Source organism: Strongylocentrotus purpuratus, unplaced genomic scaffold (assembly GCF_000002235.5).
Source record: "Strongylocentrotus purpuratus isolate Spur 01 unplaced genomic scaffold, Spur_5.0 spur5_scaffold_1, whole genome shotgun sequence".
In the NCBI taxonomy this organism is placed as follows: Eukaryota; Metazoa; Echinodermata; class Echinoidea; order Camarodonta; family Strongylocentrotidae; genus Strongylocentrotus; species Strongylocentrotus purpuratus.
This window is the reverse complement of record NW_022145594.1, coordinates 17,580,005-17,724,183: the sequence shown is the minus strand read 5'-3', so window position 1 is coordinate 17,724,183 and position 144,179 is coordinate 17,580,005. Positions and strand designations below refer to the sequence as shown.

At 37.6% G+C, this 144,179-nt stretch overlaps 7 protein-coding genes and 1 long non-coding RNA gene across 8 annotated transcripts; 2 read left to right on the top strand and 6 right to left on the bottom strand.

The window, feature by feature from the left end:
* Window positions 1–3,022: 3,022 nt before the first annotated feature.
* Window positions 3,023–4,814, top strand: LOC105446483 (lactosylceramide 1,3-N-acetyl-beta-D-glucosaminyltransferase-like). The gene has a single exon (XM_011683382.2). The coding sequence runs from the start codon at window positions 3,459–3,461 to the stop codon at window positions 4,575–4,577; it is 1,119 nt and encodes a 372-aa protein (XP_011681684.2). The 5' UTR covers window positions 3,023–3,458; the 3' UTR covers window positions 4,578–4,814.
* Window positions 4,815–24,554: 19,740 nt separating this feature from the next.
* On the bottom strand, window positions 24,555–25,703 carry LOC105446485 (lactosylceramide 1,3-N-acetyl-beta-D-glucosaminyltransferase-like). The gene is made up of 2 exons (XM_030978567.1): window positions 24,911–25,703; window positions 24,555–24,559 (listed from the first exon to the last, which is right to left on the bottom strand). Exons 1-2 carry the CDS (start codon window positions 25,701–25,703, stop codon window positions 24,555–24,557), a joined length of 798 nt encoding a protein of 265 aa, XP_030834427.1.
* Window positions 25,704–37,650: 11,947 nt separating this feature from the next.
* LOC580425 (trehalase) lies at window positions 37,651–64,716 on the bottom strand. The gene is made up of 14 exons (XM_030977761.1): window positions 64,418–64,716; window positions 60,331–60,465; window positions 58,715–58,815; window positions 56,291–56,423; window positions 55,003–55,090; window positions 52,984–53,084; window positions 50,209–50,301; window positions 49,249–49,488; window positions 46,410–46,459; window positions 45,051–45,236; window positions 43,242–43,462; window positions 42,434–42,658; window positions 39,549–39,602; window positions 37,651–38,347 (listed from the first exon to the last, which is right to left on the bottom strand). Exons 2-14 carry the CDS (start codon window positions 60,432–60,434, stop codon window positions 38,186–38,188), a joined length of 1,758 nt encoding a protein of 585 aa, XP_030833621.1. The 5' UTR covers window positions 60,435–60,465; window positions 64,418–64,716; the 3' UTR covers window positions 37,651–38,185.
* Window positions 64,717–68,869: 4,153 nt separating this feature from the next.
* LOC100892303 lies at window positions 68,870–92,659 on the bottom strand. Its single transcript, XM_030978565.1, has 18 exons — window positions 92,652–92,659; window positions 91,382–91,469; window positions 90,147–90,387; window positions 88,778–88,880; window positions 86,852–87,017; window positions 85,240–85,351; window positions 84,573–84,684; window positions 82,335–82,479; window positions 80,990–81,205; window positions 80,323–80,490; window positions 79,319–79,400; window positions 78,374–78,475; window positions 76,998–77,131; window positions 75,770–75,847; window positions 72,993–73,093; window positions 71,302–71,452; window positions 69,717–69,778; window positions 68,870–69,232 (listed from the first exon to the last, which is right to left on the bottom strand). Exons 1-18 carry the CDS (start codon window positions 92,657–92,659, stop codon window positions 69,070–69,072), a joined length of 2,232 nt encoding a protein of 743 aa, XP_030834425.1. The 3' UTR covers window positions 68,870–69,069.
* A 10,021-nt stretch (window positions 92,660–102,680) lies between these two features.
* On the bottom strand, window positions 102,681–109,233 carry LOC589139 (mevalonate kinase-like). Its single transcript, XM_030977760.1, has 2 exons — window positions 109,121–109,233; window positions 102,681–104,031 (listed from the first exon to the last, which is right to left on the bottom strand). The coding sequence occupies exon 2, from the start codon at window positions 103,992–103,994 to the stop codon at window positions 102,753–102,755; it is 1,242 nt and encodes a 413-aa protein (XP_030833620.1). The 5' UTR covers window positions 103,995–104,031; window positions 109,121–109,233; the 3' UTR covers window positions 102,681–102,752.
* A 2,282-nt stretch (window positions 109,234–111,515) lies between these two features.
* Window positions 111,516–120,771, bottom strand: LOC585806 (vacuolar protein sorting-associated protein 26C). The gene is made up of 7 exons (XM_785617.5): window positions 120,633–120,771; window positions 118,541–118,684; window positions 116,704–116,853; window positions 115,294–115,449; window positions 114,180–114,357; window positions 113,087–113,212; window positions 111,516–111,876 (listed from the first exon to the last, which is right to left on the bottom strand). The coding sequence occupies exons 1-7, from the start codon at window positions 120,687–120,689 to the stop codon at window positions 111,794–111,796; spliced, it is 894 nt and encodes a 297-aa protein (XP_790710.4). The 5' UTR covers window positions 120,690–120,771; the 3' UTR covers window positions 111,516–111,793.
* Window positions 120,772–123,045: 2,274 nt separating this feature from the next.
* On the top strand, window positions 123,046–142,795 carry LOC585818. Its single transcript, XM_030977758.1, has 13 exons — window positions 123,046–123,215; window positions 124,082–124,351; window positions 126,330–126,978; window positions 127,637–127,657; window positions 133,410–133,466; window positions 134,127–134,239; window positions 134,754–134,821; window positions 135,224–135,441; window positions 138,563–138,754; window positions 139,288–139,524; window positions 140,467–140,739; window positions 141,529–141,652; window positions 142,598–142,795. The coding sequence occupies exons 2-13, from the start codon at window positions 124,253–124,255 to the stop codon at window positions 142,605–142,607; spliced, it is 2,061 nt and encodes a 686-aa protein (XP_030833618.1). The 5' UTR covers window positions 123,046–123,215; window positions 124,082–124,252; the 3' UTR covers window positions 142,608–142,795.
* LOC115920952 lies at window positions 128,841–132,907 on the bottom strand. Its single transcript, XR_004062629.1, has 2 exons — window positions 132,466–132,907; window positions 128,841–131,163 (listed from the first exon to the last, which is right to left on the bottom strand). It is a non-coding gene; the product is annotated as an uncharacterized LOC115920952 (long non-coding RNA).
* Window positions 142,796–144,179: the final 1,384 nt, after the last annotated feature.

Sequence of the window (144,179 nt, the reverse complement as noted above, 5' to 3'; positions counted from 1 at the left end):
TATTGGAAAATCCTGGATCCGCGCCTGCAAGAGGACACACGTTTAAAGGCATTATTACCTTTTCCATCTAGACTCAAGGAAAAAAGATAGATTCGTGCGAAATGATCTTGAAAATAAAATAGCCCTTCATTTCATTTTAGAAATAAACTCTAATCCATCCCTTGATATTTAAATTGCACTGCTCCTATACGGGTCCTATACTGTGTGCTTTTTTCACACTCTCCCTGATCGATAAAGGGTGCTTTCTGTATTTGATCATCAACAGAAGAACAATTCTAGGCCACGAACTTTTCGAAGCGTGACCAGATTCAAAGTATGCTTAAATGGGGGCATTGATGTATGTAGAAAAAAAACAGGATAAAGATCCCATGCAACGCTTCGAAATGTAAAGAAGAATGAGAAAAATAAAGTTGAGATTCGACCTTTATGTCTAGACGTTGCTTAATGCATTTCGTATTGGTATTATCTTCCATCTGAGAGTGATTATAGACGTTTTTATAAACGATAATAAAGACAAAGCTGTCCGGGTCATTGAATATAATCCTTCAAAACAAATCGAACAAGCTGTTAATTTCTTTATTTATAGTCTGTTTCTACTGTTTATCTATTTTCCTTCCCAACCCTCGAAAACAAATTTATTATGCATTTCACAGAGGAAAGTATGCATGTTGATGAAACATATGGGCGCAGGCCAAGATTTATACCCACTCAAGTGTGAATTTGGCGCATCTTCCCTCATCTTCTTCAACCAGGAAATGGACTTCATTGTAGCCTAAGGACAGGATGGTGACATAAAATTGATAAAAGAACATCATAATCAGATTAACCGACCCCGGAAACCCCATGAATTTATCAACTTTTGGAACTACGCTTGACCTTTAACTCGGATGGCGGCCATTTTGTATTTGGCCAATATGGCCAGCACGACAGCCCCAAGGAGACCTGTAATCGATACAAGCAACGTCATAATCAGATTCTCTGACCCCGAAAACCCTCTTACTATATAAACTTTTTATCATACTAGCCCTTTTCCTTTTGGAACTACACTTGACCTTTTACTCAAAGGTGGCAGCCATTTTAGATTTGACCAATATGACCAGCATGACAGCCCCAAGTCGATCTCAAATTGGTAAAAGGAAATGATATCCAGATTCTTTGACCCCGAAAACTCCATAAATACATAAACTCTTATCATTTTAGCTCTTTTCCTTTTGGAACTACTATTGACCCGTAGGCTGTAGTAACTCAGATGACGTCTATTTTGGATTTGACCAATATTCTCAGTACGACCCGAAGAGATCTCAAATCGATGAAAGAACATCATAATCAGATTCTCTGACCCAGAAAACCCCATAAATATATATCATACTAGCCATACTAGCCCATTTCCTTTCGTAACTACACTTGACCTGTAACTATCAGATGGCGGCCATTTTGGATTTGACCAATATGACCAGTATGATGGCAGCCCCAAGGACCCCTCAAATCGTTGAAAGAACATCATATTCAGATTCTCTGACCCCCAAACCCCATAAATATATAGACTATTATCACACAAGCGCTTTTCCTTTGGAACTATGCTTGACCTTTAACACAGATGGCGGCCATTTTGGATTTGCCCAATATGGCATACCCAGACGGCGCCTTTTTTGGCGTCCGGCAGGAATCGTAAAAGTATGGTATAATCTACCTCTGGGCCAAATTTGGTGCTTTTAGAAGAATCTGCACCAAACAACCCCTTTTTAGCCCTAACAGCCCCCACTATAAAGAGAAGCTTGAGTTCTGGGAAGAGGTGAAAAATAATTTGTGAGCGTTATCATTCTTATTATGCAAGTGTGGAAGAACATCAGATAAGACATGTTCCCTGAAAAGCATGGCTCTTCAATTGCCTTCATATTCTAAATATGTCATGTAACATCGTTTAACTCCAGGGTAGGATTTTTACGCCACGTGTTCGTATCGTCCCATATACATCTTTCTGTGTACAGTGTTTGTAACTTTACCAAGACTTGGCCAAATTTCTTATCATTTTGATGATCCCAGAACCTTGCAATACATACAAATTCTTATATGCTAGATAATCAGACTTTTCTGGTCAATTCCACACCGTTTCTTTCACAATGCAATCGCATGACCAGAACTCAACTACATCTTTAATACATAAAATCTTCATTCAAATGGTTGTTTTTTCCGACATGTAAGCCTACCCATTTACATCACCTGGGTGGAGAGTGGCAAATGTTTATTAAGTAAAGGAAAAAATGTGCCACTGCGGGACTCGAACCACAAACCATGTGGTCCACAGACCGGTGACGTATTCACTAGTAAGACCACTACATTCTACAAAGTTTATTCACTGAGGGTCAACTTCGGGCAGCATTCTCATCATGCTCAAGGGACAGATCTCAACCACTTGACCCCTCTTTATAAACATTTGCAAATGTGGCACGGTCAATTATCTAGTATTCATTTTACATTACATTTTCCCCTCCTCATTTAAAGAACAACTGTTGCAGAACGCCTGAAATTTAGAAGTATTTCAAGAAGGGGACTTGGGACCCATAAATTAACCAATTTACGCAGAGCACGTGTAGAATATCAATGTAAGAACCCGTAACACCTGTAATGAGTGGTTTATACCTTCAGTGAACTTAATTTATCAATCAAATGGGCTTTAGGTTAATCAATATAATTCTGGGAAGATATGACATAAGTCACGTGATGCATAAAAACTAGGACACTGATCTCCATCTATTGCGCTTTGAGGAAAAACAGACTCTATCGATTAGGGACATTGCTACAATTTTGTTTCGGGTCAATAATTTTCACATCTCTACTATTTCTACGTTCTCTAACTGAGCGGAGAGCAGTTCAATTCATAACGTGGCTGCAGTGACCGAATATAAAAGGCGTGGCTCGTATCTTCATCTGTTTGACGCGTTTTTTTATGAGGACACTTTGTATCATTGGTGTGACTCATTGGAAATATCGACAGTATTTCAAATTTTCACCACGTTTTTATCATTGTGATTAACTATCAAATGTAACCAATCTAACAACAGTGATAGACCGATGCAGTTGGATATGAAGACTGGATCTCTGTGAAAATACAATAATTTGCATATCTGTACTATTTCTACGTTCGCTACAAACTGAGCGGAGAGCAGTGCAACTCATCGCGTGGCTGCAGTGACCGAATAAAATAGGGGTGGCTCGTATTTTCATCTGTCTAACGGTTTTCTGAGGACAGTTTGTATAATTGGAGTGACTGATTGGCAGTATCGTTTTATCATTCTTATCAACTACCAAATGTAACTAATTTAACAACAGTGATAGACCAATATGTTAACGCAGTTGGACATGAAGACTGGATCACTCTGAGAATACAATTATCACTAATTACCCAGCATATTAATGGACCGTACTCTTCTTATCAGTGGAATTAACCAGTTAACACGATGAGATATAGAAAGTTGCAGCTTATGATATTTGCGTTCTGCATTGCTATTTCATGTATTGTCATCTACCATAACAGCTCCACGTATTATCGATTACAAAAAGTCTTAAAAGGAAGATTACTACAAAGAGCTGTTTTTTCAAATGTGACATATAGAAATGTCAACACTGTGAGATATAATGTCACGACACAAACACCACCCGAACAGAAACCCACTCCGATTCCGTTGCGCGGATGGCAGCAAAATGTACAATGGGAGCCAGGAGCTGAGCTGGATATATATGATTTTTTAATCAATCCTGTCGATAAGTGCAACGCTGGAAAAGATAATATCACATTACTTGTCTTAATTAAATCAGCACCAGGTAATACTCGACGCAGGGATGCTGCCAGGCGGACGTACATCAGTGGGGCCGCGAAATTGAATGTGTCCACAAGGTTGCTTTTCATCGTAGGAGATACCAAAGCACGAAACGAGAGGAAAAACATTCAAATAGAGGCCCTAAGACATAGAGATATCCTGAACGTGGGCTTCCACGACGGTTATTACAATCTCACCATCAAACTGGTCATGGGGTTTAAATGGGCCTTGCAATTTTGCAACAACAGTGAATTCTTAATGTCGATTGATGACGATGTCATGGTTGATATCGTGACCCTCGTCAACGACCTCGACGCCTTACCCTCGAAGGATCACTTTCAATTCGTGCTGGGATCTAAGGTAGAGGGGTCTAAACCGTTTCGTGACGTGGAGAGTAAACGGTACATACCAAAGAACTTCTACCCAGCTAAGACGTACCCTCCATATTCATTCGGGCATGGGTATGTTATGTCACGCCACGTAGTCGAAGAACTCTATCTGATATCCAGAGAAATCCCAGCAACGATGCCGTTTGACGATGTTTATTGCGGTATACTCTTGGACAAGTTAAGCATCAGAATCGTTGACCGATCTACATGGTTTAAAGACCACCACCCGCAAAAGAAAGAACAGGATTATTTAAAGATTGAGGTATCAGCGCAGGAAATGGAGAAAGCTTGGAAATGTCTTGGAGAAGATAAGCTAACCTCTACCTGGTCTATGTGTTTCTTTTGTTGGGGTATGCGTTGCATATATTAGCTACTGCTACGTCGGACAAGCTTCAAGCTTGTCAGACCAAGCAACCAGTAATGTAAGCTAATGTATGTGGGTGTGTTTTGAAGAAGACTTTGAAGAAAATAGAATTTTCGGCCCCGTCTTTTAAAGAGTTAACTAATTTATTTATTTATTTATTTCTGATATTGAGACAGGGTGACTCATTATCACTAACAATGGTGGTCTTTTGTGAGGCCCTGTTAAACATATTAAAAAATAATAGTTACTAAAAAAAAACATATATGTACGACAATAATAATAATAATAATAACAAAATCATGAACATAAACTCAAAACAGCAACAACATGGCTTGGCACACACCACAATGCAATGCGTAATCTTCGTTGTATGAAGTAGCATTTACCGAGGAAGGAGAAGAAGAAGAAATAAGTAGGAACATGTATCAACATATATACAATATTTTGTACCCTCGTAATGAAAGAATGGTTTGCTTGCTTTGATTTGCTTTGCTTTCCTGTTCAAGAAAACGTTGCTGCATATTTATAACATCTTCATATAACATTATAGTATAGACGGCAATTAATGTTTAAATGCGATGAAAAGTAAATATTAGCATATTTCTGTATGTATTAGACTTTAAACAAGTCAACATGTACTTTTGAGAGTTCATAAACAAAGCATAGAAACTACTTCGGCTCATTTAAGAAAGTCATTAGGGATACCAAAATTGTTATATACATATCTAAAACAACAACAAAATTACAGGATAGTAAATTACTGAATAATATGTAAAATTAATGCATGTAATCTAGTATAGCAATCGAATGCACATTCTTAAATAAAAAGTAAAAGTACTAATATATTTATAACTGATAATAAATTGTATGAAATCATTCATTATGTTATATACTTTGGCACATAAAGTGAACCATCTGCTTGTCTCGTATTATACTGATGAATGTCACTTAATTCAATTAAACTTTTTTTGTAAATAAGATGGCGCCAAATTATGTGTGCATTTGTACATCATATTCACACGCTGAATTTCAAAACGTTTCTCATTTTGCATCCATTTTAGATTGCTAATTAATTAATGTTATGTAGTGTAGTAACTTTTGTTTGAAATTGTTCTAGCAGCTCGTTTTGTTAACTGTCTTGAGTTTATCCGTTTGTTCCTGATACTGATTTGACCTTACAGAGGAACAATAATCAATGTGAGTCCATACGAGTGCATTATACAGCAACTTTAAAGATGTTATTGGTAAATTGTCTTTAGCCCGTTTTATTACACTGATATTTCATTGCGTTACTTTTGTTACTTTTTCAACAAGCTTGGACCAATTAGATTCTTCATCAATTATTATACCAGGACATTTGACGACGTTAACTCTTTTTAGTACCTTTCCATTTATAGAAAGGTTGAAGGTTGTTATTTTTGTTTAAATTTGCACGCGAAGCTATGACCACGACGTATGTTTTTTTTTCTGTGTTTGGTACAAGGCGGTTTTGACTAACCCATACCATTAAAAAGTATCTAAACCATTTTTTTCTTCCTAGAATAGTACATGTCAAATATTTTAGTGTTTTGTTCCTTATGTGTAATGATGTTTGTATTTCAAAGTTTATTTCAAAGGTTAAGAGGTTTTGACAGTTTTTAAAAGATTATGAGTGGTCGGTGATTGGTCTCTAGAGCGTTTTGATTGGCTAGAAGATTTAATGCGGCATCGATTGGCGACTGATCACCGACGGGTCTTCCGAACAATATTTGGTTGGGAAAAGGTCGACAGCTGGTCGACGAATAATATACGATCACTTGTCAAATGTTCTCCGAAATTTCACAGAATGCTGCACATTCTGTAAATATTGTGAGCAATTCAGCCATCGGCTGTCATTCACAAAATGCAATTCAACCTTCCATTTGCCGAATTCTCTAAATTGATTATGTATCCCTATATCATTAAACTGGAATTCGACGTATGTATCATAAAATTTCCATCTGCCTTATCATCTATGACCTTTTAAAATTACTTTTGAGTAATCTTGTTGACTGTAGTAATTTATCAAGAGAATAACAGATATTGATTTAACAATAAGGTAAAAATTAGAATATAGATTTTTTTTTTAAAAGTAAAATACACTCTCTCTCTATCTCTGTCTCCAACTCCAACTGTCTGTCAGCCCATACCCGCCCCCTCTCTCTCTCATTCTCTCTCATTCCTTTTCTCTCTTTGTCGTTCCAACCTTCTGTCTCTCTTTATCTGTGTCTCCAACTCCAACTTTCTGTCACCCTCTCTCTTACACTCACTCTCTCTCTCTCTCTCTCTCTGTGACTCTCTGGCTCCAACTGTCTGTCAGCCCATACCTCCCCTCTCTCCCTGTAACTCTCTTTCTCTCTCTCTCTCTTTGTCTCTCATTTTCTTCCTCTCGTTACGAAAATCGTGTAAAGTGAAACGGACATAAATACATACTCATTCTGTCTCTTTCCCTGTATGTCTCTTATGTTTTACTCTCCACATTTGATCCTTCGCTGCTTGAAAATACGTCAAACTCGCAGGTCTAATCACCCAAATCCTTTTTCGATAATTTGACAAATAGATATTACCAGGGAGCTGTGAGTTTTTACAGCTAAATGTTACAATCTAAATGTTATTAATGTACTGATGATTAGCATGTCAACTATTTATGTTGGTAGTGAACGGGTAGGCCATATTGTGCCTTGACCTATGTAACATGTCCTCATTGAATAAACTGGATTTAAACGTTTTGCGAACCACATTTATACTCAGTGTCTTGTTTGAAAATGTTAACAGAAATACTTATCAAGGAGTTTGCAGCATCTTTCAATGTAGATATATATAATAGTATAGTATTAATGACTGCTTTGAGAGAAATAGTTGTTTTTATACGCTCAAGGGAAGGTTAGAACTGTGCTATTGCCCGAGGCGTGCCTAATTGTAACCTTCCCGAGAGCGTATAAAAACAACTATTCTATTCTTTTATATGCCGAAAACAAAAGAGTCAACTTATGACACCACCTTGGCCTTTCTCTTGTTTATCTGCACGGTTGATTTTTATGAGTGTATCTTTGAGAGTAGACTAGATCTAGATTGTAGTCTAAGCAAGATATTTTTACAATTTTGGGGGTGTGCCGGCCCTGTGAGGAATATGGAGAAGAACCTGCGCTTTCATATGACATCTCACTTATTGAGTATCACCTTCAGAATCACGAGCAATATAAGTTTGCAATGCCAATGCATATTGCAATGCAATGCCAGTGCGCAATGCCAATGTATAGGGATGTGTGTAATCTGAATTCCGTGCAATATCTACGGGAAGGATTTTAGCACTACTAGACCTACTTACTAGAATCTAGGCCTAGACTTTTGAAAAAAAATTATGGAGAATTTAACTTACCCTTTTTGGTGCTCTGTCTAGCATGTCCCTGCTGTCAGCAAGTCTTGCATTTGATCATCATCAAGAAGTTGAAATCTTGGGAGAGTTTCTTCAGCCATTTTTGCCTTCGGTTTGAAATTACCGACCAATTCTTCGCACACGTACGTCCTCGATCGCTCAAACCAGTTTTAACATGTGAACCTATGGGTATTTCACCAAGACTGAACTATTTTCTCGGTAACCATGGTAACTGGGATTTTAGAACTATTATTTCAGAACTATTACATGGGTTTGGAATTTTACCGGGAATTTTACAGGAATAGTTAAAGTTTATGAATGCAATTTCGACCAATCAGATGGTTGGATTTCTTAAGTGAGGTATATAATCGTATATATTTAAGGGCGTCCCTCTAACAAAACGAGAGAAGTATAAAGCTCGAAACATTGTCGTACATATAGATTCAGAGTATGCCATACACTGTGAGAACAAATATACATGTGTTCTCACAGTGCATGGCATACTCTAAATCTATATGTACGACTTGGGAGGGGGTAGCGGGAGGGGTTGGCTGTATCGAGAGGGTGGCGGGAGGGAGTGGTGAGTAAAGGAGATCGATGGAAGAACAGGGTCATATCGAAAATGGACCTGAAATGAGCTATCCAAATGTTTGTCCATACGTAACACATTTACTTATTTTCTTAACATTTGAAGAAGAAAAAATAATATGTATTTTTTTTAAAACTTGCATGTATGTTTGAATTTCGGAAATAAAAACAAACAAACAAATTAGACCGTGGGCCGAGCGCGATTTTCGTTTCAGTTCGTTGCATAGATTCCGGTACAAGATTTAGATAATGGTAATAGAAAGATAAAAATACACAAATCCAAAATCAGCTTCTTCCCGCGACTGAATCCTTGTCGTTCGTATAAAACACAAGTTTAATTGACAAGTTATTTAAGAGAAATGTGCGTGAACGAGACCGCCAACTCTCCGTTCGTACACGTGTATAAACTCACGGTGCGACGAGAGTGAAACAGCACATTATCCGTCTCCGTCGTACGAAGAAATTATGTAATCCATTCGAATATTTTCCAAAGCTAATCACATTTGCTGATGTAAATAATATGATTTAGCAAATATGAACTGCGAAAACTCATGAAAACCTCGTCAGGGTGAGAATATTCCGAAAATGGGCGGTCATAGCTACCATGAAACAGACGAGAAATAGCGCGATGCCAATTTGATATTATTGTAAGGATCGTATGCAATTCTCTTGAATGTACGTACTATGTACACTGATCTGTGTAGAGAAATAAAATAAATGTTTATATTTGAATGGTAAGTCTGTAGATTATAGGTATACATGAGTTTCATGCCTAGACTATAATGATTGGGGAGGAGGGGGTTAATGATATCCGAGGCCCGGCAATAAGTATCGGGGGCGGCTCAATGATATCTGAGACCCTCTTTAAAAAATGGGGGGCCAATGATATCTATAAGCCCCGCCATTTTTATTTTTATTTATTTTATTTATTTTTTTTTTAATTTTTTTTTTTTTTTTTTATTTTTTTTTTATTTATTTATTTATTTTTTTTTTTTTTGGGGGGGGGGGCTCAATGATATCTGAGCCCCTCTTAAAATATTGGGAGCTCAATGGTATCTTAGCCCCTAAGGACTCAATGATATCTATAAGCCCCACCACAAATATTGGGGGAGGGCTCAATGATATCTGAGCCCCCCCCCCCCCCAAGCCCCCCCCCCCCCCCCGGTTCCTAAGCCTATGTACAGGTCAATGAAGTCTACTTTTTGAAACTTAAAGGGATTGGGTAACTTTGTCTCAAAATCCTGGAATGATAGTTAGGGCTAGTTCTGACCGGAAAACGACCCAAATATCGGAGTATGGCTAGCTGCCCCAGGGCCTTGTCCTTTAAACGGATCAGGGAAAAAATACTTTAACAAATTTCGGGGGCTACTTTTATGACTTTCGGGGGCTAATTCACCCCGAGCCCCCGTGTATTTTTCCCCTGATACGGATAAGTGAGTGCCCTAATGGGTCCACTTCTAACTCGTGTTTCGTGTTTTTAGCCCTTCTTTCTTTACTTTTTCCTTTCCTTTCTTTATCTTTCCTTTCTTTATCTTTCCTTTCCTTTCTATTTTTCAAAGAGGGGGGAGGGGGGTCCGTCGTCCCCCCCCCCCCCGTATATCCGCGCCTGAGTGACACCCACATAAACTAACCTTATTTATAACAAAAAAATGAAAAAACAGCCCCTCGACACCATAGGTGTAAGTAATCAGCCAGTTGCTACCCCCCCCCCACCAAAATAAACTTTAAAAGAGTTTTTTTTTGGTTCTAATTTAATACTAGTGATGGCATGATTTTCCGGGATTTTTCATCACTTTTTAGTAAATTATACTTTTTATGCGCTTGTTGGAGAATGACATATATCAAAATTTACAGTCAGGCAGGATATGTGCTTATTTACTATTTAGAGGCCTACATTTCAGCTCCCGCGGAACGGCGGGCTTGGGGGCTCCCCCCCCCCCCCCCCCACACACACACACACACTTTTGAAAAAGTACATTAAAGACAACTAAATAGAAAGAAATAGAAAAGAAAGTATGCTCATGTGACCGTAATTAAATGCCCATACCCCTGAGCTTCCGGGGGCTCTGCCCCCTGGAGCCCACCTTGGGCCCTAAGGCTGGCCCTGGATGCTCATCTGACCTTAATTTTAATGCCTAAAACGCTTCCGGGGGCTCCGCCCCTTGGACCATACGCCAATTAGTGACCTGCCAGTGTCATTAATAAGGTATTAAAATATTATGCTCATCTGACCGTTATTAAATGCCCCCAACCCCCTGAGCATCCGCCAATTTGTGCTACGCTCTACCTTATCTTAAATACTCTAGCCTCCCCCACTCACTTTTAAACCCATTTTTAATCACTTTTATTTCCCATTTAACTTCTTCATTAAACCTCGAAACGCCCCCAAATACTTTGGGCGGGGCCTGGATCACGAGTATATATTAGTAGTGAGTTGGTTGAAGTACGAAGCCACGTACAAAAGTATAATCGATTACAAAAGTTGTGGGGCCGATATCACGAGTATGCCTTCATAGAATAAAGGTTTTAAAGAAAATATTCACTTCTAATGTAATTTCTAGAAAAAATGTCAACCCCATGATTTACAATGAGTCTAAAAATATTGATTTGCCGAGTTGCTCCCTTTTATCAAATATACACGTAAAACAATGTGAGGACAGACTGTGCGGATAGCAAACCGCACGAATCGTCCCTCGGACGATCCATGCGAGCAGAAAACCTGCATATTATGTCTGACGGACAAACGAAACTGGTAGGACAAACGGCGCGGTCACACCGGCTTTAAAAGCCGACGCATGTGTAACAGGGGTTTTAGTCTACCTCACATACACTTTGTTTGCGATCGTTGGGCTATCAAGTTGCTTCGGGTCTCAAAGAGAAGGTTGAGTTTTGGGAAAGTTGAAAAATAGTGGATTAGTGAAAAATTAGTGAAGAAAGCGATTATAAGATTAAGCGGACTATACTATATCATTAGATTATCTGCCTTGTAGTGTAGCAGAGAACAAATGAGAATGGGAAAATACAAATTAAACTTTTACAAATTCAATATTAATAAACATGAAAATGGCCTTTGTGATTACTCTCAACAGATTGTAAGAAATATATACGAGAGAGGAAAAGTTGTTTTCAATGTTGAACCAAAAAATGAGCTAAGATAATTTATTGGTGAAAGAAAATCATCTGCTCGCTCTAATGGCTTTTTGTATAAGCCACAGATAAGTATCACTCATTGTAGCTGGTGAGTTTAAACTAATTAAATTTTGCCAAGGGGATATAAAGAGCAACTAAGTTATGAAAAAGAAATATATAGGACTAATAAAAGGCCAACTTTGCATTATTTCATTTTCGCCTTCTTTTTTTTGGGGGGGGGGGGGGAGGAAGGAAGGGAAATGTATAAATAAAACTGCTCAGTTAACCTTATTAAAAAAGGGATTTCAAGAAGTGAAATGTTTGTAAATATGATGCAAAATAATTGTGTTGGTCTTTACATATTATCATTAAGCAGTCTTGAAAGATTAAAAATCCAAAATTTGGGACTGAAATTCAAATCGCAAAGGCTTTAAATTTTATAATGAAGTTTAATTTTCTATTGTTTTTAATGACCTTTAAAGGTACTATGTCCTATTTGCAGGCCCCAAAATGAAAAGGGTAATTTCCAACGGCATGTGAAAGATAATACTAATTTAGAACTTCCCTAAAAAAGGGGGGCTTGAAAATGTCTTTAAGTGGGAAATTTAACAACTATTAGTTGTCGAATCGACTTATGAGCTATAGAGCCAGTAAGTAATAGTCTGATTTTCAGACCATTGTACCGAATGGTCGTACGGTTTATGCTGCGCAAAGATTCAATCAGTTTAATTTGGACCATTACGCCAAGTGGGTTATTGATGTAGACAAATACTCATGTACCTGTTACAGCTCATTTTATGTATGTTATTACTAAAGAATAAAAAGACATAATTTGAATATTAGGACACTGCTAACGTTTAAATTTTACAGATAGGACATATGTAAAATATTCATAATTCCTGCAAAGTTCCACAGAATATGATGTTGGCTGCAAAAGGGATATAGTATCTTTAATGACCTTGAATCAACTCGAATGAACTATCCGATTCTTTTTGTCAAACTTTCTTTAAAATATCACTTCCGGTTTATTTTTCAAAATATTTTCAAAGATTTGGTATCACAGGATAAAGCAATGGCTAAGCTTTCCATTTGTGGCATGATGCCCTCTCTAGGGTTGGTCTATATAGGCACAGGTAAAATGCATTGCCTCAATGTTCATACTGGATGTTAGTGTGTATATTTGAATGCGTGAAATGTGCCTTTTGTATTTCTTTGTTTTCATCAATTCATGATTTTCTTTATTTTCTAGAGGATAATTTGTGAACAATCAGTCTGATTGAGATGATTTTTGTTGTGCTAATCGATGAATGTTTTATCTCTTTTATCTCTTTTATCTATTTTCTCAGTATTTGATACATGAATACGTAATAAGGTCTTGCATGTCTTTGGCTATTAAAACAATTATTAAAAATAAAGAAAGATAACAACTTCTTGAAAAAAATACTCATGCATTTTAGTATTAACACTTACAGATCCACACCAAAATCATCCAAATCAGTGATTGGTAAGAGAGGTAGGCTTAATCAAATATTTTCTTATGTATTTCCTTATGATGTCAAATTACACTTTTCTATTTGTTTTGTACTGGTGCTTATATTATTCCTTATCTACTACCCTTCGTAATGTAGGCCGATATACTTTTAATGACCTACAACCAAGATTTAGAGAGTTACATTCAGAAAACTAGTGTTCCGTCATTTTATTGGAGGAAATCCCTACTTGCACCCTGTTCACGGTCAACACCTAAATTATTGCCTACACCATCCGTTATCGACCTTATTTGAGCAGCAATTCTGAATGAAAGTGAAACACCAAAATGACTGGGTCAATATTTGAGCTGGAGAAAAAGAAACAGCGCCATCATCGATGGATAATTCGAAGAACAGTTTAGCCAAGCGAAAATAAACTTTTCAGATTGGACAGCTTTAATCCCCGACAACAATACGACGTCGGGCCACCGTTAAAAATACGACCTCTAATTAACCACGTCAAAAGTCCCATAGAGATCAATACATCAACTTAAACAGACCCAGGATGAGACCCATAGAGACCAACAGAGTCCAACAGCAAGCATATAGGCCTAAACCAATAACTGGTACGGAGAATTCACTGTACCTACCTTATGCATATACATGTTTAATTTGCATGTTTTCAGATACAGATTTGTATCATGATCAACCGAGTAAATGTGACATTGCACATCATTTTCGTGACTTATTAAAAAAAAAAGTAAATCACTGTCATATAGATTAAATGTGTATGGATAAGTTTTGTTGTTGTTTGTTTTTGTTTATCTCATTAATGATCTAATCATAAATATTTTAAAAATGTATCCGTAAATGTGGCTTTGAAACTATTTCCTGTTTGTAGGTTTTTATCTTGTAATTTATCTTAATTTATCCAGTATATCCATGTAGTGTTGATTCTTTTTACTATAGGTTATATTATGGTGAACCCTATTTATGTTCCAGTCTTTCCAGATTCATTTTCAGTAATAATATATACTCATATTTTTTTCTTGCTGTTGTTGCAATATCATCTATACCATTCTGTTCATAATGTTTACTTTGGAATCCTACCAGAACTTTGGTTATTAAAATTCACACTGTATTATTACATATTTTTTCAAATCCTTTGCATGCCTGCTCTTTATCAGGATGATGCCTACAAGTACCTTCCCAGTTATACTCAAATTTCATTGAATAATATTCTTGAATGCTATATTCATTTCATGCAACTTATGTAATGATGGTTCTAGGATTATATTAGTGCTGAATGTTCAGAATTGAGGAGGTAAAAATTGTTTGTAAATTGTAGCATTTTTAATATTTTCTTTAATTCATTTTTTAAATTAAGTTTTCTAAATTCAATTTGTATTCCATCTTATTTTGTTATCTTCCCCCTTTTATCATATGCAATATTCTATGTATAGAATTTTTAATTATGTACTGGGAGTAGCATGTGTGGGGGCACATGCCTGCGGGCAACAGTGATGAACTTCACGTTTGTGCACCCTGACCTACTTGCTGCTCCCTTATCTCTTTGTTTGTTAATCCTTATTATGTACTTGTCTCTTGCTATACTGTATTGTATTTATGCTTTTTATATATGAATGGTCGAATAAATAATAATAGTAATAATAATATTGTAGCTGAGACCTTACTCTTCAAATGAAAAATCATATATGTTTTGATCCGAGAATGAATCGTGGTGAGAAATTCGTGACTGCAAAATCTATCTTTATGGTTATACATGTACGTGTTATATGAAAGGAGGGTCCGAATTTCTCGCTGACTCTGTGTTAAATATGTGATCGGTGTCGGCCGCGTAGTGTAGCAAATCATAAGCATGTTATAAAAAGGCCAGGCTATTTGAGGTCTTAGTACGGCCGGGGGGGGGGGGGAGTGGCATTATGGCCCCCTTTATGATAATTTCATTTTTTGAAAAATTCACTCATTTGCATATTTATAGTAATTTATGCAAATAAGGTTTTTACCCTTTAATCATATATTATTCATATTTAGGCATTTTTTCTCACTACATATATTCATTAGACCATTTGGAATAATACGACAAACAAATTGAAAGAGCCAGCTTATTCCTTATGTTATCTCTTGTTTTGATAATTTCTTATGTATTTCAATTTTTTTGTAAACTTATGTATTTTATTGTTGTTGTTGTTTTAATGCATTTTAAACTACAATTCAACTGTTTTGACTCCCAAAACAACCACCTAAATTTTAAACAAGACCCAATAACCAATATTTGAAGAAAAAAAAATCCCGAAATGAGCGATTTTCGGGCTGACATGCAAAGACAAAAGGTCATGTGACCTTGTAACTGTAGGTCCGATTTTCAAAAAAAGTTATTTTAAAATGTGCGCAAGACTCAAAAGAAAAAAGTCAACGCATGTGGATGGCGCCATCCATATGCTGCCCGAACAATCAGAAAAATCGTGGAGGGGGGGGGGGCATAACGCCCCCGGCCTTATTAGGGTCAAAGACCCAACATTTCTCATTGAATTTCTACATATAAGATATGCTTTTTATTTAGGCTCCCCACATTTACATTGTTTTTACCTTGCCTGTTATATCTACATATTTCGAAATTTCGTATTGATTTTTCATACATTATACTTCATTTGAAATCTTTAATTTTTGTTTTCTTGTGTGAAATCTACTATTATATAATAAACGCCTGTATGAAGAAGTAAAAAAAATTTTTTTTTTTTAATGTAAAATGTGGAATAAATAAAACTTCAAAACTTCAAAACTACAAGTGTTATGTCTCAATCAAAGCGACAAAGCACCTAATGCACCTCCGTGACGAATCAATGTCTAGTTTATGATGATATGTGTAGGTACTTATAAATAAAGAGTCGATTACTTTGTTAAAGTGACTCGATAACATTGTTGAAGGGCCGCCCCTGCTCTGGAAACGTAGGCCGGACCGCGTTCATGTTCCCAAAATCTTCGGTAAAAGGGTACTTTTCATCAAAGTCCGGCTCGTAATACACAAACATGTCGGCCTGTATTGACTTTACTCACCAGATTAAGGGGGGGGGGGGTTGAAGGTTCATGAAAAAACTGCGTGATTTTTGTATGAAAAGTTACTTACTAAATGCCTTTTACTGTACTAACCCTCTTACATGCAAAAAAATCCTGAACAAATTCTCAAAGCACAAAGATATTTGTGGTTTTCTTGGAAGGCGTCACTGTGCTTATTGTACGATTTTTCATGAAAATAAGTCGTAAGACAGGCTTTAACAAATCTTTTAACACTTAAATGTCAGGAATGGTATAAAGAGCAAAATCATGGCCTTGTGATCAGGGGCGGCCTAGCGACTTCCAAAGTGGGGGGCACCAAGAAAAAAAAGTGCACTTTCTGGAAAAAGGGCACCTACAAAGGGAAATCTCAAAGCGAAAATATACAATGTTTTAGACATTGGTATATACCTCTACATTGTGATTACAATTGTCAAGAATTGTTTCAATATTTGTTTCACTTTATACACCATACAAGATATTGCTTGAAGAGAAGGTTGGGTTCTGGGAAGAGGTAAAAAATAATTTGTGAGCGTTATCATTGTTATTAAGCAAGGGTGGAAGAACATCAGATTAAACATGTTCCCTGAAAAGCATGGCTCTTCAAATGCCTTCATATTCTAAATATGACATAAAACATCATAAAAATCGGGGTAAGTTTTTTTCGCCATGTGCTCATGTAGTCCCATACACATCATTCTGTGTACAGTGCTTGTAACATTGCCAAGACTTGGCCAAATTTCTTATTATTTTGATGATTCCAGTACCTTGCAATACGCACAAATTCTTATATGCTAGATGATCAAACTTTTCTGGTCGATTCCACACCGTTTCTTTCACCACGCAATCAAAAGACCAGAACTCAACTTTATCTTTAAGCATCATGCTATGCAGTTGGGTTTGATTGTCTAAAAAGTTGTTTACGAGCGAGCGAAGAAATTGTTTGAGATGTGTGAGGTCGCAATGCGAAAAATTACATCTTATAAAGAGGAAAAACCCAATCCTAATGGGATTATAAGCACATTCTCATAACGGAAGACTGGAAAGGCCTTTGATAAGTAACATAAGTATATTATCTATTGATGTGTGCGAGCGTAGCGAGCGAACTTTGGGGGACATTGCTCTTAGTCGCTTGAAATTAGCAAGGGCGCGCTTAATGATGATAGAAAAAGGGGACACTTATCAGGAAAGAAAAGGAGCATGTGCCAAAGTACAAAGAATAATTATCAGAGGTGAAGATGGGGCACTTCTTACACCCCCAAAAAGAGGCACTCACCAGGGATGAAAAAAGTCAGTCATGAGAATAGGAGATGGGCATTTGTCGACGGAAAAGGGGCCCCCATCAGATTTTGACAGGGGCATTTATAAGATATTATTATATATTGTTAAAAGGGAAATTATCAGAGGTAAAAAGAGGCACTTATCGCACCTGGGGGGCACTTGTAATAAAAGAAATGTGCATTAGTTAAATGAAAATAGAAAATGGGTACCGGTCAGATTTTATAGGGGCACTTATCGGAGGTGAAGAGGGCACTTATCTGAAGTAAAAAGGAGTAACTTCTCATACCTGAAAAGGGTCATTTACCAGAGAAGGGGCACTTATGAGAAGGGGAGGGGGCTCTTTTTTAATGGGGCACTTATCATTATGAAATGGGCACTTATTAGAAAGGAAAAAGGGCACATGTGAAAATGTGCGCTTATCCCAGTTAAATTGGGGGTAGTTATTAAAAGGGGAAGGGGCACTTCGTCCAAAGGAAAAGAGGCACTTGTCAAAGTGAAAGAGGCACGTACCTCTCAGATTCAAATAAAACATTTATCAGAGGTGAAGGGGGTACTTATCAAAGGTTAAAAAACACTTTTCGTACCTAACTAGGGGCACTTACTAGATATTAAAAAGGGCACTTCTGAGAATGGAAAATGGACACCTAGGCCTATTGCAAAGGAAACTTGGAACTTGTCGAAGGAAAAGGTGCACGTGTCCAAATAAAAGGGGCACTTATTAGAGTTGAAAAGGGGCACTTCTTAAAAAGTTAAAGGGGCACTGCGAAAAGGGGATTTTCCAGAGTATTTTTGTGACAAGGTTCAATATTTCATATTATTTTCTCCCTCTCCTTCCCCCTCTTTCTCTCTCTCCGCTCACTATCTTTCTCTCTGTAAGGCACGTAGCCAGAATTTGATGTTTGGGGGGGGGGGGGGCACAAACATGTAATCGATCGAGGTTAAAAAAGGGGTCTAAAAAAGTTCAACCGATCTTGGAAATTTAGGGGGGCTCGTGCCCCCCCCCCCCCTGTGCTTCACCGTGGCTACGAGCCTGCTCTCTGTATTTATATCTACCTAACTCTCTCTCTCTCTCTTTCTCTCTCTCTCCGTCTCTCTAACCCTTCTCCTCCATATTATGTTATCTTCCAGGCATCTCAGACTGCATAGAAAATGACGGGAAATGTGCATCACTTCTACCTTCTCCATATCTGACTACAACACAAGTTGATAGAGTAAAGAAGGGTATGAGAAATTTGGAGTCCTTGGTTGAAATAATTTAATTTTTAAACAAAAACGTTTGTTACATAATAATTCCAAGTTTGAGTTTATATACGCTCTGAAATTAGTAAAGCGATAATGATAGTGATTATGATAATTATAGTGATAGTGATAATAATAGTAATAAGAATAATAATGATAGCTTCTGGTTTGAGGAAGTAACAGTCATAAAACAGTGTTTGTTTTTTCATGTTATCAAATTAATGTGATAGTCAATTGTTGGGCTTGCAAATAGACCTGTGTGGGTTAGTAACCAAGCAATTCTGTCGATGTGGCATTTTTTTATGGCGTTCGCTATTGTGTTGATGGTAAAAGTTCCACAGTTGCAATCACAGACACTGGATGTATATTTTTTCTCATAGTGTATGGCATACTCTAAATCTATATGTAAGAAAATGTTTCGAGCTTTATACATTCTCTCGTTTTGTTAGAGGGACGCCATTAAATATATACGACTATTATACAGTGCGTCCCAGGAAAAACGAAACCGAGAATCATCGATATTTTATCATAACTTTATTAACAATTATAATTAAAAAATGACATATATTTGGAAAGCATAGATCCTCCTCTTTCATTTGATGTAACTCATATGATGCATATTTAATTAAAAGTAATTTGAAGAGAGGAAACCAAAAAGTCATTTGCTATTTTGGAGGGAAACACCCCCCTCTGGCATTTTTTTTTGTTTAAATAAAAATTATTTTAAAAAATATAAAAAAGGAAATTTGCCAATAGCTGACTTTAAAATGGTGACCTTACCCCCCCCCCCTCCCCCACCCCCCCCCCCCAAACGGAGATAAATGTCAAATCTTCAAATTTCGAGACCAAAAGAAATAAAAAGTATCCTCTTACCACCCCCCCCCCCCCCTCGTAGCGATTTTTGGGGGGACCAAAAAAAGTGTCCTCTTATCCCCCCCCCCCGCTTATTCAGCGACTGAAATTTTCGGCCCGATTTCAAAATGTTAACCCCCCCCCCCCTGCCCCACAAACTGCCACAGTATAATCTTCTAGCCAACCAGAACGCTCTACAGACCAATCACCGACCACACACCTTTTAAAACTGTCAAAACCCCTTAACCTTTGAAATAAACTTTGAAATACAAACATCATTACACATAAGGAACAAAACGCTACAATATTTGGCATGTACTATTCTAGGAAAAAATCAAATAAATAATGAAGAGGGATTACACACTTCAGATGGACCGACAATTTGTATCTATTCATTCTCAGGGTAAAAAAAAAATAGCTACAATAAATTGATTAATTACTAATAATAGCAATAATAATATGAACAAATGAAACAGAGTGCGTTAATATTAATGTTTATTGAGATTGAGTTTGAGTTAATTGGTTTCACATTTTACATGCAGATTCACTACAGATAACAAAATATACACAAAAGACATATTGTTTCATAATTTTAAAAAAAATGATTATAGTAATTAAAAAATTAATCAAACTACAAATTATATATTACCAAACATGTTTGACAACTATTAGTATGCTAAAGGAAACCCAGACAAGAAAAGTACCTAATTGTGAAATGTGCAGGAAGCTATAGAAAAGCATACTTGTAAAGAATAGGTTACTGAGAGACGTGGAAAAAATGACCGTAACAGAATATATTTACTTTAGAGAGACGTACATAATCAAATGTAAAAGGGCAGTAATTTGACAGAAACTTGTATACTAGTTTAATTTAATTTAGGACAAATACAGAAAGAAAAAGGAAAGAAACAGAAATACGCTAAAAGGAAGAGGAGTAACGAGCCAATACATAGCAGTGTATTCACCTTTTCCACCATTTGTTTCCACCACCTGAACGTTTAATAAACCGAACACGGGAAGTTATTACCATCTTAACAACTATATGTTCCAAAGAAATTACAACACCGATCTGAGAACACTTAAAATACATGTTAAAACAATCTTGCAATATCGATTCCCAATAAGATGAAATGACGAGAAGAATTTTGTTTCGTGTCTTAACTAAACTTTCACTTTCATTCCTTCTAGCTTTCCAGCACATTTTCTTGTTAAAATCAAACTATTGGTTAGTGATGCGCTTGCAGAACATCATGATAGAATATGGTATTCATGTCACACATCCTTATTGCTAGGAACATTTCACTTGATGCTTTTTACTTTCTTGACTTTGTCAAGAATATGACAATTGCAATTTGTCCTGCTTGCACAAAATGTTTGATTGTCTGTTTCTGAGCACTGAATGTAGGACGACATAATCCTTTTCAAGCTGAAAGAATGATTTCGTACAATTTATTATCAGTCATAGATATATTAGTATTTTTACTTTTTATTTAAGAGTGTACATTCAATTTCAATTTTCAATTTCAATTTATTTGCTCGTAAAAATCCAGAAAACACATGCAAACATTCATAAATCAACATGATACAAACGGTGAAATTTACAAGAAAAAATAATAACAAAGTATACATTGGATTAAGTATAAGAGGGACAGAAAATAAGGAACAAGCCTTGTGATTACCTGACCCTGTAACATAATACATTAAAAACGCTACAAAAAATAACAAATCACTTACTACAACATAAAGGGGGGGGGGTATGCCTATACATTTAAACAAACAAACTTGGTGAATACCTGTCTAAAATAATGTGTCTAGATTTTGACTTAAAAACATTTAACGAAACTGCTTGTTTAATATCTGAAGAAAGAGAGTTCCAGATTTGGGATCCTTGAAATAATATTGAGTTTTTAAAAGATGGGAGCCTTGGTTTGGGTAAATGAAAATCATTAGCATTTCTTGTATTGTATCCATGATATTCATTACTGAACTGAAAGAATGTTTTGATATAGTCTGGCAAGAGGTGATTGTTACATAAGAACATAAATATAAGTACCTGAAATACATACATATCATGAAATTTCAATACACCTGATTCAATAAATAGAGGGTTGGTATGGGCAAGGTAAGGTGCATGAGACATAATTCGTATTGCACTTTTTGTAAAATAAACAATCTATCAATGTGATTATTCTCCTTTGGAAATGATCTTAAACAATACATTATTCCTATATATTTTGCCAGCTTATTGCACAGACTATCAATGTGATTTTTCCATGTAAGTTTATGATCTATTGTAATGCCTAATTTTTTTTTACTGACGTTACACACTTAATGTATGTATTGCACACACTAATTGAAAGATAATCTGGTATCAATAAATTACTAAAAATAATATAACTGGTTTTTGCTACATTGATTATCATTTTATTTGCGTAAAACCACTCAGATATTAATTCAAGTTCAAAATTGAATAGATTATGTAAATCCTGATAGTTAGGATGGGATAAAAACAGACTGGTGTCGTCAGCAAACATAGTACAATGTAATAATTTAGATACTTTACTAAGGTCATTTATAAATAAAAGAAACAACAGTGGTCCTAAGATAGAACCCTGTGGTACCCCACATGAGATGGTCCCTTGCTGTGATTTGCGTTTAGAAATCTCAACATATTGTTTTCTATTTGATAAATAACTTTCAAATAATTTAAGTACAATACCTCTTATGCCATATAATTCAAGTTCGTGTAATAAAATAGCGTGATCGACTGTATCAAAAGCCTTCTTCAAATCTAAAAACATTGCAATCATATATATTTCTTGTGATCAAGAGCATTAACAACAGTGTGAACAAAATCAATAAGAGCTGATGACGTCGAATTTCCAGGACGGAAACCATATTGGTTCAAAGACAATGTATCGCACTCGCTTATAAAATCAAAAAATCTATTGTACATACATGTTTCTAAAATTTTAGCGAAAATTGGCAAGGTTGATATGGGTCTGTAATTTGCAACATTTTCACTTGAACCATTTTTATATACAGGAACCACACGAGCAATCTTTAATTCATCAGGAAATATACCTAGATCTAAGCATTGATTGAATATTGCACAGATGGGTTGACATAAAATATGTATAGATTTCTTTATAACCTAGATACTTATATCATCGTACCCAGGACTGCAATCACTCTTTATATTAGACACAATATCAATGATCTCGAAACATGTGATTGGTTTAAAATAACACGTACTGGGATTCCTATCCAAATAACGACAAAAATTCAAATTTAAATTATTGCCCTGATCAACAGGATATTTCAATTCAGATACAATATTAATAAAATAGTCATTAAATACATTACACATTTTAGAGGTATCATGTAATACCTGATCATTAGATATCAAAAAATCAATATTGCACTTTTTATTTACACGACCCATTGCACAATTAATTATGTTCCAAGTCTTTTTCATATTCCCTTTGGCTGTTGCAAAATTTTCTATAAAATAGTGTTTTTTAGCTTGTTTAATCATATTATTGACTTTATTCCAAATTTTTCTGTACACTTATTTTCGATACGGTGTTGGGTTTCTCAGATAAAGTCCATATGAACGACATTTTTTCTTTGACAACTTACGGATATCAGGATTGATCCATGGTTTATTTTTGTGGGGGTGTTTTTTTCAAACATTCTAAAGAAAAACACAAATTATATACATTTAAAAACCTCTCTAAAAATTGCACATAATTTACATTTGGATTGTTATTATGGCAAGACCATTGGACCATCTGAAGGGATCTAAAAAAACAATTTATACTTTTATCATTGATTATTCTTAATGGCTTATTCAAATTTTGCTGAGATTGAATATCACTCCAGCTAATACAATATACAGGTAAATGATCGCTGATGTCTGTTATAAATATTCCTGATTCAACATTGTCTACATTATTAGTAATTACATTATCAATCAAAGAAATCGTGTCGTCAGTGATTCTGGTAGGATGGTCTATCAACGAATACATATGATGCGACAATGGTAAATTGATGAAATTATCAACATATTGCACTTTACCTACATTCAATAAATTGATATTGTAATCACCTAATAAATAAATTATTTTATTTTCCCTATTTACAACGATAAAAACATTTGAGAATCTTTCTAAAAATTCATCAACAGACTGATCCGGAGGCCTATAAATTGACCCAACAATTATACCAGAATTCTTATTGACAATTTCCACAAATACCCTTTCTATACAATTATCGGATTATAAGTGATGCAGCCACTGTGATGATAACGAAGTCCAATGTGCATTCAAGTGAAACAGGTGTGTAGAATGAAAAGAATTCACCTATTCCTTTGAATAGAATTCAACATTCAATTGCTATACTAGATTACATGCATTCATTTTGCATATTATTCAGTAATTTACGATCCTGTAATTTCTATGTTCTTGTAGATATTTATATAACAATTTTGGTATCCCTAATGACTTTCTTAACTGAGCCGAAGTAGTTTCTATACTTTGCTTATGAATTCTCAAAAGTACATGACTTTTTGTTGCCTTTTTATTAAAGTCTAATACATACCGAAATGTAATCATATATACTTTTCATCGGATTTAAAAATTAATTGCCGTCGATACTATAATGTTATATGAAGATGTTATAAATATGCAGCAACGTTTTCTTCAACAAGAAAGCAAAGCAAAACAAAGCAAAACAAACTAAACGAACCATTCTTTCATTACGAGGATACCAAATATTGTATATATGTTGATACATGTTCCTACTTATTTGTTGTTGATTTCGTTATTATTATTATTATTATTATTATTATTATTATTATTATTATTATTATTGTACATATATGTTTTTTTTTTAGTAACTATTGTTTTTAATATGATTAATACGGCCTCATGGAAGACCCCCATTGTGAGTGAGTCACCCTGTCTCAATATCAGAAATAAATAAGTATATAAATAAATTAACTCTTTATAAGACGGGCCGAAAATTCTATTTTTCAAAGTCTTCTTCAAAACTTGTCCAAGCTTTCTCCATTTTCTGCGGTGATAACTCAATCTTTAAATAATCCTGTTCTTTCTTTTGCGGGTGGCGGTCTTTGAACCATGTAGATCGGTCAACGACTCTGATGCTTAACTTGTTCAAAAGTATACCACAATAAACATCGTCAAACGGTATTATCGCTGGGGTTTCTTTGGATATCAGATACAGTTTTTTGACTACGTAATGTGACATAACATACCCATGCCCGTATGGAAATCGAGGGTACGTCTTACCTGGGTAGAGGTCCTCTGGTATGTACCATTTACTCTGTACCTTGCGAATGGGTCTACCCCCCTCTTTCGTAAATCCCAGCACGAATTGAGAATGATCCTTCGAAGGTAAAGCATCGAGATCGTTGACCAGGGTCACGATATCAACCATGACATCGTCATCCATTGACATCAAGAATTTACTGTTGTTGCAAAATTGCAAGGCCCATTTAAACCCCATGACCAGTTTGATGGTGAGATTGTAATAACCGTCGTGGAAGCCCACCTTCAGGATATCTCTATGTCTTCGGGCCTCTTCCTGAATGTTTTTCCTCTCGTCTTGTGCTTCGGAATCTCCCACGATAAATAGCAACCTTGTGGACACATTAAATTTCGCGGCCCCACTGATATACGTCCGTCTGGCAGCATCCCTGTGTTCAGTATTACCTGGTGCTGATTTGATTAAGACAAGTAATGTGATTTGATCTTTTCCAGCGTTGCACTTATCAACAGGATTGATTAAAAAGTCATATATATCCAGCTCAGCTCCTGGCACCCAGGATACATTTTTCTGCCATCCGCGCAACGGAGCCGGAGTGGGTTTCTGTTCGGGTGGTGTTTGTGTCGTGACATTATATCTCACAGTGTTGACATTTCTTTTTGTCACATTTGAAAAATCAGCTCTTTGTGGTAGTAATCTTCCTTTGATGACTGTTTGTAATCGATAAGACGACGTGGAGCAGTTATGGTAGATGATAATACATGAAGTAGTAATGCAGAACGCAAACACCATAAGCTGCACCTCTCTATTTTTCATCGTGTTAACTGGTTAATTCCACTGATAAGAAGAGTACGGTCCATTAATATGCTGGGTAATTAGTGATAATTGTATTTTTAGATAAATCCAGTCTTCATGTCCAACTGCGTTAACATGTTGGTCTATCACTGTTGTTAAATTGATTACATTTGGTAGTTGATCACAATGATAAAACGTGGTGAAAATTTGAAATACTGTCGATATTGCCAATCAGTCACTCCAATTATACAAATTGTCCTCATGAAAACCGTTAAACAGAGAAAGATACGAGCCGCCCTTATTATATTCGTATACTGCAGCCACGCGATGAGTTGAACTGCTCTCCGCTGAGTTAGCGAACGTAGAAATAGTAGAGATATGAAAATTATTGACCCGAAACAAAATTGTAGCAATGTCCCGCGATCGATAGAGTCTGTTTTTCCTCAAAGCGCAATAGATGGAGATCAGTTTCCTAGTTTGTATGCATTCATGAAACTTACGTCATATCTTCTGACAATTATATTGATTAACCTAAAGCCCATTTGATTGATAAATAAAGTTCCCTGAAGGTATAAACCACCCATTACAGGTGTTACGGGTTCTAACAGTAATATTCTACACGTGCTCTGCTTAAATTGGTTAATTTATGGGCCCCAAGTCTCCTTCTTGAAATACATCGAAATTTCAGGTGTTCTGCAACATTTGCTCTTTAAATGAGGAGGGAAAAAATGTAATGTAAAATGAATACTAGATAATTGACCGTGCCACATCTGCAAATGTGTATAAAGAGGGGTCAAGTGGTTCAGATCTGTCCCTTGAGCATGATGAGAATGTTGCCCGAAGTTGACCCTCAGTGAATAAACTTTGTAGAATGTAGTGGTCTTACTAGTGGATACGTCACCGGACTGTGGATCACATGGTTCGTGGTTCGAGTCCCGCAGTGGCACATTATGTCCTTTACTTAATCTACATTTGTCACTCTCCACCCAGGTGATGTAAATGGGTAGGCATACAGGGCGGGGAAAACATTTGAATGCAGATTGTATGTATTAAAGGTACTATGTCCCATTTGCAGGCTAAAAAAATGAAAAGATTAAATTCCAACAGCATTTGAAAGATAATACTAATTTAGAACTTTCCCCTCAAAAGTGGGGCTTGAAAATGTCTCTAAGTGGGAAAATAACTAATATATTAGTTGTCGAATCGACTTATGAGCTATAGAGCCAGTAAGTAAGGCCAAATAAAAAAAATACATGTTTAGCTTCCTGTTTTTTGGAAAAATAGGAAGGAGGAGGCCCTTTTTTTTCTTTTTTTTTCTTTCAAAATGGCTGCTCAAAATGGCCGCTCGGTACATTTTTCCGGACAGTCGGGCTATTTTTCAAGATGGCCGCCGGTATTTTTTATTTTATTTTTTAAAAATCAGAAATAGATCATTTTAGCAGTATGTTTTCCATCTTTTAAGTCATTAAACAAAAACACAAATTAAAAAAAAAAAAAAAAATAGGTGGCGGCCCCCAAAAAAGAAGCGGGCGGGGACGCTAAACATGTATATTCTTTTACTTGGCCTAATAGTCTGATTTTCAGACCATTGTACCGAATGTTTGTACGTTTTATGCTGCGCAAAGATTCAATCAGTTTAATTTCGGCCATTACAAGAAGTAGGTTATTGATCTAGACAAATGCTCATATTGTACCCTTTACAGCTCATTTGCCAAAGAAGACAGTCTAGCAAGTAAACGGGTTTCCTCAGAAATTGAAAGAAAATTGAATTCTCAAACTCATATTGCGTGATTTGATGCATACTTTCTAGTAATATTTGACTGAAAATCATTGACTAGATTCCAATATTTTTTTTCCTGAAAGGGGAATATCTTATGTCACTATTACAAAGACTCGGACAAATATTTGCTATACAAGCTTTATTTTTGTAATTATTATGTGAAATGATTCCATGGAGTATCTTGATAACAACAGTTAGGTTTAAAATAAGTTACTACATGTATCTGTCTTGTTATTCATTATCACAAACATAACGTTTTAGTACACTGTTTTGGTATATGCCGTTAGGATATTTGTTTCATCACTTTCGTCAAATATTGAGTGTCCATCCATTGTGACACTGTGTAAAACAAAACCAAAAAGGTAACTTGTAAATCATGGCTGTAATTTGTAAAATGAACCTATATAAAATATCATATCAAGTATTACAAGTATTAATAGAATGGATATACGTGAGTAATAAGTGACCATCTAGATATTGAATATTATGATAACTCTAAAAATTGTCACAATAAAATACAAGATACGAATCTATTTTTTTTCCTTGAGTCTTGATGGAAGAGGTGATAATGCCTTTAAACGTGTTTCTGTATGTGTTTTTTATTATTAAAGTGCAATTTCGAGAAGAAATTTTGATTGAAATGTGGACACGAACCAATATGTGTACTCACTTTTGTAAGCGACAATACAAAAAAACGTGTGGTTTGCTTTGTTATTGCTAGCCTTTAAACAACAAAGGGTTCCCATCCAGATGTCTATATTATCGGGTTTTGTGTTATTTTCTACTATTCAACGTGTGGTGCTATAATATTGGTTGCATATGGCGATATGACGCAAAACCTCAGATAGCCTGGAGGACTTGGGAGGGAGTAGCGGGAGGGGTTGGCTGTATCGAGAGGGTGGCGGGAGGGAGTGGTGAGGAAAGGAGGTCAATGGAAGAACAGGACCATATTGAAAATACACCTGAAATGGGCTATCCAAATTTTTGTCCATACGTAACACATTTACTTACTTTCTTATCATTTGAAAAATAAATTATATGTATATTTTTAGAACTTGCATGTATGTATGGATTTCGGAAATATAAACAAACAAACAGCCTTCGACTCTATTTTGACTGAAGGGCATTTTGACCTGTCAATCTTGTCTTTTATTGCTTTTTCTTGATCTTCTATATGTTTTGCCGTTCGTTAGGCCTTTCTTTCGGCATACCTATCTCCACTATCCTAGAAGGCCTGAGAGAGGTTTTCTGACAGCGCGACGGTGTACTTCTAGCATTCTAATTCATTTGTAGCATTCAAATTAGCACTTTGTGCACTTAAATTGATGGTCAAAATACATTTCTCGTTTATTACACACTTTTTATAGCTCATTCTTTTTCTTTCAAGATTGTTTTTTCATGTGTATTTCATCATATTTCATTTTCTTGCATTTATACACTTATACTTATTAGATTTATCTGATATTCATCAACATTTAAGTTTGATTGTTAAGAAGAAAAAAACGACTTGCAACTACGAACCTGATGGTCTCAGTATATTTGTAAATGTTCATGTAAAGAAGTTGTTTGTCTTATGTTTCATCATAATTTATCATAATTTCATTATGGAAGAAGGGTACAATATTGTGACTGGGGTAGGGACTAGAGTCAACAATTTGAACATGATTCATTATTGAGCCATGTCTTTAGCCATCGATCTGCTGGCGGGCAAGTAGGCTATGAAACTCTTTAAGAAAAACAGAGGGGTTTTCCGGGTATAGGAGATGATGTGAATTACTTTTGTAAAATTCCAAGTCTGTATAGTAAAAAGGGGCGATTGAGGGTACACCCACCTTTCCCGGGTATACAGTATGAACATGTCCGTGCAGAAATGCCATATCCCTTGATTTCGCCCCTTCTTTACTTTATGTCTGACTACACCCATCTGCATTGTCCTGAAAATAAATAAAGGGAATAACAGCTTAGACCCCAATGGCAAATCATGCATTTTAATTGCATTATTTAAAAACTGTAGAAATTTGTTGCAATTCTCCCCCCTAACATTCTTAACTTGAATACAAATATTACGAATACGAATGACAGGTTTTAATTTGAATGATAAAAATTACGCTTCGACAAGTGAATATTAATTTGAATGCTAGTTGAGCAGTTTCTAAATTGAATGACAGATCTATGAAACCCTTCGACCGAAATCCTAAATTAAAGGTAAAGACCAGTATTGGAAACGCCCCAATTTCAAAAAATGAAATGGAAGCTCTCATTACCAATCATGTAAAAGAATATGTTTTGAATAATACATGATGATAACAAATTTGCCGGGAAACCGCCTACTAATTCATATATTTGGTAAATTTGTTTCTCTCATGGACTGTGAGAGATAGAGGGTAGTCCCATATACATCTTTCTGTGTATAGTGCTTGTAACTTTACGAAGAATGGGCCAAATTTCTTATCATTTTGATGATTCCAGAACCTTGCAGATGCTAGATGATCAACTTTTTCTGATCGATTCCACAACGTTTCTTTCACAATGCAATCGCATGACCATAACTGGTCTTTACCTTTAAATACAAAAACTGGAAAATTGAATGATAATTGGCATGGCAAAGCCGATCTGCGCTAACTTAAATGCAAAGTAAATGAATTCGAATGACAAACACGCGAATTTGGCCGGGAAATCCTATATTATTATTATTACTAGGAGCTACATGTGTTGTCATTTTGAAACCTGACCGAATTGCATTACAAAGACCATAGTACTGGAGCAAATTTATTATGGACGTTTGCATGTGTCTCTTTCGATTAGAAGCCTTTTCATTATGAAGGACAGTAATCGAACACAGACAGTAAGGTGGCGATTTAATTGTACTGAAAATTCAATAACCAACAGATGGAGCTTTCTCTTTTATTTGATTTGATTTTTTTTTCTTTTTTTCATCATACATTTTCATGAAAATAATATACAAGTATTGTTGTATTAACAAACAAAAAATCCACATTGTAGGCCTAGGCATACATACATGTACATCACACGCAATAGATCCAAGATTACCAGCGAGAGCTTCCCCCCCCCCACCCCACCCTTCGGAATCGTATATAGTCTGCAAGCACAAACCCTGGTCAGTCGTAAAAGTGAGTCTGCACTATAAGACTACCATAGGCCATGTACTGTAGCTGCTCCTGACAGTGACACAATCAGTAGGTAGCTGGGCTAGCCTTCTCTCAAGGCACACTGATTTTTTGATAAAGTGTCAAATTAGGGTCTGTGCCTGCATAAGGCCGCCGTATTATCTCTCAGGAAAGTACCCTATAATTATAGTTCATATACGTTCCTTTACCGTGTGCGTAGGCAGAGGGCAGAGTTTCAAAATACGAACTTGTTTATGATGCTTAAAGGTAATACAAAGTTTTGGGAATTTTTGAAAATTGGATGGTGGTGATTCTTTTCAATTTTGATATATTCGGATGCCCCTGTGGATGTTATATAAGCACTAGAAAATTTAGCCTCTAAAACACTTCTGCTTTCGAGAAAAATTGAATATAAAAATTTACCGGTGCTCCCGGTAAATTCTTAACAAAATTCAAATAGCGCCGTACGGCCGTACAATGGTAGCTGCGACCATGAACATTTCAGAATATGTAGTTGTGATATTTAATTTGCAAACGGGAATAGTTAACTGGTCGATTTTAGTCAAGAAACATTGCTTTATAGCTTAATAAATATATTGACCTTGAGAGGGAGCTATACAACATAAAGAGTTTATTATTTATAATTTCATAACTTTAGAATCGATTTCGACCGCGACAACGATCACTGAATATTGTAGGGTCGCATATGCTTCCAATATGTTCATTTGAACCAAATTAATAACCCCATACCAAAACTTTGTATTACCTTTAAAATGTTTAATGTTTTTAATGTAATGGTAGTTGACATATTATAGCACACAAAACCATTTATCCAGGCGCGTATCAAGGATGTTCCAATAGGGGGGATGGGGGGGGGGGGCGGAAATTTGAAAATCGCACAGACCGTTTTTTCATTAATTCAAGATCCCAATACTGACAAGGTCATATTAGAAGCAGCGTACCGGTAACTACCAGCGGGCACAGGTTTTGGAAAGGGGGCAGGCTCACGTCACGTCACCGTCACTTTAACTTTGAAATTTGTTATCCAATGAATACAAAAAATATATCATGAGTGCTTTTACATGATCCCTTTTTTAATAAATATATTATGCTGGATCCCGATCCAGATTTCACTACCTAAAATGATAAAATGGTCATCCCCAATACGCTTGCAGTTCTCAATTATGTGCAACCCTTCCTCCTTATTCCCTCATCCATCGTTACCTTCACTGCCATTTACGTATATGGCCGGCCCCCTCTATAATAAAGGCTCCCAAGACTTCTGGAATAACCCACAATGTTCTGATTACCATACTACCGTTCTTTGGAGGCGCACATATCCCCCCCCCCCAAGTTTTTTCCCGTTTTCGTCGTTACTGTCACTATATAAAGTGCCATTTCCTTGTCTTTCTTCCTTTCTCGTCCAGCTTCTCTCTTCTTTATCTTTTCTCTTTCTCTGTCTCTGTCTCTCTCTCTTTTCTCTTTCGTTTTTCTTCTCTTTACTCTTCTTCTTTCTTTTTTCTCTTCTTTTCTTCCTCTTTTTTCGATCTCTCTTTTTTTGTTGCCGCCGCCAATAGGGGGCGGCCGTTTCGCCCCCCCCCTCCGATCCGCCACTGTATTGGGAGACAATAAGCACAAAAATTCAAGAGGAGAAGTACAGTAGGCTAGAGAGAATATTGCACGATTGTGTTGAACTACATGTATGTACTGCATGCTTTTGAAAAGAGGCGCGATGCAGGGAAATGTGTCGGAGTGGAGTGGGCCCTCTCGAGGATATTTGCAACTAGACAACCACCAAGTCATATTTTAGCAGCGGGTAACGCGTAATGAATCCGAAATCAATCAAAATGACTGAAAAGCATCAGTCACAATTGATTTTCGGGGAAATGTTGATTTAGAACCACTTTAATATATTGAAAAAAGCTTACTGTGAAGAACAAAATATAACCCCACTAAAGCGATTTGTGAGTGTTTTATTTTGGGTCTACTTCCTTAAATTTCAAAAGCTAGTAATCAAGATCAAATTGAAAAATACTTTGCAGTGACATTGTAACACAAAGGTTACTGCATTACTAGTGGTACTTAAGGAGAAGGTTGAGTTCTGGAAGAGGTGAAAAATAATTTATGAGCGTTATCATTTTATTATGCCAGTGTGGAAGAACATCAGATAAACAATTTTCAACTTTATCTTTAAGTCTACACATGAATAACACTTTTCAGGGAAACTGTAGGCAAAAGTGAGCGTTAAAGATTTGTTTAAAGGATGCCTTCATCGTGATATATCATCACCCACCTATAAGTGGATGAGGGGTGTTTCAAATTGGAGAGAATATTACCACTCCTTTCTGTATCGTGTATCCGTTATCAATATAAAAATTGTAGTTACAAATTCTTGTATTCATAAAGTTCAAAGCCATTTTCATGTCTTAATTAGAAACGCGTCCCCTCAAAATATTCTTGGGGCAAGAACCAGGGAGGCCTATCGTGCAGGATATTTATGATTTTCTTTAAAGGAATCACTGTGCAACACCCGCTATAAGTAAAACTTACTAACCTCATACAGTATACAGTGATGTGCCGTTCTAATGGGTTACTTTTTTGCCAAAATCCCTAAACATGGGACATAACTTTGTGCTGCAAAATCCCTAAAAGTGCCCCAACTTTTTCAGATCTTGGCCTTAAACATGTTGTTGTTGTTGTTGGTAAATGTTTAATGGCGTTCATTCAGTAATGAATATATACGCCATAAATATCTTCAATTTTATAAGAAAATCAGTTATAGTCTTCATAAGAAAACTGAGAATAAAGATTTGTAATGAAATAATTAATTAATAAGTAACGCAATTTATTCAGAGTCTCTCGATGGTTTTCAACTTCGTGTTTCTGCTTTTTTTTTTAAAGTTTAATCTGGTCAGCCCGGTTTCGATGCATGAAAACTAGCTATGCCCCGATTTGAAACAGGCTTCTCGGCTACTCGGCGTGCGTGCGCATTGATCTTTTTATTTTGTAACGCACGGTGCCTTAAACATGGGGAACTATTTCCTTCAGAAGAATATCTCATCCATCATCTCGCTAAAGTGAAAATTCCAGATGCAGAATCCCACAAAAATAATTGAAATCATTTCGCTTTTTCATGCAAAGTCCTCGCCTATGGTCGTACAGATTTATCAATATCATTAATTTGAGCTTCATGCATTGACATGTACATCACGAAAAACAATGAAAATATTTTTGTCCAAAAAAAACAGCCTTGTGACTTGGCCTATTTTCCTTCCTAGAAATGTGAGATAATTAATCTAATTAAAGGTGACAAAACAAGCAAACCCAGCAAGTTGGAAGAGAACCGCCTTGGAAAATATCCACTGCTTTCAATAGAATCGTCACACCCGGTCGTCCCAGTTTTATTCTAGTAAATTCAAGAGTATAAAGTGAGCTCTTTCCAGATGTGCTGCTCCTGGGTGCTGCTCAGTCGGGGACCGCTCGCTATTCTTAAGGACCGCTATTCATAATTTGATAAAAAGGATCATTATTCATAATAAAAAATGGGGTCGTTATTCTTAGGGGTCCCTATTCATAATACTAGAAGAGGGTCGCTATTTAGTATATACGTCTTATGAATACAAAACCTAATTTCGTATTATGAATAGCGGTCCTTTTAATAAGTAGTCTCCCCCTCTAAAAATTATGAATAGTGCCAATTCTTCATGTTTATGAATAGCGACACCGGTTTCGTATCATGAAAAGCGTTACTTATGAGAAATGACCCTCAATGTGCATTATGAAAAGCGACCCTCATCTCACATTATGCATAGCGGTCCTCAGGCCTTCATGAATAGTGACCCCTTTTTCCTCGTTATGAATAGCGGTCCTTATAGGAATAGCCGTCCTTAATATGACTAGCAAAGTTACCCTGCCTGCCCAGTCTGCTTTTTAGTGGATTTTCCCCACAAATTCTTTTTCCAATTTGCTACATTATTGTTACAAACTGATGGATTTCAAATCAAAAGAGCTAAAGAGGCTGTACTACAATGGGAAGTGCAAGAAAGCGTCCAACGTTTAAAAGAAATTAGAGGGGGGATGGGTATGGGTTTAGAAGCTTCAGCCGCACATCCCCGTCCAGCAGACCGAATCTGAGGTAGTGAGCACATTTTTTTTTTTTGGTCCTCGAAAATTAAAAAAAAAATCTCAAGGGGGGGGGGGTGGCGGGCCCCCCGGGCCCCCACCCTGGATCCGCCACTGAATGCAACCCAGACGGTCTCGAAATTCGTACTTTTAAAAGGTCACAATCGCTTTTTATTGCTCTCACTTATATTGTACAGTCTATTTCTATCTGAAATATATAAGGCAGAACAAAAATTTTCATCACCATCCGACTCTTACATGTTACATCCCTACAGGTCCCGCGGAACGTTTTTAAAAGTGGGAGGGGGAGGGGCTTAAATATTTACGACCAGGTAGAGTGGAGCGTAAATTGACGTTGGGTCCAGGGCCCCTAATAGGGTCTAGGGGACAGAGCCCCCGAAAGCTACGGGATTTAGGCATTTAATAACGGTCGGATCCATAGGCCCGCCTTAGGGCCCTTGGTGGGGTCCAGGTGGTGCAGCACGGGGGTGACACAAGATATCGATTTTTTTTTTTTGCGCTGGGCTGGGCTTTAGAATTCAAAGCTCGTTTCACAATTACATTTTTAAATAAATGGTATTATATGGTGCATATCTTTTGTTTCTTTTATAATATTTTTAACAGTCTTTGTCATGTCTCTTTGTCTTTTGTATACGTCCTCTTACTTTTTTCTTTTCTCTCTCTCTCTCTCTTTCTCTCTTGCTTTTTTGGGGGGTGACCGCCCCCATCGCCCCCCCTGGCTATGCGCCTGGCCCTAACACCGTCCATCTGGATAGGGGCGAATAATTGAACGTGACAGACGGTACAAGCAAAGTATGCAGGCATTGAGATAATGACATAATAGAAATATTAGTCAACAATTACATTTAAAGCATCATCTTTCCCTGGTGTGCTTTAAGTGACTCTCACACTCTGCCGTGTAGGCCTACCGTGTGCCACCGTGCGCGAAAATGTCTGCGGACGGTGGAGAACGGCGAGGGCACACGGTGGTTCGTTATCAAAGCGGGCAACACGTTAATAGGGCGTTGGCGCTTATTTACACCCGGTGGGACCGGGCGAAAGTTTTGGGCATGTTCAAAACTTTGGCCGGCTGGCACCGGCCGCAAGTAAGCGGCAAGAGGACGGTGTTGAACGGTATGAGGACGGTATGAATACGTTATGAAAACGGTCACACTGTATGAACACGTTCACAACACGCTCATAACCCGTTACAGAACGGTGATGAAAAATGGAGAGCGGACTGACCGTTGCCGTTCAAATCGGGGTATTTATGGCAGTCGTGTCATGACGTCAGCAGTCCGGGGACTCGCTCACAGGACGCTCCGAGCGGTGAGGGGACGCTAAGTGACTGGTAGGTGGCTGCTACAAACCCAGTGCACACGTTCGAGACCCGGTATGGGCCGGTATGGAAACGGCCAAATTTTTTAACAAAAGTCAATCTGGGCGGTGAAGACGGTAGAAGCACGTTCAACACCCGGTATGCGCCCGGTGAGAACGGTCAGAAGATGGCAACGAAACGGTGAAAAGATTAATTTATGAATTTTTTTTTTTGCGGCCGGGGACAAGTTCGCTCAAAACCCAACGTTCTGGACTCTGATGTTTTTTTAATAGCCCGGCAGGTGAACGGTAGGCCTACACGGCAGAGTGTGAGAGCTCCATTAGCGGTAAATGATCACAAATAATGATAATTAAAGTTATGTGCAAGTCAAGTTTAATCTTCGATCTTCGATCGAAGCATTGAAAATATAAAACGATGTAAGGATTATTTGTCATGATGTCAAATTCCAAGAAGTACAAAAAGCATAAAGTCTACAAAATTATATTTTTACGTCAACAGCGTAACAGAAGGGACACAACTTTGTTTTACCTTTGACCTGATATAAACGTTACATAATTTGTTCATTTATATTTTGCGCGGAGTAAAAATTCGGGCGGCGCCTGCTCACTTTCACTCGCCGCCCAAAGTACGCTCGGTGCCCGGGCGGACGCCGCCCGGGTACCGACCTAATCGAGCGTTCGCCGTCAAGCGATTTAGGTCAACTGATATATTCAAGGTCGCCGCTGGGACATCAGTCGGTCACTGCGCGGCGAGTCCGAAATCGGTCGGCAGCCTTTGACCTAGCGGCTTCGAGTTTTGACCTAAATCGCTCGACGGCGAAAGCTCGATTAGGTCGGTGCGCGGGCGGCGAACGCCCTGGCACCGAGCGTATTTTGGTGCTCCACCGATCACCGGCCGGCCGCCGGGCAATTTCTTTAAAATCAGCCGGTGGCCGATGGGAGACCGCTCGAGAATCGGTGGGTCATCAGTCGACACTGCCGGGACGCCGCCCAGAGGAGCTCCCCGATTTCGCTGGACGATGTCTAAATTCCAGCGGCGACCGAGCAGGCTACTAATCGGTCGGTCGCCGCTCTGATTTTTGACAATAGCTTAAGAGAGAGAGACGACGATCTGTCTCCTCCCTGGTGTAGATTATTTTTTTAGTCGGATTGTCGGTGTGACCGAGGAAGCCAACTACCCCAGAAAATGATATAAACGGCATCGTTTAACAATGTTAAATCTGAGATGCACGGCCCTACGTGTTATCAGTGTCTGTGATATGGTGTAATATTCATGCCCTAAAAAATCGCGCTTCAAAATGATCAAGAAGTGCCTCAAAAAAGTAAAAAAATCTTGAGTGACCGGTATTACCATACTCGTTTTCCCCAGTAGACTGTAGTGTTGTGAAAACCGTTTGGCAAACGCAAAATTTAGATTTGATTTCCAATCATAAATATCTTCATAATCAGACAGGCGATTGGCTTGTAAAAGTCATGGGATTCCTGACTGACTTTAAGGTTTATAATTATCATTGCAGGATGAGCTAAATACAGAATTTTGTTTCAGAATCTGAGACAAAGTTACCGGATCCCTTTAAAAGAATTCATTTAAAACGAATTATACAGTTTACCGTTCAGAAAATGTGGGTATTTATTTGCACTAAACCTTTACAACGTTCACAATCTAAAGCGAAATGTTGTGTTAATTCCATTTTCTATACAAAATGCTGATTCAACTTTCTATGAATGGTTTAGATAATAACATGAGTGACAAAAACATCTTTTGAATAGAGAAAAGTGGTTACGTTCTTATATATATTCTTCTTTGGTTAATTTTGACGAAAATACGATGAGCCTTAGGCTTAGGTTCAATATCCTTCTACCCCTACATCATTTACATCCCACAGACGTCTCTGTCTTTTGCAGAAAGCTACACATGAGCTGACGCAACGCCTTTGCTGAACGGTGTCCCTCAGGGATATATTGGTGGGCCGCTCTTATTCTCCATATACACCCAGTCACTATTACTATCATTATTATAAGCTAATTTCTAATTTCATAAGATTGATACGAAATCAATGGGGTTTTATAGTAATTATCTAGAAATATGTCCAAATCATATCCTGTTTTAGCAACTTCTATTACGAATATACTTTCTACTCATCACGAGCGAGGATAAGTGCAGCGAAGAGACAGACAACGTTGAGAAGAATAAAAACAGTGGCGTGACCGGATGAACCAGTTTCTCCGACCTCCAGCTGGTCGCCATAGTGATCTAGAAGGGACATAATGACGCCATTGGTCCATCCAAAACCAGCCTGTTGTAGAGATCAGATATAATGATATTGATTTACAATATTTTATTTTCATTATGGTTTTGAAAAGCAACACAGAGCCATCCATGTACTGAGTTTGACCAACCCGGTACTCATTGGGCACAATGTAGCGAATATTGCCTTGTCAACAAGCGTAAAACATATAAAATAAACACTATATTGTTTCCAACTGAGACTAAGTTGGCCCAGCTCTGTGTATAGATGGCTCTGATGCAACACGGGAGTATATCTAAAGGGATGGCGCTGTCGGAAGACCCGTTTCACAGTTAAAGGTATAGACCAGTTCTTGTCGTGCGATTGCATTGTGAAAGAAACGTTGGGGAATCGATCAGGAAAGGTTGATTATCTAACATATAAGTATTGGCGTGTACTGCAAGGTTCTGGAATCATCAAAATAATAAGAAATTTGGTCCAGTCTTGGTAAAGTTATGTACACAAAAAGATGTATATGGGACTCCGCGATATCTATCCAGGCCGGATCGATATGATAATTTACCAAATATATCAATCAGTAGGCGGTTTCCCGGCAAAATTTGTATCATCACGTATTAGTCAAAACATATTCTTTCACATGATTGGTAATAAGAGCTTCCCATTCATTTTTTTTTATGAGGGGGGGGGGCGTTTTCAAAACTGGTGTATACCTTTAAGCCCTAAAACGATTTTGAACAATTCGAAATATATCATTTAATTTGAACATTAAAACTTGTAAAATCAAACATTCCAGAGATTGCAAGCTTCCTTGGAAGAGGAAAAGCTATTTCGGCTCAGAATGACAGTGACGTCAGACCAGGGGGCCTGTTTCATGAAACTTGTTATGTATAACAAATGCTAAATTTCTATGACAAAATCGCTCTCAGCCAATCAGATGCCATGATTACGGTAGCTTATAACAGTAGCTTGTAACTTGTTATTGATATCAAGTTTGATGAAACAGGGTCAAGTAGTGCGATTGTCTACGAGTTGAAGCCGATTGAAAACAAAATCTTCCAAAATACGTGTAGTTTTACATCAACGATTATCCTTCGGTGGCTTTCTCAGTCTGCAGTCAGTTTTCCAAGCTGTGTAATATCTACAGGATGATTGAGTGCAACTGATATCTTTTCGACAATCAATAAATATCATGAAGTGAGACGTGTTTTTTTTTCTCGGTGTATCATTTTGTATTTTGTCGTTGACTCACCTGAACGGCGTATTCCCCACCATGCCCAGGCACGCCTTGTTTTTCCACATCGTACTGAAATCGGATAATGTTATTAGTAGAAAGAAAACTGTTGATGTTTCTTAGAAGTAGGCCTATTGTCATCAAGCCTGAGCATGAAGTCAGAAACAAATACGTCAGGTTAACTTTATATACATAGACAAGTCAAGATACCCCTTCCCATTTTGAATATTCAGAATGACTAATGCCTCACATTCGGGGTACAAATATTACCTTTTTCGCCCCCGCTCCCTTTAACCCGTTAACTACTGAATTCTCACATTCCCATAGGCTTTAATACAGGAGCTACCAGGTTCCAGTAGGCAATGGGTCGATTTTTGTTCAGTTATTCCTTTCCAGTCATTTTCTTGAAGTATAGTTCTTCTACCTAGAGCCTGTTGGCTAACTTTCCGAATCACAATAGCAAAGACTTTTAAAACGTCAACCTAAAGCAATAATTTATGAACCATTTCCGTAATGAAATCAAATTTATGGCACAAATCTTGGTTAAGTGACTCATTACAAATGATTTCATTCGCCTGTTATGAATAATTGTATTTCAATTGTCAGAATGCGGATTGCATACATTAGTTTTTGCTAGTTAGAACAAACATAATGGCTTGTCCTACCTAACGGCACGTAATATAATAAACCACGCAATAGACATGTGTGATATCAATATATATGCATTTGTTTACATATGTTATCATTGTTTATAAGATGATGACGTGGATCCGAATCAAATATTGGCTGAACGCGTACACGTGACCACGCATTTATTTTGCCTAACGCGTAATTTGGATAATGACCGACCGGTCATTATCCAATTCTAATGACCGGTCGTTAGTAAAATCATGTTATAAAACATCATTTTATAAAACAAATAAAACTTAATCTTATATAACAAATAATACACATCATTTGTTCGGACATTAGTCAAAAATACCGACACTCGGTACCTTAAAAACAGTTCAAAAATCCTCGGGCGTGTTAGACTGTTCCAATGGTACCTTGTGTAGATAATTCTTACTAATGCCCTCACTGCTGTGTATTATTTGTATACTAGCTTTAAATACTTGGTCTTGCATTTAATTTGGCGTGTACATGATTCCAAAGTTGCTTATCACAATACAGGTGGAGTAGGGTCTTTTTGCTACCCTGTCTCTCTCCTCTTGTTTCTCCTGAAAATGTATCAGAGGATACTATCAAACGACAGTATAGTATTAATGACTGCTTTGAGAGAAATAGTTGTTTTATTACGCTCAAGGGAAGGTTAGAATTGTGCTATTCCCCGAGGCTTGCCGAGGGGAATAGCCCAATTGTTACCTTCCCGAGAGCGTATGAAAACAACTATTTCTCGAATATTAAAGCAGTCATTAATACTTTTATATGCCGAAAAAAAATAGACTAAAAAATGAAAAATGAAAAATATTTATCATTTTTGTCGAAGACGGGATTCGAACTCTTGCGTACAACAAGAGGTGTACCGAAAACCAACGCTTAGACCACTCGGCTATGGCCCGCCGTTAACATGCTTGGCAGTTTTCTCCAATATATACATTAAAACGGATTGAAACCGGCTTCGCGTGTGATGAATGCTTCGCAAAAGCTCCATATACGGACTCTTCTTTTACTATTGCAATGCATATTGGCACGAACTTAGATCAAGATCTATCGGCAGATGTTGTTTTTTGTTTTTGGAAGTTTATTTTCGTCTTCATGTCAACAATGCAAGATAAAATTGTCGGTAAGATCGATCGAGATTCAATTGTATTGAAATTACCGACCAATCCTTCGCACACATACGGCATCCTCCATCGCTCAAACCATTTTTTAACATGTAAACCTATGGGGTAACCATGGAGGCTGACCAACTATTTTTAATAACCATGGTTATTAAAAATATTGAAATGTTTTAAGCATGGTTACCGAGAATTTTACAGGAACAGTTGAAGTTTATGAATGCAATTCGACCAATCAGATGGCTGGATTTCTTAAGTGAGGTATATAATACATAATACCAGCGGGCCAAGAGGATAAAGCCCCCCCCCCCCCCCCCCCTTCCCCGTGACCGCTGCGTTGGTCTCCATCGCCTTCTGCACACCTTTCCTGGGATCTTCACCAAACGAACATTATCAATATTGTGAACTTTCGGTCTGCTGGGATGTTTCTGTTTAAAAGCTTTAAGTATTCAAACGTGTAATATATAGCCTTGTTCAATTAATGACACGCTGTAGTTTGGACAAAAAACATATACGTCTGCCCTATTTGTGAGTAAACTGACAGGGTATAAGTTTCACACATATGTTTTTGTGTCCATTTTCCCAATCATTTCTGCAATGTGAAAAATAAAAAAAAAATCATTATAATTCAACATTAATTCAACTTTTTATCCAAAAGAGATATTCATAACAGAAAAGGCCATTATGAATGTCTTACTCAGTGGCGTATCTACTGGGGTTGCAGAGGGGGTACGTTTCCTGGGCGGCACTTAAAAAAATATGGGGCAGAAGAAGGCAGAAAGAAGGGAGGAAATGAAAGCGGGAAAAAATCATGATCCTAAATTAATGAATGAATTATGGTTTTAGAAAGAAGTCAATAACAAACTATTGATTAATGTTCAAAATTCGAAACTCGGTTCCCTTACAGCCGAGGATTGTTAAAGTTCCAATATATGGGTAAAGGCATAATAAATTGCAATTTTGTTGGGTTGAAACTGCAAAAAAAATATAGCGCAATTTAATTGTGTAAGAGCAATATTCAGGCCTTACAATTAGTCACTTTACCTTTTACTTCTTTGGAAACGGCCCAGAAGATGTTCGACATTAATTTAATTAAACACCTATGGGGAAGAGATTGAGCAATACCTTTTCAAACATGAGGTCGGTCTCTTTGTAAGCTCTCCAGTTCGTCAGAGTCCAGTTCTGGGCTAGTTTTAGAGCATAGTCATTCGCCTCCTCGACGTCGCTTTTGCGTAGCGTCTCGATGACGATGTCCTGGAGAGGTGGCCAGGCATTCGGGTAGTCCCACTGCTGTCCCGATTTCGTCAATGATGTCGGGATTCCGCCAGGAAACTCCAAAACACCTTCTTTCTGAAAGGAAATGACATACAGGGGTCCGTTTCATAAAACTTGTTATCTATAACGAATGCTAAATTTCTATGACAAATTTTTTCTCAGCCAATCAGATGCCATGATTTCAGTAGCTTATAACGGTAGCTTGTAACGTGATATTGATAACAATTTTTATGAAACAGGGCCCAGAAGTTTTTCAAAAGTTGGTTTTTCAAAAGGTTCGTAATTCCAAAGATTTATGACTTAGAAAATAGACTAGGTTTTTTTCTCTTCAGGGTATGACATATGGTTCACAATTCAGAAAATAAATAAGGGTTTGTTTTTCAGGATATGAAGTAGGCTTCGAAACTCAGAAAATGAATTAGGATTCGTTATTAAGGGTATGAAATAGAGCTCACAATTCCGAAAAATGTAAAAATGTACAGATTTCCGAAGGTTTATAATTCCGAAAATGAACGAGCACTGTATCGTTTCGGAATTATGACCCATTGACCCTTAATTCATTTTCGGAATTATGAACCCCGATGTATAGGATATCTGTGCTTCTGAATTATCACACGGTTTCCATGGTAACAACAATCTTTGGACCTTATCTACTTACTTTAAGGTAGTCAAGGACCTGCTGTTGTATGTCATTCGTATCGTCGTAACACGACGCCCACATGGGCATGATATTCGATGGGTAGAACTGATCGACAATGTCTTCGTCGACGATATCGTAGTCGAACCAGGCGCCTTCGTCCTCGCTCCAAAGTACCTCACTGATGGCCCGTTTGCGGTCGTTGAAGGCCTGGAGGTATGTAGCAGCTTTGGATTCATTACCTGCATGATGGGGGGGGGGGGAATAATGAATTGATTTGTAAAACAAGTCACATTTGAAGGGAGAAATTCAGTCATTTTGCATGTAGCGAATATCACATTATTGCATAATAATACAAACAAAAACAGCAGTTGTCTTTCGTTCACTACTACGTTTTCTAAACGCTTAATATTGTCATGATTATTTCCGTACTCCTCCGGCCATTACATTCAATTGCTATTCCGCAAATGATATTGCACGCGTTCCGCTCCCTGGGTATTATTCCAGCCAGGCGCCAATTTGCACGCGTGCTCATGCCAATTATACCGGGTACTCGATCATTTAGCACCTGGGTGGAGAAAGAAGTAATGTATATAAGATGCCTTACTTATTGTTATTAAGGCATATCGTAACAATCCTTATGCCCTTTGAAGTAATGTAGATAATATGCCTTGCTTATTAAGGCATAGCGTAACAATCCTTATGCTCTTTTGAAGTAATGTAGATACTATGCCTTGCTTATTAAGGCATAGCGTAACAATGCTTATGCTCTTTTGAAGTAATGTAGATAAGACGCCTTGCTCATTATTATTAAGGCATATCGTAACAATCCTTATGCTCTTTTGAAGTAATGTAGATAATATGCCTCGCTTATTAAGGCATAGTGTAACAATCCTTATGCACTTTTGAAGTAATGTAGATATTATGCCTCGCTTATTAAGGCATAGCGTAACAATCATTATGCTCTTTTGAATAAGCTAGCTCCTGCAGCTGTTGTCGGAGTACGGCTGGCCTGCTTTTTTATATCAAGGAGTGCTTCTTTAAAGGGAGTGAGTCTTCAGTTCCATGTGCAGAAGGCCACGATTAACTGTCACCAGACCTGGTGGAAACAAATCATTAACGTGTGCATACGGGTCTGCACACAGCGTACCCGTAGGCCAATTAAGAAATACCCCTCGTCTCTCGGAGAGTCTTCGGGGGAGGGAAAAATGAGATATGGAATTTACCATGTGGGGGAAGGGTGACAGGCAGTACATTACATAAGGCCTGCTAGTCATAAAACTGAAGGCTAATTCTGGTGAATGACAGTGACTCTTATTGGGTAAACACCCGAACGGTCCCCATGAGAGCTAAGTGCTATATGTCTTTAAAGTAACCATTTTTAAGCGATACTGAACTGATTAACTTTCTGCCCTACCCTACTGTTTATTAGCTACATCATGATCAACTGTCTTGCACTGTCTAACTAATTTCAATTTCGTAAATAGAGTTCGAACAGTGGAGTGAAGCCACGGTCGCAGTAGGTAATACGGAGCGACACTGCTACAGCTGACCTGAGATGGCGCTCTTTTTCTTCTGTTCTAGCTGTGCAGCTGTGGTTTTAAAGACCGTCAATACTACTGGGCCAGAAGGGATTAGACCACACAGCGAGGTCACTGACAGGTGGCTATCTCATTAACTCAGCTCTCAACTAACATAAGAAAAAGAGTATCATGGGGGACCAACAGGCACCAATTGGGGAAGTTTTCTATATATAGGGAGCAAGTAGCTACAAGTAGGACAGTGGGGCTTTAAACCGGGGTCACAAGCAAGACGTAGTTCATATCTTACCTGTCGTATTATACATCTCGTAGAGGGCCCATTCACTTAGACACAACACGCTGTTCAGGTCTACTGGAACTATTTCTTTAGTGCGGATGGATCCAAGAGTTGCCCCATCACGGAACCAACGCGTCGAGAAGTCCCATCCACTCTCTGCTGCTGAGGCGAGGTTGGAATATACCTCCGCGGCTTCCTCTACACAGAACAAATGCAAAAAAAAAAGAATCAGTATCAAACTTGGAATGGAAAAAAGCCTGCTATTAGGAAAAAAACATTATAATAATAGATAATGATATAAAAGACTCATTACTAATTCTCGTTTTTTTAAATAAGAATTTTTGTACAAAAAGTGTAAGAAGACCCCTTTAAGTTATAAATTGTTTTCATGGGGGATTTTTTTTCTTCTGTATCAATAGAAGCAGTTTGCAATTTTAAAAAAAAACAGATCTTACGCAGAAAGCGTTACAATAATCGGGACACAGAAGACCTTCTTTTTTGCTAATGTTGTTTTTGTTAGAATTTCAATCGAAGAGAAGCGAAAGCAGGAATTTATAAGTGAATGGAATTTTAATTTTAAGGACTCACAAGGCAACCAACTTTGCTTAGCTTTGAGCCCTTGTCAATTTTTTTTAAAAACATATATCGTTTTATTCATGCTTATATCCAGAACTGAATAAATTAGGAAATGAAATAAAAATCAAATACAAATCAAATTATATATTTATTTAATTTCTGATTTGATTTGATTTTTTTCTGTATTCATGTATCACAGTACACAGTTTTTCGATAACAATAATAATATAAAGTAAAATAAGTATTTTTCTGACCATGAATAATAAATAATCGAATATATATACATACACAAATTGTTATTTTCACAAACGAAATGATAAACTGTCATAAATACTAAATTTGCTCTAACATTATAAAACATTACAAATTATTTGCGGAAGAAGGACTGTCATTGTAATTAAGCAGATTGATTGAGAATACAACAGCCCCAGACAAAACTCATTAAATAGATTAACACATTTATCAAGCAGAATGGAAAGGTAATTGAAAATACAAATTTTGATGATAATGATATTGACACTACAGATGGGGATGAGGATGATGATGATGATGATGATGATTCGAAGGAAAAAAGAGATGACATTATGATAAAGACTGAAGAGTTGACACAGCAACGTTAACTTGAATATTTTGATAATAACATCGTTTTAACTTTGGCCGTGAATGAGTTGAGGGAGCAACATGATTTAATAGATTTTGGGAGACAGTTCCATAGATCATGGATCTATGGGCAATAAGTAATTTCTGGTTTACTAGATGACAAATTGTATATGTTAATATGTTTGTAGTAATTACCTTCATTTTTACCATCTGCTGTTTCGATATCTTCACGGTATGATTCGGGCCTGCAACAAGGGAGATTATGAAAGACAAGGTATAAAGGTTGATGTTTGCTTGCAGCACTGTGGTTGATTTAATCGTTGAATTGCCGATTGGTCTACAACCAGTTCGTCTACTACCCAATTGGTCTATTCCCAAATGGTCTACATCCAGTTCGTCTACTACCCAATTGGTCTATTCCCATATGGTCTATATCCAGTTTGTCTACTACCCAATTAGTCTATTCCCATATGGTCTATATCCAGTTCGTCTTCTACCCAATTAGTCTATTCCCATATGGTCTATATCCAGCCCATATACTGTTCACATGGTCTCATTACCTTGTTAGGCGCCTTGAGCATCTCTTGGGGTGAATATGTGCGCATTACAAATGTTGTTATAGTTATTATTATTATTATTATCATTTTGCCTAATCATCATTTGGTCTAATGACTATTTGGGCTAATAGTCATTTGGGCTAATTTCCAAGAAGTGTACGACCTATTTTGTTTAGAATCACATGGTCTAATTCTCAGTTAGTCTATTTCCCAGGGTGTATAATGCCCATTATGTCTACTATCTATATGGTCTAATAATCAATTAATCATAAATAATCATCAAATAATCATTACGGATGGTAGACAAAATTGGCATTATACCAACTGGGAACTAGACCGACTGGCAATTGGACGAAATTTGTGTGACAGACCTAATGGGAGGTAAACGAAATAGTTGAAGACCAAACGGTTATAAACCGATTAATCCAACCAAAAGCAGATGCAGATATCAATAAGGACCAATAAGGACCATCTGTTGTGATAGCAATGCTTGAAAAAGAGAAAAGAACACTCACACAAACACACTCACACAAACACACTCACACAAACACACCCACGCAGTGGCATAGCCTGATAAGCAAAGACTTTTTTTGGGGGGGGCAGAAAAATCCGTATCACACCTATTACTTGTTACATGCAGTACTCGCGGAAGTTTTTCAAAGTGGGGGGGGGGGTACTAAAGTATTTACGATCAGGTAGACCAAAACGAGCGAAACAAGTGGAGCGTAAATTGGGGTGGGGTCCAGAGACAAAGCTCCGTCAGGAGTCAAGAACCGGAGTCCCATGAAGCTCAGGGGTTTTAGGCATTTAATTACGGTCAGATGAGCATACAGAGGCCCGCCTTAGGGTTCTGATTGGGTTCAGGGGGCAAAGTCCCGGAATTTCATGGGTTTTAGGCATTTAACTAAGGTCAGATGAGCAACCAGGTCCGTCTTAGAGCCCTTAGTGGGTCCAGGGGGCAGAGCCCACGGAAACTCTGGAGAAAAACATTAAATTTCAGCAACATTTTTAATGGAAATAAGAAAATCGCACAGAACCTGTAACTACAAGCGGGCACAATTTTGGAAAGGGGGCAGGCACACGTCAAGTCACGCCACTTTAACTTTGAAACAATATTTTTTTTTTTAATTGAGCATGTTCCTTTCTGTTTGGATTGAATTCAATAAAGTTTGAATTCGAATTTCAACAAAAACAGGTAATTTTTCTTTTTGGGTCAAAGGGGGGGGGGGGGGAGTTGAGTAAAAAAAAAAAGAGCTCCAACCCCCCTCCCCTATGAGCCCCCCCCCCTAAAAAAAAGTGCTCACTACCCAACCCCCCCCCCCACCCAACACACACACACTCTTAACGGCCGACTGGCTGTGTCGCTGCTAAATAGTTTTTCACGAAAAAAAGTGCTCACTTCCCGCACCTCCCCCCCTTTCCCGCCCTTTCGGCCGGTCGAATGAGTCGCCGCTAAATATTTATTCACAGATTGGGTTCCCTCCCTCGCCGCCGGCTAGATCCACCCCTGACAACAACTGGTAGTGGTATGTACTTGAAATACAAATTAACTCTTGTCCTCCATGTCAGTAAATTTGTTGAGAGAACTTAACTTCTTTCACCACTAGACAAAATAAAAATACATGCCTATTTCTCTCCTCCCTCTTTTCTTCTTCTTTCTCTCTTCCCTTTTCTTTTTCCCCTCCCTTTTCTCCCTTTTCTTTTCCCCCTTCCCCCTTTCCCCTTTTCTATTGGAGGGGGGGGGGCACGTGCCCCTGTGCCCCCTGAATCCACCACCGATATTATGATTAATTGTACAAAACTACTCAAATAAGATACATGTTTTTGTTTATTTGTCAACAAAGAGAAAAATCCCTATCATGTTCAAATTAACTCTATAACATGTATAAAGAAATAAAAATTGAGTTGCTTTTTCGACATGAAATGGCAAAAAACAAAAAACAAAACAAACAAAAAAAAAAAAGCCTTTTTTGCTTGCGCGCGTGCTAACGCTCCTCCGCAAGCCTCACAGCGTATTCAGTCTCATATATATATATATATATATATAGGAACCAGCGCCAGAAAATAAAGCAATGTTACAAACGGACCAGTTAAACCGAGTCGATACCTACCTCAAATCGACTTATTTTAGCCATTAGGGATAAAGTAATTTTATATTCGGTCTGTTATCTGTCTGTTGTCAGTCTCGTTGACATGGTTCCTCAGTCACAGCGCCAAACAGACCAGTTCTGAGCCATTTAAACTCGTTTATTTTTCCTAAAAACTTGTAATAACAAATACTAAATTTCAATGACAAATTAGCTCAAAGCCTATCAAATACAACGAGTTTATATATAAATAATTGTACCTTGCTATTGATAACAAGTTTTATGAAACAGAATCTTGTTTTTTCGGTGTGTTGTCAGTCTGGAGGCGGTCACATCGGCGTGACCGCGGGGGCCGCGGTGACCGCGGTAGGACTGCGGTCAAATTATTACCTGGGCATGCCCATGTTGACGTTGTATCTATTCAACGTGTAAACATTCGCATCTTTGGTGATGTCTATGGCCCTGTCGGTCATCCAGAACTGGTACTCGATCTCGAGGTCGGGCAGGAAAGTGCGAATGGTTTCGATGTCGTCGGTGGCTTGAAGATAGAGGTAGACGGAGGGGATGAGAAACGGTGGTTGACTTCGCTTCTCATAGTAGACCCGGTTACCGTTAGGCACGTGACCAATACTGCTTGTAGCACAGTCAAAAGAAAGGTAAGAAAAAGTACATTATTAAAGTGACTCGGTATAAAGCATTGCCTCAGATTCTGAAACGAAATCCTGGATTTAGCTCATGCTAGGTCAGTCAGGAATGCCATGACTTTGGCAAGCCGATCGCTTGTCTGATTATCAAGATATTTGTGAATGGAAATCGAAATTTTGTTTTTCGTTTTCCTAACGGTCTTTATAACACTACCGTCTATTGGGGAAAATGAGTATAGTAAAACCGGTCACACAAAGATTTTTACTTCTTTGAGGCACTTCATGATCATTTTGAACAATTACATAATTTAAGAGTTTGCCGCTATTTTCTCGAGGCCGCCATCGATTTCAAGTTTACCGCTCACGATGGCGGTCTCCTGCGTTTTCTGTATTTTTTTCTTTTTTCATTGAAATCATATTTTTATTTGTATGCATCTTATTTAATGTACTTAAAAAAATATAATTATGTAAAATATTTGTTACTTTATGTATATGATTATGTTCTATTTTGAAAATGCAGATATAAAAACAAAGAAACAAAACAAACAATTTAACATTTTTAAACGATGCCTTTAAGCAGTAAAAGCGTTTCATGAACATTCAAAGTCAATCAGAGACTAATTTTTAATTGTGGTCTCTAATTTGAATCTGTAATTTTGTTAGTAACCTGTTTATCATTTCGGTACAGTTACTGAATCATAATTACCTTTTAGATATGGAGACAAAGTTCGTCAGCATCCCCTTGACAGTCTCCGTCATCTCACTCAGTAGGAGACCCTTGAATATCCAATATGAATCCCTGAAAATGAGTGTGGGCGTGAATGTGCGTTATCATGTGTGTGTGTGTGTGTGTGTGTACGTGGGAGAGGGAAAGAGGGGTAAGAAAGAGAGAGAGAGAGAGAGATACGGCAGAAGGGGAACGGTGGATGTTTTCCTGGTTACCCTTACTTATTTTTCATGTGCGTTATCATGTGTGTGTGCGTGGAAGAGAGAGAGAGAGAGGGGGGGGTAAGAAAGAGAGGGAGAGAGAGAGAGAGAGAGAGAGATACGGCAGAAGAGGAAAGGTGGATGTTTTTCTGGTCATCGTTACTTATTTTTTTCATGTGCGTTACCATGTGTGTGTGCGTGGGTGAGGGAGAAAGGAGTTAAGAAAGAGAGAGAGAGAGAGATACGGCAGAAGAGGAAAGGTGGATGTTTTCCTGGTTAACCTTACTTATTTTTCATGTGCGTTATCATGTGTGTGTGCGTGGAAGAGAGAGAGGGGGTAAGAAAGAGAGGGAGAGAGAGAGAGAGAGATACGGCAGAAGAGGAAAGGTGGATGTCTTTCTGGTCATCGTTACTTATTTTTCATGTGCGTTATCATGTGTGTGTGTGTGCGTGGGAAAGGGAGAGAGTGGATGTGTTTGGGGTTATCGTTACTTATTTTTCATGTGCGTTATCATGTGTGTGTGCGTGGGGAGGGAGAGAGGGGGAGAAAGAGAGAGAGAGAAAGATACGACAGAAGAGGAAAGGTGGATATTTTTCTGGTTACCGTTACTTATTTTTCATGTGCGTTATCATGTGTGTGTGTGCGTGGGGGAGGGAGAGAGTGGATGTGTTTGGGGTTATCGTTACTTATTTTTCATGTGCGTTATCATGTGTGTGTGCGTGGGAGAGGGAGAGAGGGGGCGAAAGAGAGACAGAGAGAGAGATACGGGAGACGAGGAAAGGTGGATGTTTTTGGGGTTATCGTTACTTATTTTTTCATGTGCGTTATCATGTGTGTGTGCGTGAGAGAGGGAGAGAGGGTGTAACATACAAACATTTATTTTTATCTTGTGGGAGCGTTCAAAGGTTATGGCAGGCTTTAATACAACTTTTTGAGTTAGATGAAATTAAAGATTTAGAATGGCGAGATATATTTGTTGGGTTGGTAGGTAGTTCATATAGAATAAAAATGTGTAATACTATCATTTTCATGGTGAAGTATGTTACATTTATGTCAAGATCGGGGGGGCGAGTACTAACTTTAGAAAAGATGAAAAAAAAGCATTTTTAAGTATAGGGATGAGGAAAAGAAAATAGCAATTAAAATGGGAAAGCTAGGATCACATTTTTTAAAGTGGGAGCAGCTTAAGATTAATTAAGATTTGCTTTCTTCTCCACCGTGAGCTTGTTAAAAGCGTAACTCGATTTTGCGGCCTGGATAACTTATTTAGTATATTTTTCTTAAGTTGAGAATGTTGGCAGACATCCACTGAGTGAGTACTGTGTGTGTGTGTGTGGGGGGGGGGTGGGTGGGTGAGTATGTGTGTGAGTGGGTGAGTATGTTTGTGTGATAGAGGGTGAGTATGTCTGTGTGATGTAGGGGGCAGGGAGGGGGCAGGATTGTTTCAGTAAAATTATCTCCAGATTTTTTTTTTTTTGTAATATATAAGTAAATAACATTTACAATTGACATATTATGTTTAGGTACTTATACGTTTACTTTGTTGTTAAGTTATATTATACTGCAAATAAGTTTGTGTTTAATTATGTTTATGTAAAAGCATCAATATTGAACACGTTTATTTTATTCAATTGTATGTCATGGTTTGTATTACACATCTGGAGAAATAAAACAAAATTGTTAAAAAAAAAAAAAAAAGTAAGAAAGAGAGAGAGAGAGAGAGAGAGATACGGCAGAAGAGGAACGGTGGATATTTTCTGGTTATAGTTACCTATTTTTCATGTGCGTTATCATGTGTGTGTGCGTGGGAGAGGGAGAGAGGGGGCGAAAGAGAGACAGAGAGAGAGATACGGGAGACGAGGAAAGGTGGATGTTTTTGGGGTTATCGTTACTTATTTTTTCATGTGCGTTATCATGTGTGTGTGCGTGAGAGAGGGAGAGAGGGTGTAAGAAAGAGAGAGAGAGAGAGAGAGATACGGCAGAAGAGGAACGGTGGATATTTTTCTGGTTATCGTTACTTATTTTTCATGTGCGTTATCATGTGTGTGTGCGTGGAAGAGGGAGAGAGGGGGTTAGAAAGAGAGATAGAGAGAGAGAGAGAGAGAGAGAGATACGGCAGAAGAGGAAAGGTGGATGTTGCAAAAGGAAGGAGACAAACCAATCGCACATTCACATAATAAAATAGTCACTTACTACCTCCTTGTTACGTAGCTAGAATAAAACTAGAAATACACAACACAAAGAGGAATTTCATAGAGACCTCGAGAGTTGCTTATACCAATTTCGAACTGATAATAGATAATCGTTTTTTCTGGTTATCGTTACTTTTATTTGTCATTGACATTCGAAGTAAAATGCCTTATTATAAAAATATCTTTGGGAAGGATTTCCAAATATGATAATACATGTAATAAAAATGATATATATCGCATTTATAATATTCAATGACATTTGCAATTATTTTCACATACTCATAAGGTCAATACATCATATCAACAGGGTGAAGTGTTTACACAAATTACTTTAGATAAAGAAAACCAAAGCGTGTTATACCAATAGTAGAACTCTCTAAAACGGCCTCCCGGTACGATGAAGGGATTCTCGACGTGAATCAATGAATAACGATCTGCATTCGTGAGGACGTCTTGTTTGATCTAAAATAACAATGAACAATTCAGTCAATACAGATACGTGACATTTGGAAATTGCATGCAAAACAAATACAATCATATCAATACGAATTTGTTTTAGGAGATTTCTTCGAGATGTTTCAAGATGAATATTGACTTTATATACAAGACCCTTTTAAATATAGCCTGCTCCCGACCACTGGCATATTTTAAAGGAGGATCGGATGTCGATCAAAATATTCATGCCGACAAAGTTTTGCAGACATTTTGTCGACAGGTAATTTATATCATTTTTATTTATATATTCGGTTTAAAAACAGCAACATGTAAGGTTCAGGAACTCATAATAGTTGATTTACGATGAAATTGAATAGTGTTAACAAAATTGAACCAAAATATATACAATTTAGAAAAACATGTTGTTTTACCCATATGGAAATATGGTTACAGTACAATACAAGATAAAGAGAAAAACAAAATGAAATACGTGGATAAAAAGGAAAAGCCTAGCAACCCTTTTGATTGCTGAAAATGCTGTAAAAAATGTGACTTTAATCACATTAATCTAAGTGGGAGCTTAATGTCACCCCTCCCCCCCCCCCCTTGCGACACCCCTGATGATTAATCATTGATGATCCATAATTTATTTCGGGAAAGGTGTCGGTTTAGGGTAAGATTTGCGATGGGATTTAGGTTAGGCTTAAGATCAGGGTTAGGTGGCGTGTTGGGTCTGTGGTTGTAGTTGAGAATTCGGTTAAATATTAACGATAATATCAGTAACAACAATAATAATAGTTATTAAAATATTAATAGTAATACAAATATTTAAAGTAATAATAATCATATTGATGCTGATAATAACTTTCATTTATATAGCGCTTACTTTACTTTTTTCTATAAAGTAATTTATATGATTTTCGTACTAGTACACAAATTAGAATAAGTGAACTTACATGAATTACATGGTAATATGACTATACATTTCGAAATAAAAATGTAAGACAAAAATATATGGTAAAATTGTACGTAGAAAAAAACTACCTATTACAAACTCTATAATTACAGGAGAACGGTGTTGGGTTGAGACAGGGTGCAATAGACCGGGTTACTAACATATTCATGTTTATGGATCTTTCTTTCCTGGGTACCTAGAGACGAATTATCCCATTAAAGGTACTATGTCCCATTTGCAGGCCAAAAATATGAAAAGCTTAAATTCCAACGGCATTTGAAAGACAATACTAATTTAGAACTTCCCTCAAAACGAAAGGGCTTGAAAATGGCTTTCTTGGGGGAGGGGGGGGGGGGGGTAAAAACCATTAGTTGTCGAATCGACTTAAGTGATTGCAATCACTTAATTAATAGTCTTGATTTTCAGACCCTTTTACCGAATGGTCGTACGTTTTGTGCTGCACAAAGATTCAATCAGTTTAATCTTGGCCATCACAAGTAGTGGGTCATTGATGTGGACATATGCTCGTGTACCTGTTACAGCTCATATTATGTATCTTATTACCAAAGAAAAAAGACATGTCAGTCAGTCACTCAATGGTGTCTGACAGAAAAGTCTAGAAGGTAAATAGGTTTCCTTGCATAATGTGAAAACTAGGACACTGCTACTGTTTAAATTTCGCAGATAGGACATACATGACATATTCATAATTCCTGCAAAGTTCTACAGAATTTGATGTTGGCTGCAAAAAGGACATAATATGTTTAACCTGCAATTAATGACTGAACATTACTTGTCGCTGTGTCAGGCAAGCCTTGGACAAGCTTTTAGGTCGTCAAGACCAACCTTTGATTAAAAAGTATGCATAAAATATGAATATGTTTAAATTAAACCGGTCTAATGTCACATCAGAATGTATTGTACAAACTAAACATTACATTGCGCTCTGCAGATAAATGATTTTCTCAGTTTTGTTTTCTGGTTTCTTACCTGTCTTCCCAGTTCTTTCCACAGTTCATTCAAATCTCTCGCCCATTCCTTCAGTTCGTCATCCTTTATACCATCAATGAAACCTGGACTGTAAGCAATGAGGTATATTTACAGAATAATGCATACAATCAGGGGGGGGGGGGGGTTCACAAAGATCATAAGTTGAACTTATCTCTAAGTTTGACTTAACAATTATGGAAAGCCATTACCATCTATGAAAATATTTAGTAAAAAGTTATTCTAAAAGGCATGAAATGTTGATTCAAATCATTAATATTTTCTATTATCAAGGAGATTTCATATTCTCGATGTGGAATTTATAAAAAGTCTAAAATACTTGAATTATCGCTTTTGAATATATTTTATTTTAAGGCTACAAATGGCTTTTCATAATGTATAAGTCCAACTTAGAGTTAATTTCGACTTAGGATCTTTGTGAAACACCCCCAGTAGGGTAGAAATAAGTTACATATGAATTTGTATATCACCTGTGACTTTACATATGAATTGCACTATTTATACACATATACGTAAACACACACCCACACACCCTTTCACACTCCTCCTACTTCAACTACTACTTCTACTACTACTACTACTTCTACTACTTATACTACTACTACTACTGCTGCTACTACTACTTCTACTACTACTACTACTACTACTACTACTTATACTACTACTACTACTGCTGCTACTACTACTTCTACTACTACTACTACTACTACTACTACGACTACAACTAACTACTAATACTACCACTACCACTACTACTACTAATACTACAACCACCACCACCAACAACAACAACAACAGCAACAACTCTACCTCTAACTCGACTATCATAGTTATTTTAAATCGTGTTTCAGTTTGATTACGTATAATGTACTATTCTATTATTTTGTTTGACTTTCATTCATAGTAAAGATGTTATCAGTGTATTTTTTAACATTTAATTATCATGTATTATTACTATTATTATTGTTATCATTATTATTTTTATTTTTTGACAGGGAAATTGTGGGAAGAAGGAGTAGGGGAAGAAGAAGGATAATTTGGATGGACAGTCTGCAGAAATTGTTGGAAGAGAGAGGAGTAGAAGAACTGGGAGTGGTACTAATACAGAAGGCTAGGAGCCGAGGGTTATAGAACAGAATGATCGCCAAAGTCAAACGATATGGCACTTAGAGAGAGAGATCATCATTATTCTGACCATTATTTTCATCCTCATTATCATGATCAACAACAAAATGATTATCATCATCAGAAATATCATAATTGCATTTACTTTTCTTTCCAATCTGACGGCTCCCAATCCTCGAACTCAATGTTAGGTCCGTCAAAATACTCCGCCACAAATTCTCTCATAACATTCGCATCCGTCCGATCAACAAGTTCACCGAAAGCTTGCAAGATAACGTCTAAAAAGACAAAAAGGAAATAATGATCCAATTGGCAATGGAAGTTGCAAGGTTGTCGCGAAGCTTATTCTGTCTATAAAGTAAGGATTGTAGATGGTTACAGATAACGAAAAGAAAACCAAAACAAATCTTTTAGTAATGCCAAAATGTAAAACATTGCCTCCCTGAATAAATGAATAAATGATAGAATGAATGAAAAATTAAAGAATGAATGAATAAATAGATAGTATATAAATAAAGAATTAAATAATTAAATTTGTGTTTACAAAACGATTTATTAATACAAAACAAAGCAAAGCATAGGTCGTAGTAAATTTCAAGTGTAATGCAATACAGACTAAGCATTCTCTCTATAAAAAAGGTGATATTCTGTTTATGGATACTCGAGTACGTGGTCTTAATTTGGTACCCTTAACGTGGAACAGAAATTTGGCAGCGATTTGGCCCTGATATTAATCTAGTATTAATCTTGTATCTGATGTCTGATATAAATGAGGTTCATTTGAAATCATAAAATTATTGTGGAAATTATAAAGCATTATCATAGGGTAATACAAGAGAAGTTCATCATTCCCCGCTTACCAGGTCAGAGAAATAAATAAAGTTATACAAAAAAGAGTGACTAAAAGTTATCAGATTGAATCGGTGAAGATGGATAATACTTTGAACTGGCAACTGCATGGGGCTCGTTTCATAAAACTTGTTATCTATAACAAATGCTAAATTTCTATGACAAATTTGCTCTCAGCCAATCAGATACCATGACTTCAGTAGCTTATAACAGTAGCTTGATACTTGTTATTGATATCAGGTTTTATGAAACAGGGCTCTGGTATTGATCTAGTTATCCTTTTCTGGACGATTTGAAAGTAATAATTGTTAATGTACTGGAGGTTTGTATAAATGTTCCCATATACAATCAACAAAAGAGGATATCGGGTCTAAAGAGTCACGATTGTATACCGGTGCATACACTGTCGCTCATAAAGGTGGAATATTTTAGTTTTACGCCAATTTATGGAATTATTTTAAAAATAATTTAAAAATAATAGATCTAGATAATAGTATACATTCTCAGATTTTATTGAATAATAATTTGCCAATGTGTGTTTTGCGTGACTGCTAAAGCATGTGTATGCTACTATGCTTATCAACTAGGGGACCTATGCCCTGAAGTCATAAATGACAGTAATGAGGATTAATGCCCCACAAAAGGGCACTAATATAGCACATCGACACGGTTTTGATCCTGGAGCCTCACAGTTACGAGGCCATTGCTTTGTCACTGAACCATGACTGTACGCAGCGGGGGCTAGGGTATGGGGCAGTTTCCATAAATTAAAAAAAAAACAGAAAATGCAATAAATTTTCAACAATTTATTGCATTTAACCCCGGTGCCTAACATAAAAAAAAAATTCTGTGTGCCCATGCCTTGAGCCAAAATGCATGGCCGTCCAGAGGATTTTTTTATGTTGGGGACCGGGGTAAAATGCAATAAATTATTGAAAATGTATTGCATTTTCTGGGTTTTTTTTTAATTTATGGAAACTGCCCCCTACCCTAGCCCCGCTGCGTACAGTCATGGTTCAGTGACAAAACAATGACCTCGTAACTGTGAGGACCCAGGATCAAAACCGTGTCGATGTGCTATATTAGTGCCCTTTTGTGGGGCATTAATCCTCATTACTGTCATGTATGACTTGAGAGCGTAGGTCCCCTAGTTAATAAGCATAGTAGCATACACATGCTTTAGCAGTTTCGCAAAACACACATTGGCAAGTTATTATTCAATAAAATCTGAGAATGTATACTATTATCTATATCTATTATTTTTAAATAATTTTTAAAATAATTCCATAAATTGGGGTAAAACTAAAATATTCCACCTTTATGAGCGACAGTGTATATTAGTAAGCCTACCAAATCTGGATCCGTCATTTCCCTTACCTCAATTTAAAGAAAGATATGTTGTAATCGACTTTGAAACTCTAACAAATTGTAAAAATGGCTTGCTTCAAATCATCGGGTCATCGCGTCGGGTCGGGTGGTCGCGTTACCCTACATTTTGCGAAAACATGCCCCTTTATTCATGAAATGTCGGGGTAGTGTTTGTGAAATAAACCCCTCTTATCTACAAAGGGTCTGTTTCAATTTACCGGACACTTAGTGAAAACCGTGGTGAATCTACCAAAGGTCGTGTCATCGCGACCACCCGACCGGTCGGGATGACCCGATGGTTCGACTTAAGCCGCAATAAATAATTGCTTAGAAATGTTGTTGAACTTCATACCCTCAGATTGCTTTAGATGTAAATCCACGAAGGTCTTGGAGTCATTGTAGATCATCGCATTTTGAGCAGCTTTCAAAAGTAGGCCATTGCAGAAGATTGAACTATTAATGTACAGAAAGGTTTAAAATTAAAGAAGAATAATATTAAGAATTCTGGATGTATATTTCAAATATGTATTGGTCTAAAAGGAAATTATTTGGCGTTTACATGCATTATTTTTCACAAAGAAAAATAAATATACTGTACATGTGTCTTGATACATATAACATAACACGAGTATATAGAGAGAATATACGGAATACCGTGTCTAAGGGCTTTACAAATTTTATTATTATCCCGGTCATTTGATTCATTCATGTACACAGTGTGCACCATTTCCACTCCCTGGGGAGTATTCCGACCATTGTGCATGGTCATCGTGAGGGTATATGGCAATTTCTACCACTAGGTCCCCATTTCTTTCATGCGCATGGAGTGGCAAAAAAGGTAGATAAATACGGAAAGGAAGAAAATATTTGATATTTTCTTTGATCAAATCTTGAAACACTGTCATACAGGTGATTTATTATGTCACAATAACTATTTCTCTGTTATTGCATACGCTTTGCCATTTCTTAATGTCAAAATGCATGCTTATTTAGTACCGTATGCCACTAAAAAGTTGAACGAGTTTGATGATGAATGTAGATTAAGATGCGGGTTTAATGGAACAAAGAATATCGAATTTTAAACAAGCTTCGACTTATTTTACCACTTCATCACACCGACGTATATCTTTTCTTACCTCTTTTCATGAAATTATTGTGACAATATGACTCGAACTGCGTATCATGTTATACACAGTCCGATGAGGGACAACCCGGGGGGGGGGGGGCGTTTCAAAAAAACTTGTCATCAGTGACAAATTACAGTCTTTGTTATAAGCTACAGAAATCCTAGCTTCTGATTGGTTATCAGCAGATTTGCCACTCATTTTTGTCATTTGACATTAAAAACAGGCTTTGTGAAACGGGCCTCAGAAGACCATCCACGATACCTATACGTATTATTAGTCTCCGAACTACAACCATGTATCTTTTTAAAAATATATATTTACAGTTGACTAATTTATTCATACCATTATACCAGTATTTGAAAAATTGATTTGTCCCCTTTTAGGTTTCTTGAGAATTTGACATATAAGAGCTTACATCTAAAAGTATTTAACAAAGACCACAATTCAACCAGTCCACCTTTCACCATGAGTTACAAAACAAAACACACAAAAGTTTATAAGGGGTATGATTAATTTTGATGTTAACTGTATATAAAAAGAAACCCGAATGAATTAAATTGAATTGGGGAGAAAATAAAATGTTGCCTACCCATCAGTGCCATTGATTAGGAGAGTTTGTTTGTTTGGCCAACGTGGTTTCACTGGGTCACAAAATGGTGTATATTCTTGTGTTTTGTGCTTGCCCACCAAAGCAGTATAGTCGCCATATTGTGACCAACTCGAACCGTGTTGGCCAAACTCTGTGTATAGATGGCTATGTGCCTAAGCAGTATAGTCGCCATATTGTGACCAACTCGAACCGTGTTGGCCAAACTCTGTGTATAGATGGCTATGTGCCTACCTAGCGCATGGCGCCTCATCCTTCAGATCGGCCGCAGACCACGTGACTGCATACGTCATCACCAATGCGCTCAGGAGAAAGCTTGTTCCCGCCATTCCAACCATCCACTGTTGTGTGTCTGTTTGTGTCGGTGAGCTGAAAAATGGAAAGAACAAGAACGAATATCAGATAAAATAATGCAGTTATGCATGGTTTATAAACCTAAATAGTTCCCAGTTCACTCTATTTTCACTTTCTTGGGAGTGACGTCCGTGATCACTTGTTTAGGAGTGAATATCGATTGATTTTAGAGTGCTCTCTAAGAAGAAAAAAGTGAATGTTCACTACATTTTCACTACATTTTCACTCCCCAGAGGAGTGACGTCCGTGATCACTCGATTTTGTTTAGAGAGTAAGAATACACCGTTAATAATCTTTTAAAGTCCACTACAAATTGTATTAAGTTAAACCGAAAATGGAAATTCTTTTTTCCCAATTGATCGTGAGCCCGGCAGCCACTGAGCAGCGCCAGATCGACGTTGCTCTATCCCTTATTGTTGAACGCCAAACAAGGTAGCAGCAACTCCCGTCTTTTAACGTCCTTTGGTATGACGGGGCCGGGGTTCGACCCCACGACCTCCTGGTTGTGAGGAGGACGCTCTACTGACTGAGCCAACACATTGGTTCCATAAAACTTAATGCATTACTTTTCTTTCATGATTGTATAAATACATGTAAAGTTTTTAAAGAGTGGACAAAAGAGAGAGAGAGGAGGTGGAGAGAATGGGAGTGCGAGAGAGAGAGAGAAAGAACGATGTCGTAAAGAGTCAGAGAGGGTGACGAGAAACAGAAAGGAAAAGAAAAAGAGAGTACAAAAGGCTGAATAAAACAAAAACGAAACTAAAAAAAGGTAGAAAGGGGAGAAAGTTTGGAATTGAGGCGAAATTATTATTTTTTATTTTTTTTAACAAATACAAATTTTTTTTTTTTGGAGGGGTAGATAAAGAGATCTATTCTTAATGACCTCCCTGATAAATCTCTGAGTTAAAGACAGGCGATATGTCACATACTTGAGAAATATAATTCTGTAACTTCGAAATGATTTTGTCCTGACGAATCACTTGCGACTAAATGCCCTTGACTTGTGTCTGAACACGACCATTGCAAAATATGTCCTTCATATTTTCGTGGTATAAGGACAAATAACGTAGAATGACGCAACAAATATTTGTTGACATAATGTTGACACGATTTTGTATCGGCATGATAACCAACCAATATATTTAGCGGGTTAGCGTTTCTAAATAGTGACCACACAAAATATAAATTACGAAGTAGCATCGGGACACGTTCCGCCACATATCAAATAATGCATAGTTAATATTTGACACACAGGTTAGCAAATAAATCATATAATTGCGACCAATATTCATTTTAATCTGTGTTCATATGGGGGATGCGAGAAAACAGAGAAAGAGAAATGGAAGGGGCGAGAAAAGAAGGCCACCAGGACTACCCCCTCAGATCAGATCATTAGCCGTATAAATTCACATTTCATTTCCGAGTGAAACAAGTGCCCCCCCCCCCCCTTCCATTACTTACTTCCGCTACAAACAGTTAGTTAGACCAATATGCTTTACCAGAGGTTTTAAGAGAGAGGGCATGGTGCCAATCAGAGAAGGTGTTGTTAAAGAGCTTGATTGTATCGTATCACCTGCCTCGGTATATCAAAGACTTTGGCCCGAATTCACGAAGGAGGTTTATGTACGTCATATGACCCGTTTTTACGCGATTTTTCACAAACCTGGTTTGTAAAAACGCGTCGAAACGCGTCATATGACGCACGAAAACCAGGGTTTGTCGACAAACCTCCTTTGTGAATTCGGGCCAATGAATCACAGGAGAAACTCAAGTAAACCGACAGCCTATGAGACCAACACTTGGCCTATCCTCTATCCGCCTTGTAAAACTTGATGATGATGGTGATGATGATGATGATGATGGTGATGATGATGATAAAAATAATAATGATAATAAAAGTTACAATATTAAGAAGAAGAAGAAGAAGAAGATGATGAGGAAAAAAAGAAGAAAAGTGTTATTATCAACAAAAAAAGTTTTTAAAACAATAATCATGATAATCACGAGGACGATTATAACATAATAAGATAAACCTTCATAATAAAAGTAACTTACAATTACTTTAATCAATTCAGTTCAGTCGATCGGTTCATTTTATATTTCGCATTTCACGTTTTACACTGTAATGTGGTGTTTATTTTACCTGACAGCTAAGAAAGCAATATAAATGCTTGTTAGTGAGCAACCAGAAGACCGACGGCTTTAGGTCCTCTCCGAGGGACCTGGAAATGGGGATGAATGCCTTACCAAAGGGCATTAGCGCATCGACATGGTTTCGAACCCGGGTCACCGGATAACGAGACCACTGCTCTACCGACTGAGCTATCGCGCCTCCTCCTGTCGGTAATTTTTTACAGGAAATATAAAAATAATAACAATAATGATAATAATAATAATTTAAAAAAAGAAGAAGAGGTAAATCGAATGAACAATAATACATCAAACGTATTAAGTCGCTTCAGTTTTTTTGTAGTTGCTTATAAATTAAAGATTAAGTTAAACTGGAAATAAAGGTATGTCGGAGCAGAGATAAAAAGCAAAGTGTGGTGGTTGAAGGCTCCAGAATAAGATATAACGATAGCTAGATAGATAGAGATAGATATATAGATAGATAGATAAATGGTATTTTATTGCGCCTTTCATGAATGGCAGTTTCACAACTGAATTAGACATGAATAACATAATTTGGTCTCATGCATCATTGGTCTCTCAACTATGATCATTAGATAATGTATTTTCCTTTAATAATAAACTATAAAAAAAAATGTAAATTATGTAGATTTGTGACCATGATTTGTACGTCCCTTGAAAAATTAAACCAATGCCCGGAATGGTTAGAGGAACTATTGGCATGAACGGCCTTTCATAGTTAAGTCTAACTTATAGTCGATCTTAGTCTTTGTGAAACACTCCCCAGATCTGAACTGAAGAAAAAAAAAGAAATCCTTCAACAGTGAAAAAACTGAAAATGTATTCTCAACTTTGATTTCGCTCTTTAAAAAGCGGAACCTGTCTTTTGCTGTGGTGCAATAGAAACTAAAACAACGTTGTTCAATTACCAACATTTTGTTCTGCATATATACTACTAGGAGCATGGACTGTTAAGACATGGTTCTGATAGAGGCGTGTCTCGCTTGTATATTTGGCAAAACAGTACAAAGTTCATTCATTTTATGGCACATTGCCCTCTGTTTGTTTTAACGAAGAACAACAACCATCCGTAGTGTAATCAGTGAGACACGAAGAAACACATGTCTCAATCATATATCATATCTATAAAAGGCTTCCAAGTGGTTCAATAAATCAGTGTAAATATTATATTTAGCGAAGTACCCGGATGACTGACCAATATTGTTTTTGTATTGCTCACCGGGATTGCTCAGTCATACGGGAACTTCAACTATCCGATATCACACAAAAACAAAGCTATAATTTACCGAGGTAAGTCAGAGAATCAAAGTGGAGATGGGCTAGGTATGTAGCAAGACTTCAGGACAAAAGATGGACAAATCGTTTAACAGAATGGCAACCAAGGATGGGGAAAGAGAAGAAGAGGAAGGCAGAAGAGAAGATGGAGAGATGACCTATAACATCATACCGCTTGGACTAGGACAGCTAGAGACGGAAGAGAATGGAAATGTTATGAGGAGGGCTTTGTCCAACGTCTGGAAGAACTGTATCCTGATCGATAGATAGATAGATAGATAGATATAGAAGTCAGATTTGGTTATTTCGGTAGTCAGATTTATATATATATATTTATATATATAATAATACAAATAATATCGTATGGCTTTGTTTTCATGTGATACAAGAATGTATTGCTCTCGCTAAGACAATATCACACTCGTCTGTGACTCGTCCAATATTGTCATAGCTCGCGCAATATATTCTTGTATCACACTCAAGGCCATCCAATATTATATAAATATAACATGATGTGAAATGAATAAGTTATTTTACTCACCCGCCTGCTAATCTTCCTAGAATCGGTATATCTGCATCAAAAGAAGGACACAAGGGTAAGTGATGATGACCTCCTTAGCGTAACACCAGAAGCTGGAAAAGACGGACGTTTGAAGACCTCCCCCTCGCGGAACTGGTATCAAATATTGACAGACCATGGTACAAGATAATTCCTTTGTTGAGAGGATGCTCAGAGCTGACGTTTGTGAATTTACGGTAATAAAACACAACAAAGTATAATTGACTTTATTATGGACGCCGATTTCAAGTTTAGAATAACACTGACGCGGTGACGCCGTATATAACAATGGGATTATTTGAACTTGTATTGAACTTCGCTCTTTAAGTATTCTTCTCTGACTCTCTCAAGCACGTAGCCAGGATTTCATTTTAGGGGTGCGGTAGTGAGCGCGCATAGCGCGCTCCCTAGGGGGGAGCTAGGGTGCAGGGAGGCTTTGAGGTTTCATCAAATTATAAGAGAAAGAAGACGATTCGTTGGACCGTTCTCGACTCTTAATCCTTATCTAAATTCAGTTTCTGTTGACGTTTCATTAGGGAAAGAAGACGATTCGCTGTACCGTCCTCGACTCTTAATCTTTGTTTGAATAAGTTCCCCTGCCTCCGCGCGTAGTGCGGAAGCTCTGAAGTTTTATTAGATTAATAAAGAAAGAAGAAGATTCGTTGTACCATTTTCGATCGACTCTAGTCTTAATCCTTGTCTGAATTCAGTTCCTCCCCCCCCCCCCTCCCCTCCCGCGGAAGCTTTGACATTTCATAAATTATTAGAGAAAGAAGACGATTTGTTGTACCGTTCTCGACTCTTAATCCTTATCTGAATTCAGTTCCCCCCCCCCCCCCTCTCCTCCCGAAGCTTAGACATTTCATTAAATTATTAGAGAAATTAGAAGACGATTCGTTGTACCGTTCTCGAGTCTTAATCCCTTTTCTTCCTACGTCCTCTTCCTTTCTTCTTTTGTTCTCTCTTTTTTTTTTCGGGGGGGGGGGGGGTCGGCGTTTTATTTTGGGGGGCGACCGCCCCCACCCCCCCCCCCCCCCCCCCCCTCCTGGCTACGCGCCTGACTGTCTTTCTGACTCCTCACGTTTCTACGATTGATTTATAAAGACGCTCTCTCTCTCATATTATCTCTCTCTTTCTCTCTTTTACGTCTTTTCTGTCTAGCCTGATATTCAGCTGGTTTTACTAAACGAACACATTGGGAGCAACAGAATAGTGTACTTCAGCAAAATTCAGTGAAAACATGAGAAAACTATGAATGTTCAAAGTTGTAATTAATCAAACACAAATTACAAACGCTGTGACGTATCTTGTGATGACCTTTCCTTGCTCGTAACCCCCTTCCCCCTCCCCGGCCCCCATCACAAATTTTCATTTTCATATTGGCTGATGAAGGAATATATTTGTTAATGAAGCGGTCGTATAAAAACAGGGGGCATGTATCATTGAATATCATTTTCAGAGCAAAAAAGGTAATTAAAAAAAAATGAGACAGAGCAAAAGGGAGAGGGCCTAATTGCAAGAAACGTCACAGCGTTGCCATTTTGTTATCGATGAATCAAAACATCGAAAATTCTTAACTTTTATACTTTTTGTTCAAAATTTGTTGATCTGTTCATCTGATTTTTCAGCTTCAGTTGACACAAGGACACCAACATTATATCACAGTGGAATTCCCCTTTATACAGTTTAAGCTTTTGAAAAGTACTTTGCAGATGTCTTACTGTTGTAATGAGTTCCTTAAACTATGGATCTACATGAACATACATGTAGAGGTGTCGTGGACGTATGTGAATCACAAGGTCCGCGGTTCAAGTCCCATCGCGGCACTATAATGTCATTTGGCATGACATTTGCCACTCTCCACCTAAGTGTTAAATGGGTACCTGGTAGGATGCAAAAGTTAATATGCTTAGATTAGCAAGTGTGCGCTTGTAAAAATGACGCCCAGGGAGTGAAGAATGTGCATACATTGTGTGCGGGTGTGCGGGTGAGCCTGAATCCGATTTAATAATATATATGTGTATATATATGTATATATATATATATATATATATGGGAGAGCCTTCGGTCCTGAAAAGCGCTATATAAGAACTAGCTATTATTATGTTTTGGAAATTAAAGGCGATAGAATGAGTTGGCAAATTACCTCACCTGGGAAGAGCTTAGCAAATGTAGTTAAAACGTTTCGCCAACAGACAATAATAATGCAGACATTTATAATGTGGAACATATCCTCTGAGATGGTGTTCAAGGCGTTTACAATAAACAGAGTAAATGTAGTTAAAGGGATATTCTGAAATTGCTCAAAAAATAAAACGGACCCAAAAAAATGTAGACCAAAACATTAGTCATTAGATGTGTTTATAGTTTTATCTTAAATCCCCACTGCACTACTTATAGTAACTTGCACCCTCTATATAGCAAACAATGTCTAGTCGGTGACCGTTGGTCCCCAGTGATCCCCTTTTTCTAATGTTAATCGAGAGCTGATTTGATGAGATAATCACCTGTCAGTGACCATGTAGGGACGTCTAATCGAAGAAAATTGATGCTGCAACAGGGATTCGAACCCAGGACCTTGTGCTAAACACCCCAGAGACTTATGCACGAGGAGGGGTTGGCAACCACTTTTCCCGCTACACACTACATGTTAAAGCTAGAATATTTGGATGAATATCACTTCATAGTTGATAAAGAAACAGAAAATTGGGAAGGGATTAAGGATAGAGAAACGAGGGAACAGGAATGGGAGAGAAAGGGATGCTGAAAGGGGGACAGGGAGGAAGGGAAAATGGGGGGGGGGGGGGTTACGGAAAAGAAGAGGAAACCTAAAGTACGTGCAGGGGGAAAGGGCGAGTAGGGAAAATTTAGGGTGGGATCAACAGATTCTTTACATGAAATCTTGTGAAATATAGAAACAAAAACACGAATAAAACAACACCAATGAAAAGTGTGGCAATGCAGTAGCAAACAAGTCTGAGCCAGGCTCAACGATTTATTGATATAACACTTTGGTCAGTTCTTTAAAAGGAATATACATGAAATATCATTTTACAATACAATACTTCTTGACAATATCCTGATTATTAAAAAAAAAAGAGACCCGGCTTCAACTAAAGTCTGTTCATGATTCTAAAAGAAAATAATGGACAGCATAGATGCTTTTATTCTTTCCCATTTTACATACTTTTTTTTTATCTTAACATGAATATTGCACTTTCCCACAATTCTGCATCAAAACCGTTTAATTGTTTATCCAGATTTGCTCCATTTCATTTATTTTATCCATACATTTCTCTTTGCACTGGTTAAACATATAGACCAGTTCTGGTCATGCGCTTTCATTGTGAAAGAAACGTTGTGGAATCGATCAGAAAAGGTTGATCATCTAGCATATAAAAGTATTGGTGTGTACTGCAAGGTTCTGGAATCATCAAAACGATAAGAAATTCGGCCCATTCTTGGTAAAATGACAAGCACTGTACACAGAAAGATGGATATGGGACTATGCGACATGTGCACGATATCTATCCGGTCCGGATAGAGAGGAAAATTTACCAAATATATCAACTAGTAGGTGAAATCATCACTTATTAGTCAAAACATATTCTTTCCATGATAGGTAATAAGAGCTTCCATTTTTTTTTTGAAAGGGGTGGGGAGGGGGGGTATTCCAAAACTGGTCTATACCTTTAAGGCTTGGCCCCGTAAGAAGCGGGTAACCAACAGCAGGCAACAGGGGTCCTGCACATTTTCATTGAGCTCTGTGTTATAAGATACAGAAAGGTTATTATCATTATAATAACAAGAAAAAATCCAGTTTCTGGCGTCATTCCTGATAACATTGTTTGGGGGTAGGGGAAGAGAGATAGACAGTGAGAAAGAGAGAAGTGATGAAGAGAGAAAAAGAGAAATTAGCAGGGAAACAAAAAATAATGATAACAATACAAATCTAGATCTCCATGTAGAATCTCGTACCGTTTTACAAATATTATTACTCCAGTCATTAGATTCGTTTAATCACAATGTGCACCATTGCGACTCCTACTCCTGGTATTCCTACCTTAAGCTCACCATGAGGGCATATGGGAATTACATACACAAAAGCTTTTGTCATCCTACCAGGTCCCCATTTCTGTCCCGGGTATGGAGTGGCAAAAGTAGATTAATGCCTTAATTGCCAAAGGATATTATTGCCATGTCTGCATGGGATCTAACCCACGACGTTTGCATTTCAAAAGGAGTGCTCAAACTATGACACTTCTACATATTATAGAGAAGGAGAGGGGAGGAAAGGGGGTAGGGGTGGGAGGGGGAAGGGGTCGGAATATACAGCGTCTTAACATTTCAGCATTAAATCAAAACAATTGAATATTGCGATATAGCAACAAAAGATGTGCCTATATAACATTTTATCATCTGTACAATCATGCATCAGTTACACAAAAATAACACATTATAGACATCTGTCTTAACTACATAAGAAATATATATATACACATGTATCTGAACAAAAATTGATAACATACAAATTGATTCTCTTTGTAGTCTGGAGGTGAACTCAAGTTCTTGCAATGACTAAGACGGCTTACAAAGAATCCAACCTAATTTCCATGCAATGAAATTTAGACCTTTTATACAGATTCATGGGCCAACATCTGTATCAGTTGCTCTTTCAGGAGCGCAGTCGTTAGGCCAGGAACCTGCATGGATTGTCTTGGTGAGTCCCTCTGTAATCCCAGTTGGTTCTTGACGCTGTCTTGGTTGATCTGTAGAGTTTGCAGGATATTCAGTGCTCTGGGGAGGGGGAGGGGGGAGGGGAAGAACATACATGACATATGTGTGTAATGTATAAACAGTGAATCTGAATATGACAAAGTGTCAAAATATTCACTCATGCAAGAGAATTTACAGATTAGAAGAAATCAATAGTCAGGTTAGTAATAGGGGAGGGGGGGGGGGGGGGCAGCCTCGTCACATCAAAGGGGCATAGTACTATGACAAGGGTAATCACGGTGGTGAATGTTCGTCGAAAAATTCCATGATGCCTAGGCTTCCACAGGGGTGATAGTGAGCATTAAAAAAAAATGGCATCTAAATTCTTCAGAATGAGAAAATCAGGGGAAAAAAAAATTAGGAAGAAAAAATTAAAATCGGAAACCAATTTAAATCAGGTAATTATCAGGCCTGCTTCCATTACATTGCCAACACAAAAGCTAAGAGGCACCCTATGTGACTGAAAGGCTGATACAAATTTTAAAAAGACGACCCCAAAGCTTACGAGATTGAAGGTGGGAGACACTCCCACAGTCTCCGGCTGTGTTCTTGAAGGGCGGAAGAGTCCTGTGAAGAAAAAAAATATGTATATTCAAGAAAAATAAACTGGTGCAACAAACAGAGATGCCAGGGTTAGAATTGATCAGAGGGCCTGAAAATCACCTTTTTTGTACAAAAAAAAAGCCTAAACTATGGTCTGAATATAACTTGCCAGGGCCTGAAATCAGGCTATTGCCTGAAAACTGGCATTCCTGAATATTGTCTCAAAATCTGCTTGAATTGTTAACATGGTATATATATTTTGTATTTTGAAGTAGTATTTATGATAGATACTCTTCAACCATCTTCCACCTGTGTGTTTGTAATGAAGAGCATTTCGAGGGGGTCAGTGAAACAAAGACGTAACTCCATTTGGGCCATTTTGAGAAAAGGTGGTTTATATGTCACTGAGCACTTGGGCTTTAAGGAGTTAAGTCTATGTTTCACTAGCCATTGACTTCAATGGGGTGTTGGGTGGAGTTAAGTCTTTGTGTTTCCTGGAAAGCCCACATTTTTCTGAACATTTTGATATCAAATACTCATTTTGGCAAAATACGGAGTTACCGGTACATCTTTGTGTCACTGAACCATTGTTTTCTTCTTAGTTTACACAGAGCTTTTTGCTTTTTTGCCCTTGTGACCCCGACATTTTAAACATGTCTATTATAATCTTTTTACACAATGTATCATGCATTTCATTGTGAATAATACAAAGTATTAGCCCTGCATTGTGAAAAATAAAACATGAACTGGGCTTTTTCTCTTTTCTACTTTTATATACTTTTTTTTTGTATCTATACAATTGTATATACTATAACTTCCTTTTTGTGTAGTTTCTATACAATTATATATAGGATTGTATATACATTGGAATTAAATGTATATACAATCCTATATATAATTGTATAGAAACTACACAAAAAGGAACTTATAGTATATACAATTGTACATATTTGTTATACTATTACTTCCTTTATTAATAATCATGATAATAAAGTGGGATTGAAATAAATATTTACAATCAATTTGTAGGCCAATATTTCTGCCATATCCCAAACCTTATCCCAGCTACACAAATCTGCATATAAAGGTTAGCAATTTATCTTCTAGTATTTGTAGTATCTATAGGCCTGTCCTCATCAGCTCAAGATTGCCAAATAGCCTGCTATTTCTGATTTGGGAAATAATTGTGAAGTTACAAATCGCGTCTTCATCAGCTCGAGACTTGACCTCGAAACTTGAAACTCGAGCTCGAGAAATTCGCTCAAGATATTTTGCTCAGTGTTTGCGCATAGTGCAAGTCTTCCGGTTGGTGAAGACGCACCAGACAAATAGGGGGATATTTTGCAAACTAGTCCAAGATATCTTGAGATGTCATGATTATCTCAACCAAATATCCCGCTAATTGCAACTTTGGGCTGATGGAGACGCAAATTAACTGGATAATTTGCGATTGGGATAGTTCAAATAGCGGGATAGTTCAAATAGCGGGATATTTCATTTGGCAATCTCGAGCTGATGGAAAAAGACCTTCTGTCTAAAAAACTCACCAGCAGCATTGCACAGAGTAAGACATAGAAGAGCTCGCGATGTGATTGGCTGTCCTGAAGGTCGTGACCTTCCACAACACGCATTGCATCTTGCCAGAGAGAATGACTGAGAAGCAGCTGAAGGGCTCTCATTGCTCCATGGCTCTCGTCACTAACATATAGAGAGAAACAGAGAGAGAGAGAGGGAGAGAGATGGGGAGAGAGACAGAGAGAGAGAGAGAGAGAGATGGGGAGAGAGAAAGAGAGAAAGAGAGAGGGAGAAACAGAGAGAGAGAGAGAGGGGGGGAGAGAGAGAGAGAGAGGGAGAGAAAGAGAGAGTGGGACAGAGAGAGAAAGAGAGAGAGGGAGAGAGATGGGGATCGAGAGAGATAAAGAGAGACAAAGAAATCAAGAGAGACAGAGAGACAGAAAAAAGAGAGGTAAAGGGAGATAAGTTAACTCTTCATGCCCTATGGATCAAAACCCTTGGCCTGTATTCAATGATTCAATAATTACGTCTTAAATAGGAGTTCTTTATTCAGTTTTTGGCCAAGATGAAAATACTTGCCAGCTTTAGTATTAAAGCCCCTGTAAAGTGTTGGGAGTCTCAAATATTGTATGGCAAAATTTCAATTAAATTGTAAAAAGATGTGAAAGTGGATGTCTTAGCTAACACTTCTGCAAGGATTTTCCAAATATATACATTTTAAGGACAATATTTGATGAAAACAATTTTGGTTATCTCTTGTACGCAGAAAACCCAGATACTTGTATTCTTTCATCAGTACTCGTCTTCAAACACATTTATTTTAAAAAATCCTTGCAGATGTGGGTGTTAATTGACATCCTCTTACGCATCATTATATAATTTAAGTGAAAGTTTGCCATCAAATTGGTGAGGCTCTGAACACTTTAGAGGGGCTTTAAGTTGAAACTTTTAGCTGAGTTTTTTGCCAGAAGTTTAAATTATATTGGAGGCCTTGATTGGCAGGCATGTGGTTTACTTATGAATGTGATTGTTGCTTTTAAATGAACAATACTGTCAGCAAGTTTTCCTAAGCTTGTTATAGTTAACATGTAGCTTAGAGAAATACAGTGCTGAGTTGAGACTTTTCTGTAATGCCAATTGCATAATAATAGGAAATCATATATATATTGCGTAGGGAAAGAATCCTATTATTCGGAAATGGATTGAATATATACCACTTCTTCCTTAAAGGGATTGGGTAACTTTGTTTCAGTTAATGAAAAAAAATCCTGGACTTAGCTCATGCTGCAATCATAATTATAAAACCTTTAGGTCAGTCAGGAATCCCATGACTTTTACAAGCCGATCGCCTGTCTGACTATCACAATATTTATGATTGGAAATTGAAATATTTGTTTTCCCGGCTAACGGTTTTTATAACACTACACTATTGGGGAAAATACGTATTGTAAAACCGGTCACTCAAAGATTTTTACCAGTAGACGGTAGTGCAATAAAAACCTTTATAGGTAAACGAAAAAATGAAATTTTGATTTCCAATCTTAAATATCTTGATAATCAGAGAGCGATCGGCTTGTAAAAGTCATGGGATTCCTGACTGACCTAAGGTTTATAATTAGAATTGCAGCATGAGAAATAAAATACAGGATTTTGTTTCAGAATCTGAGGCAATTTTATAAAGTCATTTTAAAGTAACTAAAACATTTCTGAGATATAGGCAAACCTGTCTTGAATGAGATGAGCTTGGGCTGTGACTGCCTCCGTGATGTCGGTGGATTGGGTCGGGTTCGGTAGAACTTCTAGGATCATCCCACTCACGGATAACTAAAAAGATGATCACATTGAAAACAAACTATTATGTAACTACAGAAAATGCATGATACACCAAAAAAGACAGGATTATGGTAACGCATGAAGCATACTTTAAAGTGACTCAGTAAAATTGTTGAAGGTTGATGAAAAAAATGCGTAATTTTTGTATGAAATGTAACTTATTATATTCCTTCTACCAAACTAACCCTGTAACATGTGAAAAATCCTGGAAAAATTCTCAAACCACGAAAATATTTATGGTTTTCTTTGAAGGCGTCATTATGCGAATTCTCCCAACCAATTTGTTAATTTTCCCAATCGATTTTTCCATGAAAATAAGACATAAAACAGGCTTTTACAAATCTTTCACCACTTAAATGTCCGGAATGGTATATAGGGCATATTCATTGCCATGACGATTTACAGTCACCTTAAATTTAATTAAATTATCATAATATAGTTACGAGAATTCAGGAATCGATCAGATCAGTTTTTTCCAAATTTGTATTATTAATAATGGTCTGTTTTCACTCAAACTTTTAGATTATCTTTAATCGTACATCTGCATTGAAGTCACTCCCTTAACACCTTTTACTCTCATCTGAACAATGTTTCCAAGTCCCTTTAAGGTATCAAGGATGAAACTTCTTCCAATCTAAGTGCTTGCTTCATTGTTCAATCTATCAAACACATTTTTCCTTGACATAAATAAGTTGGAATTCATAAACCCACTTGGAATGATAAAATGAATTTCAAACCTCTCTACATCACGACACAGGTCACGATTCCTAAATTCATGCAGCTTTTCGTCCAGATTTGAATGTAAACTTGGCATTGATGAGTTATTGCCTTACCAAAGGGCACTAGTGCATGGGCTTGATTTTGAAGTTTGAACCTGGGATCTACGTGTTACGAGACGATTGCTCTACCACTGAGCTATCGCGCCTCCTGCGATAACTAAAAGGCATCGTTTAACAATGTTAAATTTGAGATTGCACTTCAAAATGATCATGAAGTGCTTCCAAATAGTAAAAATCTTTGAGTGACCAGTTTTACCATACTCATTTTCCCCAATAGACTGTAGTGTTATAAAAAACCATTAGGAAAACAAAAAATGTAATATGGATTTCCGTTCATAAATATCTTGATAATCAGACAGGCGATCGGCTTGTAAAAGTCATGGGATTCCTGACTGCCCTAAAGGTTTATAATTATGATTGCAGCATGAGCTAAGTCCAGGATTTTGTTTCAGAATCTGAGGCAATGGTACTGAGTCACTTTAAAGGGTTAAAAGAAAAAGGAGACGCGTATGACTTACCGTGCTATCAGTGTCTCTGATATGGTGTTATTGAAGCCCTAAAAAATTACGCTTCAAAATGATCAAAAAAGTAAACATCTTTGAGTGACCATTTTTACCTAACACATTTTCCCCAATAGACTGTAGTGTTATAAAAAGTGTAAAAAAAAAAAAATACAATTTAGATTTCCGATCATAAATATCTTGATAATCAGACAGGCGATGGGCTTGTAAAAGTCATGGGGTTCCTGACAGACCTAAAGGTTTATAATTATGATCGCAGCATGAGCTAAATACAGGATTTTTATTTCAGAATCTGAGGCAATGTTACCGAGTCACTTTAAAGGTACTATGTCCCATTTGAAGGCCCAAAAAATAAAAAAGGTTAAATTCCAATGGCATTTGGAAGACAATACTAATTGAGAAATTCCCTAAAAAAAGGAGGCTTGAAAATGTCTGTAAGTAGGAAAATAGCGACTATTAGTTGTCGAATTGACTTAGGAGCTATAGAGCCAGTCAGTACCGGTAATAGTCTGATTTTTCAGACCATTGTACTGAATGGTCATACGTTTTATGCTGCGCAAAGATTCAATCAGTTTAATTTTAGCCATTACAAGACGTGAGTTATTGATGTAGACAAATGCTCATGTACTCTTTACAGCTCATTTTATGTATGTTATTACCAAAGATGAAAAAAAGCCAGTCAGTCACTCAATAGTGTCTGACAGTGAAGTCTATCAAGTAAACAGGTTTCCTTGCATAATTTAAATATAAGGACACTGCTAAGGCCTAAAATAAAAACTTGTTGCATTGCCCTTTGCGACTGACCCAAAAATCTGAAAATCTACGGTCGGCACTTTAAAAAAAAGAAATTTTTTTAAACCCTTTTTTAGATTTTTTGATATTAATGAATAAAAAAATATGTATTTTGTTTGTTTAAATGCGTATAAATGCATAAAATCAAATTATTCCAAAATTCTCACTCGTGCAAGCCATGGATAATTATAAGGTGAAAAAGATATCAATGGAATAATGTGAAACACATGTATTAAAGCATTAAAAACTTAGAAATATCAGCCAAAAGAGGGCGGGAAAAAAACAGAAAAAAAACACAAAAACATTCAAATCTGAAAAAAAATATCGGCCCAGAATGGGCGACCAAAAAAAAGTTTTAAAAAATAAATAACTTTTCTGACCGACCGACCCATGTTTTGGCACCCAAAGGGCAATGCAACAAGTTTTTATTTTAGGCCTAATATTTAAATTTCACAGATAGGACATACATGACATATTCGTAATTCCTGCAAAGTTCTACAGAATTTGATGTTGGCTGCAAAAGGGACATAATATCTTTAAAGGGTTAAAAGAAAAAGGAGACGCGTTCCACTCACCCCGTGCCTCTTCCTGGTGAAAGCTGACATGTCAGAAGCTGTGTGGTGTAACTGTTGAAAGAACTTGACAACATCCACCTGCATACACGTCCAGCAGAAGCAACAAAAGACAAGAGAAGGCAAAGATTTTGGAGAATATAATGCTACGGTCACAAAGGTTTTGTACGAACGATAATTTTGTACGAATCTCCGTTTTTCCATTGTCTTCCCGAATTTCCATTGTCTGAAAATCGTTCGTACGGCGTTCGTAGCAGTTCGTAATGGTATCTGTGACCAAGGCATAAGCATTAATACAAAGGGAGGCAAATTAAAATAAGAGGCAAAGAGAGTGATGCAATCTCAAGCCTTTAATACCATGATAAAAAGTTACAAAGTATTAAAGCCCCACTGCACTACTTATAATTACTTGCGCCCTCTATACAGCCAACAGTGCCTAAGCGATACCTATTGATCCCCCATGATGCCCTTTTTCCTATATTTATTGAGAGCTGATTTGATGAGATAACCACCTGCCAGTGACCTTCCAGGGAGGTCTAATTCCTCCAGGCCAAACTAGTGCAGAGGGGCTTAAAACTCAAATAAAAAATGACGGAGAGATAAAAAGGAACACAACTTTGAAAAATCTATAAATTGGCAACACATGGAAAGGTTCAATATCATTGTTTTTCAATCAATTTTTAATTTTTTTTAACTGCTTTGACAAAGCTTCTTCTTTTCATGTATATTTTTATCAGAGAAATCACATTTAATCAGAATAATGTGGCATTAAAAGAAAATTCTATCATTGCCAATTTGAAGAACAAGATGTGATCAATACAGCCGTTAAAAGTTCCTGTCCCGAAAGGATTAGCACCTTTAAGACTCTGCAGAAGGCCATAATTCGCTGACACCAGACTTGGTGGAAATACAATTAATGTGTTTACAAGTCTGCGCACAGCGAACCCGTAGGTCCATCAAGAAATACCCTTTCGTCTCTCGGAGAGTCTTCGGGTGAGGGAAAAGTGAGATAATGATTTTACCTTATGGAGGAATGGATGAGGAAATTATTCATACAAAGCATTACATAAGGCATTTTGGTCATAAAACTGAAGGCTAATCCTGGTGATTGACAACGCCTGTTATAGGGTAAACACCTGAACGGTGTCGAATTCCCCAAGAGAGCCGACTACTATGCGCCTGTAACATCTTTCAGACTCTCAGCAAGCAAATTCCTTCACGATTAACCTACCACTTTTGATGGCTGGTGGATGAACAGAAGACGACAAAACATCTTCAGAAATCTAGCACCCTCTTCTGTCTCGGGACTGCACAGTGACCAGTGTTTGAGGATTTCTGTTGGTTTCCCATCTTCCCCATTTAGACCTTCAAAGAAAAGAATTTGTGTTCAGTTGACGAGGCTACATTCACAGATGTCACGTTCTGTATAAAACCAGACATTTTGAAATGCTACAAAATAGATAAATAACAGTGACAAAAAACATTTAGTCCTTTGATGCGTAACGAAAGGTTAAATAGTTAGAAATGGTTAAAAACTGCTTTTAAAGGTAAAGATCAGTTCAGGTCATGCGATTGCATTGTAAAAGAAACGTTGTGGAATCGATCAGAAAAGATCATCTAGCATATAAGTATTGGTGTGTACTGCAAGGTTCTGGAATCATCAAAATTATAAGAAATTTGGCCCAGTCTTGGTAAAGTTACAAGCACTGTACACAGAAAGATGTATATGGGGCTACACGACACGTGCGCGATATCTATCAGGTCCAAATAGATATGATAATTTACCAAATATATAAATTAGTAGGCGGTTTCCCGCAAAATTTGTATCATCACGTATTAGTCAAAACATATTCTTTCACATGATTGGTAATAAGAGCTTCCATTTCATTTTTTGAGAGGGGGGCGTTTCCAAAACTGGTCTTTAACTTTAACCACATAATAAAGGCCCACACTTTGCTTTCAAGGCAGGTTGGTTTAAGATTTTTTTTTAGTCCTTGCTCCCAAATGGTTTTTACTGACCATGGCACTATAATACAAAGATTTGCAATTGGTAGCTGCCGGTAAGTCCGGGCACATCATCATTTCACTATTTGATGTGGATTAGATCTACTTGACATTGTCATTATGGTCTTCTATTGTGAAGCTGCAGAATGGTATTCTCATACATCTTGGAAATTTCTGTCGTACCGTGGGTGCCTAGGAACGAACGTTGATGGCGCATGTATCGTGTAACGCGAAAACTGGCAGGGGAGATTATTTGTGTGGCATATGAGTAAAGAGTTAAAGCCCCACTTCACTTCTTATATGTGCCCTCTATATATAGCAAACAATGCCTAATTATGGTCCCCATAATCCCCTTTTTCTTTTGTTAATTGAGAGCTGATTTGATGAGATAACCACCTGTTAGTGACCTTGCAGGGAGGTCTAATAGCTATTTGTGCCCTCTATATAGCAAATAATGCCTAATCGGTGCCTGTTAGTCCCCCATGATCAACTTTTTCTTAAGTTAGTTGAGAGCTGATTTGATGAGATAACCACCTGTCCGTGACTTTGCAGGGAGGTCTAATCCCCCTGGCCAAACTAGTACAGACAGGCTTTAAAACTCACCACTTTCCATTGCTGTCTCTAGGTCCAGTTCTTTAAGGACACATTGGAGGAGCTTCTCGGGGTACAGCTGAGAGAGGAGCTCTAGTTTACCGAGCCGTAATGCTGTACCAATTAATACACAAGAAAACATCAAAGAATGTACAAGAAAAGAAAATAATATAATAATAATTTATATAGCGCTTCAGACATCTACGATGTCTCCATTCAAGTTAACTAGAAGTTTATTAGTATTTATTATCATCAAATTATCATTGTGTGCACCTATACACCCAACAAGCATTGCTTCCAAGTACGTTCATATTTCATTTCCTGTACCTAAATAATTTAGCATTACAAGACTAAAAAAAAAACAATATCAAAGATGTTTCAATGCTAATTTTTGGTTAAATCATTTTGTTTGTAATTGTGATAATCTTATCATTGTTATATTATGTGGAAAATGAAATGAATTTGCTCTGCATAGAGCAACTACTACTAAGCACATAACAGAAAGATAATTACCCCAGTCTTCCAGTCGTCGATTATTGCGTCAGAAATTGAAATGTGTTCTATAGACTGTTCTCTGTTGTGAACAGGTAAAAAAAAATAAGGCCATGCCTATCCAGAAGACAACTCCTACTTTTAGATTACTGTTGCTGTTTTTGGTTTGTGTTTATGTTTGTTTGTTTGTTTGTTTTGTTTGTTTGTTTATGTGGTTGTTTATTTTTTTTATTTTGTGTGTGTGTGTTTGTTTGATTGTTTGTTTGTTTGTTCATGCCTACCAAGAAGACAACTCCTACTTTTAGATTACTGTTTTTGGGTTGTGTCTTGTTTTAGTTTGTTTGTTTTTGTTTGTTTGTTTGTTTGTTTTCATTTGTTTTTATTTGTTTGTTGGTTTGTGTTTGTTTTGGTTTGTGTGTTGGTTTGAGTTTTTATTTGCTTGTATGTTTGTTTGTTTTTTCTCACCTAGTGGAATGATTGAGTTCACATCCAGAGCCTCCTTCACCTCAGCTGATAGGGTTGGTCCACCTGTTGCTTTCATCTCTCCCTGTAACAATGTCAGGGGGGTGTTTCACAAAGATCCAAACTTGAACTTATCTCTAAGTTGGACTTAAAAACTATAGAGTGCCATTTGTAGCCTCAAAATAAAATATATTCACAAGCAAATATTTAAGTATTTCAGACTTTTCATAAATTCCACATCAAGAACATGAAATCTCCCATGATAGTTGAAAATATGAATGATTTGAATCAATATTTTTTGCCTTTTAAAATATTTTCAAAGGTGCTAACGGCTCTCCGTAATTGTTAAGTCCAACTTAGGATCTTTGTGAAACACCCCCTAGATCAGTAACAAGCAAAATGAAATAGCTCTAATACATTCAAATTGGATGAGCTTGAAAGGAATGATGCAAGTAAATGAACAAAGATGTATATTCAAAATGGGGGGGGGGGGGGGCGGTATTCAAAACAACAATTGTAATACTTTAAAGATTTTTTCGGACATAGAATGATTTAATAGGACTTGTTGGGATTTTCTGATTAACCTTAATGCACAGGCCATTAAATGGTGTTTGGGCATTATCTGTATACTGAACTCACCTTCGCCACCTTATCTCTTTGCTCCTGCGTTTGATAGAAGTCTTTCAGGAGCAGAAGCATCGACTTGTTAAGAGTGGTGTCAGGAGTGGGATCGAGATCCATTCATATTTCAATGGACCTTACCATGGATCCTGAGAACTTTTGTCACCTTGGGTGCAAGAGGTCTTTTAGGACTGTAAGACTTGCCTAATTGATAGTCACATCCAGAGTAGGAACATCCCTTGAAGAAACTAATGCCGGGAATTTTTAGAGGAACTAGTGGCATGAAAGGCCTGCCATAGTTAGGTCTAACTTCGAGTCGATCTTAGTCTTTGTGAAACACTCCCCAGGAGCCTTCAACATGGATTTTGACAACTGAAAGAACTCACCTTCGCCACGTTATCTCTCTGCTCCTGCGTTTGATAGAAGTCTTTCAAGAGCGGAAGCATCGACTCGTTAAGATTGGTGTCAGCGGTGGGATCGGGTCTTTCTTTGAACCTCTTCTGCAAGTTGGCAACCTTTTCCATTAGTTGTGGATGTTTGCAACTATCCACACCCTGATTATTTCAAATAACAAATTTTAAAAAATTTGAAATTGGGGAATCTCCCAACAATTAATCGCAAAACTACCTCAATGGTTTTTCTGATAAGGATAACTCTACTACTACTACTACTATTTCTACTAAAATAATAACAATGATAAGAAGAACAAGAATGAGAACAAGAACAAGAAGAACAAGAAGAAGAACAAGAACAAGAAGAACAAGAACAAGAACAAGAACAAGAACAAGAACAAGAACAAGAACAAGAAAAAGAAGAAGAATAAGAAGGGAAAAGAATATCATCAATAAACGGCACAAGTACTGTGCCATCAATCTGAAACCTCTATTCTTAAAATAGATCTAATAAACAAAGTCCCAAAGAGGCCCATATACTTGTGTCAAGGGTGTATGTATCATCCTACATTACTGAATTTTACTACCTTCATGAACTAGGATGCAGTATTCAATTCCCCCAAAAGACTTTTTGTTTATATTTGTGTTACAATCAACATACCTGAGACAAAGATACTAAAAGGGCTTCATTCTGGAAGATTTTGGGATCTTGAAGAAGGTCAAGATCAGGGTCGGACACAACAGCGCCCTCTCCAGTCGATTCTGAGTACACCTTCTGCAGCTCTACTGAGGCGGCCATCTTGTTAAGTTCCAAGTCCTGGAGATGTTGAGTTGTGTTTGGCTCAGCTGCTTTGGCAGCCATTGAAGCATCTTGCATCTTGGTGAAATAATAATATTATAAAGCAAGGGATATTAACGACACTCACACATCACCATGGGTTTTCATGGGTAGTTTGACACCATTGGCCTGGGTGTTTACTCAATAAAAGGTTTGACTCCATTATGAGTCAATAGGCGCGTCTTCATCATCTCGAGATTGCCAAATAGCCTGCTATTTCTGATTTGGGAAATAATCCCGAAGTTACAAATCGCGTCTTCATCAGCTCGAGATTCGACCTCGAAACTTGAAACTCGACCTTGAGAAATTAGCTTGAGATATTTGCTCAGCGTTCGCACGTAGTGCGAGTCTTGGGTCTGGTGAAGACGCACCTGACAAATAGCTGGATATTTTGCCAAATAGTGGGATATTTTGCCAAATAGTGGGATATTTTGTAAACTATCCCAATAAATATCCTGCTATTTGCAACTTCGGGCTGATGAAGATGCAAATTAGCTGGATAGTTTGCAGATCTGGATAGTTCAAATAGCGGGATATTTGGCAATCTTCGAGCTAGTGAAGACTGGCCTAAAGTCCTTTTGGCTCAAAACAGATGAGGTGTCTTCTTCTTCTTTCTTCTTGTCCTGAGACGTTGGCGACCATGGAATGCCACAACTCCCTGTCCCATATTCTATGAAGTATTAAATTTGATCCACCCAAGATCAATTCCACTTTCAGAAATCCCACTCCCTAAGCTACTCATCCACAGAATCCTCCTTCTACCCCTAGTCCTCCTCTATTCTTCCAGTCAGTGCAAGGTTTTCCAAACCGTTCTTTCAAATAACATGATCCAACACTATGAACATGACGGACAAAGAAAGAGGACAAATATACAGTTCCTCATTCTACCCTCAACAATTGATGTGGTAGACAAAGGAACATCCCTTCACTGCTATTATGTAAAAATGTGTAGAACAGGTGTCACATGCATATTCACCTGTTCTACACATTTTTACATAATCGCAGCGAAGGGATGTTCCTTTGCCTACCACAGCAATTGTTGAGGGTAGAATGAGGAACTGTTTATTTTGTCCTCTTTCTTTGTCCGTCATGTTCATAGTGCAAGAAGCTCAGCTGTCGACCTCTGATATTATTCAGAAGCTTTCAATGAAGATGAAGTGTATCTTACCTGTAATAACCAGATGCCATCCGTAGACCAGATCCCGACCTGGGGTACACTTCCAAGTATGGACCATAGGTTGATTGTATCGGCTGAGGTGATGGAAGATAGGTTGATCTCTTGCAGGAGAGTGCCTGACTCTGAGCTGTAGACTCTGCATTTAAACAACAGAGTAGAATATTTATATTATATTGACTGGGTTTGAGGGGTACATCTGCATCTACACGGTCAATATTTCTGATGTACCCCAAAAGAAGCCTTGTCAATGTAATTATTGTTACCTATAAAAGGCATTTAAAAAAAAATTAAATACAACTTTGGTATCATGCATTTATTTTTAGTATTTCCCTTACTCTTGTTCAGAGATGAAAATGTATGAAAAGGTCATTGTGACGTAAATTGATACCACGCGTACACTTTAACGCATACCCAATATTGCGCGTATAAGCACTTTGATAAATGCGCACTGACAAGAAAGAGTCGAATATGGCAGAATGTTGCCCTCTGATTTTGTACAGTGGTCGACATGGAAAACCAGGAAGAGGGCAATATGGCAAATGTTGGCCGCTCCGGTTTCGTATTCAGGGTAGCGAGCAAAATACTTTTTATTTTACAGCTAAATTGCCTTATATGTGTAACAATGTAAAATAAGGTTTTCCTGAGAGTACTCCATGGTTCAGTCGCTGCTTCGAAAGCATGGAACAATATCCCACTTTCCATCAGAGAATTAACCTATCTTGCCTCGTTCAAAATATATCCCTTAAAGCCCGTCTGCACTAGTTTTGCCAGGGGGGATTAGACCTCCCTGCAAGGTCACCGACAGGTGGTTAACTCATCAAATCAGCGCTCAATTAACATAAGAAAAAGAAGATCATGGGGGACCAACAGGCACAGATTAGGCATTATTTGCTATAGAGAGGGCGCAAGTAGCTATAAGTAGTGCAGTGGGGCTTTAAAACATACTTCTTCTGCGGTCCGCGGTTCGAGTCCCGCCGCGGCACTAATGTCCTTTGGCAAGATATTGATCTACATTTGCCACACTCAACCCAGGTGATGTAATTGGGTACCTGGTAGGAATTAATTCCTTGAAATGCTGGAGCGCCGCAATGGCAGCACAGCTAAAGCCGGGGTAATAATCTTCAAGTTTGGAAGCGCTTAGTGATTCTAAAGAGCGCTATATAAAAACTGAGTATTATTATTATTATTATTATTATTATTATTCCCTCACTAACGTAATGTGATTTACCTATTTCATGTTTCTCTTCACATTCTGAAATTTATAAGTGCTATGGTACTTTTTGTTTCTAGCGCATCTCAATACCGGTACTCAGTAATATTATGATTATTATCACTGTCTGTAAAATGGTCATGTGACACTCAATACTTTGCTATATATTCATGAGCATGGAATATAAACTTTATGCGAGGTTTATCTCACGTGAGAGGTATCATTCTGTGAATCAGCGCTTCCCTGCACTACCTACTGTTTGCATGTCTAATTAGCTTTGTAGAGGTGTTGTGGTCGAGTGGAAACATCACCGGACTGTCGATCACAAGGTCCTCGGTTCGAGTCCCGCCGCAGCACTAATGTCCTTTGGCAAGACATTGATCTACATTTGCCACACTCAACCCAGGTGAGGTAAATGGGTACCTGGTAGGATTATTCCTTGAAATGCACCGTGCGCTGATAAGGCTGCTGGAGCTAAAGCTAGGGTTATAAAGTCCAAAGCTCTTTGGAAGCGCATAGAGATGTTATTTCATAACGCATTATGCGCTATACAAGAACTGAACTATTATTATATACAACATGTATTATTATTATTTAACAAAGGATGACACAGGAAGAAGTAAGGATGAGATTGCAAATTTCATACCTTTAATTTTCTATAACAAATGTTCTATACCAAACTTAGTAGTTTCATCCTCGCTTAGTAAAGATCCTAAGTTGAACTTATGTCTAAGTTGGACTTGAATAACATTGATGAAAAGCCGTTGGCATCTACATGTACAGTATGAAAATATTTTGTAAAATTTATTTTAAAAGGCATAACATGTTGATTCAAATCATTCATCTTTTCTATTTAATATCAAGGAGATTTCATGTTCATGAATTTATAAAAGTCAACAAAATTTGAATTTTCTCTTTTGAATATTTATTTTAAGGCTACAACTGGCTCTCCATGATGTTTAAGTCTAACTTAGAGTTAAGTTTGACTTGGGATCTTTGTGAAACACCCCACTGGTTACCTAATCATTCCTTCTTTAGGGAAGACTGCACCTATCATGAACCTCACAGCAAACCAGGCTGAGATGGATGAGACATCGACATCGGAGAGATGAAATGCTCCTACTTTCTCTTCTGTTGAACCAAGGAATAAAAAGAGTCAGCATTTAAAGATGAAGTTGAGTTCTGGTCATGCGATTTCATTGTGAAAGAGACGGTGTGGAATCGACCAGAAAAGGTTGATCATCTAGCATATAAGTATTTATGTGTATTGCAAGGTTCTGGAATCATCAAAATGATAAGAAATTTGGCCAAGTCTTGGTAAAGTTACAAACACTGTACACAGAGAGATTTATATGGGACTACACGAACACGTGGCGTAAAAATCCTACCCCCAAGTTTTACGATGTTACATGACATATTTAGAATATAAAGGCATTTGAAGAGCCATGCTTTTCAGGGAACATGTCTTATCTGATGTTCTTCCACATTTGCATAATAAGAATGATAACGCTCACAAAAGATTTTTTTTTTTTTTTGATGACAGATGATCAATGAGTTCAATATCAGATAGTTTTGAGGAGATATCCCATATGATTAGTTTTTTTGCTGAGAAAAATAAAGTGTTTTAGCTGTCACAATATTATACACTGTATGATCATCTAATTGAAGCCCCTCCATCAAACATACCTTCACTCCTTGAAACTGAATGCACCGACCTATCGTCCGACATCAGAAACACATTGCCAGTTTTTGCTTCCATCGTCATGGCAACTACTCTACCGTGGGAACTTTTTGCCACCTGCAAGTAATAAAAATGAATGACAGGAGGAAGAATCTTTATGAAAATAACACACTGAAGGGACTTAGTAACATTGTTCAGATGAGAGAAAAGGATGCTAAGGTAATGATTTCAATGCAAGATGTACAATTAAAAATAATCTGAAAGTCTGAGTGAAAATGGACCATTTATTAGTTAGTTTTCCAAACTATGTCATTTCAATTTAATTACATTTTAGGTGAATGTAAATTATCACAAAGCTATAAACTGGCTCTATATACCCTTCCAGACATTTAATTGTGGAAAGATTTTTAATAATAGCCTGTTTTATGTCTTAGTTTGAAGGAAAAACGGTTGGGAAAATTCAAAAATGGTTGCGAGAATTAACTGTGAATCACTGTCAGAGGGTGTTGCACAGTGATGCCTTCAAAGAAAACTATAAATATCTTTGTGGTTTAAGAATTTTCTCAGGATTTTTTGCCTGTTAGAGGGTTTAAACAGTAGAAGGAATATAATAAGTGACATTCCATACAAAAATTACACAGTTTTGTCGTCAACATTCAACAATGTTACTGAGTTACTTTAACAAGTTGTGATCTGACACATGCGCTAGAGCTGTTTGCTCTCAGCTGGACTTGCTTTTATCGGTGAAACCTGTATATAAAGACCGCTCAAGGGAAACGTGAAAAGTGATCTCCATAGGCAGATGGTCTTTATGTACAGGTTCCATTAGTTTCTTCTGCACTGAAGGCAAATGACAGGTTAGGCAAATAAGCCATCAGGGGGGCGTTTCACAAAGCCTTTTTTCAACGACAAATGACAAATATCAGTGACAAATCTGCTGATAACCAATCAGAAGCAAGGATTTCAGTAGCTTATAACAAAAACTTTCATTTGTCACTGATGGCAAGTTCAGTGAAACGGGTTCCTGGTCATCGCGTCGGGTCGGCTGCTTGCGTTACCCGACCTTTTGTGAATACATATGCCCCTTTGTCCACAACATGACAGGGGAAATATTAGTGAAACAAACACCTCTATCTACAAAAGGTCGCGTCATCTTCCGCTTTCGTTTTATGATGACCTGATGATTCGAAGTAGCTCCTGTATTAAAGGTATCGTTTAATAATGTTAAACCTGAGATGCATGGCCCTACATGTACATTTTATCAGTGTCTGTGATATGGTGTAAAAAAATTATGCTTCAGAACGATCCTGAAATGTCTCAAAAAAGTAAAAAAAATCTTTAAGTGAGCGGCTTTACCACACTCATTTTCCCCAATAGACTGTAGTGTTATAAAAACCGTTAGGAAAACATAAAATTTGATTTCGATTTCAAAACATAAATATCTTGATAGTCAGACAGGGGTTTGGCTTGTAAAAGTCATAGGATTCCTGACTGGCCTAAAGGTTTATAATTATCATTGCAGCATGAGCTAAATCCAGGATTTGTTTCAGATTCTGAGACAGAGTTACACTGTACCCAATCCCTTTACGGTTCAGTAGGAGCTAGAAGCCTTCTTACCTCACTCCAAATGTGTATCAGGTTGTCTGCTTGGTCCTTGAAATCTACAGGGAAACTAATATCCGTCTTGACACACCCCTCTCCAAGAATGGAAGTGGCCAGCTCTGGTGACTTGTCTGATGGCTTGAAATGAAGTCTGAAGTAGAGTCCAGCTGGACTGGGTTGACTGCAAGTTGAAATAGGGGGGGGGGGGGGGGGGGAGGGATGGGGGTGCAAGTTTTGGAGACAATTAAAGGAAAGAAAAAGTACCAAAGTTCTACACTCATGATTTCATCAGTGATTATGTTTTCAACTTCAATCTATGAAGATAAAAAAGCAAAATATGAACAGGATCCAGAATCATGGTAATTGAAATCGAGTTTATCTTGATAATGACCTGAGGAATACTATTAACAATGAGCTAAAATCAGGTTTCTATTGTTGTAGCAAGTCCCAATTTTTTATTTCTGATTTCTTGCTGTTTTTCTTCCTATAGTCGTGTTCTTTTTTACTATTATGACATTCCATACTTGTCAAGGAAACACATTACAATGGACTTGCCATTTTGTCGCTGAAAGTCCTCTCTTTTACTGCTGTTTCGTAGCCGATAAAAACGGCAAGTTTAGTATATCTGTTGTTTACCGGTATATCACATATAAATGCACAGAAAACGGCAGTAAAATCACAAATTTGGGGTGTTTCGGATTCATTGTGATTGTTTGTATTTATTCTGATGAAGCAAAAACTAAAAAACATATACAGTCAAACCTGCCTTAAAGATGAAGTTGAGTTCTGGTCATGCGATTGCATTGTGCAAAGAAACAGTGTGGAATCGACCAGTAAAGGTTGATCATCTAGCATATAAGAATTTGTGTGTATTGCAAGGTTCTGGAATCATCAAAATGATAAGAAATTTGGCAAAGTCTTGGTAAAGTAACAATCACTTACACAGAAAGATGTATATGGGACAACACACATGGTGTCGGGGCTAGTACTACCCTGATTTCCTTATCTTTCTATGCTCATTACTCAGCTAGTATGCATTTTCTTCCAAAATTGTTTGGCACATGACATTTATTTGTAATCTTGAACATTCAGTGTAAGTTTTGTTAGATTCTGTGAGAATTCATTTTCTTTTTTTACCAGAACTCAAGTTTATCTTTAACAGCAACCTCTCTATAAAGGAAACCTGTCTATAGTGATCACCTATATTGTCTCCCTCTACGAAAAAAATCTGTGATGTACCTGTCTAGAAAGACCACCTGTATACAGTGGCCAGTTTTACTGTCTCCCTTAGGTAAACCTGATGAATTCTGGAAAACATCAACTGCATCATACATCATACATCACTATGAATATGACTGACAAAGAAAGCGGACAAAATATACAGTTCCTCAGGTAGACAAAGGAACATCCCTTCGCTGCTATTATGTAAACATGTGTAGAACAGGTGTCACATGCATATTCACCTTTTTACATAATAGCAGTGAAGGGATGTTCCTTTGTCTACCTGAGGAACTGTATATTTTGTCCGCTTTCTTTGTCTGTCATATTCATAGTGCATGTACCTACACTTGCTACTCTCCACCAAGGTGTTAAATTGGGTACCCGGTAGGATGCGATCGTCTTCGCTAGTCAAATAGTTTCTGAGCGTCAAGTAATGCCTGGCTGTAATGCTCCCCAGGGAGTGGAGATTGTGCACAGATTGTGTCAAGCGGTCAAACGCTGAATCCAATGACCGCAGGTAATAGTATATGTATTAAGCTCTACATAAAAGCTGAATATTATTATTGTTATTATTACCTGGCAGGAATTAATTCTTTGTAATGCTAGAGCGCAACAATGGCAGCACAGTTAAAGCCGGGGTAATAATCTCCAAGTTTGGAAGCGCTTAATGATTCTAATAAGCGCTATATAAAATCTGAGTATTATTATTATTATTATTACCTGGGAAGAACTGTAATGCATTCTCCATTGTAGTTTGCGGCTAGTTGTAGCTCAGTCATGCACCCAGACAGAAGCAACGTGGATGACGTGATGCCCTTGCAATCTGGAAGGAGTATAATTATACTTGAATCAAATTATCTATCATTTAATAATATTGATAAAAATAGTTCATTCTTATATAGCGCTTTTCAGGACAGCAGGCCCTCTCAAGCGCTTTACAGATATATATTATTAATCCGGTCATCGGATTCAGGCTAATACATTAAGCCTATTTACTGTATTTTCAATTGATAAGGAATTAAGATTACCACTACGATGTTGATTATTTTCTTGGAGCCTATCAGGGTTGATTTGATTACATTTTAAGACAAACTACTTAAAAATTCATTCATTTTTGTCAAATTGAGCTGTTGCAACTGGTTTTGAGAAGAGTCACTGCATGATCTATTGTAATTTCCAATCAACATGGCCCCTTTAAAAGTAGGCCATAGTACAGCAAATATCTGTAATTGAGCTGCAGATGAAATGTGCTCTAGCTCCAATTCCTTTGATCATCTATGGTAAGAACTGATAACAGCGGCATCTGAAAAAGGGGTGGCTTTGGTGGAAACAGAAAAGGTAGAGCAGTGGTCTCGTGATCTGGAGACCCGGGTTCTAAACCAAGTCGATGCGCTAGTGCCCTTTGGTAAGGCATTAATCCTCATTACCAGGTCAATCGGCAGTGAAAAAAATACACCGTGGCTCATGCCCAAAAGAGCCCCCCGAAAATCAGAAAAGAGCCCTCATAATTTTGCATAGAGTTCAATGCAAAAAAACAAATTTTAGAGTGCTATTTTCATGCAGGCAAGCTTGAAAAGTAGCCCCCGAAAAATAAATATTAATTTGTTCCCTGTCATCGGCCGTCTGGTTGCTTACTTACAAGCATTTATGCTTTCTTAGCAGTCAGGTAAAATAACACCACCACCACCATAACTGCCACCTTGGATGTCAAATATGCATAGAAGTGGGCTCTCATTGGGAATTTGATACCGTTTGAAAAATACCCAAGAAAAGGAGTTGTCTATCACCCGTATTAGCCTTCATTTTATGACCAGCAGGCCTAATGTAACGCTTCCCTCAACCGAACACTCTCCGAGAGACTAGGGGGGTATTTTTTTTTATAGGACTCCGGGTTTGCTGTGTGCAAGACTTGTACACCAATTAATGGTTTTTCCATCAAGTCTGGTGTCAGCGAATTGTTGCATTCTGCACATGGAAACTGACGACAGACTCCCTTTAAGAGTTGGCTATGGTGAATGGAGAAAAGTTAGTCAGCAATTCCCATCTGGGATGTTAAACGGCACCCTTCAAGATTATCGCTGTTACTTACAGGGTTCCAACTCTGCAGTAAGCAGACACTGCTCTGCACCACTCCCCGAAGCCCCGGCCTCCTTCCGTTCCTCAACCCATACAAGCCTCTTGCCTTGCGTTGAACAGCAGATGGCACTCTTGACGCAAGCGTCGTTGGTGTCCGTACCCAGGGTGAACTGTCCTCTCTTGTGCCACGGGTGGATGTTGCTCTCGGTCGGTTGGATGTGCTCGAAGACCTTCACCAGGCCGTTCTTGTAGAACTGTGGGAAATGCATGAGAATGGAGCGATCAAAGGGCATCAGTACGTACGGAGCAAACAGTGGCATGAATGGCCTGCCGTAGTTAAGTCCAACTTAAAGTTGATCTTAGTCTTTGCGATACACCCCTCTGGTAGGAAAGAAATATTGGTACGCATTAACACGACTTCACTCATTCCTGCCAACTTTTCACTTCGGGGACATCGACAAGTTTGGTCTCTGTTTAATGTATATAGTATAAGCACTGATCACTCTGAGACTTTTCACTTCGGGAACATCGACAAGTTTGGTCTCTGTTTAATGTATAAAGTATAAGCACTAATCACTCTGAGACTTTTCACTTCAGGAAGATTGACAATTTGGTCTCTGTTTAAGTACATGTATTAACATCACTAATCACTCAAAGATATTTTAGACTCCTGATAGGAATGAGCGCAGTTGTGAAAATGTGAGTAAAAATGTTGTCTTCCCGGTGTATGTAGGTGGGGGGGGGTACAGATGGGCCATCCCTGCCCTAATCAATCAAACGACAAAGATAAAGAAAAGAAAAGAAGAGAAAAGGTATAATAATTATTAAAGGATGAGAAAAGATGATTGGACCCCCTCCCTCTTCCCCTATAAAGATGGCCTTATTATCAGTTTGCATTTGACTCAAATACCAGCCCTTCCCCCCCCCCCCCCCCCCCCCAATCCCCCTTTATATGGTGCCCCTCCAATTCAATCCAACTATCAATTCAAATCAAAACATCAAAGGAATGGAGATTTTTGTGCCCTTTCCAATTCTTCCTATTTGTGCTGTAATATAGGAATGTGCCCTACAGAAAAGTGGCCTTGCCCTAAAAATATTGAAATTTAAGGCCTGGGGGATTTTTTTTTTTTACACAGTGAACAAAATACAAATTCTCTGAGTAATTCTGTTATGGGCTAATTACACTCCTTTGATGTTTGAGCCCCCACTATGCAGGAATTACAAAGATAGGAAGATAATTATACTCACGACTAGGATGACGTCATGGGTATCCTGAGTGATACATATCTTGATGACAGGAGAGATCTTGGCCAGGATAGTGAACTGCTTAACACGCCTGGAAGATTTCAACTAGATATATACGAATGAATATAAAAGAAATTGTACTATACACACGTACATTACAATATATAAAATATATAATATCACATCTGCATAAACGTGTACTACAATATACTAAATACCACCACGTAAGAAAAGAATATAAATCACAATATAAACATATATATTACAATGTAAGATTTGTTATTATTTTATTTGAAGGGACACATTGAACACAGAGTATCACAAAAGGATATAATAAAAATAGATGGAAGATGAAACATGGACTATAATGGATTATTACCCGTATCAGACATCTGAGCTGGTCATTTACAAAACCGTATTGCCCTAGTTTTCACTAGCAGTGGGAACGGAGGGGTATATTCTTTGTATTTTCCTTGGTCTCCCTGCTCGTATAGACTTTGCGTGTAGAGACGAGTGAAAATATACCTTTGTATTTTCCACGGTCTCGCATCCGGGCATTTTGGTTTGACCGCGCCGTATTTTGTCATTTTCATTAACATCTATTATGCGTACGAGAACCTGCGCACTTTGCGCGCACTCTATTGTGACGTAATAATCACACCAAATGCACACTGTTTGCAGTGTATCGAAAATTTCGTCAAGCACTGGATGCACAGTGCTGGTTTGACAAAGTTTGTTCAGTTATTTGAGATTGTCATGGTGGATTTCTGTATTTGCTCTAGATGTCTGATTTGGATAACAATAAAAATATCAACTGGCTTTACTTTCGGGGGATATCAGAAATATTGACCGCGCTACATGTAAGACCATATTGCCCTCGTCTTTCGACTCGGGGCAATATGATCTGAGCTTGGTCAATATTTCTGATATACCCCTCAAGGCCAGTCAATATTATATAAAGGTAATTATTTCATTTATGCCAGGAAAAGTGCCCCTCCTTTTAAGGAGAAAAAGAGAAAGCCTGGACCCCGCCCCCCCCCCAACTACGGGGTCGGAGGGACCGCATGCGTGTTCCCAAAATGTCCGGTAAAGGGGTACTTTTCATGCACCAAAGTCTGGCTTGTAGTAAACAAAAATCTGGCCCGTATTGACTATATACACACCGGACTTAGGGGGGTGTTTTCAAAAGGAGGGAACATATACAAGTACCCTAAATAATACTGAGTGGGGGGGCCGGGGCCTGGACACCCCCATACTGAATGGATCTTCTTACCAGCCCATCTTTAGTGACGTAATTATGCTCAAATGAGAGTCCCTCCAACTACATGACCTAAACACCCCCATACTGAATGGAGTTGTCTATATTCAGTATGTGCTATACAATTCTCTGAGTGTCCCTCTCCCTAGACAGTATAACCCCCCCCCCCCCCAAAAAAAAAAAAAAAAAATGACATGGAAGGGACACCCCCACGCTGAATGAAGTGTCTTCTACAGTGCAACTTCTAATCTTTGATGATACAGTATAGTCCCTCCTTTCAATGACCTGGGGAGTGATTCACAAAGACCCTAAGTTGAACTTAGCTCTAATTTGGACTTAACGGTTATGGAAAGCCGTCGGCATCTATGAAAATATTTTGTAAAAGTTATTTTAAAAGGCATAACATGTTGATTCAAATCATTCATATTTTCTATTATCAAGGAGGTTTCATGTTTTTGATGTGGAATTTATACAAAGAACTTGAATTTTTGCTTTTGAAGGTTATAGCTCTTCATAATGTTTAAGTCTAACTTAGAGTTAAGTTTGGCTTAGGATCTTTGCGAAACACCCCCCTGGACACCCCTGATATCTAATGGATCACTTTCTCATGTACAGAATGTTCTACCTGATATGCTCTGACAAGTTCCCCTCCTTCTAAGGAGACAAAGAGATGGCCTGGACACCCCCATACCGAATGGATCCTCTTTCTCAGTACACCTTCTCTTGTAAATATTGCTTGCAAATCCTGCACAAAATTGAAGAAAATCAAAAGAAAGTCAAATTAGGAAAGTGAAAATAATGCTTGCATGCACATTGATATAATTAATTTGAATAAAGGATAAATTAGACGCTTTATAACTATGGAAATAAATATAGCAAACAGAACTGGTCTTAAATTAATTCAATCTGTTACAAATACATTGCAACCTGTTTAAAGGGGGACAAGAAAAGTGGTCTTTATAGGCTGGTGGTCTTTATGTATAGGTTCCTTTAATACATGTGTAAAGGTAAAAATTGCAGTATTTATTTTAATAGACAGGTGGTCTTTCTATACAGGTGGTCACTAGTCGCTGATTGTGTATAGTACAGTGTACTAGCTATGATTCAAATTATGTTAGTTACAATGGTCACTGCGTATACTGTTAGTCATGATGTTGCTCCAAATGGGATAGCATGGGCCACTGGCACCAGGGTGTGGGAGAGGGTGTGGGAGAGGGTGTGGGAGAGGGGGGTGACCTGTCTTATAAAGGGAATAAAATGTGAACTAACACAGCCACCGCTTCAGTGGAGGCTGTGTGAGAGGACCATAAAGTCTTCAATTCAATCCTGTTGCCATCTTTTCCTTTACTTTTCCTCTTTTTTTTTCTTTTTCTTTTTTTTGGCGATTGAGTCCCGGCCCCCACTCCCCTATCTTTTCTTTTCCTTTTTTCCTTTACCACTGTGTGTACATGCATATCTAACATGTCTATCATTGCATCAATCACCAATGGACCATTTGCGTAATGTCATCAAGTTTAATACTTAGTACATGAATCTTTGTTAGGTGCCGTGTTACAAATTATTTCATTCACCCCTTACAAATAATTGTATTTCAAAAGTCAGAATGCAAATTGCATGTTTGTTGTTTATACATGTAGGTACTGTACATGAAGGACAGGCCTAATCATATGGCTCGTCCTACCAGTACATGTACCAAACACGGAATCTGTACAATTCGCATTCTGACTACCAGTATTGAAATACAATTATTTGTAACAAGTGAATGAAATAATTTGTAATGAGGCACTTACATGTACATGTAACAAAGATTTGTGCGTTAAATTTGATTACATTACAAAAATGGCCAATTAATTGGTCTCTTGCTCACTAACATTCATTAATCTCTTGCTCACTCATAATAGACCGGTTTACTAGCGTTTCAAATTGTATGTATACTTTTAAAGGTTGTTATTGACAACCTGAAAACTTGCCTGAGGCTTGCCACACATATCAACAAGTAATATATATATGCAGACTGGATTCCAAGTATTGTATTTCATTCATAAATACCAGATTAATGGAATAACTCGTCGCTAGGTCTCCAGGGACGAAACATCCATAAATTTGAATATATGTTAGTAAACCGGTCTTTCAAATAGACCTGTTTACAAACAAATGTATACATGTTTCTCTCCAATTACTACAATTAACTATGAAATTCCCCCGCTATTCACGATGGCCTCACCATAGATGGAATACACTTTGCAAACATTCCTTGTTGATATGTCTGGCAAGCATATGAGGAGCGTCTTTCAGAAGAATGCATTAAATCAGTAAATGGGTCTAGCAATCATTCTCATGATCACATGTCCTAAAAGATTAGACTAAGCCAAGTAAATAATACAGTGTACATGTATATTAAAGTTGATCATGCGTGGGTATAGAGGGCAGCACACAGACGTACGCATGGGAACGTACATGTAATACGCATTGCCTAAGTGTTATGTAGTGCTCGCCAAGTTGCCTACTTCAAAAACGATTATACACTGTATACCCACGCATGAACATCTTCAAAGGAGAGATATACAGTACCACTGTCACTGGTAGAACACTAGAACACTAATACTCAATTTTCAGTTAACCAAATCAATATTTCATATATTTTGTAAGATATGTTTTATTATCATCACAAGCAGAAAAGTTTTTATTAACATGCCCTGAGAAATCGCCTAATAATTTCCACTTTAACTTGTTGAAAAAAGGAAAAAAAAGCAATGTTTTATTTTCATCTTAAGCAGTAAGGTGTTGATTTTACATCCCTGAATAATTTCCATTTTAACTTGCTGAAATCTTTCAAAAGTGCAATGACCATAAAAAGGGAAAATTTTTATGTTACCGGTACTTTGAAAATAATGTCGGACAATTCTACTTCATGGAATAAGAATCAAGATTTAGCCTGAATCTAAAAAGTATCAGTAAAAAAAGCGACTCCATTTTATAGTGGTTTCTGCCATTACATGTAGTTAGTTGCACACACACACAGCCGTACATTGGTTTTACACCAGAAAAACCATCAATTGGCAATCTTAGCATTCATACATGTATATCCATTGCGTATTAAATCTACATACTGTACTATATATTTATTATGTCATCTATTTTTCACCAAATCATTTGTTTAAATATTCAATCTACACAGAAAAAAAACTCCACAGCAGCTTTAGAACTGTTAATATCCTGCAATCTATGATCTACAAAAAATCAGGGTATGACATCATTTAAATGACTGCAATGATTATGTAAACATCAATCATAAAATGAGATTAAAGGCTTGTTCAGAATATAAGGCGCTGTACTCCGCTGCAAAAAAGCCACCAAGTTTTTGAAGTGAATGATGACTGCATGCAACACAGGACTTGCACGTTTTCACAGAGCTCGATGTTATAAGAAATGTGGAGCATATTATACTTTACGTCATTTTAAACAATAAAATCACATTTTTGAGCGCCATATCTGAACGAGCCTAATGCCTCAGTCACACCTTTGTGTATTATTTATGGCTAGCCGTTTGAACGTTTAATCCTGTTAATTCTAGATATCAAGAAATGATTTTCGGTTGTAAAGCAATGGTAATTCTTGATATCAAGAAATAGGAATAAATGTTAAAACGACTTGCCATAAATATGCAGCGATACGCAAGCCAAATACGCACAGGTGTGACTGAGGCATAAAAAATGCCCCAAATAATACATTTTAAGGGAAACAATCCATTCTTCAATATGTGCTCAGTCCATTGTTTTTACTCTCACGTCTTCAAGCCTGGATGAAGCTAGCCCTAACTCTAAACCTAACTTAAAACCCAATCGCAAACCTAACCCTACGACTACATGTACATGTATATTTGATGAAATGCATTTAGAGCCCACAGCAATTATTGCCTTATTTACATGTAGCTCAAGATTCTACAATGATAATCACAATCATGTGTGGTGTCATGTACATGTGCATATTATTATTATAATCATTATTTATTCGGTAAAAACAAAGAAAATCATTGAATTCAAAACAAGAGCACATTTGGAAAAGAGTCGCATGGATGCCCAAAAAAAGAAAAAGATTAACTAAATAACTGTAACCCGAAGGTCTTCTTTTCCAATCCATGTGACTTAACAGAAATGGTAGCAATAATAAAATGATGGGGGATAACGATTAATGAATCACTCTGTAATCAACAATAATATTCATTGACAAGATAAAAATGAAAAAATGAAAAATGAAAAAAAAAAATTAACCCCTTCCCCCCCCCCCCCCAAAAAAAAAGAAGAAACATGCCGCTTTGTGTACACCAGCACCAGGGGGGAGGGGAATTAAAAAATATTTTTAAAAGGTGAATACATGCACTCAAATCCGTCATTTAAGATTAACACAGTTTGCTGTTATTTATTTACTTCGGAATGAAAATAATTGAGCACCAATCATTGATGTGTTTGCTTTCTCAACACTCATATCATCCTGATACGGTATTCCTTTCCTGGAAATAGTATGTGTACATGTATTTACAACCATGAACTGTACGGGTCCATTGATTTGGCATTAGGAATTAAGCAGAAAATGGAATGAACATTTATACAAATATCAAAATCAGTACAAAGTAAAGAGAGGCTAAAGCTATGGTCACAAATCAGAACAGCGACCGACCGATCAGTAGCCTGCTCGGTCGCTGCTGGAATTAAGCATCGCCCAGCAATTAGGTCGGTGCCCGGGCGGCGACCGCCCAGGCACCGAGCATATTTTGGGCGGCGAGTGAAAAATGAGCAGGCGCCGCCCAAATTTTAACTCCGCGCCAAAACTTCAGCGGCGACCGAGCGATGCCCTAAAAACGAGCGGTGCCTGGGCGGCCGCCGCTCGGTGGCCGGGCAGCCGCCGGGCAGAATTGGTTAAAAACTCGCCGCTCGGCCGCCGAGCAGCCTACTTTTGGGTAATGTGACCATAGCATAAGGAGGGAAAAACATGCATGTACAGTATAATATAAAGCAACGTAACAAAATTAAAATGTGATACTGCATGTACAATTTTTGTATATAATGACACATTTGATATAAGTCCATACTGTACATGTAACAAACTGTCTTTTGAAAAGCTTTAATATATAAAATAACATTTACCATTGAATAGTTGTATTGCAAGAATATAATTGACATCACATTAAACTGACTTATAAAATGTTTTTCTGGCTGAAACCTAAGGTCAAATTTAAATACTAGGATTTGAATAAAATGCATACAACACAAGACAATACATACAATGTACATGTACTGTATATGTATGTCATGTCCTAACGCTAAATGCATGCACTGTACCTGTATCATGTTTGCCATCAAACTGGCCACAGGTACATGTATGTCCCCTGAAATGTATTCATTCTCAATTGTTCGCTTCCCTTTCTCTTTCTTAATTCATGAACTGGTGAGAGAAAATTTAAGCTACATCGCCTGACAAACACCTAGTCTGCAAGCACAGACCCTAATTTGACACTTTATCAAAAAAATCATTGTGCCTTGAGAGAAGCCTAGCCCAGCTACCTACTGGGTGTCAGGAGCAGCTACAGTACATGGTCTATGGTAGTCTTATAGTGCAGACTCACTTTTACGATTGACCAGGGTTTGTGCTTGCAGACTAACAAACACCTGGGTCTTGTGCACAGACTTAACAATCAGAAAAAACCATTTTCCATGAAACAAATGCCATATTTTTTCATCTCAGTCAAAGTAATGAAACAAATTTAGGACTTGCCAATGCCATCACTGCATACATACTGTACACCTGTACAGACTATACTGTATGTCCTATGTATGTACACTGTACATACATGTACACGTACATGCACAGTCATGTGCAGACTGCATACAATGAAATAAATAATGCCTCTCAAAGTCTCAATCAAACAAAGATAAAATAGATCAGATACATGTATAAATCTTACCAAAAAAAACTGTCTATAAAACAGTTGCTTCTGTAGCGGCTCTTACATTCGCACTACTTACATTCGCCCTACTTTCACGTACATTCATGTCTCCTGTATTTTTCCATCACGGTACTTATTTATATTCATTATTCGGACCACGTGTGTTCATTCCTCCAATCGAGCATCGTGGTTCCGCGCATCGTTCCCCCGCGTATTTTCAACTCCACGAGGTTTTTCTCCACTCCCGCTTTCACCTTGGTCGAGTCAAGACGTCTCCGCAATTTCCTCTCCAGGCTTATTCTTCTGTGCTTTTCGTCGCTTCTACGGCACGTCAACTCTTTCTCTGCCGTGTTCATCGGGCTGCAGTCTCCCAGTGGAACGTTATAGTCAGGACCGACATGGCGCCTGACTCTCCGCTGGGAGCTGCCAGTTTCTTCGTTCCGGTAGCTCTTTCCACTCACGAGCTCATCATTTCACCGCAGCTCATCTAAACATTTCTTCATCAAAGTCCGGCGCATCAAACGAGCATTACTACTCAGCACCAGTGCCGGCTTTGCATGTCTACATTTCTACTTGCCTCCGACATCAAGCGATTCACTGCTTCGTCGTCGAGCGCCACATCTCTTCTCTTCTCTTCTCTTCTCGCCTGAGAGCTTCAACCACATCTTTATCACGAGCGTCAGCGTCGAGATCCTTCACCGCTCTTCAGCCACGAATACGAAGCTGCATCTCCGCCTTCAAGCCTCCGCAACATTCATCGCGTGAGCCCCTTCCTTCGTTCTGAACTCTCTTCATCTTCATTGGACTTTCGACGCCCTTTCTATTCTGTCGTAAGCTTTCATTCATTATGTACATCACATTTATTCATGTTCATTCTCATCCTTAATCATAATGTAACTACGTGCAATATTCACATTTTCAAGTCTGCTATATTTGCTTGACTGCACTTTGCAAGTGCATTGTCAGCTTTGTTTCAGTACCCAATAAATTAACGAAAAGGGAATACTTACTTTCATGTATTTTATTGTCAGTGCAACCTTGCTTCCTCGTAGCTAAAATAAAAATAAGAGTTATGTTGTGTGACGAGTGAACACGCTTTCAAATATCCATTCACAATACCTCACACTCATATCTCTAAAGTGGTGACCCCTCGTTTACTTTGAAGCTTGGTTGTACGAATTTATTATTCCCAGACTTTTTGGACTTAGCAATATTTTATCAAATGTATTCATTCTGGATTTTGTATCGAATGTTTTTTTATGCTCTTGCATTTATACACGTTTATTCGATGCATACCATGTCATTCATTAATGTCTATTTACTGGCAACTAAACAGCCGTTCGCATACCATGCTTGTTGTTTACATTCTTTCAACATGCCATGCTTGTACATTTCTTAGGCTGCTGTAAATTACTGCATACACTATATTATACAATACATGCACTTTTACATTTTTATCAGCCATTGATTCTTGTGACATTTTGTACTTTGCTCATTTATATATTATCGCCTTTTATCTGTGTATTGCATACACAGCTTCAATTCTGGCAGGGGAGTAATGTAGCGGCTCTTACATTCGCACTACTTACATTCGCCCTACTTTCACGTACATTCATGTCTCCTGTATTTTTCCATCACGGTACTTATTTATATTCATTATTCGGACCACGTGTGTTCATTCCTCCAATCGAGCATCGTGGTTCCGCGCATCGTTCCCCCGCGTATTTTCAACTCCACGAGGTTTTTCTCCACTCCCGCTTTCACCTTGGTCGAGTCAAGACGTCTCCGCAATTTCCTCTCCAGGCTTATTCTTCTGTGCTTTTCGTCGCTTCTACGGCACGTCAACTCTTTCTCTGCCGTGTTCATCGGGCTGCAGTCTCCCAGTGGAACGTTATAGTCAGGACCGACATGGCGCCTGACTCTCCGCTGGGAGCTGCCAGTTTCTTCGTTCCGGTAGCTCTTTCCACTCACGAGCTCATCATTTCACCGCAGCTCATCTAAACATTTCTTCATCAAAGTCCGGCGCATCAAACGAGCATTACTACTCAGCACCAGTGCCGGCTTTGCATGTCTACATTTCTACTTGCCTCCGACATCAAGCGATTCACTGCTTCGTCGTCGAGCGCCACATCTCTTCTCTTCTCTTCTCTTCTCGCCTGAGAGCTTCAACCACATCTTTATCACGAGCGTCAGCGTCGAGATCCTTCACCGCTCTTCAGCCACGAATACGAAGCTGCATCTCCGCCTTCAAGCCTCCGCAACATTCATCGCGTGAGCCCCTTCCTTCGTTCTGAACTCTCTTCATCTTCATTGGACTTTCGACGCCCTTTCTATTCTGTCGTAAGCTTTCATTCATTATGTACATCACATTTATTCATGTTCATTCTCATCCTTAATCATAATGTAACTACGTGCAATATTCACATTTTCAAGTCTGCTATATTTGCTTGACTGCACTTTGCAAGTGCATTGTCAGCTTTGTTTCAGTACCCAATAAATTAACGAAAAGGGAATACTTTCTTTCATGTATTTTATTGTCAGTGCAACCTTGCTTCCTCGTAGCTAAAATAAAAATAAGAGTTATGTTGTGTGACGAGTGAACACGCTTTCAAATATCCATTCACAATACCTCACACTCATACAATGTATCTCTAAACTTCATTAGACCTGAAAGCAAAACTTACATTTCATGATTCACTACATTGCCAGCTGCAAGGATATTTTATTGAAATTCCTCCTAAATTGGCTAATATTCAGTTACACTGTAAATCAATGCCCATATATGTCTTTTAACAACCAATGCAAATTGACAACTGTGAGATTTTCCTAATTTCTCTCTGATTCATTTTGTACAACATTTGAATAATAATGATAATTTTCTGCTTTTATATAGGGCTTTAATAATACATCTACGATGTCTCTATTAAAGCGCACTATTACCCCGGTCATTGGATTCAATGCTTGCCCGCACACAATGTGTGCACAATCTCTACTCCCTGGGGAGTTCACTGAAAAGGATGGCTTTTCAAATGGCCTCATATTTGTAATATGAAAAGTAAAAGCTAAAGGTTGTGGACCACAACTTTGTGTAGTCTTGTACACATTCATTGTATACAGTGTACATGTACATGTACATGTACATGTACCTGTATGTGACTCTTAACAAGACTGAGCCCATGTCTTATCATTTTGATGACTACAAAACCTCACACTGGCTCACAGTATACACCAATACTTGACGCATGTGCTACAATGTACATGATCAACCTTTCCAATTGCTTCCTTCCACACAGTTCCTTTCACAGAACTCAACCTTATCATTAAGCATACTGTACTTCAGGAAAGATTCCGGAGAAGCAAACCATCACTGGAACACAACGTTCACTGCCATATACATGCATCTGTGTTGTCCGGGGGGAAAAAAAAAACATGGGGGCTCGGGGCGATTTAGCCCCCAAAATGCCCAAAAGAGTCCCCAAAAGAGCCCCCAAAACTTTGCATAGAGTTCAATGCAAAAACAAAATAAAGAATGTAATTTTAATGCAAGCAAGCTTGAAAAGTAGCCCCCGAAATTTTTTAAATATTTTTTCCCTGGTGTAGTCCAACGTACACCTTTCTGTGTACCTACATGTAAGTCATGTGACTCTTAGCAAGAATGAGCCAATTTCTTGTAATTTTGATGATTAAAAAATCTGTATGTGCTACGTGATCAACCTTTCCAAATGCTTCCACTCAGTTACTCCCACTTTGCGATTGCATGACCTGAACTGAACCTTATCTTTAAAGATGAAGTTGAGTTCTGGTCATGCAATTGCATTGTGAAAGAAACGGTGTGGAATCTACCAGAAAAGGTTGATCATCTAGCATAATATAAGAATTTGTGTGTATTGCAAGGTTCTGGAATCATCAAAATTATAAGAAATTTGGCCGAGTCTTGGTAAAGTTACAAACACTGTACACAGAAAGATGTATATGGGACTACACAAACACATGGGGTAAAAATCCTACCCGGATTTTTACGATCTTACATGACATATTTACAATATGAAGGCATTTGAAGAGCCATGCTTTTCAGGGAACATGTCTTATTTGATGTCCTTCCACGCTTGCATAATAAGAATGATAACGCTCACAAATTATTTTTCACCTCTTCCCAGAACTCAACCTTCTCTTTAAGCATACTTCAGGAAAGATTCAGGGAGTAGCAGACCATCACCGAGCAGCGTTTCCTTGCTCCGATGCATCATGACCCCATGAGCTCCTAGACTTGTTATCCAGGATTCGTAATTATGGCGGAAGAGGTCTGCCTGGAGGGCCTTGACCGAGTCCTTTGGAATGTCGGGAGGCAGGAGGGCAAAGACGCAACCGCCTCCACCCGCTCCCGTTAGCTTGGCGTGGATCTTGTAAGCCGCAGCTGAACGGACTATGTTGTTGATTGCTGGATGGGACACTCCAATCACGTATAACAGCTGTTGGTTGATATCCACAAGCTCTCCTAGGCTCTTGAAGGCACCGTCCTTGTCCAAGGATTCTCCCGTCTTTAGAGCTTGCAGAGTTCGCTTACACTCCTGCGATATCTCCTCTATGGAATCGAGGATGGGGCCGTATACCTTGGGGTACTTGTCATGACGTCTCTGCACACCTGCCACGAGTTCCTTGGTGCTCCTTGCAACACAGGTGTTAACAAGTAGGATGGACAGCTCTGGCATGTTCTCAAGAGGAGTAATGACCTTCTGCCTGTATTCTATAGCACCACCATGAACGCTTATTGAGTTATCGATTCCAGAGGGATTCCCATGAATCACACGCTCCCCTTCGTAAGCCCATGTATTGATTAACTCCATGTCTTCTCTGCTCCAATCAAGAGTATTGTCAGATGAAGATAAAGGGATTATGGCTTTGGCCCACGTCAGTAACCCTGCGGCAAGACAGACAGAAAAAGCGGCAGAAGATCCAAGCCCTGCACCTGGAGGAAGGGCAGAGGAAACCAGTGTGTCCAGGATTGGGAACTTCCCATTCCTACCAGCGATACACAGGTACAAGTACAGAAAAGCCATCACAGCTAATCGTTTTGTGGTCTCTGTGTCACTGTAACCTAGGAACAGTCGCAACCGCTGCATGATCTCCACACTTGGTTTCACCTCCATGACATCGCTGTTGAGCAGATCTCGGAATTGCTCCTGCAGTTCGAGGACGTCCCAAGATCTTTCAAGGTCGATGTCCGGCAGATTGAGGTGGAGCCGTCCGCTGTCTTTCTCCTTCAGACAAAGGTAGGACCGGAGATTGAGACCTGCGGCGAGTGCCGTCTTCCCGTGGACAACCGCATGTTCCCCATGGAGGATGATCTTGCCGGGTGCAGAGATGAAGATGGAAACTGGCTCAGATGTGGAATTATTGGCAAGTTCAGCTGTCATCTTGGATGAATTTTTAAGCGCACGTCTGCAAGAAATGCTGAGAATAAAAATGAAAACCAGAGAAAAGAAAAACTAGGCTTGAGTCGGTACGGTCGATCACACCGGGACCCGACCGTTGCCGTCGGGTCCCGGTTTCGTTTTTTGAGAACCGGCGCTCCGAAAAAAATAATGAAATATGTAAGAAATTGCAGTTTTGCACACCACTAAAATCAATCCACCCTAAAACTTAAGTATTTAATTGTTACCAATCGTATTCTAGCTCATCCAGAATCAATCCGAACTGCTGATATAAATATGGGTTGCAAAGCAGTTCGCCCCATGGGGTTGTTGTTACCAGCTGCTAGCTAGCTTCTGTACTGGCCGGGTCTCTCGGCAGAATTAATAAATCAGGTTGAAAGAAACATTAATGTTTGAATAATAAAACGACTTTCTAAAAAGTACTTCTTTACAACATACCGATCGAATAATTTTTAAAAGACAAAATATATATTTTTTCTTTGATTTTGAACACCGCATGCTTCTTTTAAAAGCTGAAAATGACTTGGTAATCACGAGAAGTTTCGATACGGATAGCTGCATGTTGCAATGCAAGTTCAGACTAGTCTCGGAAAAATGCGCAGTGCTCCTTGTTAGCTATAATGCGTGCCAGAACGAACCCAAACAAAGACGTGATCGTAACGAGAAAAAAAATCATTAAAAACTACGAGAGCACAATTGGAAAGACAACTACTCAAAATTATCGTAAGCAGATACATAACTTGGAGGAAGAATACAATAGTTGTCCAAGAAAAGCCACATAAATAGTGATATTTAATGAGTTACTATAGGTACAATCATTATCGGAAGGGCCTGCTGCAATATATCTAAACGTGTTTAAATTGAACACGAGGCAAATACCGCCCTCTACGGTAAAAAGCAGTATAACAAAGGATTCGAGTATTTGCAGCAGGCCCCTTGCGATAAGAATATGTACCCAGTTACTCCTCGATTATCACAATTTCTGTGGCATTTCTTGGGCGATTATTGAATTCTTTGTCCAAGTTATGTATCTGATTATGGTAATTTTGAGCAGTATATCTTTCCAATTGTGCTCTCGTAGTTTTTAATGATTTTTTTCTCGTTACGATCACGTCTTTGTTTGGGTTCGTTCTGGCACGCATTACAGATAGCGAGGAGCACTGCGCATTTTGCCGAGACTAGTCTGAACTTGCCTTGCAACAGCTATTCGTATCGAAACTTCTTATGATTACCAAGTAATTTTCAGCTTTTAAAAAAAGCATGCGATGTTTAAAATAAGAGATAAATATTTATTTTTGTCTTTAAAATATTATATGATCGGTATTGTACAGAAGAATTTTTTAGAAAGCCGTTTTATTATTCTAACATTCATATTTTTTGACCAGATTTATTCAACCTGCATAAATCAAAATGGCGGCTCGATTGTAGTCTTTATATTTTTGCTCGAGTTTTTTTTACTTTTAGAGGCACGATAATGGCACTAAACATCGCCAATCATGGATGAATATAATGTCAAATGGAAGAATATACCAATCTGTGCCGAGGTATGCATGTGTTGATTTATTTGACTGATAAAAATGTCACTTTTAAGGGACATACTGATGATATGCGCTTTTTATAGAGGCAAGTGACAAATCCTGCGAGCTGATTTCGGGACACCGGGTCCCGACCGGTGCAAGGCCGTCGGGACCCGGTTTATGAAAATCCCGACATGACTCAGGCCTAAGAAAAACCCAACGTCACTAAAGATTTATCCTTTTGATGTTTTTCTTCAAATACTGCAAATTCCCTAATCTTTAATATGTTTCAAATTGCCACTTTAAAAACACATTTAGAGTATGAGGCCCTGAACTTGTTTCTTCTCCTCTACAAAAACATTTTTCCAATATGTATTTCACTCAAAGTTTTTTTTTTTTTTTTTTTGTTGGGGGGGGGGGGGTATAAGGGGGGAGATTGTGTTTGTTTGTTTGTTTTTTTCTCTTTTTTTTCTGCTGTTCTAATGTTATTTTAGGGAAAAGGAATATTCAATCAACACAGATTCCTAGTTAGTGACTCATTAATTTAGATCAATTCATCTGGTGTTCATTTTTCACAGCATTCTGACAATTAGTATGACTCCATGAGCATGCACAAATTTGTGGGTGTTAATTGAACCGACACTGACAATTCTACATGAAATGTGAAGCTTGGAAGCCCTCATTCCAGGCCTCAAATGACTTACAATTAGGGTCTACACCTGTACATGTACAGTAGGTCCTTCATGAATAAATTAAGTTGTATCTAGATTATCAAATAGAGCTGTAAGTTGGACCAAGGGCCCTATCCTGTCTCGTCAAAAAGCAAAAGAAACAAGACCAAGATTTCTCAGAATATTTTCTCGACCAAGTACTAAGTAGCCCGCTAATTGCAACTGCGGGCTGATGGAGAGTTCGAGACGCAAATTAGCTGGCTAACTTGATTGAGATCAGATCATCGGGCTAGTTACAAAAGCAGGTTATTTTACAACTTCAGTCTGATGAAGACAGGCCAGGTGAGTTGTCAACTGGCTCAGTCATCACTGTGAGTGTCTGTGATAAGACAGTGCAAGATTTTGTTGTATTATAAAAAAAGTCTGCCAGGCTCGCTAGAACTAGAAGTCAACTAGTCTAGAAGTAAGATTAGAAAGCAGGGTTGTTGATTTTTTTGATTTAAATCAGATTTTTATGATTTAAATCAGATTTTTTTGATTTTTTTCCAACGAAAAATAATGGTCACACTTAACAAGTTTTAGACTATATTTAAACTGTTTTACACCAATAATAGTGGTCAAGTAGTCTTTTGAACATTGTGTATTGTACTATTTGACACAATAATCCACTTATATACAGGTAATTTTTTTAATTTTTTTTTTTATTTATTTGCATTATAGAGAGGGACATTTTATGGAAGCCCAAGTAATGTTATGTATTATGTATACATTTAAACTCTTGAAATTTTTATATCAGTCAGTTCAAAACATCCGAAGTGTTACTCCAATGCATGAAGTACTCAAAGAACTTGAGAATTTCCAACAAGTCACAACTGTACGTTAACATCTAATTTGAATGTAATATTTAACCAGATTTGCAATAGGCACTTCCTGATATGCTTGTAACAAAATACACATTTTATGTTTTCATTACAGTGTAACCTCAGTTCCAAATAAAACTTCAATAAATTTTGTTGCAAGATGCAGGATAAGCACCACTGTCCACCACATCATTGATGTGCTGTTTTTTCAAACTATTACATGAACAAGCAAGCACAGCAGTTGTATTGCTGCATACAGTAACACTTGCCCAGCAACTTTCCCATTTTTAAATTCTTACTTATTAAGTATACATGTGTACTTTGAAATTGTGTAATTGAATGTATGGGTAATTGGGTATTGATAAGAAAATACACAAGCATGCAAATATACATGTAATTCTTATCAAATGTACACATATGCCTTCAACTTAAGTAATTGAAAGAATGGGTATTAATAGTAACAAGAAGGAGGTACATACAAGTAGTTCAGCTGTTTTGTAAAAGTATCCAAGTTGTGGACTTTGAGCACCTTTGTAGATTTTATATATTATTTTATTGAAGATTTAACAGTTTGGTGTACATACAGAGAGTTATTTATCATTACTTCGTTAGAAACTTGTTGTTTTCATCAGTTTTGCTTGTTTTACAATTTGAAAATAAAACAGTGGTGTTAAATCAGACTCCATGAGGGTGTATCATTCTTTTAAAGTATCTCTAAAGCATGTGGAACAGAAATGAAAATGATTACATTGAAAGTATCTGTTAAGAAGAAGAGAAAATAGAGAAAAATAATTTTTTTCATAAAAGTTGATTTAAATCAGTGATTTTTTTGAAAAAAATCAAGTGATTTAAATCGCGATTTAAATCATGATTTAAATCGACATGATTTAAATCAAACAACCCTGTTAGAAATAGCCTTAAGGGCTCTCTCGAAATGTTTTTTTAATGATATTATTCGAGAGAGCCTTAAACCGCTCCCATACCCCTGCACGGAGAGGCATGTAAACAAAACTCAAAAGTGGTCCAAAATCACACTTTCGCGCACCCGACCAATATTGGACAGTGGCTTTGATAAATTTTGTCCTAGTTTTGGTCTTAATTACCGCTTTAATTTCAAAATCGGATCTAAAAATAACAAAATAAGAGCAATTTTCTTACCAGACCGATACAGCTCAGCTCCCTTTTCACGTGTACCGTGTGAATTCACGATGTCTACACAATGGTGATGACCTCTGACTGGCACTTCCGTAATTGTGGGTAAATTGTGCTGCTTCCGTATAATGCGCTGTATGAGTGTTATTCAGCGCATTATACGGAAGCAGCACATTTACGAAGTGCTAGTCAGAGGTCATCACCATTGTGTAGACATCGTGAATTCACACGGTACACGTGAAAAGGGAGCTGAGCTGTATCGGTCTGGTAAGAAAATTGCTCTTATTTTGTTATTTTTAGATCCGATTTTGAAATTAAAGCGGTAATTAAGACCAAAACTAGGACAAAATTTATCAAAGCCACTGTCCAATATTGGTCGGGTGCGCGAAAGTGTGATTTTGGACCACTTTTGAGTTTTGTTTACATGCCTCTCCGTGCAGGGGTATGGGAGCCGTTTAAGGCTCTCTCGAATAATATCATTAAAAAAACATTTCGAGAGAGCCCTTAACTTAAGGCTAGTTAGAAAGTAACTAAGGAACATCCATTAGTTACTTCATTGCACAAGTCAAGAAAATCCTTTCACACTTCAACACACACATATATTCATGGTCTGCATAATCAATTGCATTCCAAACGTACCAAGCAAAAGGCGAAAAGCCAAGGACAGGCCAAGCCGCAGAACCAGTGCAGAGATAGCATTATGCACCAGTTAGTTAGGCAGTAGCCCTACGCCGCTCCTGTGCTGCAGCCCGTGAATACCAGGGCCCAGGTGCTAGGCGGAGGCAAGACGGCTAGCGCTGCACACACACCCGACGACAGATCTAGATCTAGATCTACCAAAAGATCATTTTGTTCAACGAAAAAACAAGTTAATGTAAACAAAAAAGACATTTATAAATCATGCATACCTCTTTGTGATTAAGTGGAAAGCAGTCTGAAATATGTTGCGTTTTAAAAACAGATTCGGTGGCCATCAGAAAGCAGAAAAATGATCCTGTCCTAGAAAGAAAAACATCGACCTTGCTCAGCTAGCCTAGTCTCTATTCAAATCGTGATAGTCATGGTTTTCACTTAGAAATGTTATCGAATCATGCATATGTGACAAAAAATTATTCATATTCATACGTTACAAATATTAATAATTTTTTGTAAATACTTTTATGTTTTGAGCTATGATTTTGAAAAAGTTGAGCTATAAATAATTACTTTTGCCTGAATTGTTGATAACACTAGCTTACCTTCATCGGCCGATATCGGGCGATTGAGAACACATTGATCACGCGGAAGGGGCGGGGCAGAACCTAACAAAACAATAACTACCTCATCTCGTTTTGGAAAAAAATATTTTATCTAGTAACAGCTGGTCCCTTATTTGATTGAAAACCTCACAATTGATCTATTAGGCTATAAACAAAAATAACATGTTTAGCGTCCCCGCCCGCTTCCTTTTTGGGGGCCGCCTCCTATTTATTTTTTTTTGAATTTTTTGTATTTTTGAATTTTTTTCTTTTGAAAAAAAAACATGAAAAACACTGCTAAAATGGATCTATTTCTTAATAATAAAAAAAAAAAAAAAAAGTCGGCGGCCAACTTGAAAAAAAGCGCGATTGTCAGGGAAAATGTACCGAACGGCCATTTTGAGCGGTCATTTTGAAGAAAAAAAAGGGCCTCCTCCTTCCTATTTTTCAAAAAAACAGGACGCTAAACATGTTTTTTTTTTTGTATTTGCATGGCCTTATAGAAGATAGTGACAAAAACGTAGGTATAAAGCTAGCAGACAACGCCTTATTTATTCCTTTTCAATATAGTCCCCCCCCCTACCCCCTATACGCTCTCTAGCTTTCTCTCTCTCTCTCTCTCTCTCTGATCTCTCTTTCTCTCCATCTATTGCTCTCTTTCTCACTCTCTCTCTCTATTATAGTGCTGTCTTTCTTCCTCTCTATGTCCGCCTAGCACTCTCTCTTTCTCTCTGCCACCACCTAGCTCTCTAGCTCTCTTTCTCTCTCTCCATCTAGACTGTCTTCCCCCCCCCCCCCTCGCTCGCTCCCTAGGCTAACCCTAACCCTGATTAGTAATAATATCTCCCCATTAAATTTCGATATTTCAAAAAATGTCTATATACCATAAACATGAAACAAAGTCAAACACAATGAGTATACCATTATCAAAGTGATATATTTATTTCTTTTGTACAAAATGGAATATACATTACATGTACAGAATTTCATTGCAAATCATAATCTTTCACTACCTCCATTAAAGGCATTGTTTAACAATGTTTTTAGTTATACAAATCTGAGATGCGTGGCCCTGCATGACGTTATCAGTGTGTGTGATATGGAATACTATATTTTGAAGCCCTAAAAGAAGTGCACTTCATAATGATCAAGAAGTGCCTCAAAAAAATAAAAAATCTTTGAGTGACCAGTTTTATCATACCGGTACTGATTTCACCCAATTGACTGTAGTGTCATTACAAAAAATGTTCAAAATCCTTGGGAAAACGATTTCTTAAAATTTTGAATTCCAATCATAAATATCTAGATAATCAAACATGCGTTTATTGATAAATAAGTATACATCATAAATTGAGCAAATAGACATTGTAAAATGCCTCAACAGTGCTTCCTTGTACTGGGAGTAGTGTGCTTCAAACCAACGGTACAGGAAGCGGCAAGTGACAAACACTCTATTTCATATGAATTACCGTAATTCTTCAATACAAAAATAAATTGAAGCCTTGAAATGAAACCGAGCATAATACTTCACTATGAGATGGATTATGTTCATAATATCGATACAAAAATATTGTGCTCTTGTACGGCACATACTACATTTAATTCTCTACATGCTTTAATCATTCTTTCATACATTCACCAATAAGAAAAGAGCTTTTGAAACTACTACCTGGTAATTGGTAAAATAGTCCTGTTCCCTGCCTCACAGGTAGAATTATGGACTCATGTAGACTATAATTTTACCTGCAAACAAATGACACAACATGTGCACCATCTCCATCACCATGAACGAGGCTGAACAATCAGTGTGTTTCTACAGGAGACCCGGAAATTAACAATATCATAGATCCGGAATAGGCCCGGAAAAGTTGCCTCTATCTGCATGCGACCAGTCCGTTACAATAGAAGTTCAGTTGATGGGATTTAGAAGACTTTAGCAAAATTTAGCGGACTATTGTGGACTTAAGCGGGACTGTCGGAGGTTTCGAAAGTGTGCATGGTAATGCATTGTGTCAGGTGACCTAAGTGCTAACACTAAAGTCTAGAAATGTTTTTACAAATAAAAATTCCTCCTCTGAAGACCGTTATGCTATTCTGTTGGCGTTAGTGTTATAATTGGATTATGGTGTTTTCCTACAGAAGCGAGTACAAAAGTCTGGATAAATGCGGAAAGTAACAGAGAGTAACGGAGAGTAACAGAGAGTAACGGAGAGTAACGAGGAGTAAGAGTACTTTGAAATCTTGTAAAGACACACCAAAAGACTTAGTCCACATGAAGAGCTAGGCTTTCCTGCTTGTCGTGATCAATTGGAGTTGTTTTGATAGTGATGTTTTCAGCGGATCTCAAAATCTTGTCAGAATGATGGGGAAGTTTTCCGTTATCAAATGGTCATCAAGGAGCACTACTACCAAGTTGATTTCAAATTCTGAGAACGGAAGAAGAAGAAAACAACAAATGAAGAAATTACCAGTATAGTACAGCTATCTAAAGATTACCGTAATTAACCGCACTTTTTTGCCGCCAAAAAAAATTCAAAGTGGGGTGCGTCTTATACACAGGTACAATTATTTATTTTTTAAAGTTTTGATTTACGCCCCTCCACCTGGCGCTATGCCTGGAAATGTCCCCCAGCTCAGTAGTCGGTGTGTTAACTCAACACTCAAAATTGTCTGTCATCTTGGTTTGAAAGTAATCTTTCTGATAGATTTCCATATGTAGTTTATAAGTTTATAATAATAATTCCTCCAATTTTTCTTCTATTACACACGGCGTACCACAAGGTTCTATCCTAGGTCCTCTACTGTTTTTTAATTTACATTAATGATCTTACACATTCAACTGCACCTCGCAGTAAAATGAAAGGCCTTCCCTCGTTTATACAACGTAAATTACGGTACAAACATGCAAAAATAGTAAGAGAATAGAGATAAATCCGGAAGTAAATAACAAAAAGGGGGAAAAAGATTAAGGCTGAATCTGTACTTAAACATTTTGACAATAGTTTCTAGCCAACAATTCATGTTATTTTGGGCCAATATGGGGTAATAATCAAGTAGTACTGATAAATGCCATTCACCTCTAAATCACTCTTTGGTGAAAAGAGTGAAATTCGGCCTATTCTGTAAAATATGTGCTTCCTTTTATATACCGTACTGGAGTCACACCAAATTAAATGTTAGTCAAGAAAAGCATAACGAGATCAGTGGTATAATCATATAATCAGCAACCTTGTGGATTTGTATTTCATTTTCCGACCAGTTCAGTAAACACCACTGCCTGACCCCCCCCCCCCCCCCTCCCAAAAAAAATCAAATCATTGTTTCATTGCCCGCCCCCTCAACGGGTGGACTCACACGACACCACTGTATCTGTATCTCATAGTATCCATCTCTTCTTCAGGGGTTATAGTGAGCACTAAAAAAAAATAAGTCCTTTTTTCTTTCCTCAACCACCCGCCCCCTTGAGTAAAAAAAAAAAGAAAAGAAAAGGGATTCGGGGAAAAATATTGCATCTAACAACATTCCCCCCATTTTGAGTAAGAAAATTGGGAGAAAATAGGACAAATCAGGAAAAGAAATAAAAAATGATTTAAATTGGGTAATTATCAGGCCTGCTTCTTACTTTAACAAACTTACCAACTTTGAAGTTACTAGTGGCTAGCGTCGGGCAGGTGAAGAGACGAGGGAACACCATGTACATGGGGATGGTGAGCCCCCTACAGACGTTGCCTTCTCCGATCTGAATGTTCTGAATCTCAGTGGCTACAAAATACAACATTCAAAAGAATACTGATGTCTAGAGCAAGAATGATAATAACTTCAGATATTTAGAGGTTCTAAAAACAAAAAAATACCAGTGTTTAGAAATATTGAGAATGGTAACAATATCCAAGAACAATTTATAATGTTCAACAACGAGAAATCTACCACTTCTTTGATAATGTCAAAATTATTTTTGGAATGACACAAAAATTTTTAAAATAAGAGTAAATTACATGATTTATCAATTAAAAAATTACACAGGGGAAAGTAATGATTAGAATGATACATTATCATACTACATGTATCAATCAATTGGTATAATAAAATCTTATTTCAGGATATGTTGGTAGCTTCGCACTTCATGGATAACATGTCGGTACATTTAAGACAACTTAAAGGATGAAATCATGACTGAAAATTTCCTTGCTCCACATTAGAGCTGGTCCACTCTGTATATCGAACTGTTGTACCATAGATCATTAATCTAAATCTCACATCAATTAGAGAATAAAACATTACTCAGAGTAATCTAGTAAATGATTGTTAATATACAAATATACACTGTCTTGAGAGGTTCTGGTTAAAAATATAGGCAAGAGGTGACTCCAATAGTACTCTTTGTTGAGGAGCGCAGCCCTGAAGATAATAGTACTATTGGAATCACAGAGGTTCGTAATTTTAACCCAGCAACCGAAAAGAAGGCAGGGTATATTTGTTTTATATCTTACATCAAAATTTTATTTTATCCTGCATCAATTTTTTTTTTTTAATCCTGCATAAAAAATATGACTTTAGCACAGCGTAGATTCCATGACGTGAGCGTCGTGACATTGCCGGAGTTGACTGCTGGAGGCATTTTAAATCCTGTACGCTCACTGAATTTTCAAACCATTCAACCCTTCAAAAACTAATAAATTTTTGATATAATATAATAAGATTTTGAATGTCCTTAATGAAGTAGGCTTACCATCCCTGGCGTACCCCTCGGCACACCCACAAGTCTCCACTCTAACTAGCTGGATTTCCACTGATTTGATTGGTGCGTTGCAGCTTTCTATGATCACATGACCTGTAAGGGGGTTCTTAATGCAGCAGCTTGCAGAGTCGAGTCTGCCTTTGATGATGAAGTTTGGTAGTGCTGTTTTCTGTTAGATTTGGGGTGGAGATTGAGAGAGAGGGAAGAGGGAGGGGGAAGGGGAAGAGAGGAGGAGGAGAGGAGAGGAGAGGAGTAGGGGAGGAGGGGGATGTCCAAGAGTAGAAAAGAGACAAGTATATTATATATACGTACATATGTATGTTTACATAATGTACATGTGGTAAGTCTTGACTTCAATATTCAACACCATTTAATCTGATCTTATTTTTTCAGTATCAGTCATGTTTTACTCTAAATCAAGAAGTTGATGGTTCAATCTCTGCTAAATGCACATGAAAAGTCACTCTGTCTCTCTCTTGACACAGATGTAAATGTTAGGATATATTTCTGAACACAGTGCATTAAAGGGATCGTGTAACAATGTTAAATCTGAGATACACGGCCCTACATGTTATCAGTGTCTGTGATATGGTGTAATACTGAAGCCCTAAAAAAATTGCGCTTCAAAATGATCAAGAAGTGCCTCAAAAAAGTAAAAATCTTTGAGTGACCGGTTTTACCATACTCGTTTTCCCCAATAGACTGTAGTGTTATGAAAACCGTCAGGCGAACGGTTTTCAAAATTTGTAATTCCAATCATAAATATCTTGATAATCAGACAGGCAATCGGCTTGTAAAAGTCATAGGGTTCCTGACTGACCTAAAGGTTTATAATTATCATTGCATCATGAGCTAAATCCAGAATTTTTTTTCAGAATCTGAGACAAAGTTACCGGATCCCTTTAAGAATGGCTGCTAGAGCATACCGAGTCATAACAATAATTTTCAAACCACTTTTAAAGTACAAAGGGATGTTTGTTTAATATACAAAGACAGATTAAAAACATTAACACAGTGGGTAGTCAAAGTGCTACATGATTAGCCAATCTTATTAGCTATATTTGTTGTACAATTAAAGAAAATTATTTCAAGAGTTACTTCTTACATCTTTGACATTCTGTAATGATTGGGGAGTGACGGTGAATGGTACGGGCTTGGGTTCTGCTTTGACTTTCTGGTCCTTGTATTCAATGATGAATTCTATCGTCTTCACCAGATCCTTGGCGAGAAGAGAACGTTTTGCCTGTGCTTTCAGAGTGTACTGTGCAAAGTAAACAAAATACAGAAATAACATATTGTGAGTGGAACTGTCCTTTGACAAGACATTGAACTACATTTGCCACACTCAACCCAGTTGATGTAAAATGTGTACCTGACAGGAATTAATTCCTTGAAATGCTAGAGCGCCGCAGTGGCCACCTTGATAAAGCAAGGGTAATAATCGGGGCAGCGCCAGGAGCGTCACAAAGTGAGGGACATGTGCGCTATATAAAAAGCCACCATTATTATTATTATTATTATTAAAAAGATATACATACTCTAATTAACAATTTTATGCTGTTGGAGGCACCGATGACTCAGTGGTAGAGCAGGGGTCCCTCAACCGGGAGGTTCCGAATTCAAAACCGAGACAATGCACTCATGCCATTTGAAAAGGCATTAATCTTCATTACCAAGTCCCTCGGAGAGGACTGAAAGTTGTTGGTCCTCTGGTTGCTTACTTACATATGTACAAGCATACACATGCTTTTTTAGCTGTCAGGTATAACAATCCCTCAATTTTGTTGCTGTACTTTGATGAGGAGCTCAATTCAGGCAAGGTAAAATGAAACTCAATTCAGGCAAGTAAAAAGGAAAACAAAAGACTCATATCATCAGAACTTTTCAAAATGTTACCATTGTATTTGATGATGAACTCAGCTGTCATTACTAGATTCTTAGGAAGAAAGGAAAGCAGTACCTGTACTTTAAGAGGGTACTGTTCAAATACCGTTGAACAAATATAATATTACATGTACATCTTTTAATAATTGACCAGGAGGGATTAGACTACCCTGCATGGTCACTGACAGGTGGTTATCTCATCAAATCAGCTCTCAATTAACATAAGAAAAAGAGGATCATGGGGGACAAACGGTCACCGATTAGGCATTGGCTGCTTTATAGAGGGCGCAAGTAGCTATAAGTAGTGCATTGGGGCTTTAAGCAAAGGAAATGAGAAATACATTACACTCTAATTATCACAATTTGTCTCCTACATATTGCAATTCTTTTTTATATCATTTAAATTATTGCACTTACCGGTATTGCAATCATTATACGACTCTTGAAAGTAAACAAGTTGATTTCTGAATTTCTCGAATTCCCACTGGCTTTATATGTGAACCGACCAGTTCCAGTAGGCAATGGTTTAATTTATGACCGCTGTCTCAAAGGTATGGTGGTCTGTAAGAGATTGGGATAGCTCTTCAAGAATGAGTATTGACACAAAAATCAACCCAAAATAAAAACTGACCTGAACGTTAACAAACACACCATGGTACGTCTCATAGAGCGTCTTGTTAAGTTTGGCCTTTAACGGGACTTCGAATGGGATCTCCGTCTTTCCAGCTGGGATCTTGCCGGGTTTAGCTGCATTCAGCGTCACACTCAAAAGCGGGATGGGCTGGGGGTAGTAAAATACATTTAACATCAGTGAATAGTGAATACAATACAATAGCAGTGAGTGACTTAGCTCTGGGAAGCTCAAAAGAGCCATGGTAAATAAACAATAAAATGATTGAATATCAATGTCAGAAAACCACACTTAAGTAGATCTATATAACACCAAATCCTTAAAAGAGCCCTGTGAACAGAAAGTGTTTTATACACTGTTTATTATAGATAATTATGTCTTAATGACCTTGGCCCAGCAATACTGGTTACCGGTAATTAATTATATTATTACAATTTTTTATTGTCACTGTTTTTTACGGATAACTGATTTTTCTTATAAAACTGAAGATATGGCGTATATATTCAATACTGAATGAACACCATAAAACTAGGCTACATACATGTAAAACTCTTACCAACAACAACAACAACCTTGGCCCTGTCTCATAAAGAGTTGATATTAATTGCAACTTATTCGCGATTGATATCGATCACAAATATGTACATTGATAACAGGTAGGGGACTGCAAAATTGCGATTGATTGGAGGACTTGCCATTAATTTGGATCAATCAAAACTCTTTTTAAGACAAGGCCCAGAACTACTGAATAATGAGTACTTTTAATATCCAGAAGTGTATTCTGTGGTGATAGACTTGCTAATAAATATTTTTGATGCATGTTTCTTACAACAAAAAAAACTATTACTCCACGGGCAACATCATGAGGAATGTATAACATAATAAAATGTATCATGTTCAAAGGCTTAGGGCCTTAAAGGGATCGTTTAACAATGTTAAATATAAGATACACTGCCCTACGTGTTATCAGTGTCTGTGATATGGTGTAATATTGAAGCCCTAAAAAAAATTGCGCTTCAAAATGATCAAGAAGTGCCTCAAAAAAGTAAAAATCTTTGAGTGACCGGTTTTACTATACTCGTTTTCCCCAATAGACTGTAGTGTTATGAAAACCGTCAGGCGAACGGTTTTCAAAATTTGTAATTCCAATCATAAATATCTTGATAATCAGACAGGTGATTGGCTTGTAAAAGTCAAGGGGTTCCTGACTGACCTAAAGGTTTATAATTATCATTGCATCATGAGCTAAATCCAGAATTTTGTTTCAGAATCTGAGACAAAGTTACCGGATCCCTTTAGGGCAAATTCTCTCTGACAAGGGTAATGAATACCATGGACAGTGCATACTTTAAACAGGCAAAATAAGTTGGTCCTCCCTAACCACCCCTTGGGATGCTACAAGACAATCATTTACTCCATCAGGAACAAAAGGCCTGCCTTCATCAGCTAAAGATTGCCAAATATCCTGCTATTTGAACTAGATAATTAACTGGATAATTTGCATCCTCATGAGCCCGAAGTTGCAATCAGCGAGATAATCATCACAAGATATCTTGGGCTAGTTTGCAAAATATCCCGCTTTTTGTCCGGTGCGTCTTCACCAGCCCAAAAACTTGCATTATGCGCGAACGCTGAGCAAAATATCTTGGGCTTGAGTTTCAAGTTTCGAGGTCAAGTCTGATGAAGGCACGATTTGTAACTTCAGGATTATTTCCCAAATCAGAAATAGCAGACTATTTTCACCAGCCCAAAAACTCGCATTATGCGTGAACGCTGAGCAAAAATATATCTTGAGCTTGAGTTTCAAGTTTCGAGGTCAAGTATCGATTATTCATACCTTAATTGAGTTGTAAAAGGCTTCAAAGTGACCGACACTTTTGCTGCTAAGTTGAAGATTGACCGATCCCTCGGCTACGAGCGTTATTCCTTGATGCTGGAACTCCGTCTTTGTCTGGATCACGATCACCCCAGCAAGTACTTCCTGCAGGTCAATGAAAAAATTACATTAAATTTGGGGAATCAGATGGATTTTACTGATCACTTAAAGCATGGTTTCATCCCAGACACATGGGCACTCAAAATCCTAGTCTAAATCCCCCAAATTTCAAACTTTTAACAAGTGGGTCATGTAAATGCAAAATAATATTATTACTAAAGAGACCGCCCTTGATTTACCTCCGCTCGAGTCTGCTGCACCCTTTGCTAGCATAAAGTGAATCATCAATCATTTAGTTTCAGCTTGATGATAGATCAAACATAATTGACAGCCACAAACTCGGTCCATACGGTTCGTTTGGCGGCCGCATAATGTATGAGTTTTGACATATGTGCATCATGGTTAGGTCAAATTTTTCATTGAGTTTACACAGAGATTCAGGACCAAAAATGCGACCAAGAGAAGCACACAATACTGTACGAACCCCCTCTTCACCAGGATTGACGTCAATAGAATTCTGATTCAAGTTTTCAAAGTATTTTTTCCAACTTTGGTGAGTTGAATTGATTGTCTCCTTCTTCTTTCTTCTATAAGACTTGGTTCCTCTTCTTCTCTCTCTCTCTCTCTCTCTCTCTCTTCTTGAATTCTTCTTCTCGACTTCTGCTGTCTCCTGATTTCTTTCTTCTTTCTTCATCAAGACTCAAGACTCAAGTTCATGATCTTCTTCTTTATCTTCTTCTTCTCCTGGACAGTAGTGCTGTAGTCAAACGTTTAACCGTCCGGTATCCGACCGCCCATGGCGGATTCCGTTTTCAATTGGACGGTTTCGTTTTCCCGTTTTTTTTTTTTTTTTTTTTTTTTTTTTTTTAATATTTTTTTTTTTTTTTTTTTTTTTAAAGTTTCGATTTATGCCCCTCCACCTGGCACTATGCCTGGCAATGTCTCCCAGCTCAGTAATCGGTGTGATGACTTACAACTTGGAAACTAGAACAACACTCAAATTTGTCTGTCATCTTGGTTTGAAAGTAATCTTTGTAATAGATCTCAATATATATTCATCCAAGTTTAACACATGGTGTACTACAAGGTTCTATCCTAGGTCCTCTACTGTTTTTAATTTACTTTAATGATCTTACACATTATTCTAAAACGACATTGTTACTATTATTTGTTACTAGTTCACAAGCACAAATCGGCGCCTTCAGTTAAATCAACTTCCTGCTTTTTCACACGGCCAAAATAAAATATAAAAAATAAAAAATAAAAAACGATTTTTTTTTTTTTTTTTTTTTTTTTTTTTTTTAAATCGTTTAACCGAAAACCGTCCGGTTTTGACAGGCGGTTAAACGGAATTGGAGATATCCGTGATGTTACAGCACTACTGGACAGTCATTTAATTTCTACAGAAACAAATTTTGACATAAAATGTGCAATGCTTTAGCACTCCTTCTAAATCTTATATAACCTAGACTAGAGGTACTATGACTAGAGTCAATTTAGATCGTTAGGGATCAATAGGGATCGTTTAACAATGTTAAATCTGAGATACACGGCCCTACGTGTTATAAGTGTCTGTGATATGGTGTAATATTGAATCCCTAAAAAAATTGCGCTTCAAAATGATCAAGAAGTGCCTCAAAAAAGTAAAAATCTTTGAGTGACCGGTTTTACCATACTCGTTTTCCCCAATAGACTGTAGTGTTATGAAAACCGTCAGGCGAACGGTTTTCAAAATTTGTAATTCCAATCATAAATATCTTGATAATCAGACGGGCGATCGGCTTGTAAAAGTCATGGGGTTCCTGACTGACCTAAAAGGTTTATAATTATCATTGCATCATGAGCTAAATCCAGAATTTTGTTTCAGAATCTGAGACAAAGTTACCGGATCCCTTTAAAGGAAGGTGGAATTTCGTTTGACTAACACCAAAAGCCGCACATGGGACAATAGACATTATTAAGGTAGTAATTATTGCTAAATTTACACACTTACTCCTTCGCTGTAAATCTTATTAGCTTTCTTCAGACGTAAATCAAGTAGCCCCGCCATTTGGAACGTTGAAATGTGAAATTCTGGACTTTTTATCACTTTCAATCAAGTTTGAAGTTGAAGTGGACGTCGTACTCGTACTCTACGTCATGACGTAGGTGGGCGGAGAGACCTTGTGATCGTTTAGTCGGCCGGTTATCGATATTAACTTACTTTTCGCACCCCCCCCCCCCGCCCCCCCCCCCCCCCTAACGCGGCCCCTCGTTTCTATTCACTGACACTGCACTGATAAGGTAAATCCTTTTCACATTTCTAACACAGCCTTGCCCTATTATATTTGAAAAGCGCTATACAAGAACGAGCTATTATTATTACCAACTCATTAATTGTTCTTCTAAAATCATTAACATGCAAGACAATATAGACCATTTTCGTAATGTACGTAATAAAAAATGCATAAATCTTTGTATATGTTACAAATTATGTCGTAAACCTCACATGCATAATTATAACTGCTCAATCCTCTCTCCCACATGGTGCAACTTTTTTGTGTGCACTTTTTCAAATATTCCGGGGGGGGGGGGGATCGACGAAAAAAAAATCGATCGCCGCCCCATAGTATTGGACAAACATTATGGCTTGTCCTACAATAATAAGGAGTTATAAATCTAGAACTCCTAATTAGTCTTATTTAACGACACGGATATGCACTCGCATTCTAACCATTGAAATACCATTTTTCGTATATCTATAACAGGTGTGTGAAATCATTTGTAACAAGGCATTTATATATTATGACAAAGATGTTTGCATCGAATTTGATTACATTACGAAAATGGTCTATTGAACTCGCTCTTTTCTCATGAAAGAATTAAAGGTATTACAAAGTTTTGGTATGGGGTCATGAATTTGGTTCAAATTAACATATTGGAAGCATATGCGTTCGTACAATATACATTGATCGTTGTCGCAGTCGAAATCTAGTCTAAAGTTATGAAATTGTAAATAATAAACTCTTTATGTTGTATAGCTCCCTCTCAAGGTCAAGATAATAATTTAGCTAGGAAACAATGTTTCTTGACTAAAATCGACCGATTAGCTATTCCCGTTTGGAAATTATATATCCCAACTACATATTCTGATATTTTCATGGTCGCAGCTAACATTATACGGCCATAGGCGCTATTTGAAATTTATCATAATTTACCGGGAGTACCGGTAAATTTTTATATTCATTTTTTCTCGAAAACAGAAGTGTTTTAGGGGCTAATTTTTGTATTGCTCATAATGCATCCACAGGGGCATCCAAATATACCAAAATTGTAAAGATTCACTATCCACCCAAATTTCAAAATTTCCCAAAACTTTGTATTACCTTTAAGGTCTTTTTCTGTTTTCCTTCGACATGCATTGGCTTATCCCTTATATTCATACCCCAGTGTCCATATCCGCTGACTTGCGAGTCAACAAATCATCTCTCTCTCTCTCTCTCTCTCTCTCTCCCTCTCTCTCTTTCCCTCTCTTTATTTCCTCGTTTTTGTGACCGTTTCAAGTCGTTGCACTTCTGCACTCATGTTCTTATGAACGAATTTCGGCCGGTGCATAAAATCTATGCCTATACAGCGATTTTCTCTTACAGGCGCATTTCATATTCCCATAATTCGTACATTACAAACTAACAAACAAACAAACGTCATTGAATATTGGGTGACAATAAGCCATATTCAGTTATCAACTATTATTATTATTACTAGTTTTATTTCATCAGGGTGCATGCATGGTCTCATTTCAAGACCATTTCTAGACCTGCTCTCCCAGAGAGCCATCCATTCACATAAAAACATAGATTCAAAACATACATGCATTACAAAGGTAAAATTATACATGGCATATACAATAATTAAACTCAAATTGATATCAATAAGAAAAAAGGGGGAAAAAGAAGTTTAAATATAGGTAACATAAAAACACACGTTAACAATTATAAGAAATAACTTGAAGCAAATCACAATCTATATATTCCAAATGTAATAGGTCTTTACTTTTGCTCGTTTACATTGCAATGCCGAACAGATGAATGGTCCAATTGTGACATTAGTGATTTTTTTCCCCTCTTTTTTTCTCCATCTTTCTCTTCTTCCTTCTTGATATTGGAAACAGTGCAAGACGGAGCGCGATTAGCGAAATAATGTGAAAGCATTAGTAGGTCCATGATATGAACGGTTCATCATTCCTTGCACGACTGAGCTAAGTGAAGAGAGGTGTTACGTAAGAAGGTCACCAATGCCTTGTCTGCTAGGGTTTACGAATAACCCTCATTGTGTTGCACCAGGAAATAATTTCAGAAAGGCCAAATTGTGGGAGAAGACACTCATTGTGACGTATGTCTATGACTGACGTTATGATTACAATTAGCATGCTATTCTCATTTCTGATTTATGCGGACAATTTAACTGGAATTTGTGTACCAAAGGAACATATATTTTGGAGTCTACTTTTATAGGAATATCCGACTGTCTATTTCGCCCATCCTTTTCCCAATTTCACGAGGGAAGAGAAGCAACTTGGGATGCCAAAGCGAAGAAGGTAATATGACGTTATAATTCTAAAACGAGACTATAATACGATCTTTCAGACGAATTTTCAAAGGCCATTCAAAAAAGGGTTTCAAGCAGACTTGAATTCAATTCACGGTTTATTGTTTTGTTTTGATATTTTGTTGTTTTATTTAATTTGTTTGCTTTTTTCGTTTTTTATTTATTATTTAATTTGTTTGCTTTTTTTTGTGCGAGTACAATTCCATTGTGACCCTGCAGGCCATGGGTTAAATCGATGAAAAAATATTATTATAAGGACAGCGAGAGGAGGAAGAAGAAGATGTCGAAAGAAAATAATAAATGATCTGTGAGAATAGTATAGCTCTAATTATTCGACCACAGGGCTACTCCCGATTCTACATTTCCTCCTCTTGTGTGTATGTGTGCGTATGTATATATATATATATATATATATATATATATATATATATATATATAAATATTAATATATATAATATATATATATATATATATGCTAAAACTATGTCTTCTTTTATCATAGCATACAGAACTCCCGATGGTAAATAAATAAACATGAACCGGGCAAACAGGAGATACGCCACAGCATAATGAATAGCCACACTAATTATTTCTGTTATGAAAATCATATAAGTCATTATGTTTGGAGGAATTCAAATAGATTCGAACTTAGTTGAATGCATGAAATAACATATCATTACTTTAATATCTGACTTACGATCGCAAAAATTTCACTGAAAGATAAACCTAATGCAATTTCAAAACGTCTTGTCTGCCAATAAGTAAAATTACAATGACGTACAATCCGAACATGGTTTATCGAAAGTCGATCTTAATTTGCGATCATTGTTGTTTTTGATTATATCATTGCAACAGAATAACTACCAGGACTGGACCGTTCCTAATGAAGATGGACCTTCGAAAGGTGGTCTTGGGCCTAGACTGGTCCATGAAGACCCCTCCTTAGCCCCTCCCCATGACGATCCCGGTCTGAAGAAGGGACTGGGTTACGGTCTCGATGAGGAAATCGAGGTCGACGTCAGGGAAATGGTACGAAAATATGAAGATCACGACCTTGGAGAGGTTGCAGATGGTCCGGAGAGACAAGTACCAGCGATCAGACCCAACATCAAGACAGATCAATCGGTAAGCAGACCTACCTGTATTTTTAATCTACACACCAAAATTAAGTTGTAAATGTATAAATGTAATTATTATTGTGCGAACCTACACCCAACAAGCATTGCTTTCAAGTAGGTTCGTTGTTTTGTTCTTCATTTCCTGTAACCAAATAATTTTCCATTACAATGACTAAAAAACAATGTCAAAGATATTGCAATGCTCATTTCTGTTATATCATTGCCTTTAAAGATACTATGTCCCTTTTGCAGTCAACCTCGATTCTGTAGAACTTTGCAGGAATTATGAATATGTTATGTATGTCCTATCTGTGAAATTTAAACGTTAGCAGTGTCCTAATATTCAAATTATGCAAGGAAACCCGTTTACTTGCTAGACTTTACTGTCAGACACTATTGTCAGTTTTGAGTGACTGACTGACTTTTTCTTCTTCTCTGGTAATAACATAGATAAAATGAGCTATGAGGATTTGTCTACATCAATAACCCACTTCTTGTAATGGCCAAAATTAAACTGATTGAATCTTTGTGCAGCATAAAACGTACGACCATGTGGTACAAGGGTCTGAAAATCAAGACTATTACTTATGGGCTCTATAGCTCCTAAGTCGATTTGACAACTAATAGCCGTTATTTTTCCACTTAAAGACATTTTCAAGCTCCATTTATCTAAGGGGAGTTCTAAATTAGTATTATCTTTCAAATGCCATTGGAATTTAACCTATTCATTGTTGGGCCTGCAAAATGGACATAGAACCTTAAATGTCCGTCATTGTTTATATTATGTGAAAATAAATGAAAAATAAGTTCGCTCTGTATAGAGCGACTACTACTACTACACCACTAAACTGTACCCCAACAATCGTAGAAAACAGTGGTACGTACAAGCCCGTCAGAGTTCTGAAACTGATATGCCTAGGCCACTTGTCTAAGGATAATAAGAATAATTTTGTTTACCCAGGTTGCCTGGTCAGCATCACTGCTCCTGATGGCCCTGCGATTATTATTACCCCAGGGGGTGTTTCACAAAGATCCTTAGTTTAACTTATCTCTAAGTTGGACTTAAACATTTTGGAAAGCCGTTAGCATCTATGAAAATAATGTGTAAAAGTTATTTTAAAGGCATAAAATGTTGATTCAAATCATTCATCTTTTCGATTATTAAGGAGATTTCATATTCTGGATGTGGAATTTATAAAAAGTCTAAACTACTTGAATTTCTGCTTTTGAATATATTTCATTTTAAGGCTCCAATATGGCTGTCCATAATTTGTAAGTCCAACTTAGTGTTAAGTTTTACTTAGGATCTTTGTGAAACGCCCCCAGGTCCCCAGCAATCGCCAGGTAGGCCTACCCATTAGGTGGGGAGTGGCAAATGTGAATTAATGTCTTGCCAAAAGAATTTAGTACCAGCTGGCTGATATTCGAACCCTCAGCCTTTAGATTGAGAGCCATCATAGGGGAGGTTTCGTGGTAATATATTACCACGACACCTCCCCTAAATGGTCCCCATGGTGATAATGATTCTTAGTTACTTCGGTCGATATAGTTACTTCGAACATCCATCAATGGATGAAAAAATGGCATTATACTGAAAAGAGTTTGATCTAGCCTCTATAGACCCACCACCCCCCCCCCTTCCGTCGAAGTGAACCCCCCCCCCCCCAAGGTCGGGCGATGTTACACTATCTACCCATGCACCAAGGTAATGCAAGAAGTACTATAACTGCACACATAAGTGAATGTGGCAAAAATATGCAGGGCTTGCTAGACACCCTTAGAAATTGGAAATAATTCCCTTAAATTATGTTACGAGTTATAGGCCGAAGAGTTTGCATCACGATTACACGAAAGGACAATATTTCTTTACCGCGTCATTTAGATGGGTTCAGACTCCCTACAAGGTAAAGGTCTCTTACCGCATTGTCCTTCTTTTTATCTCCTGATACAAGCACAGAATAAATGCTGATTGATTTATTTTACAGGACAATCAATACCACCAAGAATTAGAAGAGAACTTGGGTCCTTCCTTTCACCACGAAGAATCCCATGAAGTACGTGATGAGGAACAATATGAGAATCCAGCATTCCAACCAGAAGACGACCTTCAAGAACCAGAGAAATTTCATCACGAAGATCCGCCACCAGGCAACCGCATGTCTCATCATATCCAACGGCAACACTCTGACGCACTCCCTGCCCAACCTGCCTACGAATTCGACGCCGCGGCTGCACGCGAGGCTTCAAAATCCCAGTGGTCCGCCGAACGTCCAGGGGCTCCATCGGTAAACGAACGGAGGCCACTGGACACCATGCCAGCGGTTCCTGCCCGAGAGATGACCGCTGCGCGCTGCGACCGCAAAAGCGGCGGTGACTACCGCTCTCGAAAGGCTTCGCTACCACCAGTTCCCGGCTACAACGGCGGTGACGACATCGCCGCTCAGAAGAAGAAAGCGGCTGCCGAAGGTGCTGACCGGAGGAGCTGGAAATCGAGGGCGCGGGGAAATGGCATGGTGGATTACGTGGTTTCGAAGACGGGGTCGAAAGCGAATCGGACTGTCGTGATTCTTATCGCTTCAGGTCTGCTCGCCATTTTCATCACCATCCTGTTCATGATCATCTATTTCTCAACAGGTATGCATTTTATATTATTCGTTAGTCCATATAATCATATGGGAGTATGAGGCGGGGAGGTTAGGTGATGTGCAACCACTGACACCCCCCCCCCCCCCCTCCACGAAATTTGTTTAAATTTCCAAATTCAGATAGAAAAAATATAAGAAAATAGTCTGAGCGGATGACTTTAATGAACGAAGTAACATCTTTTTAACCCAACATTTTCACAAATGCATATGACCTTGTTTTGGTTTTTTGTGATTTTGTTTTGTTCAATGTTTTGTTTTTATTAGTTTTCGAATGTCTTTTGTTGATAGGCATAATTTGTTTTAAAGGCACACTGTCCTACTTGTAGCTACTTGCTCCCTCTATATAGAAAACTTCCCCAATCGGTGCCTGTTGGTCCCCCATGATCCTCTTTTTCTTATGTTAAATGAGAGCTGAGTTAATGAGATAGCCACCTGTCACAGTGACCTCGCTCGCTCGCTGCATGGGCGGTCTAATCCCTTCTGGCTGAAGTAGTAAAGCCTGCCTTTAACTTCGGTTCTTTAGATTGCTTACCCATCCACATTATGGCTTCAAAATGAATGTTTGAATGGTGCAAAATGAATGAGTTTCATTGATATTGATACTTTTCAAACTATCTCTTCTTCTCGTTTCCCTTTTAATACCATAGGAAATAAGGCATTGCCGACAGGTGAGTTTATATCAGTTGTCCTTTAACACCTATTTAACCCGATGGCTACTGAATTATTAATTCCCATAGGCTTAACACTGGGACAACCAGGTTCCAGTAAGCAATGGTTTAATGTGTATTTATCATACGATAAAGAGCGATTTCGTGCAAAATTATGTGCCGTATTATTTTTATCAATTTTGTTTTCATCAAATTAAGCAAGACATCAATCTACAGTATTCCACCTTAAATGCTGTACCGGTGAGAAGGAATTCCATTAATACTTTTGTATCACTTTTATGATCCAAGGGTCATCTCAATATATTTGTTCCATCTTTGGATGATGCAATGAGGATGAAAGACATAGGCCCGAAATCACAAAGGAGGTTTGTCGACAAACCTAGGTTTATGTGCGTCATAGACCCATTGCGATGCGTTTCAGACCAAGGTTTAGACAAACCTTCACTGTTAAAAATTTCACTGTAGAAATTACAGTAAATTACTGGCAACTTTGTTGCACAGTAAATTACTGTAACTTTGACATTACAGTAACTTCCTGTAAGTTTTTCAACAGTAACTTGCTGTAAGACATTAAAATACTGTAAGCTTACTGTAAAGAAATTTTCATGTATAAGGTTACAGTATTTATTGTAAGTTCTTCTTACAGTTAATTAATGTAATTTTATTCACAGTAATTTAAATGTATTTACAGTTATGTACTGTAAGTTTTTCTCTACAGTAAATTAATGTTATTTCTCTCATTTACATTAAGTTAATGTAATAAGTACAGCTTTTCTACTGTGACTTTAGCAGTATCATCCTGTTAATTTTGTATCTATTTCTCTCATTTACATTAAGTTAATGTTATAAGTACAGCTTTTCTACTGTGACTTTAGCAGTATCATCCTGTTAATTTTGTATCTATTTCTCTCATTTACATTAAGTTAATGTAATAAGTACAGTATTCTACTGTGACATTAGCAATATCATCCTGTTATTTTGTTATCTATTTCTCTCATTTACATTAAGTTAATGTATTAAGTACAGTATTCTACTGTGACATTAGCAGTATCATCCTGTTATTTTTTTTAATCTATTTCTCTCATTTACATTAAGTTAATGTAATAAGTACAGTATTCTAACTTGACATTAGCAGCATCATCCTGTTAATTTGAGGAAAAAACAAGCTTTCTGAACACAAAAATCATTATTAAAGTCTTTATTGGGTAATCAACGCTCCATAAAACAAGTTTCTCAAATAGTGTAACATTATGAAAATGCTTGCAAAGAAACTATCAAGTAAAACATTAAAACAAGTAAAACCACTAAAAACTGCAAAAGTTCAAGTACTCAAGAATCTACAGACCCATAGTCATCCTTCCAGTATCTCAAAAATTCTTGAAAAAATTGTTTAGATTATACCAATTCTGAAATACACATAACTTGCTTAATCCCAACCAATATGGCTTTAAAAAAAAATCATTCACCCGACCTAGCATTAATTTAATTATACGACAGAATAACACATGCAATTGTGCAGACATAGCGGCTTTAAGGCATTGATATGCTAAATCACAACGTATGGCTTAGGGGCACTGCACTTTCTTGGGTCAAAAATTATTTGTCGAACAGACAACAATATGTTCACTTTAAAATTCTGAATTGTAAAAAAACTATTGTAAAGAATTATCTTCAATTGTAAACAAGACATATTTTATACACTTTTATCTTCCTTTAAAGCCACTATTAAACGACAACTACTATCAGAATACAATCAATGAAAAGTCTCCATATACCTGGCAGAATCAAGGAAAACTCTCTATACCTGGTAGAATCTCTCCAAAAGACATTACTCACTTTATTTTTGTTTAATTTATCTTTTGAACTAATACCCCATTTAATTTGAGTTGCTCTGTTATATTAAACTTGTAATCTTTAATACGTGTTTCATATTCTTCTGTATTTTTGTCTCATTTACATGCCAATTCTGCACAGAAACTTGTTTCAACTTCATGAGCTGTCATTCAATTGATTGATTGATTGATTTATTGACGGTAAAAGCCCTATTCAGCTACTCGGCTGGTTTACAAAGGGGCTGTGCAAAATAACAAAAACCGTAAAACATACTTGACAATAAGAAAATATACATGATATACAGAAATTAATGAAATAGAATTACCAATGTGCACAATGAACAAAGAAAATAGAAAATATGATCAATTTGTGTACATGTAAAATGAAAACATAAAATTATGAAATTCGTTTAGCTACAATATTGCTACGTATTAAATATGATAAAAAAACATATTACCATATAACGTAACATATATCGTAATAAAATATAAGTTACTTAAAAAAAATATATTATTATATAACTTGAAATATGTCGAAATAAAATATAGGTTACTTAAATATAGGCCTAATATTTGGCAAATTCATTTATTTCATGACTTATTAAATTTATTAAATATAAGGTGTATTGCATGTACAGACTAAAATATATGAAAATTCACTAAGGTAAAATAATGCTAAATTGCAAGTAATGTAAAACATATTTTGGAAAACAGTAAGTAAACAATCAAGCAATGCTTATGATGACAAGGCTGCACACATGCCAGGCTCACAGAATACATGTGCTAATGCTTTGTCTAGGAAGTTCAATGACCACTAGACACAATTTATTAAAAAAGTTTGGGCTCCCTGTAGTTGGTCTCTTTGCATCAAGGCTAAACACACGGCTTCCTTAATACCACGAAGTCACGTGACTTTTTTAACCTCCCTCACTAACAAAATATTTGATTTCAAATTTCAATTTTCACTTGTGATGTTTCATATTAAGTTCAATTGAAATGCATATTAAAGGTACATGATCCCTTTTGCAAGCATAACATTTGCAAATGTCTAAAAAGGGCAAAAAGACACAAATAAAATTTTAAGAAAGTGTGTGAAAGTAAAGGGTTCAGATACTCAATGTAAGTGGGATTTTTTTTATTGATTCAGTTAACACAGTACCAGTTTCACTTGAAGTTGAGTCTAACTGAATCTGGTCTAACTTATTGTGAACTCTTGATATATGTGACGCAAAAGACGACCTCACTGAAAAACGTTTTTTGCAATTGGCAAAAGGACAGCGTATTTCAACTCCGTGTTTGATATGAACTCTAAGATGAGAAAGTATGTCATGGATTTCCTCACATTTTACAGCACAGAGTGGACAATTCCAGGTAGAAACGCAGAAAAACTGGGCATCTTTTTTTCTTGAAAATGGTTGATGATCCCTATGCACATGGGTTTTGAAGGATGAATAATTTCTGAATGTTCGATTGCAGCCAGGAACACCACACGGGAAATCGAAATTCACCACATTTCTATGGACTGAAAAGTGTTCAGAAAACCGCTTCAATGATCCAGAAGAATGATTACATAGCTTACAAACGTACATGGGTATATGATGTCCATGTAGAGCATCCGTCTGATTAGTGTTTCAGCATGCACACTGTGTGACTTCAGCAGTAATCCATGGCATACTGCAAGAAAGAAGAGCGGAAAACAATACCTTTAATATGCATACGTACACATAACTTTTTATGTACAGCATTGACAGATTAAAAGTTATTTAAATGATAAATGAATAATAAAAAAAAAGATAAAGGACAAAAAATACAAAAGAAAATCGAAAGAAAAACATAAATTCATCAAATATAACCAGTTGTCACGAGCCTCCTGATGATGACTGTATGCGAAACCTTCAGCAAAAAAACATTTGATTTCACGGCTATGAATGTTACTACATAAGTGAAATTAACATTCATTTGCGGTAAATGAAACTACAATAGATTTCTGTAAAACAAATTTACAATCCTTAAAGACAAAAATTACTGTAATTTACTGTTAGTATTTGAAGAACCTACGGTAACAGCAATTTACTCTAAGAATGCAGTGATTTACTGTAGGAAAGTTTACAGGCAGATACTTTGAGTAAAAATTGATGGTAACTTACTGTAGATATAACCTACAGTTACTGTAAATTAAAATTACAGTGAATTACAGTAGACAAGTACTCAAAATTAATATGAAATAAAATTACTGTAAGTTACTGTAAACTAGCAGTTAGTTACTGTAAATTACAGTAATTTTACAGTAATTACTCAGTAATTTTACAGTAACTTACTGCCAGTTACGGAATGGCCTATTTGGTTGCTATGACAACGCTGCGACCTTCAAAAAAGTAAATTACAGTAATTTTACAGTAAATTACAGTAATTTTAAAGTAACTTACTGTAAATTACTAAGTAACAGTAAAATACTAAGTAATTTTACAGTAACTTACTGTAATTTTATTTCATATTTTAACTTTTAAGTAAAATTACACTATGCAGCAGGATTGCCAGTACTTTGCTGTAATTTCTTCAGTAACGTGCTGTAGACTACACTACATGAGCTTAGACTTGTGCGTATTCAACTGATCACGCAGTGTGCTCATGATGGACTGATGCTGTAGTCGATCGTAGTGTGTGCGGTGTCCTATAAGTTATAAGTCTTGATGGTCTTGACGTTAGACATTTCCAATTTAACGTGAGCATGCATATCCATGTGCAATGGCATCGCATTGACAGTGACACTGTACGCTGGTACTGCAGTACAGTGTCATGTGCTGCACTAACACTACCGACTCTGTCCCACACACCACAGCACAGCACGTACAGTATTATACCGTAGACGGAACAATTACAAACACAATCCCTATACTTTCCACAGTCTGACAATTCTTCACTTCAGCGGGATACAAATCAAATCATGACTCTGATAATTGGCAATCTGTAACTTACCTCGGATCCCCTTGGAATTGACTTATTGGTCATCAATATCCCAGCTCGAGGATCAGGACCAGGAACAGAACAGATTCAGATTCGTTGCTCAGGATCAGGCCGGCCAGCTCAGCTATATCTCAGCTCAAATCTTTGCAGAAAATTAAAAATGGCGGCGCGGCGTGGCGGGCTAGCGCGGGAGCCAATCACGTGCAACGCATACGCGCATATGCAGCCGATCCGCCTAATGCGCATGTGCGCTGTATCCCACAATGCTTTTTGCACGCTCCTTTACACTAGCTTACTGTAGATATTTGTTCCCATGCTCTACGACACTGATGTTTACAGCAATATACTGTACAGCAACGTACTTATACAGTTAATTATCGTAAAATCGTTATTACAACATATTACTGTTGTAAATCACAGTATTTTACTGCATGAGTTACAGCAAATTTTTACAGTGTTGGGTTTGAAACGCGTCAAAACGCGTCATTATGACGCACATAAACCTAGGTTTGTCGACAAACCTCCTTTGTGAATTAGGGTCATAGAGTAGTAGCGGTGTTGTACAGGTGTCGTGGTCAAGTGGATACGTCTTCAGACTGTGGATCACATGATTCACAGTTCGATCCCGCCGTGACACTAATGTCCTTTGGCAAGACATTAATCTACAGTAATTTATACCAACTAGGTGCAATGTTTTCCCGGCGGTATAGAATTTTTTTTTTTTTTAATCATGGATTATTATGGATATAGGCCTATCCAATATTATCATTATGGTCTAGCTGTATAAAGTCGTTTGTACGATATAGTTGAGCATTGTCTCACAAAGATTTGGTAGTTTAATATTATATTGAAATATGAATTTTTCCTTTGTCTACACTAGATTAATTTGAGCAAAGTCCGTCTTTAAATGTGAATAGCGTGCTAAGTCTTTGTTATTTTTTTCTTCGATTATCTAGTGACAATTCAACCAACTGATGCACGACCAACCGATACAGGAGGATCCATAGTCATTGGTATGTATTTATAAGCTGCTACTGGCAGAATGTTTTTTTCTACTTCATATTTTAGACAACAGAAAAAGAATAAATGAAGTAAAACAGGACAATTTCTGAACTGTTGTGGGAATTTAGACAAAATCCATCTCTGTGTGTCAATCCAGTGCCTATCTAAAGTTCACATTCACACGTCTGTACTTCATTTTTTCGTTGATATTTGTTTTAATTATTCCTTTAAAGTGTAATAGTCTAGGCCTATTAATTCGTTAGGAGCAAGCGCAAGATTTTTTGTCCCACAGGTTACTTTCCGACCACATCTAGATCTAATTATTTACACTGTGATGTATCTTGCGAGCTCCTTTACATGTAGGGTGCATGTATGATTGAACATTTTGTTGAAGTAAAAATTTTGGATTATTTTGTTTTGTTTTGGAAAGAGCAAATAGGAGCTCGCAAGATAAATTAGAGAGTTGCCAGTTTATGTTTGATTGTGAACGCAACTTGAAAAAATCCTAATCTCATTATTTTCAATCGGAATTTGCTCAAACTTTCACTGACCTGTTCATCTCATTTTCTGCTTCTATTAAAACCAAATTAATATCAGGGTGGACCTCACCTTTAATTACAAAATATATCTCTTTGATTTATTCCTATATTTCTTTTCCTTTTTGTTTTCAGTTGGAGTAAACTTAGATGCCACCGTTCGTCTGTCGAACCGGGCTTTCATCCCTCAGTATAATAACGATTTGTCACCTCAGTACAAATCACTGGCTGACAATTTTACCAACTCGGTAATAAAACAAGATTTAAGACATTTTTGGTAAATACGTAATGTTCTGTCCATGTCACTAATGCTGCATTTTTAGGTACGACGCCTTACAATCCCAGGGCCGCCCCGTCTTATAAAGAGTTGCGATTGATCCTAGTCAATCGCAAGTTTGCAGTCTTTTATTTCCTCTGAGTATAGTTGAGATTGATATCAATCGCAACTACTTACAAGACGAGGCCCAGGACTGTGAAAAGGACAGCAGATCTGATATTGATACACAATTTGTGTGGGGTGTGATTGTGCGTGCGGGTGTAAGTGCTTGCGAGTGTGTTTCCAATTTTTCTGAAAAAATGAATAAGCCTACCTAACATGTAGCAGTGTTACGCAGTATTTATTTGGAGTTTATGACCAACGATCATTATGTTGTAGTTGTCTTTCTTTCTATCTATTTTACTACATTATTTTCATTTCAATTACCTACCGGACAAACTCTCATTCCCTACCCCCCCCCCCCCTTTGTTTTTTCTTTCTTCAAGATGGACGACGTTTTCTATGGAAGCGATCTCGGTGACGTATATAACGGCACACACGTCAATGGATTTAGGTTTGTGTAAAATAAAAAGCATTTTAGACTGTTACGTGACATGTCGAGATATTTACAAAAAGATATACAAAAAAGTTCGACATATCGAGCAATATAACCCCCCCCCCCCCCCCCCAGCTTGTCGATGAAAGTTTTACTTATACCTCATAAACTATGAAATAAACAATCTCGACTACTGATTAATAATGATAATAATAATAATAATATTCCTTTCTTGTATATAGCGCATATCACTTCATTATATAATTGCCCTATGCGCTTCCAAAGAGCTTTGGAAATTATTACCCCCGGCTATAGCTCTGGCAGCCTAATTATGTAAGATACACATGCATATATCAGATGCACCCTACGCTGTTAACACGATTTAAACTTCGTTATTTTTTTACACAATGTCTTCTCTAGCTCTGGCAGCGTCATCGTGGACTTCGTGATCCGACTTCTCTCTCCACCCATGACCGCCCCGGGAGACATGACCACGCCAGCAGGGTCCATCGAAGACCGACTCAAGAAGGTCGAGGAGGACGTCCAAGCTGCGGTCCAAGCCGTAATTGAAGACGCCGCCGATGATGGTGGCCTGGACGAACTCGGTGTCGATGCGACATCATTCGTTGTCACCGATGGTATATATTTTGTTTCATGTCAGAGTTTCGACATCTGGAAACCCCACCCCCTTCTGCCCCCCCCCCCATCTCTCTCTCTTTACTGTATACAATTTTACACGTGTATATAATTATATATTCCTTCTCTTTCTCCCCTTTTCTTTCTTCTCAATGCATTTAATCTGTTTCTCCCTCTCACGCGCACGCGCATAATATCCACATTTTTTTTGTGATGACCTTTTTAGCTTGATCTCTTTCTCTCTATCTATCTATATTTCTATCCAGGGGCGTCGCCAAAGGGGGTGTGGGGGTGCGACACTCCCCCCCCCCCCCCCCCCCCCCACCTGTCAGGATATTGTCGGTAAAATTGCGCTGCCGTCGGGAAAAAGAGAAAAGGGGATGGGAAAAAAGAGAGGGAAAAAAAGAGAGGGACAAAAAGAGAGGGACAAAAAGAGAGGGAAAAAAAAAGGGAGGGAAAAAAGAGAGGGAAAGGGAAAGAAAAGAAAAAAAGAAAAGGAAAAGAAAAGAAAGAAAGAAAAAGAAAGGAAAGAAAGGAAAAGAAAGGAAAGAAAAGAGAAGAAAGAATAGAAAAAAAAGAAAAAGAGGGAGAGAGGAAAGAAAGGAAAAGAAAGAAAAGGAAAAAAGAAGAAAAAAGAGTGAAAGGGAAACAAAACAAACGGGGGATGAAAGAGAGGAGAGAGAGAGGGGGAGGTAAGAGTCTGAGGGAGGAGGAGTGGGAGTAAAAGAGAGAAGGGGGTTGTTGGGTGGAGTCGTCTCGTCGAGGGAGCAAGAAAGACACGGGTAAATATGTTGCTGCGTCGGGTCAGCTGTGTCGGTATTCTTGCTCGATCCTCGTGTACTATATCAATGCAGAAGTTTGAAGTCGGTGAGATGTATATTGTCAGTCGGCCGACAAGTTTTTTTTCCCTACGAACTATCAGAGGTTTAAAATTTTCGGGGAAACTAAATTCAAACAAGGTTTAAGAGTCAACAACGGTACGACGAATCGTCTTCCTTTATTTATACTGTGATGAAACGTCAAAAATTCCGCGCTTCGCGCGGAAGGGGAAACTTCATTTAGACGAGTCGAGAACGGTACAACAAATCGTTTTCTTTCTCTAATAATTTAAGGAAACGTCAAAGCTTCCGCGCTTCGCGCGAGAGTGGGAAAATGAATTCAGACAAATAAGGCTTATTAAAAGTCGAAAACGGTGCAACGAATCGTGTTCTTTCTCTAATAATTTGAGGAAACGTCAAAGCTTTCGCGCTTCGCGCGAGAGGGGGAAACTGAATTCAGATGAATAGGGCTTAATAAGATTCGAAAACGGTACGAGGAATCGTCTTCCTTTCTCTATATTGTGATGAAACGCCATAAAACTTCATTTAGACGAGTCGAGAACGGTACGACGAATCGTCTTCTTTCTCTAATAATTTAAGGAAACGTCAAAGGTTCTGCGCTTCGCGCGAGAGGGGGATACTGAATTCAGACAAAATTAATAGGGCTTATTTAGAGTAGAAAACGGTACAACGAATCGTGTTCTTTCTCTAATAATTTGAGGAAATGTCAAAGCTTTCGCGTTTCGCGCGATAGGGGGAAACTGAATTCAGATGAATAGGGCTAAATAAGATTCGAAAAACGGTACGAGGAATCGTCTTCCTTTCTCTGTTGTGATGAAACGCCAAAAATTCCGCGCTTTGCGCGGAAGGGGAAACTGAATTCAGACAAAATTAATAGGGCTTATTTAGAGTAGAAAACGGTACAACGAATCGTGTTCCTTCTCTAATAATTTGAGGAAACTGAATTCAGATGAATAGGGCTAAATAAGATTCGAAAAACGGTACGAGGAATCGTCTTCCTTTCTCTATTGTGATGAAACGCCAAAAATTCCGCGCTTTGCGCGGAAGGGGAAAACTTCATTTAGACGAGTCGAGAACGGTACAACGAATCGTCTTTTTTCTCTAATAATTTAAGGAAACGTCAAGCTTCCGCGCTTCGCGCGAGAGGGGGAAACTGAATTCAGACAAAATGAATAGGGCTAAATAAGATTCAAAAAACGGTACGAGGAATCGTCTTCCTTTCTCTATTGTGATGAAACGCCAAAAATTACGCGCTTTGCGCGGAAGGGGAACTGAATTCAGACAAAATTCATAGGGCTTATCTAGAGTAGAAAACGGTACAACGAATCGTGTTCTTTCTCTAATGATATGAGGAAACGTCAAAGCTTTCAAGCTTTGCGCGGGAGGGGGAGCTTCATTCAGATAAGGATTAAGAGTCGAAAACAGTACACCGAATCGTCTGCTTTTTCTCATAATATGAAACGTCAAAGCTTCCGCGCTTCGCGCGGGAGGGGGGAGAAACTGAATTCAGACAAGGATTACGAGTCGAGAACAGTACACCGAATCGTCTGCTTTTTCTTATAATTTATTGAAACGTCAAAGCTTCCGCCCTTTGCGCGGGAGGGGGGGGGAACTGAATTCAGAAAAGGATAAACAGTCGAGAACGGTACAGCAAATCGTCTCCTTTTTTATAATAATTTAATGAAACGTCAAAGCTTTCGGGCTTCGCACGGGAGGCCCATCACCCACACCCCCCTAATGAGTGCGCTTTTAAGTGATTCTCTTGCTCACTACCGCCCCTCCCTAAAATAAGATCCTAGCTACGCGCCTGCATTAGAATATATAGCTATGATGCTGACTAAATTGAAGAAATAATTTGTATATTTATGTCGTCGAGGAAAATGACCATTTTAATTTAGCCTTCGGCCCCAGGTTTATAGGGTTGAATTTGTAGATATTGGACATTTAATTTTGTCGGTAATTGGTGGCTAGTTGACATTGACCTCTACACCCCCCCCCCCCCCCCCCCCCCCCCCCACTGAAAAAGGTCTAGCGACGCCCCTGTTTCTATCCCTTCATCATTGTTCATTGGTATATTTGCCTCTTTTCGTACCTCAGAGTCTATTTGACAGATCATTTACGTTTAAATACATAGCATACATTTCTCTCTATACCGCACCCACCCATCTCACACGCTTTCTGTCTCTCTCTCTCTCTCTCTCTCTAATATATTATATACAATTTTTAATTCTCTCTCCAACAGCCTAACGTTTTTTTTTGCAATATTGATCTTTCCAACTTGTAGTGGGGGTGGATGTCCGCGTAATAACTGAAGCGCCGACCACAAGTTCTCCTCCCGAAACAACGCAGATACCGACAACACAGGGCCCCACAACAGAGATACCGACAACAGAGATACCGACAACACAGAGACCCACAACAGAGATACCGACAACACAGAGACCGACAACAGAGATACCGACAACACGGACTCCAGGTTTGTAAGATAGATCTGTTTTTAGAAAAAGATAGGAAATTTCTGTAATTGTATAGGGCCTATACGTCTTTTACTTAGACCTACTGGTAAAATAACTCACACACAAATATCACGTTGAACAGTAAGTAAAGAAGTCTGTATTTACGATAAACGAATATTTAATGAATATTGATAAGATTAATAAATCAGTATATTATGATAAATAAAAAAAAATGATTAAGATTGATTTATGTCAGCGTGGGAGAAAAGATCTATTCTTCATTTGAATATAAAGTAAATCATCGTCGATATGTTTTCTTCATTTTCACCACTTTTTTTTCCATTGTTAAAAAGCAAAATTTTCGGGACCTTGTATCGTTTATACAATTTAGCAATAACGGGTGAAACAATCGCTCAATACAAAGGGCTTATCAATTTGTGCTTCTCTTTGTCAATTGACGAACAAATCGGAATAGGCCCTCATTTATAAATTTTCTGTTATTATTTGCAATTATAATATATATATATTTTTTTGATTATTATTTCAATTACAGATACCACCCCTCCTTCCATTAATTGTCCGGAGAGCGAAGTTTTCTACTTAGCAAATGGTGAGTTTTCTGCGAATGTCACTTGGCCTCCTATCGACGCCACAGACGACTCAGGTCAGGTGACAGTTACGACGGATATGAGTGAAGGATTGTGGGATACCGGGGATTATACTGTGGTTGCCACGGCAACGGATCCCGCGGGAAACTCCGCCGACTGCTCGTTCAATATTACAATAAAAGGTATTGGTGATCCTCAGTATTATTCAAAATTCGTATTTCTTAATTTTTCCTTATATTTTCTTCTTTTCGATTTGTAAGTTTTATTATTCTTTCCTCTCCTGAAGAAAATGGCAAAGGAAGCTTTATATTTCATACAAAGTTACAAGTAAATTTTGACATAAGCAAATTTAAAAATGAATTTTCACATTTCATATTATCATAATAACAAAGTTTGAGAGGAAAAAGGAATACATTAATAAAGTCTATTTTCATAGATCTACAGAAAAACAAATTAAAGGCAAAAGGAAAAGAAGATAAGAAAGCGGGAAAAGATAATCACGATAAACGATTTTTTTTTTTTTTTTTTTTTTTTTTTTTTTTTATAAATATTTTTTTCAAGTCCCGTCCCATTGTTTTCATATAGAAAAGATAATTTCTATTGGGACATTCGGTCTACCCATTTTTGTCCTCTATAGAGGAAGCGTATAGACCCCCCTATTGCAATGTTTTGACCTTCTCTCAACACCATTTCTGTGGTAGGCATTATTTAATCAGTCGGAGAGGCAGGTTTCTATAACCCTAACCCTAACCTGAAACCTAACCCTAACCCTTATACCCTACATTATTGGTGTATGCAAATAGATGCAACCGTTTTATACCTTAGCTATATTACTTTGTAGCTATGTTATTTAGCCACACTCCTATAGCCCTAACCCTAACCCTATTATCCCTATAACTTTAACCCTATGACTCTTACCCTGCATGATACGATGTTGTATGCAAATTTAAAAGATGAAACTTATCTACCCTAGCTACGTGCGCCATATAAATGTAGCTATTATTATCATTATTGTCATTGTCATTATTATTATAAATACTATTATCATCTTTATTATTATTTTTATTATTATTATTATTATTATTATTATTATTATTATTATCATTATTATTACCCATTTCTAGCTCGTACGTGCCCGGCTGGTTGGTTGCGGAGGTCGAATAGTTGCTATCGTCTGGCTTGGTCCGATCCCGTACCGTACGCGCAGGCCCTGCAGCTCTGCAGCGAGCTTGGATCTTTCCCCTTCATACCAAACGTAAGGGCCGAGTTCGATTTCGTCGTTGAATTCCTGGGCGAAGCCGACCTCGGCATCCAGACCATCTGGCTAGGGTGTGATGATACTAACATGGATGGGAAGTTCCTTTGCCTGGATGGAAAACGCATTCTCTTGCACAACCGTGAGTTACATATCCACATTTACAAAGTTTGGGGATCCGGTCGTAATGAATGTGTTTATTACAAGATTTTGCAATCATATAATTTGTTGAAAATAACCACTGATTTGGGCAATTCCAATAGATAGAGAAGAGGAGCCTTTTGCAAATTGCGTCTAGCTTAGTAATCAAGATTTGTTTGTAGGTCATCATGAAGAACGGGGCTTATCAATATTGTCAAAAAAATGATCGGTTGCATCTCTAAAATGATAAAGCAATTTAAAAAAAAAAAATTGTGTTAATATCGTGATATATCATAAGGCTCATCCGAAATTAATGTCCTCGATATGACCGTGGAATAAAATGATCAGATGGCTTGCCTCAACATACTTTAATGTTAGTACGAGCATTAGCTTATGAAAGCAGAAGTAGGAGGGCCTATAGAATTATTAGCTTGTTTGTTTCTTTGTTTGCTTGTTTGCTTTGCTTTTTCTATTATACAAAACCTGTAATTCGGCTTGCGAGCCGCGATTGATTTGTATTTCAATGAACCATTACTACTACTACTATATTTACAGTAGGCTTGCGGGTGCACCATGTAAGAGAGAGAGAGAGAGAGAGAGAGAGGGGGGGGGGTTGAGGAGTCCTGAAAAGGACTCTGCCGACTCGGTAATCTTTCTTGGGGATGTGTAGTCCTGGTGCACCCGCAAGCCTACTGTATATCTACATCACCATGCAAGCCGACACTTACAAGCAACAGACTACTATATTGTTTGTTTATCTTTGTTTGTTTGTTTGATTTTTTTTTCCTAGCTTGGTGGGCACCTGGTCAACCAGACTCATACGAGACAGAGAACTGTTTAGTGTTGTTTCTTGGTGCTATGAATCTACACGACTATCCTTGCACCTGGACCAATCCTACCCTATGCGAGAGAGAGTAAGAAATACCTAATATTTTGTTTCAGCGGCTTAAAGCCCTACTGTCCTACGTGTAGCTATACTTGCTCCCTCTATATAGAAAATTTCCCCAATCGGTGCCTGTTGGTCCCCCGTGATCCTCTTTTTCTTATGTTAGTTGAGAGCTGAGTTAATGAGATAGCCACCTGTCAGTGACCTCGCTGTGTGGTCTAATCCCTTCTGGCCCAGTAGTATTGACGGTATTTAACTAAAGGGGTTCATGTGCTTGTCACCCCTCCCCCTCCAATTCATAAAAAAGACCGAATGTTGAGATAGAAACAACCAAAAGAGAAACGAGAGTGAAAGAAACGGAGAGGGAGAATATCACACTATCCCTTCATCATCTTCACTCACTGAGTTTGTTTTCTCGTGAATCCAAAAATGAATAAAATAATAACAACATTTATAATGCGCTCATATCCACCCCATGAGATGCTCAAGGCGCCTAACAAGGTAAATACATTTAACATAAGAAAGTGCATGAGAAAATACGGTGCCGCCCCCACAACCCACCTCCCCCCCCCCCCCCCCCCCCCCGATCTCTGATATGTCACATTCTTAAGAAATATAAATTGGGACAAATCAATTTTTCACGAACCTCAAATTTACAAAACTTGGTAAGGGTATGTATAATAAAGTTGTTAACTGCAAATACTTAATGATAATTTTGGAGTATCTTGTCTTCGTAAATATTTCCTTTACAACATCGTGGCACTTTTGAAACTCAGAATATTTTTCAAAAAGTTAGAATATTTTTTATAAATTAAAACAATATTGGATTTGAGCGTAGTAGGTCCATGCTTTGAGCTAGAGTATTCTGGATTAAAATGTAAAGGGGTTTGCATTGTAATCTATTTTTATTTCGTTTATCGATGTCGAAAATTAATAATTAATTAACTTACTTGATTATGTTTTTGTCCAACAGCGCAGAATAATCGCCTAAACGGCTTTGACGTCTAGCCACGCAGATCACTATCAACATAAAAGTACATTGTCTAAGGAAATCCCGACGTATGGACGGACGAAACCTTTGGCATTCGTCACCTACATATAAAAAGAAAACCAGGCCTAAAACATGTACAATATACTGTATATCATAAACTGCCTGCTGAAACAAAGACAATGTATTTTGTATTTATTGCAAACTGCATGCACATAGTAAACAACTATTTTGTTTTACATTATATAGGCATAATTAAAAAATGGAAAAATCATTTGAAAGAAACATGGAAACAATATAATAATAAAAAATATTTAATTTTTATATAGCGCTTCATAATTGTACAAGTATGTATTCTAAATGAGGCGTAATTTTAAAATGATATTTTCGTAATGTAATCAAATGCAAAGCATACGTCTTTTTTGACGTGACTAGTAATGAATTATTAAATTCAATTTCTAATCTAACGAATAATTGTACTTGAATAGTCAGAATGTATGTAATTCGCATTCTGACTATTGACATTTTTTTTTTTTTTTTTTCGTGAGAGGTGAATGAAACAATTTGTAACGAGCCCGGGTAATGGGCACTGAACAAAGATTTGTGCATACAATTTGATTACATTACAAAAATGGTCCATTGGATCATACTCCAGTAGCTAATGAAACGAAATGGGGCATTCTTATATGTATCCACTATGTGCACTATGCCACTCGCAAATGTATATATAATATGGAAATATATTCTGGGCTTTCAAACTCGTTTTTCGTCATCAGGTTTTAAATTTATATTATCAGTTTACCAAATCACCATTTCATTGAATTTATTTTGGATATGCAATACACAGCCCATTCTATTTAGAAATCTATTTATTTAAATGTATTAATGTGTATTTTTTAATTACTCATATTCGTCGGCTGTCCGCGATAAGGCTGTCACTTATGTTGATAATTCCATGGACTTACTACGTATATAGTTGGTCCATGATAATACCATAGCTTTTATGGATATGGGCCATGTTGCATAACAATTCATTGATGGTAACTTTGCCATTAATGGAAACTACCATGGTAACAGGGCTCAACAGCCAATCAAAATCAAGGCTTCTATGGTATACCATTGATGGCAAAGTTACCATCAATAAGTTTTGTGCAACTGGGCCCTGCATGGTCTTCTTGCGAGCAGTCGAGGAATTGCACCACACAGTTTTCATCGTAAATGTACTGGTGATAAGTATGCACTATAATAATGTAATTTTATGATTATTTTGAAAAATGTAATAAATGAATGAATGAATAAATTATCATAAAAACATTCTTGAAAAGAGTCACTCATTTATTTATCTTTTGAAATCTCAAAACTGGTTGAAAAAACACTAAAGCAACATCCGTGCTGCCATGTACGAAAATAAAGTTGTAGAAAACATCCCTGTATTCTCTTTAGTTTTTATGCAAATTTTAAGAAGAGGTCTTATAGGAATACCTGTGGGGGGGCAGGGGCACGTGCCCCAGGCGGCACTTGAAGGAGCGCAAAAGAGAAAGGGGAATAATCGCAACTATTTTTCGAA

What these genes read in the sequence shown, in the direction of transcription:
- LOC105446483 (XM_011683382.2), top strand. Translation starts at nt 3,459, where the DNA reads ATGAGATATAGAAAGTTGCAGCTTATGATATTTGCGTTCTGCATTGCT.
- LOC105446485 (XM_030978567.1), bottom strand. Translation starts at nt 25,703, where the DNA reads ATGAAAAATAGAGAGGTGCAGCTTATGGTGTTTGCGTTCTGCATTACT.
- LOC580425 (XM_030977761.1), bottom strand. Translation starts at nt 60,434, where the DNA reads ATGGTTGGAATGGCGGGAACAAGCTTTCTCCTGAGCGCATTGGTGATG. An exon ending in GGAAAGAACTGGGAAGACAG is followed by an intron (nt 53,085 to 55,002) that starts GTAAGAAACCAG and finishes TTGTTATTTTAG; the next exon opens with ATCAAACAAGACGTCCTCAC. An exon ending in AGGTCCTTGACTACCTTAAA is followed by an intron (nt 42,659 to 43,241) that starts GTAAGTAGATAA and finishes ATTTCCTTTCAG; the next exon opens with AAAGAAGGTGTTTTGGAGTT.
- LOC100892303 (XM_030978565.1), bottom strand. An exon ending in CCCATGACGTCATCCTAGTC is followed by an intron (nt 90,388 to 91,381) that starts GTGAGTATAATT and finishes CATTTCCCACAG; the next exon opens with TTCTACAAGAACGGCCTGGT. An exon ending in TCACCAGGAAGAGGCACGGG is followed by an intron (nt 73,094 to 75,769) that starts GTGAGTGGAACG and finishes TCATCTTTTTAG; the next exon opens with TTATCCGTGAGTGGGATGAT.
- LOC589139 (XM_030977760.1), bottom strand. Translation starts at nt 103,994, where the DNA reads ATGACAGCTGAACTTGCCAATAATTCCACATCTGAGCCAGTTTCCATC.
- LOC585806 (XM_785617.5), bottom strand. Translation starts at nt 120,689, where the DNA reads ATGGCGGGGCTACTTGATTTACGTCTGAAGAAAGCTAATAAGATTTAC. An exon ending in ATAAGATTTACAGCGAAGGA is followed by an intron (nt 118,685 to 120,632) that starts GTAAGTGTGTAA and finishes ATTGACCTGCAG; the next exon opens with GAAGTACTTGCTGGGGTGAT. An exon ending in CCTTTTACAACTCAATTAAG is followed by an intron (nt 116,854 to 118,540) that starts GTATGAATAATC and finishes TACTACCCCCAG; the next exon opens with CCCATCCCGCTTTTGAGTGT.
- LOC585818 (XM_030977758.1), top strand. Translation starts at nt 124,253, where the DNA reads ATGGTACGAAAATATGAAGATCACGACCTTGGAGAGGTTGCAGATGGT. An exon ending in AGGAGGATCCATAGTCATTG is followed by an intron (nt 133,467 to 134,126) that starts GTATGTATTTAT and finishes TTTTGTTTTCAG; the next exon opens with TTGGAGTAAACTTAGATGCC. An exon ending in ACGCATTCTCTTGCACAACC is followed by an intron (nt 140,740 to 141,528) that starts GTGAGTTACATA and finishes TTTTTTTCCTAG; the next exon opens with CTTGGTGGGCACCTGGTCAA.